Source organism: Scomber scombrus, chromosome 10 (assembly GCF_963691925.1).
Source record: "Scomber scombrus chromosome 10, fScoSco1.1, whole genome shotgun sequence".
NCBI classification, from domain to species: Eukaryota; Metazoa; Chordata; class Actinopteri; order Scombriformes; family Scombridae; genus Scomber; species Scomber scombrus.
Genome location: NC_084979.1, coordinates 25,233,068 through 25,377,246, shown reverse-complemented (window position 1 = coordinate 25,377,246; position 144,179 = coordinate 25,233,068). Strand labels below are relative to the sequence as shown.

The 144,179-nt window shown below is 37.9% G+C and overlaps 10 protein-coding genes across 11 annotated transcripts in view; 5 read left to right on the top strand and 5 right to left on the bottom strand.

Annotated features, from left to right (window-relative positions):
- Positions 1–145, bottom strand: part of zgc:56699 (uncharacterized protein LOC405758 homolog) — a 3,289-nt gene extending 3,144 nt beyond the window's left edge. The window contains exon 1 of the mRNA XM_062427147.1: positions 61–145. Coding sequence (XP_062283131.1) covers positions 61–145 — 85 coding nt within the window. The remainder of the gene's footprint in view (positions 1–60) is intronic.
- A 3,796-nt stretch (positions 146–3,941) lies between these two features.
- On the top strand, positions 3,942–12,867 carry letmd1 (LETM1 domain containing 1). Its single transcript, XM_062426467.1, has 9 exons — positions 3,942–4,057; positions 5,752–5,906; positions 7,629–7,744; positions 8,257–8,339; positions 8,504–8,690; positions 9,980–10,081; positions 10,183–10,335; positions 10,423–10,519; positions 11,239–12,867. Exons 1-9 carry the CDS (start codon positions 3,942–3,944, stop codon positions 11,313–11,315), a joined length of 1,086 nt encoding a protein of 361 aa, XP_062282451.1. The 3' UTR covers positions 11,316–12,867.
- A 103-nt stretch (positions 12,868–12,970) lies between these two features.
- On the bottom strand, positions 12,971–23,798 carry cd63 (CD63 molecule). The gene is made up of 8 exons (XM_062426468.1): positions 23,699–23,798; positions 22,757–22,845; positions 17,194–17,382; positions 17,001–17,075; positions 16,286–16,384; positions 15,912–16,055; positions 13,638–13,721; positions 12,971–13,400 (listed from the first exon to the last, which is right to left on the bottom strand). The coding sequence occupies exons 2-8, from the start codon at positions 22,820–22,822 to the stop codon at positions 13,335–13,337; spliced, it is 723 nt and encodes a 240-aa protein (XP_062282452.1). The 5' UTR covers positions 22,823–22,845; positions 23,699–23,798; the 3' UTR covers positions 12,971–13,334.
- Positions 23,799–29,156: 5,358 nt separating this feature from the next.
- nemp1 (nuclear envelope integral membrane protein 1) lies at positions 29,157–35,687 on the top strand. Its single transcript, XM_062427466.1, has 9 exons — positions 29,157–29,265; positions 31,017–31,138; positions 31,388–31,604; positions 31,699–31,771; positions 31,909–32,002; positions 32,104–32,218; positions 33,131–33,356; positions 33,682–33,858; positions 35,027–35,687. Exons 1-9 carry the CDS (start codon positions 29,157–29,159, stop codon positions 35,184–35,186), a joined length of 1,293 nt encoding a protein of 430 aa, XP_062283450.1. The 3' UTR covers positions 35,187–35,687.
- A 1,644-nt stretch (positions 35,688–37,331) lies between these two features.
- On the bottom strand, positions 37,332–47,393 carry ormdl2 (ORMDL sphingolipid biosynthesis regulator 2). Its single transcript, XM_062427369.1, has 4 exons — positions 47,346–47,393; positions 42,381–42,554; positions 39,890–40,041; positions 37,332–38,151 (listed from the first exon to the last, which is right to left on the bottom strand). The coding sequence occupies exons 2-4, from the start codon at positions 42,552–42,554 to the stop codon at positions 38,016–38,018; spliced, it is 462 nt and encodes a 153-aa protein (XP_062283353.1). The 5' UTR covers positions 47,346–47,393; the 3' UTR covers positions 37,332–38,015.
- A 12,441-nt stretch (positions 47,394–59,834) lies between these two features.
- On the top strand, positions 59,835–73,516 carry pan2 (poly(A) specific ribonuclease subunit PAN2). Of its 2 annotated transcripts, none has more exons than XM_062426706.1 (26): positions 59,835–59,900; positions 60,649–60,954; positions 61,049–61,218; positions 61,337–61,457; positions 61,552–61,629; positions 61,718–61,988; positions 62,150–62,495; positions 64,080–64,176; positions 64,718–64,837; positions 64,936–65,055; positions 65,158–65,286; positions 65,375–65,574; positions 66,816–66,964; positions 67,122–67,228; positions 67,335–67,433; positions 67,516–67,607; positions 68,467–68,611; positions 68,710–68,847; positions 69,425–69,484; positions 69,576–69,666; positions 69,754–69,911; positions 71,110–71,253; positions 72,122–72,301; positions 72,385–72,478; positions 72,838–73,029; positions 73,148–73,516. In XM_062426706.1, exons 2-26 carry the CDS (start codon positions 60,667–60,669, stop codon positions 73,183–73,185), a joined length of 3,627 nt encoding a protein of 1,208 aa, XP_062282690.1. In that variant the 5' UTR covers positions 59,835–59,900; positions 60,649–60,666; the 3' UTR covers positions 73,186–73,516. The 2 variants fall into 2 exon arrangements, with proteins under 2 accessions (XP_062282690.1, XP_062282689.1); XM_062426705.1 differs by having other exon boundaries at positions 72,838–73,041.
- A 3,815-nt stretch (positions 73,517–77,331) lies between these two features.
- spats2 (spermatogenesis associated serine rich 2) lies at positions 77,332–101,193 on the bottom strand. The gene is made up of 13 exons (XM_062427367.1): positions 101,127–101,193; positions 96,901–97,174; positions 95,860–95,939; positions 94,364–94,472; positions 93,761–93,810; positions 93,307–93,529; positions 89,902–90,075; positions 89,608–89,743; positions 84,822–84,880; positions 82,661–82,770; positions 82,416–82,518; positions 81,016–81,161; positions 77,332–80,879 (listed from the first exon to the last, which is right to left on the bottom strand). Exons 2-13 carry the CDS (start codon positions 96,923–96,925, stop codon positions 80,619–80,621), a joined length of 1,476 nt encoding a protein of 491 aa, XP_062283351.1. The 5' UTR covers positions 96,926–97,174; positions 101,127–101,193; the 3' UTR covers positions 77,332–80,618.
- A 2,514-nt stretch (positions 101,194–103,707) lies between these two features.
- Positions 103,708–110,956, top strand: pym1 (PYM homolog 1, exon junction complex associated factor). The gene is made up of 3 exons (XM_062426470.1): positions 103,708–103,925; positions 109,570–109,663; positions 109,869–110,956. The coding sequence occupies exons 1-3, from the start codon at positions 103,895–103,897 to the stop codon at positions 110,350–110,352; spliced, it is 609 nt and encodes a 202-aa protein (XP_062282454.1). The 5' UTR covers positions 103,708–103,894; the 3' UTR covers positions 110,353–110,956.
- Positions 110,957–114,182: 3,226 nt separating this feature from the next.
- On the top strand, positions 114,183–118,577 carry LOC133987180 (matrix metalloproteinase-19-like). The gene is made up of 9 exons (XM_062426465.1): positions 114,183–114,290; positions 114,614–114,702; positions 114,805–114,935; positions 115,040–115,252; positions 116,103–116,348; positions 117,561–117,659; positions 117,771–117,935; positions 118,111–118,238; positions 118,338–118,577. Exons 1-9 carry the CDS (start codon positions 114,183–114,185, stop codon positions 118,575–118,577), a joined length of 1,419 nt encoding a protein of 472 aa, XP_062282449.1.
- A 60-nt stretch (positions 118,578–118,637) lies between these two features.
- On the bottom strand, positions 118,638–124,499 carry LOC133988157 (transmembrane protein 198-like). The gene is made up of 5 exons (XM_062427708.1): positions 124,185–124,499; positions 122,868–123,167; positions 120,587–121,162; positions 120,303–120,430; positions 118,638–120,152 (listed from the first exon to the last, which is right to left on the bottom strand). Exons 2-5 carry the CDS (start codon positions 123,019–123,021, stop codon positions 120,003–120,005), a joined length of 1,008 nt encoding a protein of 335 aa, XP_062283692.1. The 5' UTR covers positions 123,022–123,167; positions 124,185–124,499; the 3' UTR covers positions 118,638–120,002.
- Positions 124,500–144,179: the final 19,680 nt, after the last annotated feature.

Below are 144,179 nucleotides of genomic sequence, written 5' to 3'. Positions count from 1 at the left end.
AATAAATTGTCGATAATAACTTTCTTCATTCTAAATGTGGATGAATATCTTCAGTTTTACCCATTTCCTCAGGCAACTGTGCTCTCCCAGCAGTGGCGGTGGTGCACGGGCCACTACTGGATCCAAAGCTGATGGTGGTCGACATCTTTAGCTGGGATTTAATGAACGACACACCAACTGGGTCAACTGGGAATGTCAAAAAGATGCAAATTTGGTTAATCTGGAATGCAAAACAGAACAGAAAAATAGCAACAACTTCTGACAGGTTGCTAGATGCACACATAGCATTTAAAAACTGCAGAGCCATGACAACATCACTTCATCTGTGTGCAGGATTATTTGCATCTCTGCAGGTAAAAAACCGCATGTGTGTGTCACATTTAGTGTCCTAAAAAACGTGTTTGCTCACTGGTGTAGACACAAAGGACACCTGAGCACATTAAATGTTAATCAAACTTCATCAAAAAGGTTTAAAAAAAAAAAAAAATCCATTTTAGTTGAGGTAGTTTGCAGTATAGTGTCTACTTATTTTTAGACTTTTTAGAGAATATGCATTAAGAAGCACATTATATTTGGGGATTTTTTTTTAACTCTACAATGCATCCTGAGTTTAAGTTTCCACCACAGCATGCGGTCCCTCTTCACCTGCACGACATCAGGCCCAAAAAATAACCAGATGTTTACATTTAAGTTGCAGCTACAGTTTAAAAGCAATTCACAAGTTATAAAAATCCAACATTTCTAATAAGCTCACATATCATACCATATCACATCATATTTAAAGTAGTCAAACATGAAAGCCGAGCATGCATTAGTAAGTTTTTGGGGGCGGGGTTTGGCCTGCAACAAAGTCAGCTATCAAAAAACTGGGCAAGTCGCCGGAAAGCAAAGCTAATTTACATCTATAAAATACTAAAGTTTAACAGTTTTAACAAGTGCTTTAGATACAGTCTGTAAAAATGCAAAGTTATCAGAAATAGCGCGAAATTTAAGGACCTTTCGGTACTTATTGGTTCCTGCTGCTGACCCACTGATGACCACCTTCTTCTTCTTCTTGTGTTTTATAACAGGCGGCAGCGACCCTTTAAAGAGCACCTTAACCCCGCCCACCCTGCGCCAAACCACGTGATTTGTTGTTGTTTTTTTCTCTTGAGACAGGGACAGTGTACAATAAAACATTAACATGGTATAAAACATTGCTATTTTCCACCCCTTAGTCCCTGCAGTCAGGTAGGAGGAACTATAAATTAAATTACAAACAGAAAATTCAATTTAAATGGAGTACAAAAACACCTGTTCATGAATTATTTTTTACAAACAGTATCATCCTCATATCCCACCCCCACTTAATCACGATCATTTACAAATTTGAGCAAAGAAGTTACAACAATAAAATTATCTGGACAGTCATTCCCACACCCTAAAACCAGTCCCCCAGGATACAATTAAAAGAAAGATTTTAAAATTTCAGATAGGCTTTGTTGAATGAAAGTTAGCAAAAAAAAAACCCTGCTAATATTATCTGAGCCCTTCCAAAGTGTCACCTGATTGATCTGAGGGTTCGTGTGATGATTAATGGAAGAGGAAAGATTAAAAAAAGAAAATTCTGATACAAGTTTAGAGGGGGAAAAAAAATCACTATTTAGTGGATCTGTGAACCAGACTACACACTGCTATTTGTAAAAGCCAAACATACTACAGTGGTGGAAAGCAATTGAACTAGATAGATAGATAGATAGATAGATAGATAGATAGATAGATAGATAGATAGATAGATAGATAGATAGATAGATAGATAGATAATAGATAGATAGATAGATAGATAGATAGATAGATAGATAGATAGATAGATAGATAGATAGATAGATAGATAGATAATAGATAGATAGATAGATAGATAGATAGATAGATAGATAGATAGATAGATAGATAGATAGATAGATAGATAGATAGATAGATGATCAATGTGTAAGAGATAGGGGGCTCAGTCGGCAGAAATGGAATATAATATTCTTAAATATGTTTTAATTTGTGTACAATGACCTGAAAATAAGAATTGTTGAGTTTTCCTTTGCTTAATGAGCCCTTTACATTTTCATGGCAACTGTAGGTTCTCCTACACATTTGGTGGTGGTGGGATTTATTCAGTTGGTTGCAATATGCAACTTCACCACTAGATGTCACTAAATCCTAAACATTGGTCCTTTAATTTTTGCTTTGCTATAGTTCTGCTTTCTTGTTCTATGCTCTCTCTCTCTAGTCAGGAAGTGCTGTTGTTGTTTTCCTCTCTGCAGCAGCACCACCACTGCTCTCGGCTGGACTAAAAGCACTTTGGGGGCTCCTTCATACCATCAACCATCAAAGTGCACAACACTCCTTACTAAATCTTAGGAACAATGCACACATGTATATAATCTCAGGAACTTCTGCATATTGCACATTTATGTTTTGTAGATTTATTTACACAGAGATTATTTACTGTATATAGTATTTAATTTTATTGATCACTTTCACCCTTATGCTGCTACTTTTTTCCACTATTTCAATTAGAATTTCTCCCAAGGAGGATCAGTAAAGATACATCTTATCTCTTATCTCATCTTATTGCAGATGGGAAAAAAGAGTGGAAATAACACACCCTGATTATAGGCTATTTTGATGGGTAACAACTTTCTAACCTACATACTGGTACACACACAGATACACAGTACATTCAACTGTATAACTGAACCGTTTCTGTGCTGACAACAGCTTCGTCTGTCTACTAAATAACTTGAAGCTTTTCTCTGACATCTGAATGAAAGATATGGGTTAGTGCAGGGTTGGGAAGGTTACTTTGGAAATGTAGTATGTTACAGATTACTAGTTACCCTATTTTAAATGTAATAAGTAATGTAACTATTTCAATTACTCAATCAAATAATGTAATTATTACATTTGATTACTTTCTGATTACTTTTCTAATTCTCTAATGAATGTGTTCAACTGTTAAGGTAGATTTATCTCTCATTTGAAAATGTATTCATTAGTTCATGTAGATTTTGGAATATAAAATAAAGATATTTTATGAAAAAAAGTCAAAAGTCTGACATGGGCTTAATTTGTACTGTGACACCATTTAGGCCCACATCATTGTTTATTTACAAAATATTTAAAAAATATTGATTTCAAAGAATTAAAAACAGCAATATATGTATTCAGTAACATGTTAAATATTTAAAAAATGAGCAAAATCTTAAAGGTCTGACTTCAGATGTAACCCTCTTTCTAATCATCAACATTTTCATAAGTAACTGTAATTTAATTACACATTTTTTCTCAGTAACTTGTAACAAATCACAGTTACATTTATTTTGTAATTAAATAACATAATTTATGTAGGGTGGATTAGGGTAATGTGGGACATTGACTAATTTGGGACAACTAAGCTTTTTCTATTTGATAATTTTAAAGCTGAGTAGTATATGCGTACTGTGTAAGTTATATTGTTTAATATTTGTGAACACACTCGCTGCTAGTTTTTTAATCTATCTGATGAAGAAAGCAAAAAAACTGTAGGCCTACTAAATTAATTTATCACATATGGGTATGCACATTTCAAAATGTTTGGCAGATAAAGCCGCTTTGTATAAATCAAAGTATTTCTAAGCCTAAAAACTAGTGAAAATTAATATATATGCCATTTTCCTTTTGAGTATAATATCTAAAAAATGTCTACTGATTTAACAAGGAAACATCTTGAAGATTTCATAATGATATAAGGTGTTGGATAAAGTGGTGGATTCATGTGTAAATATGATACACAAATCAAAAATGCAAAAAAACTGCCCCACATTACCCTAATCCACCCTGCGCAGCATATATTACGGTAACTGGGGCGGCTGCGTACTACTGCAGCTCATGCGCGTCACCCGGCGTCATTACGGTAACCAGGCGGAAAGATGGCGCTGTCCTGCTCGAGCCTGTGCAGCCGTCTGTCTTTGATTCGGCTCTGTGGTCTCAGGGCCAACATCATAACCAATGGCCTTTATTCTCCCAGTGTGTCCCCACAGTCCAGGTATGTCTGAAACCCTCTGAGCTCCGTCAGTCTTCAGTGTTGACACGTTGTTTTGCTCACATCTTCTCTTGAATCCTAAGCTAAGCTAAGTTGGCTGCATATCTGATTATCTGCTTTTGCTCATCTTTACGTTTTTATAAGGACATTTAAACATATATATAATTTAATAAGAGTTGCCCAGTTTATATGCTTTTTAAATGATACTATTCTGATAAGTGTACATGTATATATAGCGGTGTTTTCTTTAATTAATATAGCTAATCAAGCTGAAATGATAAAGATTCAGGCTTAAAACTGAAAAAAGGTCAATTTCACTGCTTTCCCCTCCATCCAGATCATATTAAACCAGGTCTAGATCAAACACTACTTTATTAAGACTTGACTTAGACTGTGGAGGTCAACCTTGCAGACAGTGTTCACCTGTTACAAATATGGCTGTGTGTGTGTGTGTGTCCCTCATGTTTACAGCAGGTTATTGCATCATGTAGCATTGTGGTAATGGAGACATGGCATGGGAAGTGAAAGTGTTAAAGTTAAGTGGTTATTCAAAGCAAAGAGGGGATTTCCCAGTTATATCATAGCTAGGCTCAAGGTTTTTAAGGGGGGGGGGGGTAGTGCATGAAACTGTAAAACACTCTGCAGAAAGTTGATCTACTGGCAACAAAGCATGACCAGACAGAGCAAAAAGTGGCCACGCCATCTCCGAGAGATAGAAAAACAACTTCAACACAGATACAGAGTTTGATAAATAAAGAAACTCCAATCGGCAAAAGTCCTGCCAGAAGAAGGCTGTCTTGTTGTGGTCTCAGAGGAATTCTCAAGAGGGAGAAACAAGGACAGATGTTTGGGGTGAGCTCAGAAATACCAACATTTCACAATAAAAGCTTGAGATTTATGGCAGGAACAGATGGGTGAATATAAAGAGACGGACAGGAGAGAGAGAACATGGTGCAGTGTTTCCCACAGCCAAATGCATCATTCTGGTGCACTCTGAGAGCAAACTTAAGAGGATATATCTATAAAAAAATGGTCCTCTAAACTATTTTGTGGTTTAGTAGTTTAATAACTGGTTGTATAGGTATGAATGGTGATGACACAGCAAAAAGGTCACACCCACAAAACATGGGAAAGACATTTTTACTAGTTTTATTTCTTAAGAACATTTTTCAGTAAATATCTTTTTCTACATTCTTTCAAGTTCACGTTGTGTTTCTTTAAATAACTAAACTACAAATTCGACTATGGTGGGCCGCCACAATCTACGTAATTAATGGGAAATGCTGATGGTGTTTGGGAATATTAAAGTCTGGGGAGGTGTTTTGTCGACACCTGCTCCGAATTGACTCCACCCTGAGCGAGGAGAAGCACCGCTCCTTCCTTCACACAGACCTGCTGAACCCTCTGGTTTGCATCATTGTGGTGAAGGATTCATACTGCAGCAGCTTAATGACTCCAAACACACCTCAAAGTTTTGCAAGAACCACTTAAAGTCCAAAGAAGACCCACACCTTTTGTGTCTTGTCTCACCAGCCTCCTCCCACTACATGCACCTCCAGTTTTTAGATAAATATCATACAATATGGCCCATCTCTTGTATTAAAATATAAGTTATTGAGGATTACTGTCTACACCAGGGACTTCTGAGAAGTTATTCATATTCTCCTCTTCTTCTTCTTCTCCTTCTTTTTCCCCAGGTTGTCCCTGTGTAGATACTACTCGACGTCTAAAGTTAGGCGAGGTATCGGTCGATACGTCTCCTCCAGGCTCCAGTTGGCAAATGTCAAATATGAAAGTTTCCTCAAAAGAAGATTTCCCCGCTTTTATAAGCTCTACCACACTTTTATTCAAGGTAAGTCCACTGATACCTTTAGAGACTCTCTATTGTTATATACTGTAGATATTTTGTTAATGTTTTAAGTTGCGTCAGATATTTTTATTTCCTTTTAAAACTATGAACTGGTTATTTTTTATAACTGCAGACAGCTCGGCTTTAAATTGAATCTTAAATGTATTTCAGTACGTAGAAAGATTGTATTTAATTTTAGAAGCAGGAGCACAATGCCAACACTGAAGTTCACTTATAAATAGCTTCGGACTCCAGCTCCTCGTCTTTCTTAGCTACTGCACATCATATATATAATTTAGTTGAATTTTATTAACGTAATTAAAAGAAAGATATGTCCTTCTCCTGTCCTTCTCCTCCTGTGGATTTCAGTGTAAAGGAAACATTTTTCAGAGTGAGGTGAAGACTGACGTGAGCTTCAATAAAAGTCCATTAGGATTAAAACAGGTTAAAACAACTCTTCTCTAGTCCACTGTGCTTTATTCACCAACGTTTTCAGCTATCTGGCCTTCATCAGGGTGGTGCCTCAGGCCAACTTGGCTCTCTTGGCCAACTCAGATCTTTCTGCGCATGCTCTGCTGCGTCGACACTGTCTATATTCACGGCCTCTCCTGTCTTTTATTGGCCTTCCCACCCCCGACCCCTCAGTCCTCCACAGCAAAGCTACATACAGAGTAAACAACACTGTTCATGACCTCATACGTCCCTTTCTTCACACTGCTTCATCTGGGCGTAGATAAAGATCCTTGGCCTGAAAAACGAGCATGTTATGGCATGAATTGTGTCCCCTCTGTCATAGCATTGCTAAATAAAACACCCAGATGACTGTAACTGTGTATGATTGACTTACATGTGCTTATGTTTCTCTATTTATGTATTCATGTGAGTCTCTGTACAGACTGTGGCAACAAATCTCCTTGAAGGACAACAAAATAATCTATCTATATATCTAATATACATTTCACTGGTTCATCATATGACCAATAAATCAGCATATATATAAAACATCACAATCGATTTCTTCTTCAGGTTTATCGTATACAAAACTGAGATAAATCTAAATGGTCATTTAACTAGAGTATCTCATCTTTTTCACAATATCACCCAGAACATTTTACTTTTTCATCTCAAGCTGTCGATCAGTAAACAAGTAAATATTTATCTTCCAGTTCAGGCAGTCAAATTCTGTATTCAAACCAGTATTTCAAGGCCCAGCGTATTTACATCATTTCCATTTTTTAACATTCATGAATAATCTTAAATGATTACAAAGTTTATTTTTACAAAAAACAGGTTTTAATTTGAAAACAAACATGACTCAGTAAACACAGCAATCTCTTTTAGTGTGAAGGCTAGTTATAACATGGATCAATTGTTATTAAAATGAGTCAAAATTACGTAATTTCATCATTTTGTGGCATCACACACTGTAAAAAAACAACTTTTATAAAGGTCAGTGTGGGACAACACGGCTTAGCTCAGGAGCGAGGTGTTGTTGATTAAATTCCTCGACTCCTCCTGTTCTTATTTTAGGAGTTGTTGAGCAAGACATGAACCATAATCGCTCCTGATGACAGGCCAGCGTATTGCACATCACCACCTCCACCACTGGTGTGTGTGTGTGATTTTAGAGGCATGTTGTAAAGCACTCTGTCTTCAGGTTAAGAAAGCAACATTTCAAAATTTTAATGTCATTAACATCCTACTTTTATTATCGAGTTACTCTAGGATTCAAGTTACTTTTCCAAGACGCTAAAGATGTGAGCCGGATAAAAGTAAAGATGGGCAGTCAAAATCTGCAGGTCCAGGATTTACCGTACAGGGAGATGGAGAAACTCAGACAGGTGAGTCACTTTGCTGCAAGTGTCTCACCGCAGATGTACACACACACAGCACGAGGTATTTGACTCACATATAAGCTTGTTTTGTAAGTTATTTGCCTTTTTATACCTGTGTGAAACATGATGACAAATTAAACTAACTCTTTGGGAAATTAGGCCTTAACTTGACTGATTTGATAGATTTGCACTTCTAGTATTATTTTTGGGAGGTAAAGTTGACCAATCACATTGACCACTATCTCATTTGTTAATGGTAATCATACCAAAGTATAATAATTAATTTAACAGTGTCTTGATGTTTAAAACTGCTTCATGTATCTTTAAAATGCAGGAATCAACAGCGCATGGAATAGTTCATTACTGATGAAAGATTGCATACATTACAGATTAAATCTAATTAATAAAAGCCTTTGTGTGTGTTATTTTTAATTTAATACCATGCTATTGTTTCATTTCAGATCTGTAATGTTTGTAATTTGATAAGTTTTGCTTACTTTGAAACATTTGTCCCACAGTTTCGCAGAGACGTGATTAAGGCCATTCCTCTGGTGATGATCTCAATCCCGCCTTTTGCCAACTATCTGGTTTTTGTCTTGATGTGAGTTACTTTAAATTAACCATCTTCTGATTCACATTCAGCAAATCATTCTGAAACAATTGATAGTATTTATTTATGACCCTTAATTTCCCTGCTGATACATATTCTCCCATCACTCCAGCATTTCATGCGTCTCTCTCGCCACCTCTTCTCTTCACTGCCAGGTACTTCTTCCCCCGTCAGCTGCTCATCCCTCACTTCTGGACTCCCAAGCAGCAGGTGGAGTTTCGGGGCATTTATCATTCCCTCAGGGCACAGCACCACCGGCCAGTGCTCGAAGGGCTCGAGTATGTCAGCGGCCATGTCAAAGACGGTCAGCTGCAGAGTCGCCTTAAGGGCCTATGCGCTAAGGTCAGTGAACGCAACACAAACTCTTGGTGATAAAAACACTGTATTATGACGAGGAAAACGCTCAGAAGTATTAATGTTTAGTTTTCTCCTTTTTACACATTTTTACTTCCATATTTGTGAGCCATCTATTCAAAGCTTAGAAACGAAGCTCACTCCTCGATCATAAATTGATGTATTTTAGGATGAGGCAGACAGGTATTATTAGACTATTTATTTAAAAACAGGATCAGATATACAATGTTCAACATATGTAGTATTTGTTTTCTTCAGGCTATGGTCATATCATTTATCTAATTTCTATAGTTGGATATCTCCTGAGGCATCACATGTAGGCTTGTTCATACTTGGATGATGTTAATGTGTTGTAATGTTAGATGCTGGTGTGTTTACCTGCTGCAATGTTTGGTTTGTTGTTAATTAATGTCTTTGGATAATTCCCTTCGTGAGCAAAGAGTTGTGTAAAAGGCCAGACATGAAAATAAAACCATTCATTCATATAAACAACAACAACAACAAGGCTGCAACTAACAATTTCTTTTCATCATTGATTAATCTGATTATTTCGAGGTTAATTGATCTCTATAAAATAGTGAAAAAATATGACGGAATTGCATATATTCATATTTTCTCAGAGCCTGCATGGATGTCTTCGGTTTGTTTATTTTGTGCAACCAGCAGTCCAAAACCTAAAGATTTAATGAATTAGTTTACTGTAATTATTTTACTGTCACATATGAGAAAGAAAAGCAGCAAATTCTCACATCTGAGAAGCTGAAACTAGAGAATATTTGACTTTTTTTGTTTGAAAAATCACAGAAACAATCATTCGATTATCAAAATAGTTCCAAATGAATTGAGTGTTAACTAATCGACCTCTTGTTGCAGTTGTAGATCATTTATTGTACACTTAATGAACTGTTGAACAAAGTGGGCTCTTTAGATTACATTTTAGTTTGATGAATGAGTCTCAGTGTTGTTGGGATGTGTTGATGAACATTTTGGTTCTCTGCCATCAAAATAACGCTTTTAAAAGTTCTGTATTGTTTAATTTGCGCAGAACGTGGACACATACAGCTCAGTTAGGAGACCGTTAAGTCTTTGTGAATATAGCCTCGGATCATTTCCACCACAGTAAACCTTCAGTGTAAAATCACTTAAGCAAAGCTGTTAAAAACTGATTCTTGTGTGAAACCAGTTTTCCCTGTGATAACTAGTCTTAGTATAAAAGGACAAACCTGTATCCAGTGTTGCATGAAAATTTAATAAGTTGACTTTCTGTGTGTATACAGGTGCAAAATGGAGGAAGCCCTCAAGTGTCTGAAATCCTCGCTGTCCGACGGCTGTTTTCTGGACCTCCTCTGGGCATGAAGAGGATGAGAGTGGATCAAATGGTCGGTAAAAGTCACGCTCATTCAGTTGATGTGAAATACTTAAAAAAAAAAAAAAAAAGGCTCGGGCCAGAACATATTTGTGCTTTTCTCTCCGTCTTTAGAGACACATCAGCCCCCTGCTCTTCCTCACGCCTCGCCTCCCGGGCTTCCTGATTGGCCAGCGGCTGAACAGACACGCCCTGGAACTGCTCCAGCTGGACCGCGCCCTCAGCCGGCTGGGCGCTAACCAGCTGAATGACTCCGAACTCAGACATGTCAGTAGCTCGGAAAACTTCAGAATTTATGATTAATCTGTGTAAGTTGTGTGTTTTTATAAGTGAATCATATTTTTCTCTTTTTAGGCTTGCTTCTTTAGAGGGCTGAACTCTGATAGTCTGAGCACTAACGAATGCCGCGAGTGGTTATCTCAGTGGCTTCAGATGTCCTCCTCTTTGAAAGGTATTTTTTTTAATTTTGTGACTAATTTCTCTAATATTTAAAATTACTTCAACACTTCAAAATATGCTCATTTAAATTTCTTGCTGAGAGAAGATGAGAAGATCATTATCTCTTTTATGTCAGTGTGTTATCCCTCACATACTGTTCATATTCAGACTCTTCACAGTATCCGCTCATAATTAGTCTCCATCAGATTTCTGCACGACAAATCATTCATGAATACGTCATCAGTCACAGACGATAAACCAGATTAATCCTTAATGAAGAAGGAGAAGTCATCAAATTTCAGGCTAAAAGTAAGAAGCATTTAAAGTGTAGTTACAGCTTTCAAATGTAAAAATGGGTCAAATTTGACCCTGAACAGTATGTGAGGGTTAAATAAAGCTCCCAGCAGCTGGTTTAGCTCTGCCCAAAGGTCGCAAATTCAATTTACCAGCTTCCCTAAAGCTCTCAAATTAACATGTTATATCTTGTTTGTTTAATTTGCACAAAAAACAAAGTGTAAAACCTACAATTTGTGGTTTTCTTGTGGGAGCGGGGGGGAGTAAGTGCAGACAGAGCCAGGCTATGTCCAGTCTTTATGCTAAGCTAAGTGGCTTCATATTCATCCTACACACAAGGTATCCATCTTCTCATCTAATTTTCACCAAGAAAGAACAAAAAAAGCATATTTATTTTAAAATTTTAAGTAATTTTTCTTCTTTTCTCTTTTTTTGCAGACTCAGAGTTGTCGCTGCTCCTGCACAGCATTGTATTTCTCTCAGCCAACAGCCCGACCGGCTCCGACCGCCACTGACAGGAAGCCTGAGGCAATCTGCTGTTTTGCGATTACGCTCTATTTCGTGCACAACTGCGCGGCACAACTTCCTATAAGTTGTCAACATCTCCTTTCTCGCCAAGGAAAAGACAAAAAAAAAAAAACATTTTACAGCCGTTCTTGGCACGATTTTCAGGTTTAGGGAAGAAGAAGAAAGAAGAAAAAAAAAGTCTAAAACTTAAAAGCAGGTCTGCAGTAAAGAAAAAGATCTCATCGTAGGAGAGATTCTCCTTTTGCCAATTAAATCTGTTGTTAGTTGTGATAAACCCCACTAATATGAAGTGTCTGATACCACTGATAACACTCTAAGTTAACAAGATATCATTTACAGATATAAAAAAGGTGAACCGTGTCTTAATTAGGTCGTTAGAACTCCATACATTAGGTTAAAACATTGTAAGAAGATAATATTAATAATTATAAATCTTGAGTAGTGTAGTTCCCGTACTTGACAGCACGTGAAGTACTTAAACTGTGATGAACTGGACAAATATTTAGTGGTGACGTTAAGGTAATGTCATTAATTGCCCGTCGCTGTATCTCGAGCTCGTTACCACTTACAGGTGCACGCTTGATCTTGTTTACTTCAGAGCGAACACACACATTACGTTTCACAGCTACAGAAACAAGCAGTGAAACAAAGAGGACATCCTTAAAGTTCAGCAGTAGTTCGTAGTCAGTTCATTTTTTTTTTTTGCGTGTGGAATGACGCAATCGTTCGGACACATTCCATTCAAGAAAAAATACAGATTTAAAAAACAAGAAAAAAAGTCTTTTTTACGTTTTAACGTTCTCATCAAACACTGTACTGTATTTTCTCATACTTTTACCTCACTTTGTACTCTGCGCTTTTTTTTTTCTTTTCCTGACCATCAACATGCAGAAAGTTGTAAGCTAACATGTGAAGGAGAAATTTATTGGGTGGCAGTCTATAGAAGGATTTTGTAAAAATGCTGGTCGTGATTGAAAACAATTATTAGTGAAGGCACCTTTTTTTAGAAAGTAAAAGAAAAATGATGGATCTAAATAGATTGAGAGAAGAAGAAAAAAAGAAACCATTGATTACTCAATTGCAAAAGACATTCATTGTTATGTATGTGGCAAGAAGCTGAACTTCCTTTTATGGATGAATTTAATCCTCATAAACCTGTTTGGGGTGCGGCCCAGCAGCTCCGAGCTGTCTGAAGAGAGTTGTGATGGCACTTTATGTTTTGTTGTATTTGTTTACTTGATGTTTTTCTTGCTTTGGGAGCTTAAAAAAAAGAAAAATGGATTTATCCCCCCCCCCGGTCAGTCCGCACTTAAGCACTAAATTTCATTGAAGCTTTTTTGCCTGCTGCAGGGTGACGGCTCAAAGAGGAACTGCACATCCTACGTGCTGCTTTTTGTGTTGTACAAAAAAGGAAATGTCATATGCTTCCTGTGCCTTTTGCAAGGACAGGCACGTTATATTTAAATATGAGTTGCAAACTTATATTCTGTTTGGTTTTTCTTTTCTTTTTTAAAATACTTTTTGCTCGCTTACAAGCTTTGAATGTGATGCTGTGCCATATTATATACACACTGTAATGGAACTGTGTAATAAATTACCTGATGGTGCATTTATTGTGTGAACAATTACAGTAAAATTCACGTGTAATTTAAGAGTATTTAATAAAAATAGAAACTGGGAACCAGCAAGACATTTAAAAACTCTGCTCTGAACAGATCCAGCAAAGTTAAAAGATGTTAGAATTCCTCACAACCAAAAAAAGAAAAATATGTCACCGACATAAAAGTGTGAACGTTAATCTCTTCTAAGTATCATTTTGTACTTCTAAACACAAAAAGTATCAAACTGCTGATTGCCTATGAAAATATATACCAAAATCAATGTGGAGGGAAAATATATTGTTCTGTGCATTACAGTCGTAGTTATGAGACAAGAATATTGAACTGTTTCTCTAAATTAAGCTCCAAATTAAGTGACCCCAACGACCAACCCGCCAAACCAACCAATCACATGACTTCGTAGCCGCTGCGGATCCCTCTCATCAGCATGCAGGAGAAGACGATGCCCATTATCTGCAAGGAAAAACAGTCCAAATGTGAGAAGAAGTGGATAAAATCACCACAGTTTAAGAAGAATGTGTCTTTGTTTACTCTTTTCTTAAGCTTTAAAAAAGTGTGCTTCAGGGCAGAAAGACGTGACAAAGGTCTGGACAAGATCCCGTCTCGGTGTAAGGAAGTTAATGAAGTGGCCGGTCCGACTGAGTCATTCTTTGTTAATTCAACATGCCTTTGTTTACTGATGATACATACCTGCAGGAAAGCAATGACGAGTGCTGCGACTATCACCCACTGGATGTTTTTCTTCAGTAAAGCCTCAACAGCATCGTGGCAGCCCTGCATCAGAAAGAGAGAGAGAAGTTACACTCTTGTTCTTTGAGAGACACGTTGCTCAAACTATTACTTCTTTTTAACACTTGTGAAATGTTGACTTTGACTTCCTCATCGTTCGAGGATCCACACGACCCGGTGCTGTTTGTGTAACAACAACAACGGTCTTCTTTTCTCCTTTTCATTTCATTAAAACACCAATGTTTGGAAGCATATTAAACTCTTTTGACACAAACTGGACTTACAACCATAAAGCATTGTTTTTACACCAGATAAGATATTTTAGTTTAATATGTTATTTATGAGCTTTGCATGAACACATTTTAGAGCTGCACCAATTACCCGACTAAAAGAAAATTAAATCAACCATTTTATTAATTTATTAATCACTTTTGAGTCCAAATTCTCTTGTTCCAGCTTCTCAAATGTGTCTTGTGTTAATCTAACATGACATTTGAGTACCTTAGCTTGAGCTTTAGAGGACAGGTGTGTGTAAATTAGACCTTTCTGACTCATTGTGTGGTGACCGCCTGACACACGTACTGTCCGTGTGTGTACACACACCTATTTGGCACTCCTACTGGAGTCATGTCTCTGTTTGATATTTACTCTCCTTCAAGCTCCGGTTTGTTGTCGACCAGCTACTGTGTGAAATACTGCACAGTAGGACTCTTAAACTCAGTAGATGTTTGACTTTTACAGCAGGAAATTGCTCCCTTTGTCTGCCATTTAGTGCTGATCTTTAAAAGGAGTTTACACTGGGCAATGAACTAAGCGCAAACTGCTGAGTTGCACCTTATTTAATTACTTTTTTTTTTTCACTTCACACTTGAGTCAGGCTGATATATCATCCGATATGAGATCATGTCTGTTGATAATTAAATCCTGAGGTCACATTTGAGGGAATTTAGAAACGGTGTATCTATAACATGGTCTGTCAATGAATAGTTTGTCCATCAGAGAGCACTAGGGCTGCGTATCAGTACTCATTCTCTCTTTCTATTTTTCTGTACTTTGTTTTATTTTTGTTATAATTGGGTTGATTTTTATTTTATGTTTTAATGTTTCAAATTTCTATTATAATTGGGTTTTATTTATTTATCTTTTTAATTGTATGCTTTTATGCTTCCAATTCTTACTGTCAAATATTTGATTTCATGTTAAGCACATTGAGTTGCCTCTGGGTATGAAATGCGCTATGCAAATAAAGCTGCCTTGCCTTGTCTCAATACCTTTAAGGTATCGACTGAAATAAATCAGTACCAAGTAGTATTGAAACAACTCGTGCAATCAATCAAAAGGATACCTGCAATCGATCCTTTTTGCACCCAGAACTATAAAAATATGACTATTTGTGCGGACTTGCTCACAGCCAATTAATGAAGCGTTCTTCGATTTAATGCAACGTGTGATTGGTCCACTGCCACAGCAGCTAAAACCCGTCTGTGGTGGTGAAGTCGCGCTGAATTTGAGGTTAGCACCTTTTAGCAGTTCAGCAGCCGAGATGCCACCTAAACGCCCTAAAGTGTGGCTACACTACACGCCTGGTACACCAGATAAAAGCAAGTGCATAAAAGAAGTAATGGGTATCGAATGAAGTACTCAGTTGGTATCGGTATCACTTTCAGGGTACTTGGATTGGTATTTGTATTGTAAACGATACACAGCACTGAGGATTTTTTTTTTTTAAACTGAAATTTCCTGCTCAGTATGATTCTTTAAAAAAGCATTTAAGGAATCCTCCTCATAAATGTTGTGTGTTTATGTAAAAAAAAAAAACCCTCTCTATATATATATATATATATATATATATATCAGCTGGGCTCCACTTCAACCATTTGTTTGACTTTTTTTTTTTAATTGTATGTTTCCAATTTTTACTAAAATTGGGTTTTATTTATTTATTTATTTTTTAAAATTGTATGTTTTTATGCTTCCAATTCTTACTGTTTGTTTTTATGTAAAGCACATTCAGTTGCCCGTGGGTAGGAAAAGCGCTATACAAATAAAGCTGCCTTGACTTATTCAGAATGTTTTATTTGACAGCAGACAGTAAACGATGTCTGCTCCAGAGCTCCAGTAATCGGCACATATATCAGTTCCTCTTCTGACTAACTGGCTGCCAAATGTGTGTTAAACTGCACCTGCTGTTACCACTAGCAACCACGGGTGTCACCACATCCACTGCAGGTTTACCTTCTGGTAGACTTTGGCAGCATCTGTCATAGTCCCGATTCCACAGCTTGCAGTGACGTTTTTGCAGCACGAGTCAGGCACTGAGTTTCCAGCAGGTTTGAAGTGTTTCCAGTCGGTGGAGCTGTTCACACCGCAGCATTTCAACTGGAGGAGGAAACGGGTCAAAAATATTTAGTAAGGAAGTGCCAGTGATGAGGTATGGCAGCGATCACATGACTGATACGTAGTAAAAAGGGCATTTCGTGCTAACAGATGGTGCAAAGCAAAACAATATAGTGTCATGTAACAGCGGCCAACAGGATGCAGCACTGTTATGTGAAGGTGTAGTCAGACAAAAGCAAACAGCGAGTGTCAAGAGTTTACACTGAACTCACATCCTCCTGCAGTTTGTCCACAGTGTCTCTGAATTCAGCCGAGCTGTTGTTGTACTTGGTGATCATTTCAGTGAGACTGTCCTGGACCACATTTGAGATCTAGATGAGATGAGATGAGAGGAGAAGGGAGACACGACATGAAACTTAACACTCACTTTCTGCAGAGTTGTACTTTAAAAAGGGACCTTAAAAACAACAGTCAGGTGCCAAAATGAACATTAAAGCTGTTTTTCCTGCTGTAATCATTCCTCATGTTCAATACCGACCATTGTAAGATCCCTTCATAATAAACTTACAGTGTAAACGATGGAGGACAAAATCAACAAGGCTACTCCTGTGCAAATAAGCTGAGGTGATATGAAGCTTCAGCTGTCCAAATTATTCAAATCAAGTAGATATCTTTCAGTGTCAAAGTCCCTCTTTTTGTTATTATACTTCCACCACAGCTCAACAGGGAAACACAAAGAGGGAATCTGATGCTAAAAAGACTGTAAATGTGGGAATCTGATGCTAAAAAGATTGTAAATGTGGCAGATATCCGCTTGATATGACTAACTCAGACTGCTGAAGCCTCATATAAGCTTCAGATACACTTTTAAATGCATTTTTTCCTCAAATCGAGCCCTGTGGATTTTGCCCCTGATCCATTAAATTGTAATTCGAGAGGATCTTCTAATAGTCAATATGAACAGGAATGCTGTTTTAAGACACTCACTTTGTTTCTGAAGATGTATCCGGCAATGGCTGCAGCGATCTCAACAATGATGATGAGAGAGATGAGGATGGCAAACTGGGGAGAAAAAAAAATACACAAACTTAAACACATTAAACAGATTTTACACTCATGTTATTCATGAATCTGATCCACAACTAATTAAATCTTTTTAATCATGTTGTGATTGAGTTACCGTGGTGACCATGCAGTAGTTCTCTTTCCAGGCGCCACAGCAGCCGAAGAAGGCGATGAAGAAGATCACCACACCGATGCCGATGAGGACGATGGGAGCTCCCGAGGCCGTCGCATCACGGATCATGAAGGTTTTGTGCAAAGCTAACTGGACCAGTATTCCCACGACAATCAGTGCCAGACCGCATATCTGCAGAGGAAGACAGGAGACCAGTGATAAGGATGGATTCAGGGGATCGTTTCTTGATTCTTTTATCTGAGGCTTTGACTTTTTGAATAGCACAGAAAGGCTGTAATGATTATATAAGAAACTAAATACGTACTTGTGAAATTGAGAAAGGCGCGACCAAATACTTTGACACCATCAATCTGAACATGTGCTTTTTGAATTCCCATGTATATATATATATATATATATATATATACACTGTATATATCCTAGACTGACGAGGAACCATATATGGTTACTTCATGAAACTTCATAAAGATCATGTAATATACCCCAATAACTCTCTAGGCCATGGGTTTAAATTTTGAATTTCCAAGTGTTTCAATGACTGCTATACTATAAAAGGGTTAAACCTTAAAATAAAATTCACACTTAAATGCAGAGTTTTAACCCTCATACACTGTTCAGACCATCCACAGTATCCCTGCATAAATTAGTCTCTAAAAAACTCATTCATGAATACGTCATCAACACTCTACAAAAACTACATTTTTGTTTATTGTGGGTCACAATAGGAGGAGTCATCAAATGTCAGCCTAAAATTATAAAGTATTTAGTGTGTTTTTTACAGCTCTCAAATGTAAAACATGGGTCAAGTTTAACCCTGAACAGGATGTAAAGGGTTAAATACTCAACGCTTAAATTACATTTTTACATGTCTGAATTTTTTAATCCTAAAAAAAGATGAGAAATCAAACCACATAAATTCATAGTGATGTTTCTGAACAGTCAAAACATTTCAACTCAACAAATTCAGAGATATTTTAATTATCAAATCTTCCAATTACAAAATTCACCTGACTTTAAGACTCAATCCTGACTGTTCTTACATGCCTGGGTGAGTAAGCACTGACGATAAACAGATAGAGGGAAGTTGTGATAGTCTATCCGGTTCCTGTATGCAGATGTAAAATGAGTCTGCGATAAACCGAGACGTCCGTGTGTCACCGTTCAGGGCGCGGTGACACAAGAGGAGCAGCTTATTGGATCCTCTGCAAACAACCGTGTGGGCGAAGTGTTTGACCAGGATCGGCCGGGATCATATACTTAGTGCTAAAGCAAATATTACAGAGTACATTGCCCGTCCTTCATTTTTACAACAGGGCAGTGTACACATAAAAAAGGTGGTGATCTGAGGTCAAGGGGGGAGATTTAATCGTTAAAGCTGCAACAAATAATCGATTAATTAATTAATCAGTTAACTAGTAAATTAAGATTTGTTGATTTTCTCTATTTTACAGCTTGTACACTGATTCTTTTTTAAGTGCTTGCTCATGTGGGAGTGTTGGGTCTCTTTAATTTAAATATATGTAAAGTGCCTTGACATTACTTTTGTTGTGATTTGGCGCTACAGTATATAAGTAGAGACTGACTGATTGATTGATTGATTATCTTTCGGTGTTTGACTGTTGGTGGAGCAACATAAGACATATAAAGTTGTCATTCGGTGCAGTGGGACATTATAACTAACATTTTTCGCTATTATCTGACATTTTATGGACTAGTAATTCATTAATCCAGAAAACTATGTGATAAAGTGTACAGTGTAAAAAAAATACTTAATGTGAAATTAAACCTTAATTTTGAGTGCTGGTTTGACAAAATAATCAATCTGTTGGCATCATTTTGGGCTTTTTAATAGTGTGATTTTAAATTTTAAAGGTCATAGTTAATCAATTAATCGAGAAAATAATAGCCAGATTATCAATAATGAAAATAACAGTCAGTTGCAGCTCATTTATGTAATTATTTAAGCTTATATGCCAAACATTTACTCACTCAACTGTGAAAATATTCGGCTTTTTTTGTTTTTTGTGATATTAAACTTAACATCTTTAGATTTAGAATTGTTTTTTTTGTACAAATCAAGCAATTTGATGACATTTGAAACATCTTAGTTGATAAATGCACTGAGAAAAATGATTGTGAGATTAATCCCTAACGGAAAATCATCATTAATCATTATTGTGACTCCACTGTGTCTGAGCTTTTACTCTTATTAAAGACGTAAGTTTATCTCTAAAAAAGCAGAACAGGAACAACAGTGTTGTTTATTGGCGCCATATTTCTTCCACATTAGCTGTGAAGAACTAGGATGTTCACATGAAGCCAGTAACACAATCCCCTTTTCAGCGCTAGCATAAATAAGCACCTCGTCAAGCTATGGACTCATCTTAAAAATACCCACGCTGTACGTAAATGATGACGATTAATCATCGATGAGGCTGTGTGGGACGTCACGGGTCAACTCATAGATAAAATAGACAATGGAGAGAGGAAGAAACTCACCACAAGACAAGAAATCCTGTAAATGCAAGTGACTGACTGTTAATGTGACTCAGAGACATTATTGATATAATTAATCTAATCTGCCTCTTATTCCAATTTATCTTTTAGTTTATAAAATGTCGTAACGGTTCAACAGTAACCAGTCCAAAATGTTAATAAATATGAAAAAATATTAAATGAATCATCATAAAATAACAAATATTCCCATTTGAGGAGCTGAAACCATCAAATGCTGCTGATAAGATGTTATAAACTCATAATGCTTCGGTGTAATTTGAGAGTCAGGCTATATTTACTCTGTCATTCACTCTTAATGTACTCGACACCGAGCAAAAAACAAACATCCTGACGGGAAGTAGGCATAAATCCAGACAGGCTTTACTGACAACTCTCTTTCTTCATTGAATACCAAACCTTTCTGTATCAGTTTTTTCTTCATCTATTAAAAGATAAATAAATAAATAAAAGGAAGCAGCATAGTTGTGTTGCTGTTAAAACTGCAAACGAACCTGGGAACAAATCTCCCGGACAAACTGGTCTTTCTACTCTTCGGTGCTTTAGATTTACTGTTACGCGTGTCAAGAAAAAACATAAACAAAACAAACAAAAAAATCCCCTAAAAGGTTTTACACCCGTATGAAAAGCTGCACCTTCAGTCCTGCTCTGAGTCTGTCTGTCTGGAGCTTTTATTTCCGACGACCGCAGGTTGTTATGTTATCCCTGTTAAGCCCGCGCTGTAGCTGACGACCTCTCCTTGTTGGCACCACCAATGTAAATATTTGAGCAGGAGTCAAATAGGTGGCTGATGGCCGACGGAGGGAAACATAAAAAAGGAGTGAACAGAGCATGTAAAAACAGAGCAGAATAAAAAGTGTTTATTCTGACTGCTTTTATATATTTATTTCCTTTGTCTTGATGAATATGTTGATATACAGGAAATAAATCTGCAATTGTTTTCATGCTCAATTAATCAGAGCTGCAACAATTTGTTGATTAATCAATCAATTACCGACTATTGAATTAATCGCCAGCTATTTTGATACTAGATTTATCATTTTGAGTCATTTTTTAATTTAAAGAAAATAGCAAAATTCTCTGATTCCAGATACTTAAATGTGAATATTTTCTGTTTTTTTTATTCTTTTATGACAGGAAACTGAATATGTTTGGGTTGTGAACTCCTGGTCGGGACAAAAAAAGGCATTTGAGGACACATGCTTGGATTTTAGGACGCAGAATTCAAGATTTCTCACCATTTTCTGACATTTTATGCACCAAACAACTACTGGATTAATCAAAAAAATGAAATTTTTAAGCAAGAACAACTCAAATTCACTAATTCCAGCTCCCTTAATGTAAATACCTTCTAGTTGTCTTAGTTTTTTTGTTATATGGTGATAGATTTTGGACATTTGAAGACTGGACTTGTGTCACCTTGGACTACTTTCTCTAACTTATCTAACTGAGAATAAGGAAAGTAATTTTTTGTTGCAAGAAATGCAGATAAAATCAGCTTTGTCATTCAGTGCTTCCTCTTCTCTTGGGTGAGATGATTAACTGAGTGTTACACAGTAAACAAAAAAAAAAAAAAACAAAGTTTTAAGTGGCAACGTGTCAGTAAAGGAGGCGGAAAAAAAATTTAAATGGGGGAAAAAAAGAAAAATGGATGAATCACATGATACTGTTACACTTAAATCTGGTCATAAGATTCAAATTCCTCCATCATCATCTCTTCCTCTGAAGCTCCCAAACACACACAGAGTGAGAAAGAAGTGCAAACAGGTTACATCCAGGAAACAGGTTGGCCAGGATATTTGAGATAAATGCCTCGTCCTTGTGCTCGTGCTCGTCTCCCCAGTCACACTTCTGTTCATTTAATATTAACTAAACATGTGAGTCAGGCAGCGAGTGTCCAGGAAGAATAAATGAAAAGGAGGATGTCAAAAGTTGTGTGTGTGTGTTTTTCACTTCACTCATCAGCTGATTTTATACATATTATGACCTTAAAGTCAGAGGCGGGGAAACAACACCAAGAATTCATGATCAGTGAAAGTCAAAGTGAGAGAGAGTTTTGAAACAGGTCCAGAGCTGTAAATATTTCCACCAGCCAACACACAACAAAAGAAAAGAGAGAGAGATAAGCTAATTTATCTCGATAACATAAATCACCAGTGGTGGGAGATTCAGATCTTTTGTTAAAGTGAAAAGTATCAAATCAGCAATGTAAACATACTGTAAAAGTCCTGCATGAAACATCCTACTTAATTAAAGTAGATAAGTATTATCAGTAAACTGTATTTACAGTACTGCATTAAAAAGTAGTGATTTGGTCCTATCAGGCGCAGCGTGTTACTGTTGTAGCTGCTGGAGGTGGAGTTTACACTACTTTATATACAATTAGCTATTTTAGTCCAGTGGTTCCCAACATAGGGGTTGAGGCCCCTCCAAAGGGTCACCAGATAAATCTAAAGGGGTCGTGAGATGATTAATCGGAGAGGAATGAAGTACTGATACACAAATGTGTTTTCAGTTGTTGGATTCTTTTCTCTAATATTTGATTTTTGGTGAAATATTGGATCATTTGAACATTTATTAGTTAAAGTTTAGAGGGAAAAATCACTATTTGGAGGAGCTGTTAACAACTCATAGACATCTGAAATGTGAGCCCGACTACACACTGCTTTTTTGTAAGTTGTCTTTAACAATGTGTTGTAGTTTAAAAGCTTGTTATATTATCCATTGTGTCAAATCTTCATCTGAAAAGTAACTAAAGCTGTCAAATAAATGTAGGTAGAATGTACAATATTTCCCTCTATGAAATGTACTGGAGTTTAAGGTAGCAGAAAATAGTCCTTTCTCCACCACTGCAAATTACACGGACATTTTAACGTGACCTTATTTCCTGTTTACTCTCCGGCTGCTTAAAAACTTCTTGTTTTTGGTGGGTTGTAGTAATTTTTAAGCCTTTACAAGCTACCTTCACTTCTTAATATGATTCTTTTTTCTTGATGGCAAAACATTGCAAGGCTACAGCTGCGGTACTCACCCAGAAGATAAAGTTGAAAAAGAAAAGCAGGAACTTGACACATTTCATTCCCCCCTCTACACCCATGGCTGCTGATGAGGATCGATTTCCTGCATCGAAACAAAACACATGAAAACAAAATTAGTTAGTTGCACTTCATGGAGTAGTTTTTTTTCTTTTTCTTTTATATATATCAAACACACACAAAAAAGATTGAACTGTGTGCACAAAATTACATCAGCTGTAACATGAGCAGCAACAGCAGCATACTGGAAGATCTGAGTCACTTAAAGAGGAAAAGTGATTAAGCTTTTAGGAATAACATAGGAATAACAAATACAGTAGTGTTCGGTCAAAGGACTAAACAAGCAAAAATGTTTTTTTTAAAAAGCCTCCATTGTTAGACTGAATTAATCACTAATCCACACATATTACATGTTTTTTAATGTGGGTTTATGTTAAGTTTATACTCACTTATTTTAATGTTTACAGTGCTCTATCACAAACAAAAGGGCAGGGCTGCACTGTTTAAAATAACCAAATTAAGCGTGTACAGGCCTAAAAACAACACATCGTCTGGGCCATTAATGGGGGGATTAAAAAACAAAAAAAAGTGTATTTTTTTAGAGAGAAGAGGAGTCCGTGCAGCCCGGGCCCGTTACTCATGGCAACAACACCAGCTCTGTCCCTAGTTAAATTAAGTTACCAAATTATCAAACAACAAGCAAGTTCACAGTTTAACTACGTTAGTCTTAGATAAACAAAGATACGTTGGTTAGATGTTTATCAAAAGCTGGGGGAAAAAAACCCCATCCTCCTTTCTTTCTTTCTTTTTTTCTTTTTAAACGTACACTTTAAGTTAAGAAAAAGGTCTTTAAACGCATCATTCCAACAAGTTCAGCAGGAATGGTTGGTGAGGGGGGGGGGGAAAGAGTAGTTTTTTAATAGTTTTTTGAGGCCTACCTTAGTGGAGAAGTCCGTGAAGCCAACGTAGAGAGGCGAAGACGACGAAGTGTGGAAAGATTTTGGACGGAGAAGCTTGTGCCCGTGTGTAGTCCCCTCCCTTTTCTGTCTGCCCCTGTCTGCTCTCCACCTCCTTCCCACGGTGCCTTCACGGACTCCTAGTTAACAACACAGCTTTATCCTCAATTTCTGGGGTGTAGTCAGCTGCTAGTTCACACAAAACTAATGTCCCTTTTTTTAATAGATTAGCCACATAAATCCGTGTTAAACCTTTAACCTGTTGTCATCCAGTAAACTATGTAACATGTAATGGCGTTACCTAATTTAATTATAATATAAATGTAACTTGGGGGTCACATCTGAGGTCAGGCTTTTAAGATTCTGCTCATTTTTTAACCCTTATATAGGCAAGGTGCACCAAGAGATACAGACTTTTGACACCCTGTTAGAAGCATGATTGGTTCAATTGTATGTGCCTTGAATTAGTAGAACTGAGGTTTGTGGTAGGCCTATACTTTGATAGAAATGATATAACTCAATATAGAAACTAGTATGTGGGATATGAATGACCAGAGAGAGCAAGAATGTTCTCTTTTTTAAATAAAGCATTCAGTTCTTTAGCATTATGACCATTTTATACCCTAATAGGGACAACATATCTTGGAGGCGATACAACTAATACAAATCCAAAATTTCAAAATATTTTAAAAATAGATTTATGGAAATGTTTAATTTAGGTGCACATGATATAACTAGGATTACATTTTTCACATCTCATTTTCCACTCCTGTCTGTTAAAGTGTTAATATGTTGCTGAATACATATATTTATGTTTTTATTCTTTGAAATCAATAATTCTTTTAATATGTTGTTAATAAATCATGACATGGGCTGAAATGGTGTCACAGTACCAATTAATCCCATGCCAGACTTTTGACTTTTTTCATAAAATATCTTTATTGTATATTCCAAAATTTATATGAACTAATGAATACATTTTCAAATGAGAGATAAATCTTGTTTATAAGAAATAATCTCCCTTATAAATCATGTCAGTATCCATGAAAAACACACCTGAACTTAGATATTGGTGGCTTGTACACTTACACCAACAGTTGAAAAGTAATCAAAAAGTAATCAAATGTAATACGTTACATAACTTTGATGAAGTAATTGAAATAGTTACATTACTTAATTTGTAACCTATTACATTTCCATTGTAACCTTCTCAAACCCTGTCTATACTATAAATGAATTAGGAAATTGTTTACCAAGGTAATTAATCAAGTAAGAAGTAATCAGAGGAAGAAATAGTTTTCTCATTGTCTTTCATTCAATTGGACTTCTGTTTGGAGCCAGAATGCAGGTTTACGTTACTTCAGCCATGGCTTCACATTTTCAGACCTGGAGTTCCCATGCCACCATCAGAAATCAGATTTAATCTATTTCCCAATGCTTTTGGTTGGAAATAATTGCAAAACAATGACTAATAAAGGTCTTAGTGGCTGCTATTCTGAAAAAGAACATGACATGGGGGAAGCAGCAGGCAAGCGTTGAATGTGTTAATGGATTTATAACAAATGTCAACAATCAGTGTAAAGCTAAGAAGCTCGCACTGTGCTTATAACATGAATATCATTTCTACAATTGTAATGAAATAATTGAATGAACATGTTCTTGTAGCCTAATGTAAGCATTATTTTACATCAAATGTCACTGTCTCATCACAACAGGGCCACAAGAAGCAAACAAAGAGTTAAAAGCAACAGTTACCCTTCAGATAAAATGCCAATAAACATGTTTTTATAGCATAAATGATTAACACAGCTTAACTTCACAGCCCTTAATAATGAAATATACAACAGTGCTAGGAAACATTGTGACATATATGAACCTCCACCCAATCATTTTTAAGGATGATTCAAACTCTGTTGCATTTGTGGTAAATGAATCATTGTGTCAAAGGCCGGCCTCTGTGAGACACCCACTTCTGCAAAAGCTTCCTTCCGCTGAATAACTGCCTCCTTTAGCCGAATTTTCAGAGGTCTCAAATGACACTGTGACCACTCAATTTACGTCACAATGCAGGAACTAATTTATATGAGCTTTCGGAGGGAATCAGGATTAATTCAAATCTAAATGAATGCGCAAATCAAATTTTACAAAGTAAGCATCAATACTAAGGAGGCAAACTAAAAGGAAACAACTGGTGTGTAAGACTGAACAAAGAGAACTTGTTGCTTAAAGTTATGGTCATGTGGTGAAAGTCACAAGTCTTTGTGGATGTTGTGGAAGAATTCATTACTGAAAACTAAAATTTCTACGGTGTCAACACTCTCCAGCCAGTTGATTTAGACTAAACAGTGTCTTTAAATTAAGATGAAAGATTTGTTGTTTGTTATTTTCTCTCTAATTCTTGATTAAATAATGTAGAGACCTCTGACTCAACGTTGCATGTTCTCCTACATCAATGTCTGTTAATGTTATCTGACTCAACGTTGCATGTGTTCTCACGGTAATGCTGTTAAGGTGAATGGAGCAGAGCAGACAAAATCGTTGAACTCAGTTAGTCTCGCTGTGACTCTGTATGCTAACTGTACAACAAGCGTATCAAAAAGCAAACACCTGAGTGGCCCATATCGCTATGCAGACCACAATGAGCCACTAATAACAGCTTGACCTGATTTACTGGTTTCCTGCATTGGTGACCAATGTATTAGTCTAAAAATAATGTAATGTTCACTTTTACTAGTTTATGACGTCATCGTGTGTTATTAAGCAGAAGGGTTCAATTTAACTTTCTTTCTCTTTACTACTCCAGCTTTATTTTATGCAGATTTCTTACATACAGTCTATGATGCAGATAGATATTTAAAGCTGTGGCCATACATTGGTATCAAAGTGGAAATGCACCCTCTTGTGGTTTAACTAGACATTGCAGTATAAGCCACATACTGTAGGAGACTAGTCATGTGTTCAGTCTGAGTGTTATCAAGTCAAATAAGATGCATACATTTCGCTTTTTAAACCACACTGAATTTGAGTTAAATGTGCATTTGTCAGTGACACAGCAGCAAATTAGGTCATCAAGCTTCAGGATTCACACATTTAGTAAAATAATAAAAGTTGTTTTGTTTGAACTCAGCACAAGTTGCAAAATTAAATGGGGTCTAAGGAGTGCCATAAAAAAAGAGTAAATCTTTAAAATAATAAGAAAATAAATATTTAATATGGTAATTCATATGCAACAAATAAATAATAACCCCAACCCTAACCCTTTTCAGTTCTGTGTTATCTGGTTTATTTGTTTATTGCACTCTTTATCTTATTTCCTTGTGGAAGTCTTATTTTCTGTGCTTTTATTTGCCTGATTTCACTTGATTGTGGTGCTGAAATGTTTTCATTTTGATTGTCCTGTGTAAAGCCACCTCTAATTTGTGCAGAGGGCTGAGGGGAAAAAGATAAGAGGCTTTAAAAAAAAAAAAAAAGCTTTCAAGTAATGAGAGCCCAATGTCTGTAATTTTATTTGCATGTATCTGATCTTCTGAGCTTCTTATACGTTATCACAAGAGAAAATAGAACAAAATATGACAAACTAACCACTTTTTACAAACTAATTGGTCACAAGTGACATTGTTCTCAGTAATATATAATCACTATCAGGGCATCTGTTTGTACATATGTTAAAAAATCTGCACACAGAAGACACTTCCAGGAAAAGGATCAGGTGTCACTAACAACAAAAACAATGGCTACGACCCATTGCGTGTCCCAGTCAGCCATCACAGTGAGTATGCAGAAATGCACCGAAACTGAGACGAGTAAACAGAAAACATAAGTATATCTGCTGTGAAAATTGTCTGCTGATGTCTCTTACAAAGCTGTCATTGTCCTCAGGCTGATGGTGTTTCTTCTAATTATCCACAGGAGGGAGCTGCAGGGTTCAATCTGTGTTGGGTTTGTGGAGAATCTGTTAAATGCAGAACATGCATATTGTTTTTAAACCTACACTCTTCTAAAATGCTTTTGGTATATTTGGCAGTAAATATTTCCAATTTCCAAATATATTTCCAACCTAGGATTGGTGCCAATTCAACCAATAATAACCTTTGATTGTTCCCCCCTGCTGAATTTGTTACCTTATTTAAATACATTGCTATTCAGCTGACATTTGGTCTTTGCTGAAGTTGTATCATTGGGAAAAACTTGGATTGATTGTGAAGATGAAATGTGTCTATATATGTTTACATTTTCTTGCCATGATCCTTTAGATGTATTACTGTCCCCACTGTTTACATTCATAGCAGTGTTTTTATTGGACAAATCCAATGTTACACCTTCATTTACAGTAACTAATGCTCCAGCAGCTTGTGTATCTCTAGTTGTACTGACTCCACCAATGTCAAACTACAGCCTCCTCTTGTCTGCACAGAAGGTACACAGTTTATCTAAATAGTTTTCATCTGGACAGCACCCAGGTGAGTTACGAAAAGCACTTACAGACACTAATTACAGCCACATTAGATTATTATGTAATATTTCTGGTTTACATAATTGTGATACTGTGATGTTTGGCCAAGCCTCTCTCCAACAAAGGATTTAAATCTGAAAGAGCTCAGTATAAAGATCACAAACAAATAACAGGCTAAATGACACACACTTTCATACTGTGCCACAGGATTTTAGAAAATCTGAATCCAAAGTCTCCCAGCAGACCCCCCCCCCCCCCCCACACTTAAGCAATATGTTTTAAAGAAATCACAAGAGACAATTGTATCTCACAAAATGTTGTTTTAAAGCCTTCACTACATCAACTCAAACGTATTTGCTTAAAAGTCAAGTTTAAGATATTTAGTCTAAAAAAAAGTCAGAATCAGCCTTAATGTGTAATATATTATTCCTTCTTATGTCATTATTATTATAAATAATAAATAAATGAAAAGGGACATAAAGGTCCGTGCATGAAGTATAATTCATCTGCATTGTTTACATTGTATAATGAAAAATCCCATAAAGAAGATAAAATATTTTCAATTGACATAGAGGGGAAAAACACTAAATAAATAAAAAGTAAAAGTATAGGTGACAGACATCTTCAGTTAAAAACATTTGAGTAGATTTTGATAACATATGTACTTTTCTTATTTTTTATACAGTGTGGAGACTTAAAATAATATATTATAATATTTTATTTCAATTAAGATTAACTTAAATGATAAGGTTATTTTTGGATATTTTGGATTTGTGGATATAAAATGTTCCTTAACAAAATAAAAAAGGTTTATAATACTACAAATATTGATCATTTGAATACAAATTGCAGCATGTCCATTCAAAAAACAGCACTAAATGACGTCATACGGTGCGGCGCTGTGATTGGCTGGGCGGCCTGTAACTCAACGCGGCGGGTCGAGGAGGAAGGGGCGGGACTTAACACGTCACAGAGAGTGCTATCATCATGGCGGGATGCATGAAAATGACAAACGGTTTCATTTCTACAGGCGCTAAATCAGTGATTCTCATGGCGCTGCTTATCTGCTTACCTCAACCCTCACACCAGAACACGGGTAAGATGAAGTAGTACGCGGCAATGACGAACACTTAAGTTTAATCGACACGTATTTAAAACTACAGAGTATTTACCGGCTAACTCATGTTAGCTTGTTTTAACGTGTCTGAAGCTGCGAGACTGCACAGAAGTTACTAAACGATGAGAGTTTGTGCATTTTTTCTTATTGCGGGGTCACTTCTCTGACTGCATCCCTTTTATAGAAGATACATATTATGTAAATCAGTCATTTATTGTGTTATTGTAGATTTGCTGAGTATAAATATGGCAAATCTGAACGTTTCTCCACCGTATAAACAAGCCCCGCCCTCATGTTGCACAGTCGTAATAATGAAACTACTGAGTCACTAAACCTGTTTATACAGAGGTGGAAGAAGCTCTCAGATCCTTTACTTAAAGAAACGTATCAATACCAAATATCAAAGTTAAAAAGCTTGATAAGTTAGATCCTGCTGTTAAAATCATACTTAAAGGATAGGTTCACGTTTAAAATCGCAGTCAATTGCCATAATTAACACTGAAACATGTTTTTCTTGCTGTAATAATTCATACTGATCATTAGAAGATCCCCTCATAATGCATTTATAATGTAAGTGATGGGGCCAAAATCCAAAAGCCTCCTTCTGTACAAAAATGTCATTGATCTGAAGCTATTATGAAGCTTCAGCCTTCCAAATTAGTCAAATCAAATAGATATTTTTCGACATTACTGTCTTTTTAGTGCCAAAGTGCCTCTTCTTGTTGCTATACTTCCATTGCAGCTCAAGAGTGAAACACATAAAGGTCACTTCATGCTAAAAAGACTAAATGTGGCAGATATCTACTTGGTATGACTAACTCAGACTGCTGAACCCTCATATAAACTCATCATTACTTTTGTATGTGGGGGAAAAGGGGCCAGTGTGAGAAAAATAAGGAGTTTTTAAAAGTAATTAATGTCAAGATGTTCCAGTAGAATCCCAGAATATAAATATAGACCTGAAAATGTACATTATATGTCCTCTTTATTAAGCAGTAAAAACTACAAAGGCCTTCAGGTTGAATTCAGTAGACTGATTTGTGTTAAAACTGTTCACAGTTTTTCAAGTCTGTCTTTAAACAACATTCAGGAGCCCAAATGAACACTGAAACATGTTTTTTTTCTAGCTGTAATCATTCCTCCTGTTCATACTGACCATTAGAAGATCCTTTCATAATGAACTTATAATGTAAGTGATGGGGGACAAAATCCAAAAGCCTCCTTCAGTGCAGAAATGTATTTAAAAGTTGATTTGAAGCTTCAGCCATCCAAATTAGTCAAATTAAGTAGATATCGTCCAACGTTACGTCTTTTTAGTGCCAAAGTGCCTCTTTTTGTTACCATACTTCCACCACAGATCAACAGGGAAACACAAAAAGGCCACTTCATGCTAAAACGGGTGTAAATGTGGCAGATATCCACTTAACATAAGCCTCACATAAGCTTCAGGTAAACTTTTAAATGCAGCAACAACCTATTGTTGGTTTTAGTGTTTTCATGGGATTAAATGACAATACATCTTTCTCTTAGAAAACATTTTGACATGTCACAGTAGGAAAAACTCTGATTAAAATGAAATGAATGACAGCGGATTTAATACTTTCATGTTTACTCGTAATGTCGGGGCAACACCAGCCTGATACTTTAAATACATCTTTTTTTGAGTCTTTTATTCATGTCACATAATGCCGTCATACTAACACATACATGTTTCTGCTCATTAAACCCAGGAAACAAACCTCAAGTACATGATCTCAGTGATGGAGAGCAGTATGGGATGACAGGGACCAATTTGTTCTGTTATACAAACTCCATAGTGCCGACCTGGAAGCATGTTTGGACAAGGATTCAGGTAAGTTAGATGAATGGTCCACTGTCAAATTAGGAACATTGTTATTTTATGATTTAATTCTTCTTTTAAATTATAGCATAGTGAAAAAGTGTTTAAGAAAAAGTGTTTGTCTCTTTCTCTCTCAATTTGACACATTTTCTACATTAAATATTTCAGTGCCAACAGTTATTAAAACTTAAGTTAAACTTTGCAGCACTTCAACATTTTCCACATAGTCAAACATTTGATAAAAGTGTTTTTTCCTGACAGGTCAGAGTGTGGAGTTCAACCACGTTTAAGGTGGAAACTGTTGATGGTGAGCAGGAGCTGCAGGAGCTGGAGCGCTTCAGTGTCTGGGGCTGGTTCCAGAGCATGTTACGAGAGGGGCACAATGAGACCACCATCAACATCAGCCTGTTCAGCAAGAAGACGTGCTTCAAGATCGACCCTGCGGATAAAACTCTGTACACTGTCAAGCCAGTTCGTAGTAAGTGGGGGGGGGGGAATAAAAGAACATAATTAAATTGCTTGTTATTGATAAATATCAGAAGGCCAATAAAATGTTTTGTTTTCTCTTGCAGAGTTTGATATCTATCTGTTTTTGGTATTCCTCTCCGGAGCGTTGTTATTCCTCTTTGCAGACTCACTCAGCAGGTAATTTAGTCAATTCTTCTAACTTTTTAAATCTGTTAAATCCTAAATCAACAATTCTATTGTTAGGATTTAACAAGCTTACATGTTATTAACTACTTTTTTTTTTTTTTTTTTTTTTTTAAATCTCTCATATGAAGGAGTCAAGTTTTCTTCTACTCTGCTGGTACAAGCACAGGGATGATCGCCTCCCTCATCATCCTCTTGTTTATATTGTCTCGTTTTTTGCCAAAGGTAAGGTAGTTCTTTATCCTCTAATATTCATGATTTAACTGAGTAATCTCTCTAATCGCTCATGTTAAGTTTTATAACCTTTGTGTTTGCTGTTCCTACAGAAAAGCCCTTTTTATGTGTTGCTAGTCGGCGGCTGGTCATTCTCTCTGTACGCCATCCAGCTCGTCTTCAGGAATCTAAACACGATTCTGCGAGAACACTGGCACATGGCGTTAGGTACAAATTCTTCATGTATACAAATGTCATGTAGTTAAATTTCAAAAGGATAGATTCACAATCATTCCTCCTGTTCATATTGGCTGTTAAAATATCCCCTTTAAATGTGCTGTCAGTGGAAGCTTATGTGAGGCTTCAGCAGTCTGAGTTAGTCATATCAAATGGATATCTGCCACATTTATACTAATTTTAGCATGAAGTGGCCTTTTTGTGTTTCTCTGTTGAGCTGTAGTTGAAGTATAGTAACAAAAAGAAGGACTTTGGCACTAAAAAGACTATAATGTTGAAACATAGAAGACCTGATTTGACTCATTTTGACAGCTGAAGCTTCATATTAGCTTTAAAACTTTTTTGGCACAGGAGGAGGACTGTGGATTTTGTCCCCCATCACTCACATTCAAGTTCATTATAAAGGGATCTTCTAATGGTCAGTATGAACAGGAGGAATGATTACAGCAAAAAAACCTATTTCAGTATTATTTTGGGTACCTAACTGTTGTTTTAAGACAGAAAAATTGCGAACCCGTCCTCTAACACAAATCAATCTCCTGAATTCAACTTTAAGGCCTTTTGATATTTGAAGTTTTTACTGCTTCAAGAAGATATATCATGTACAAATTCATGTCTGTATTTATACTCTGGGTCTCTATTGGAATATATTTGCATGATTTATAGTTAAAAACTCTATTTATATCACACTGGCCCTTTATGAAGCCCTTCAGTTCAGCCTCTGTTTCAAACAGGCAGTTTTAGCCCCCGTCCCACATACACAACTATGATGAATTGTGGCTCTCGTCAGACTGGTATTTATACAGAAGCTGCAGTTCAGCATGCAGGCTTTACATTGCATGTCTCACCACTTCATTAGTTCTTCTTAAACACTTTGTAAGTTGACGTTTTTGTGTTTTTCAGGTTATGTGGGAGTCGTGGGATTCGTCAGCTTTGCTGTGTGTTACCGTTACGGTCCTCTGGTGGATCAGAAGAGCATCAACATCCTGTCGTGGACGCTGCAGCTGTTTGGCCTTCTCCTGATGTATTTAGGAATTCAGATTCAGAAAGTTGCATTTGCCATCATCGTGGCACTTTTTCTGTCCAAAAATCTGGAGTACCCCGTCTATCTGGCAGTGTTTGCATGGAGGTGAGTGTTTTTAAAATAATGCCAGAAGGTGGCGTAAAAGTACAGTAATATGTTAAAGTGAAACTCTTTTTAACAGCGTGTGTGGCGTATCTGTTATCTCAGGCGGTATAATGAGGAGCTGTTGTACAAGAGTTTCTGATACTGCACAATATTATCTGTGATCTCTGTAAAATGTTTCATGATGCCTTATTTCTTCCTTGCATTTGACATTGCCTACGATACTGAATCTCAGAAGTGATCTACTTAATAGCGTGTGTTAAATTTCCCTTTTAGTATTGGTGGTCACACTCATTTGTATTTTTATATTTGTGTAATTGTTTTAAAGGAGGATCAGACGGCTCGTTAATTGGAAGCCAGAGCCACGTCGCCTGCTGACCGATGAGGAGTATCAGAAGGAGGGGGAGGAGGAGACTCGGCGAGCGCTGGAAGAATTGCGGAAGTGCTGTCACAGCCCGGAGTTCAGCCCGTGGAGGACAGTGTCCAGGCTTCAATCCCCAAAAAGGTGGGTATTTATACATTTTTATACATTTTCTTTTCCCACGTATAGAAATCTTTAGTTAGATACATGATGTGTTCTTGATTTAGGCTAATTTTGGCCAATAACTCAGAGTATTAACATGAAGAGATACTGTTAGTGTCAGTCAATGCAGTACTTAAAAAAAGAGCTTATAAATAAGATTCACCCCCTTGAATGTTAAAGTAGATTTAAAGGGGAGCTCTGCCAATTTTACACATCTGCTTGAATCTCAGACTGAACTCTTGATGTTTGAGTTGCATTGTGGGTCATGTAGATGACACGTAGAATAAAAAAGATGCTGCTGGGTCGATTTTGATCCTTTAAAAAAAAACAAAAAAAAAAACTAAACCATTCATTGTGAATCCAACGCTGTTACAGTAATACTGTTAAATTGGTGGAGTTCTCTTTTAAAGTGGTTGTTTTGTCACTGATCAACAGAAAAGTGTAAGACCAGAGAGGTTGTAGGTTTTGTCATCATTAAGACTCAGCAAAAGTTGGACGATCCAGATGAAGCTGTTTTTATCCTACAACCCCTCGACTACACACAGGTGATCTCCATTAAACTGATTATTGTTATTTCTTAAACCAGTTGGCTGCACCAGTGATTATATACAATATGTCTGTCTTATTAAAGGGTGTGAGTACTTAAATTATTTAATTACTATTAATTAATTTAATTTATTAAATAAGAAATTACATGGCCCAACACTTTCCTCTGTTGCCCCCCAGCATCAGTAGCTTCAAGGAGCAAACTACCACTGAAAAACAATTTAATTATTCATTCTTTATGAGTATTATTTCAGTAGTGTCACTGACGTTTGGGGGAGTACGCTAAAATTTGATTCATTAATCAACAGGTCAGGTTCATCAACAGGTTTTTTGGGTTTAAAAAAAAAAATTGAATTGATTTAAGATGCTAGATTGACTGTGTCTTTGTCCAGTAATATGTATATGAATTTATCCAAAATGCAAAATTAACAGAAAGGTCATATTCAAAAACCTGTTGGTGTTTTGCAGAAGTGAAACCAAACATATTTCTGATGTAAATATCAGCGTATGCGTACCATCAACCTACACTCCTACAGAAAACACCTGCACATAGTTTGCATATAACAAGTTAATAAAATGCTGATATTGTCGCTGTAATTCACAGGTTTGCCGATTTTATCGAAGGGTCGCCTCACCTGATGTCCAACGAGGTGTCTGTCCATGCGCAGGAATACGGATTTGGAGGATCATTTTTTGAGGACGAATTTTTCGACACCGACGACGAGGAGGGAGACGATATTGAGCCGATGATGAAAGCAGAGTGATGAAGCACAGCGTCACAAGGGCGACGTGTAAAAAAACAGAAACAATCATTTACGCCTTTAAGAAAAGGTGACGGGTGAACAGCTCGCTAAACGTCCAGACTTGACTTAGAGCGATGGCTGCGGAATTTCAGTAAAACGAGCCACCTCCAGTCCCAGCGTTCATCAGACAAATCACAGACAGAACAGAGTGGTCAGACTTGATAGATGTTGTCTAAAAAAAGCACTAAAGACACATCTTTTCTTTTTGGGGAACAAAGGCTTCTGTTAAAAAAAATAAGGTTACAAACTCGGGAATGGAGAGCGGTCGGTCGGGGATCAAAGCAATTTAACTTTTTTACTGTGTGACTGTAGTTTGTGTTGTCTTAATGTCGTAGCTCAGAAATGTGTTGATGTTTTAATTTCACAACTCTTTGTGTTTGTTTACAGCCCTCAGGCTCTAAATGGGCTCCCTGCAATGAACTGCGATGAAAGCTTTCAGGTTACACGTGTGTGCAGCATTGTGACGAGTCCTCACTTCTGAGACCGCAGCATGATGAAGTGGAGCGGTCATGTTTATATTCCCAAAGTATTTTGAATAAAAAATATATATTTGAGCTTTGGTATGAATTATTAGTATCACTGTAAGAGATTATTATGATACCAGTACCAATCCAAGTACCCTGAAAGTGATACAGATACCAATTAAGTACTTCATTTGATACCCAATACTCATTTAGTCTTTAAAATGTTTAAACCCCCCCCCCCAAAAAAAAAAACAGTCCCGCCATTCAAAGATGTTTAATGTACGAGACAAAACACTAAAAAAAGGCAAATCTCTGCAGTTTAGGGGCTGAAAAAAAGGCTCATTTGTATTTTTTGCTTGATTACTGACTTCACCAAAGTTGCTTTCTATTAAGTAGATGACATTAGAGAGACATGACTAGTTGGAGGAAGATGAGGGATTTCCACTCTATAAACAGTAGAGGGCTGAATTGTACCAAACATAGCTTTTGCAGAAGCTGTGTGTGACTAACAGCAGCAGAAGACTGTTTTAATCTGTGTATCTGGGAAATGACTTAAAGCGTTATCGATAAACGTCTTTCGATTTTTGTCCGCTTCACAGAATCTCAAGGGAAACTGCAAACTTTGAAAACCACCGGGCCCCTCAAGTGATTTTTTTTTCCCCCCTTGGATGTTCCATTTCTTTGTCCTGACTTAATTTCTAAGAAGGCTCAAGAAATCCTACCAACTGTGGAAAAGCAGAACATTTCTGACCTTTTGTCTTATCTGCACATTACTTCCGTCATCTCCTTTGGCATATGTTTTCATACAGATAACATTTTTAAGATACATTTTTTTTAATTAATTAATAGTTAATTTGATGTCATATATTTGAATTTCATATCCACACTGAGTCCTGAGTCAGTTTTAAATATTCATCATACATCTAGTACCACTGGGTTCACACTAAGTGAAAAGTGGAAGCAGAACTGGGAAAAACTGCAGTGGATGACCTAATCTGCTGCTCAGGCCAGATAGTGTCATCTTAAATCTTTCAGTATAGTATGTAGAGAAAAAAAAAAGATTCATCCTTTTTCTCCCTTTCTCTGGTTCTTGGTAGCCATATCTGATATCTTGAGGAGGGGGGTGTTGAAACGGGGCTTTGACATTTAGCCCAGCTGCACTCTGCATCCTACTACTGGCTCGTTTACGTCAGCGTCATCACCTGAGCAGCTCCTGAAGGCAGGGAACACCCCAATCACACTCGATTACACATGTTTGAAACAGCTGATACAGCGAGCGTTATTTGCATGTTTCCCAGAGTCGGGCTGGCATAATCAACAGAGTAATCACATTCACACGCTGATGCATTTCCTATGAGCTACTTCCCCAAAAACACGGGTCTGTAACAGGGAAACCTCACTGCAATGCAAACACAACCGCACATGCGGAAGGGGGGGGAAACCCTTTGGATATATGAACATATTGCACACAGTGTGACTGCCCCCGCCATGGTGCCTTCATGTAAAGTGTCTGGAGTTCCCCGCCGCTAACAAACTGGCCCACGTTCAGTTGATTGATTCTTAGAAACCTCCGCCAAAAAAAAGGATTTTGCAGCCTCTGGCCATGTGGAGTAAAGATAAGACGACCCACGTGTGCCGTATAGCTCTCAATGCTCATTTTTTATACACATACATGGAAAAAGAGATCCAGCTTTTCATGATTATGTGTATCATAGCAAAACAAAGTCTGCAGTGTTTATTGTAGATGTGTAAATGCATGATGCACGTGAACCCTTAAAAGTAAATCAAACGGAAAGCATGAAGAAAAAAAAAATAGGTGAAAGTAGTATTCAGAACATGAACCACACGTTGAGTAAATGGAAGAGATTGATTCACATTTATGGCAACAACCAGAAACTCAGTTTTACAGACTTGCAGCCAGCGCAGTTTGTAACAGTAAAAAGCTGCGTCTAAAGACAGGGGAGATGGTATGTTTTTGAAAGTAATGTATAATAATTGTCACATTCAAAAGCAGTGCAGGTGAAACTTTGCTCTTACTTCACAACAAGAGCGAAGCGTCTGGCTTTTTGTCAAAAAACAAAAAAACAAAAAAAACCCAGCAGGAATGTCCATGAAGAAAAAAATAGTTACTTTCATGTAAAACAGCAGCAGTGCATTTACTGCTTCTTTTTTTTTTTCAGGCTGCACAAACTGCAACTTTGATATATTACTCCACACAGTCAGATAATCTCTTTCTCATCAGCGTCTAAACCTAAAATAGTTCAGCAGAAACAGAAAAACATAAAAGTCCAGTGTTGATTAAAATCCAGTGCTTGAATCATTTCTGTCAGTACTTGTTGATCCCAAATATCCGTACTCCGTGAAACTGAGGTAACTTTGGGAGGAGGACGCTCAGGAGGGAGCCTGTGTTGATTAGGAAATGTGTGGCATCGTATTTTGTGTAGAAACTAGCAAGAATATACCTGCAGAGACAGAGAGAGAGAGAAAGAGAGAGGGGGGAAACTGTGAATATTAACAAATTAGGATAAACATTTATGTTGGAAGCTTTGAAGCAACACTATGAAACTTTTTGAAAGAGGAACTAACACGGTCGTCTTTTCACAAATGAAAAGTTGAATTTGTGTAGCAAAAACAAACTGCTCGATGAAACACTCAGATGTGCATCCACCGCCTTCGATATGACTCTTAGATACTGACTATTATCTGATATGATTATGCTAATTTGCTGACTTTATGATTTCAGTTTACTTTCACACTGTTTTAACATTATAAACTAATGGCTCAGTGATAATGGCTACTGTTCAATGTGACTCTCAGATAAGAAATCAAAAGTGAAAATAGAGCCTTTAACTAATACCACAAAAGCAGAAGCTCACAGGTTAAGGGTTAGCCAAGGTGAGCTTTTGGTTTACAAAATACATGTTCAGCATTGAGTCAGTTTCTGTGACTGCTGCCCAGAGGTGAATTTGAGACTTTAAGCAGAGGATCTGAAAGATTAAAAGTCACATGTTGCAATCTTCTTTTCACTGAATCTTTCATGTTTGTGTTTCACAAAGTGCATCATCAGTTTAGAGAAAGCCTTTTAATCTGAAAAGCTTCACAGCTGAGCAACTGTTTCTCGGCTTTGAGATCGTGCACTGAAGTTAAGATGAACATAAGAACATAAGACGATGCAAAACCTTCAGTTTCAAACAGCTTCCTTAGTGAAATGTGAGAGCTGCTACATACCTGCCAGTGTGTATACAATTAACTATTAGAGTTATTTCATTCAGTACTCCAAAACTATTAAACTTAATCAACTGAATTGCAAAAATCACACCTATAAGGCACTCTGTTCATTAGCAGACTGTAAAGAGAAATCACTTGCTCAATTAACCGTTTGATACACCCCTCTGTTGAACACCAATTAACCAATCAGAGCTTAGAAATCATAAGTAGGCACAGCATGCCTGTCAGGTTTTGCATTTCTCCACGTTTCACAGTAAGAGTTTGGAGGGTGGTGTCTTTTTTAACCAGCTCGAAAACCAAAAATACAAGAGCAAAAGTTTACATTTTTGGCTCTTCATCTACTCTAAAAAGAAAAAAGAAAAAAGAAAAAAAAGCTAAAAACACTAGTATGTCCAGCTGACTGGCTTACAGCCTACATGCTAACATTATTTTGAAGACCAATATGCATTTCATTACTACATTACAGTTAAACATTAAGATTAAGATCACATGTACAAATGTTAGGAATAACTAGCTCTACACTACAATACAAGAGCAATGTTTCCTGTTATTGTCTTAGTTTAGTTTATTTTCGGTCATTAAACTCAAATACACAATAATCATTCTTCCTCTGTTTTTCAGCATTATATCATGTTGTTCCCACCCATGAAGCTAATATTATCGTAATTGTAAATGAACCACAGCTGATCAAATCTGCTGTTTTTGTCTGAAATCACGGACCTGTTATATTACGAAGTATTTTGAGAGGTGGATCAGCAACGTTATTGTAAACATATGAGCCGTGTGAAAATCTTAACAGGTGTAGCAACAGTAACTAAGTTAAGGACTTGGATAACGGTTAATTAGCCTGAATTGTTCTTAAATAGTCTAAAAAGAAGGCTATAATATCCCCAAACAGCCTGGACATCGACTAAGTCATGCTGAAAACGGCACGGACGTTGACCTTTCACTATGAGAAGCAAACACACTTACAGAACAATTGGTGAGATGGTGAGGAATTTACGCGACGCTGTGAATTGGACGCCGTAGTCCATCTGTTCCCAGTGAGTGAGCAGACGAGCTTTGCCTTGGTCCGGCGTCTCGAAGGGAGTTCCCTTCACTGTGTGTAGAAACAGGTACATCACCTGCAGAGATACAGGACACGATGACCATCAATCACAAAGACACATCAAAAGCTGTATGATTATATAATGGTTTTATATCTTCTCTACGAGGTACTCTGCAGGTCTGTTACATGTTTATGCAATCAGGGGTATAATCACATCAAAAGGAAGTGTGTTTAAACTTTAATTACAGTTTTAGTTTCATCTAGATTATAGTTTTCAATGAACAATCCTCCACACAAGCTCCAGTATACCACTGCTGCATTAGCTGCCCTCCAATAACATCACGGAGGATTTTCACCTGAACTCTCAATATCAACAAGTTCTTTATATGTTTACCACATACTTTATCATTTATAGACAAGGTTGTTACGGTTCTAAATTGTTTTTGGTTTTGAAAGCACACAATGAAACATTTATTTCATTATGATTATTTTCTTTTTAATCTGGTGAATTAAATATCTGAAATATGGAGTTACTTGATCGTATGGATGCAATTATTATCAAATCTGTCCAATAAAAAAGGAATAATTACACAGAAGATTGATACTACTGTCATATCTGTCTGTTCGATATGAAGCTAGAGCCAGGAGAGTTAGCTTAGCTTAGCCATAAATACTGTGAACAGAGGGAAACTGTTAGCCTGGCTCTGTTTGATGGTAACAAAATCTACCAACCAGCACCTCTAAAGCTGCTACTGTTGGTTTACAAAGCACTAAATTTAGCACATTTCTGATCTGCTGCTAACGTTATGAACCATCCAGAAGCATCCAGACCTCTCGGGTCGTCTGGGACAGGTCTGGTTTCTGTCTTCAGAGTCAAAACTAAACATGGAGAAGCAGCGTTCAGTTTTTATGCTCCACGTATCTGAACAAGCTCCCAGAAGACTGCAGGTCCGCTCCAACTCGCCCTTCTTTTAAATCACGGCTTCTTTTTATCAACTCAAAATTTTAGGGTTAATATCTCACACTGCACTGTAACTTTTTAATCCTCCTGTTTTTACCTGTCTCACTTTGTTTTTGTTTAATTTTATTTCCAATTTAACACTTTTAATCATATTTAAATTTGTGTAATATTTGTATTTTGCCATGTGTTGCTTTTATATTATGGCTTGATGCATTTTATGTTTTATGTGAAGCCCTTTGAAATGTGTTGTTGTTGTTGAAAAGTGCTGAACAAATCAATCAATCAATCTTTATTTGTATAGCGCCAAATCACAACAAAGTTATCTCAAGGCACTTTACACATAGAGCAGGTTCTAAACCGTACTCTTCAGGTTTTAATTTTAAAGAGACCCAACATTCCCACATGAGCAAGCACTTAGCGACAATGGCAAGAAAAAACTTTTAACAGGAAGAAACCTCAGGCAGAACCAGGCTCAAAGTGGGCGGCCATCTGCCTCGACCGGTTGGTCTTTGCCTTCCCTTACTCCTCTCCTAAAATACTTAAGAAGTCACTGCACCCGGCTGTGCTATGCTAAGCTAAGCTATGCTAACTAACCCCTGGTAGTAGCTCCATATTGAATGGATAGATGATGTTAGAGGTATCCATCTTCTCATGCAGCTGTGCAAGAAATGACATACAGCAGTCTCATTCATTAATTTTTAACATTACCCAAAACTTAATGAGAGTGATATTAAAGGGATAGATACCAAACTTTGTCATATTGCACAACCCTAAAAATAAATGCAATATATATATATATTCAGACATATATGGGTCAATGACGTATAAGGATTTTCAACAAATCAATTTTAAATAATAAAAACAAGCATATCTAATGCAGAATATCTAACATTCAGAATGTTGTGTACCTGACAACTCATATTACAATTTGAAAGTGATTTTAGTGGGTTTTTCAAGATTAATTGGCACTGGCCTGAAAAAAAAGTCATTTGGTGCGACCATGATTCATCTTGAAATATCTTATATAAATAAAAGATCATCATTTACAAAGATTTAAAAAAAATGCAAATACTTTGTTTCCAAACACTTTATATTACTGAAAACTTGTAAAAAAAGATGTGAAGCATGTTAACTAAATTAATTTATTTCAAGATGAATCGTGGTCGCACCACATGACTCTTTTTAAAGGCCAGTGCCAATTAATCTTGAAAAACCCACTAAAATCACTTAATTTCAAATGTATAATATGGATCTTCAGGTACACAACATTCTGAATGTTTGAACTACTGCATTAGATATGCTTGTTTTTATTATTCTACAATTGAGTTGTTCTAAATCCTTATACGTCATTGACCCATATACAACCTAAAACATGCGCTACATTACCTTCAGTGTGGCAGTTTAATCATTATTCAGTGCAGTCGCTCTCGTTTGTCATCATCACTGTAACTCACCAGGTTGTGGATGACGTTGGTGAGGGTCCAGACGAGTGGCACTGTGAAGAAAGGGATGCTGAGCAGCACGATGTGCAACACGACGGTCAGCAACAGGTAGGTCAGCCATATTCCTCTGCTGTTCATCACCCGCGTGTTGGGGTTCACCTCGCTGTGAGCTACGCCCACGTTCATCTGGAAGAAAAAAATGAGATAAGAGTTTAGGATGCTGAAATAAAGAACTGTAAATATTTGCCAATGGAAGCTAATTCATGTGGTTAATCTACTAAATTAAGTTAAAACCAACATTTCTGACATAATGTCTTCATGTTATGTCCTGTGGTCCTCACCAAACATTACAGATGTGCTTCACTGCAGCATTTATATTACAGAAAATCTATTTTAAACAACATCAAGATCTGACCCTGCTGTGTCACTAAACTAAATCTCTTATTTTACGTCTAAGTGTGTTTTGGTAGATATTTTGTTCATTCATTTATAAGGAAATTGTCACTTTAATTAGAGTGAACTAACTCAAGAGGCAACTAACAATTATCTTAATTATCAGTTAATCAGCTGATCATTATCTTGATTAGTTGTTTGGTCTCTAAAATGTCAGAAAATAGTCAAAAGTAAACGTCACAGTTTCATAAAGTCCAAGGTACTTGTTTGTTTGTCCCAGTTTAATGGTCCCAGCAACTGTCCAAAACCCAAAGATTCAATTTGTGATTTATATGAAACAGAGAAAAGAAGAAAAATCCCCACACTGGATATTTGATAGGACTTAATAAACCAGAAAGATATTCACATTTAAAAAGCTTGAAGCAGAGAATTTGGAAATGTTCTTCTTAAAAAATTACTCAAAACGATTAATTGATTATCAGAATTGTGGGCAATTAATTGATCACTTGTGCCAGCAGCTCTAGACCGAAGTGATTAATCTGTTTATCTGGTGATCAAGTAATCAGGTCCACATAAATTACGAGTTTTCACGATTCATTTAAACATTCATTAACAAATCTGTTTTAAATACTAGATTTCATTCCTCTGTACAGTAAGCTCTAATTAAGAAGTATTTGCAGTAATTTTGTATTTATCTATTTAATAAACGATTATTCGGTAAAGGGGAAACTAACTAACAAAAATTAGATAATCAATTTAATATTATCAAGCAAAAAGTAGCAAACATTTGTTGGTTCCAGCTTTATCGCTGTACTAGAGCTGCAACAATCGATAAGTCGCCCAATATTAAATGTACTAACAACAGAAAGGTAGAGGGGGGGGGAGGGGGGAGTATAGGGTTAGATATTTGGGTTCTTAAAATGTTAAATCACTTAAGGGGAAATTGTAGCCTGCTTGGGGGTTAGGGGATTGGGAGGACTGGTGGTGATTGGGGCGCCCCCTGAGACTGGGAAGGTTTGGTGGTCAGTCATGTGTGAAATGAGAGATTTATATATATTGATCTTAGGGGGGATTGTATGTTAGAGGTTTAGGGTTTCGTGGATATGGCAGCAAACATGTTTTTTTTTACGTTTAAATTGTCATGGCAACGATGAATATCCATTTCATACTGTACAGTCACAGGACATCAAACTGTCAAAGTACGTTAAGATTGAGGTTACGTCTACATCTGTGAAGGTTGAGGTCACATCATGAAAATTCAGGGACTTAGATAAATTGACAAAAGTTTAACAGATACTTAGTAGACTGAAACAAAAACAATCAACACCAGGAATCTCAATGATGCCGTGTGATATACAGTATGTAACATTTTCTAAAAGTTGGCAGAGACCATTTATTTCTGCTTCCTATGGTTCCCTTTGACTGAGGACTACTCATTTCAATTCATAGATTTCAGATCCAGAAGGTAGATACATTATACTGGAAGGCATTTTATTGTATGAGAAACTAAACTTAATGAATGTGTAAAGTGCCAATGAGGATGACCGACCCTAGACTCTTAGATAAATCATTCCTCATCTTACTCCCAAGTTATGTCATCACATGGGGTGATTTTAATATATTGACCGACTAAAACACTACTGGTTTAGATACGTCTCATAAAAGAGCCAGAAAATCTAAATCAAATTTGATAAAAGATTTAAGCTTGTCTGTAATTTGGTGGGAACTCAATCTTGTCACAATAGCACACACAAAACCTTTTCACATCATCCAAATGGCTAATGAATGTTAACATTTTTACCAACCACTCAATAGATTACCATTGGGTTTTAATTGGCAAATGAGTGAAGCAAATCCACCAGACACTTGCATATTTGGCAGGGGGTTGGTGCTAATGTTTAAAGTAGACGACTGCCAATATAACAGCATAGTAATATCAGACCATGTCCCAATATCTTTTACTTATTAAGATACTAAATTGGTTAATACTGCACCAGGGAGATAAGGTTTCTGTGTAAAATGGCTACAGGACCCTGTTTTTATAAACTTTGTTGAGAAACAGATGTGTTTTTTTTAATTAATACAACACAGATCTTGGCCTGTACTTAAATTAAAACGTACCCATCAGAAACTGGAACTGGCAATAATTAAAATTCTTGAGAAAGACACATTTTTGGATAGCTCAGAAAATCCACACCAGGAACTAATACTACTCAAGGCTGAATTCAAAAACAACAACATATCCACGGAGTGAGCTGTTTGCTGAGGAATTTTAAAAAACAGGGAAACTCCTGGCTTGCCAAATTACAAAGCTTCAATCAGAAAGAGCGATTAATGCAATCGAAAATGTTCAGAATGACGTAACTATGGACCCTAAAGAGGTAAATGACACCTTTAGATTGTTCTATGTGTATCTAAACTCAGAATATCCATTTAATTCAGATACAAAAACGTCTTTCTTATGCATTTTAAAATTCCCAAACATTTCAAAAGTAGCAAAAAACAAAACCAATATAGATTCGGATCTGACAGTGGATGAAATTATAGAAGCAACTTATGCCACTAATACCGATAATGCAGCTGGTCCTGATGGTTGACCAATTGATATTTATAATAAAATTAAAAGGTAAACTTCTAACTTTTACTTCTGATTATGGAAATGTATGAAAATGGGCCACTCCTTCCCATTATTGAGAGGAGCCATGAACACTTTACTTATTAAACTAAACAAACCAGCTCATAAATGTCTTTCCTTCTGATTTCACTCTTAAACTCGGAAAATAAAATCCCTTGCAAGGTATTAGCGCGCAGATTTGAGTGTGTTCTTCCAGTTTTTATAGACTTGGATCAAAAGAGCGACACAGCTTTCATAATGTACAGAGAGTGTTAAATACATTGCATAAAAAGAGAGAATGTAGGGCTGGGCGAGACAGATAAAATCAATTATCTCGATTTTTTTAACCAAATACCTCGATATCACAACAATATTGTAGGGATCGGTGCTTTGACAAGATTTTTGATAAATAATCATCAGTCATTTGGATAAAATGACAAAGCTGGTAAAAGCCAAAAATACAATAGGTAGAACTGTCTGGTAAGTTCAGAAGATTACATAATTTTCTTGTATTGCAGCTTTCAAAACCAAGAAAAGACAACTCTTCTGCTGTATCACGATATTACGATATCCAAAATCTAAGACGATATCTAGTCTCATATCACAATATCAATATAATTTCGATAAATTGCCCATCCCTTGGAGAATGTGCTACTGTATATGCGTAGATGCTGAAAAGGTGCTTGATAGAATTGAATGGTTGTTTCTGTTTGCAACACTAAACCGGTTTGGATTTGGGACAGCTTTCTGTAAATGGGTTAGGATACAATCAACTCACAGCTTTAATTCTCACTAATGACATTATTTCTCAACCATTTAATATCAGTGTGTGATATTTGCAGATGACGTCATTTTGTTCCTTCCAGACTTAACAAACTGCATTGTGGACGTAATTAAGACTTTTGGATCATTTTCAGGTTATAAAAAGGTTAATAATGCGAAATCCCCTTTAATGAACTGAATGAAAAAGAAAGATGTAGTCCTATGGATAATATTACCTCATTCAACTTAATAGATATTTTTACCTATCTACGTATAGTTCCTGATGTGGGAGGAATTGTTCAAACTAATTATGATGGTCAAATATACTAAATTTTTTAATAGGAAAAATAATTCTAATTAAAATTAATGTCTTTCCAAAAAATATTGTACCTGTTCCATAATGTACCTTTATCTTTAAAATAATCCTGAGCTGCAGCCCAAAAAAACGAGGATATTTGTACGTTTGTGATATAAAATCAAACTATTTGTAGATATCATAATGGATTTTTCCACCTTTCAGACATTTAACAGTAGACGATTAATCGATATACATATCGATATTAAATGATAATCGTTAGAACAACTTTTTAACCATAGCAATAAGGACACCTTTTTCAGTATTTTGAAAATCAGGTTAGGACAGACTGATCGTTGCACAGCACTATTTGCAGATGACGTCATTTTGTTCCTTGCAGACTTATCAAACTGCATTCTGGACATAATTAAGATTTATGATAATGGATAGAACCATAGTCTATGGATAGAACAACTTTAGGGAAATGACTCCGCCCCGCTGATTCGTTCTATGTGCCCAAAACAGGCGCTTCCTCTCCAACATGTAGCCGCAACATTCAGACAGAAGCTACAAGATAAATAAAAAAACAACCTAACAACGAACTAACTGTGGGGTTAAACTGTGAAATGTGAGCCTCCTCTATGAAGACAAGTCTGTAGCAGTTCACACACTACCCACACGTTATTATGTTAACTTCAGTCTGATAGTTAGCGTTTAGACATTCTGACGTACACAAGCTAAGCTAAGCTAGCTGCCGATCGGGTTGCTATAACTACAGGTTGCCGTGGTAATGTTACAGTGAGGCTGCAGGCGGCGGGTTATAACTGCTTCTGATCAACTGTGAAGAAATAAGCCTGACACTTGCAGCTTTAAAGGGTGTAAAAAGTTTACATTTCAACGGAGCAAACTTTACCTTCCAGTGTTGTCGTAGCTCACCAGGAAATTCCTTGTTTTTTCTTAAACCCCGCCCTCCCTAGGTCCGGATCCCCTGATGCAGCTGCAGCTGACATCTGGCAGAAGAAAAAAAACTCCAGCCTGTCTCCTCCTCACCTGATCACCTGCAGGCAAACAGGTGTGAGGGGGGGATGCATTTGTTTACACACACAGGTCAGCTGTCTATAAAATACTGAAAGTCATCACAGTAACATCATGGGGACTCCTGACTTTCACTTCAGCTTTCAGTGAGCTTGCACCTGCATCATTTCAATGGTGGAAAGTAACAGTACATTTAAGTAAAAGTACAATCAATCAAATAGCTACTATATTTATCTTGAGGTACTTGTACTTTAATTCATGTGATGATGCTTTATACTTTCTACTCCACTTACATTTATTTGACAGCTTTAGTTACTTTTCAGATGAAGATTTGACACAATGGATGATATAACAAGCTTTTAAAGTACAACACATTGTTAAAGATGAAACATTTTTTGTCTTTTGATGTCTTACAAAAAGCAGTGTGTAGTCAGGCTCACATTTCAGATGTCTGTTAACAGCTCCACCAAATAATGATGTTTCCCTATAAACTTCTCACATGGTTTCATTTCAATAAAACCATGTGAGAAACCATGTGAGAAGTTTGTGCATCAGAACATTGTTTTTTCTTCTTTTCTCTCCCATTAATGATCTCATGGCCCCTCACATTTATCTGCTGACCCTTTGGAGGGGCCCGACCCCTATGTTGGGAACCACTGGACTAAACTAGTTAACTGTATATAAAGTAGTGTAAACTAGCTCCACCTCCAGCAGCTACAACAGTAACATGCTGCTCTAACACTGATGCTTCACTATTAATAATCTAATGATGTCATATATATAATAATATATCAGTCAGAGGGACCAAACCACTACTTTTACTGTAATACTTTAACTACATCGAGCTCATAATGCTTATGTACTTTTACTGTAATACTTTAACTACATCACTCATAATACTTATGTACTTTTACTGTAATACTTATGGACTTTGATGGAGTATTTTTACATTGCTGTGTTGGTTCTTTTACTTGAGTAAACTGCTTATTTGCTTCTCAGTTGGAGCTAATTCGACAACTGTATAAAACTGTATTAAACGCGATAGTTGCATGTACAATTTAAAGAAATTATATGTTTTAGAGGTGTGATGAAGTTGTTTGTAGTGACATAATTTAATACTTTATAACACCATCATAAAAATAAACCTTATGTCAAAGGTCAACAAACTGACCTGAACTGAACTCACAAGTGACCAGTGGAGTGAAGTATTTTAAGGATATGTCAGGGAATCCTCTGTAGTTTTCTTTATTACCAACCATGCTCATAAAAAACATGTAAACCAACACTGAATTCAACAAGCGTTGTCTGTTTAGTGTAAGTCTTATTCCCCTGTGCCACAGAGCTCCATTGTTGTCCAAAAAACTAATAAAAACACATCATTGGGACATGCTGTTACTCTGACTGACAAGTTCCCTAATTACAATACACGTGTAAAAACACCCACATGCCACACACACACACACACCACCCCGCGGCCTCACTACCGTACCGAAGCCGCAGCTGTAAAAAAATACATTTGACTGACGTTTGCAGAAAATTACAGCGCTCAGCGGTTTTTAAAGAGTGTTTTTAAAGATGTGAGGATCGGGGCAGGGAAGGGAAGTTGGGAAGTATTGCGAGACAGATGTGCATTGTTAGTTTTGGTTCTTTTGTGGTTATTTGTTTACAATATAGGAAACCATATGCAACAGTTCTGAGGTTTTACTTGAGTATTTCGATGTTATGGTACTCTACACTTGTACACAGGCGCAGGTTCACTGCACGTCACTTTGGCTTTGGTACGCCGATAATTTGCAAATGTGAAAGGAAATTTAGACCACTACAGATAAATATTAAAAAATGTGGATCCACAGTTAATGTTTCTTTGTGGCTGTGTCTTTTAGAAAGGCCCTGTGTTAAAATCTAAAGCTTAATTATTTTATTTTATATCATATTCACATATAACATTTTCCTAAATAACGTTTTTTTTAAATTAAACTAACACAATTTAGCATAGGAGTGCTGCTTGTGCTGTTTATGGCAACTTGGAGGTGACAGGAGCACAGACACATTGCACAGAGGGTAGTATAGGTTGAGGTCAAAAAGGGCTGAATGTTTGCCCGAGGGCCCCTGACAGGTCAATCCGGTAATGCCTCTACTACTACGCTACATTTCAGACACAAATATTGTACTTTTTACTCTACTACATTTCCCGATAACTGCAGATAATACTTGCTCTGCAGATTTGTATAGATTATGTACAAAACATATTGATACATTTATAAAATATGACACTTTAAGTTGTTAAAATGAGCTTTCAACACTGTAATATACAGGATATGATATAACTTTTATTACTGTCAAACTGTAATCGTAGTATTTGAGTACTTTTATGATGTGGCATTTCAACCTTTAGTCGTGCAGCTTGAGTCATCACATAAAATAACGCACACCTGTATATGCTACAGCTGTGTAGGAAGAAAAATGCAACTGAAAAAACGAATGAGAAAAATTCCCTCACACTTTCTAGCTTACTGCTGGAATATTTATTAGTTTACACTGTTTCGGTCCACCCTCTCCAAATCCCCAAACACCTTCATCAGGTGTTTGGGGTTTTGTTTGAGGATTACTTCTTCCACCATTGATGATGACCACTCAGCCTGTAATAATTGATACCTTATACGTGTTTTTATACACGTGGGTAAAGATAGGGAGACCTGTACGTGACTTGAGAGAGAATCTGACATAAGATAAGATAAGATAAGATAAGATATTCCTTTATTAGTTATTAGTCCCATTAGATTTTATTATTATATTTCATTATATTTCATTTTATCAGTACACTGTATATTTTTCAATTGACAAAACATTTGCAGATCCATTGTTTTTGGCTTATCCAGTTAAATAAGCATGAAGCTGCTAATCCAGTATTGCCATGAAGTCTACCTACTCGTTTAATTAGCGTTTTTTTGCCCACAGAGGCTTGACAATAATTGGGATATTAAAGTGACAGCTTTCACTGAACACTGCAAGTGGTACAGAGAGATCTAACAGTTGAGACCTGACATTTGTGGCTCGAACCCCGTAAATCAAATGTACACATGAACATCACAGTTTATTGTCAATAAAGAAAGATTACAGAGCCATAATGTCACTGTGTAGATCATTATCTCGGAGCTCGTTGTACATTTCTCAAACAAAACAATGTTGGCTGCTTTAGCAAGATCATCATCATTAAGGTCTACTAGATAGGCGGGTTTTTCTGGTTTTAAATCTCCAGACTGCTTTTGTTTGTCACCTTGCTGGGCTTTAATCACATTTAAACTGCACTCACTGAAGAGCAGTGATGGTAGCAGGTAACACTTTTTGTGCATTTGTTTGTTTTGTTTTCAATCTTAACCTCTAGGACACCAGGGCGCCCCTGTTAAACAGTAACTTTTGACCTTCTAATTTGATTAAAGATGCTCAGATAGTGTAAGGTGACACACACAGGAGGAGTATCTCCGACGGGGACGGGGTGACTCATGCAGTTGGAATGAAAACACAAACACACACAGGCGTTTTGCGGTTTCCTGCAGACTGAGCGCATTGCTTCCCAGTAACATGAGCAGAGTGTAGAGAAATTAAATAAAGAAGTGACGTCAAGTTCACATTACAAACGACCTGTGGATTACACATGCGGGACAAGCTGAGGAACTTGGCTTGCTGAGTCGGTCATTTCTGGAAACACATTCTTGTATGCAGCTTTGTGCGTGTGTGTGCGAGATTTTGACATTGATTATTTGATTGATTGTTTTTTGTCCAGTGTCAAGAATGAACTGGCATGCTCGACTTTTATACCAACCCTGATGAAAAACATGAGTTTGAACATGCAAATCTACTGATGAATACTGTGTGATACAGTCAAAAGCTCCAGAGCAAATGTGCTGCTGTTTCCAACATAAAAAATGAACCGTCAAGCTCAATACTTTTATTTTATCCTCATTTTCATCCTCAGAGCCACAATAGCTCAATTTCTGTCTTTCTTACCACCACTTTGGTGCAGACTGAAATATCTGAACTATTGTCATGAAATTCTTCCACACAGTTCCACAAAGGATGAATCCCAATGACTTTAGTGACCCACTGCCTTTTCTTCTTGCATCACCATAAGATTGACTATATTTGTTCTTCATGAAATATCTCAACAACAACTACTGAATGGATTTTATACAGACATCCATGGAGCCTAGTGCTCTGCTGACTCTTAATCTAAACCCTAATAAAAATTTAAAAAAAAACTTAATTTAACCCTAACCCACCACAGTAATCCAGCAGTCAAAAATAGCATTTATCCGGTGAAATATCTCTGCATGTACATAATGGATTTGGCACAGAAATTCAAGTTCTCCAGAGGATGAATTCTAATGACTGTAGTGATCCTTAAACTTGTCATCAAATACCGGCATCAGGTCACAATTTTAATTTGTCCAATACTATGGTGTTTGATCAAAATACTGTAACTTTAAAATTAATGACATTCTCATCAGCCTCGGTTGTTATTTTGTGTTAAAACCCTACTATTCAAGTATTAGCAATAAAATATAGTTAAAGAATGAATACACCATCACAAGTAAAAGTGTGCATGAACAAAACTTACATAGCAAAAGTACATAAGTATTAGCAGTAAACTGTACTTAAAGTACATAAGTGTTATGAGCTTGATGTAGTTAAAGTATTACAGTAAAAGTAGTGGTTTGGTCCCTCTGACTGATATATTATTATATGACATCATTAGATTATTAATGGTGAAGCATCAGTGTTAGAGCAGCATGTTACTGTTGTAGCTGCTGGAGGTGGAGCTAGTTTAAACTACTTTATAAAAAAAAAAAAACATTAATGCATAAATGATAAAAAAAAAATGTTGAATTCCCGACATCTGTCTGACACATATTTCACTTCTCTGCTCCACAAGCATCATAATATTAAACAAATGACTTACATGTTGACATTTCCTCTAAAATCGTCGTCACACAAGGAAGTGATGTAATGTAAAATATCTGCTCACAGCAAAATTTCTTTAAGACCTGCCACTTCCCACTGGTGAGTTACAACCATTACATCATAACGTCATAAAAAACTCATCATTTAAAAAACACCTCAGCAGCCTCACAGAGCTGCTATATGCTGTAGATTCAATGCTGTGTTGTTTCTTTAGTTTTAGTTATTAATTTTCTTATGTTTCTGCATCTTATTTGATCATATACATTTTTAACCTTTCCTGATATCATACATTTGTTTTAACTTTTTCTTTCTTTTTCTCTCAGGCCCATGACCGGTAAGGCAATACTCTACCAGCAGAGGTAAACAATAAACTTGTGATGTGTGTGTGTGTGTGTGTGTGTGTGTGTGTGTGTGTGTGTGTGTGTGTGTGTGTGTGTGTGTGTGTGTGTGTGTGTGTGTGTGTGTGCGGGCATCATGTGGGCGTGACATGATGAAAGGCTGAATGAATTCTGAATATTTGGTCAGCCGCAGAAGAAACTTCCTTGTTGAGCAGCTGGGTAGCTTTACACCGAGCTCACTGCTACTTCCTCTTCCCCTTTTAAACGTGACACCTTCCTTTTTTTCCTTTTTTTTGTGTTTACCTTGAATTACAATGTGATTAGGGTTGCATCATCAGAGTGTGTGAAGGAACAACAAGGAAGCACGGACACAGACATGTATGCAGGAAGTTCTGGATCTCCGTAAAGCAGCAGGAATATTTTAGGAAAGCACAGCTTCCTCCTTATCTCAGCACATTTGTCTGGGTGTCGTTTTGGAAATTCATTTAAAGAAGAAAAGGAGCTCATCAGCTCAGGAAAATTCACATCTTACCTTAATAAGTAATTATTCATCATTATTTGTTTTCTGCTGAAGGAACTTTCACCATAAAAAAAACTATGATATGATTTGCAAACCACAACAAATATGAAGGTGATGAAACTTATTTATTATGAATTTTCTTCTGCATTAAAAAAGGACAGAGATAAATACACAATCTGATTACAATAAATATTAATAAATAAATAAAATAAATATAATTTGCATAAATAACTTTGATAACATTTGATTATAATTCCATTGGAAATACACTCCATGCACACATGGAAGAAACAAGAGTGGAAACACTGTTGTAGAATCAGCCACTGAAGGCTACTTTGGACACTTTGATCAATGTGATCAGATAAAGGATGCTCGTATGATCCCACAGCTGCACATCAGCGGCAAACACTGAAACATCTGATGGTCTACATGCATTTCTGAACCGAGCCTTCGGTGTGATGAGCTGGATCACCGACGGCGAAGACACGAGCGGCGAGGATGGAGAAGGAGAAGAGTCTGTCCATGGTGTAGTGGCACAGAATGAGCTGCTCATAATCACATATGCCCTGTCCATTGCTGGTGTGGGACTCCTGTAGCAGCAAAAAAGGTAAAAAAAAAAAAACAACAACTTGTAAACCTTTATCTGAGCAATGAGCCAACTCTTCCAAGCTCTGATGTATTCTGAATCTGCTCTGATTTGTGAAGCTGATAAATCTCTCTTCACCAAATTTTATTAAGACTTTTTATTAATAAAATGAGCTTCAGTTGACTGAGCTTACCTCCTGGTGATTGATTGCTTCGCTCAACTTCACACATTTGCCCATGTCTGTTTCCATATTGTGCAGCGCTTTCTTCACTGAGCTGACATACCCGGAACAACATGGAAATCGATCAACAGTCTTGAGCACAGACTTATAGCTTCTTATGGCTTTGAATATCTTCCTAACGCATGTCTGTGTGGAAGCAGAGTGAGAAAAAGAAAACATTACACTCATGATTTCATCATGCATGAACAACCTGTTTTATTCATGTGCCAATTTGCATTTACTGTCACAGATGTAACAGCCATATAACAACATTTATGTCATATTTCTTACCACAGGCTCGTGTTTGAGGGTACCAGGGTCACACATGTCATTGGCCTCCATCCAAAGAAGTGAGGCGCTGACATCGCTCATATCTTTGGATCCATTTCTTGCCTAAAGAAGAATTTCAGACATACATGCTTTAGTGCACTTTAGTAGTATGTGAAAGTCAGAAATATGTAATATATACACAATACATTTAGAGTCAATAGTGATTCAGTATATAGAGTTAAATTATTAACATCATTGATAGTATCAAGCAATCTTAAAATCTGACCAGTCAAATAGGTGTAGAGAAAATGAATTATTCAATTAATAGCAATACATGTAAATAACATATTGCTGGTATAGTTCAAAATTTAATTTATATAAAACTGGTTAAAATATATTTGTGAAAAGACTAAAAATAGTCCAGATTCTGTATGAAAATGTTGTGTGTATTTTGCATGCATATTTCTAAACATATTAATATAAAATAAAATAAAATTAAATTAAAATAAAGACTTACCAGTTCTGATACAGTTTTGGCGATGCGATTGAGCTCCAGAGAGCTTTTACGCACATCCGCGCATGCATCTTGCGTCCCGGCCGGAGCGCAGGATGCAGTGGCGAGGAGCAAAAAAACAGCAGCAAAAGTCGCGAAAGCAAACGCCATGGTGAGAATCAGCTGAGTGTCTGAAGGCTTCTGACCTGATGTCGTCCTTGTGTGTGTCTGTGTGTGTTTGAGTGATGATCGTGGAGAGTCCTGCTTGCTTTATACAGCCTGCGGGGTGAGTCATGTGGAGAGTTTCCTTCTCTCAGGTGAGTTCATGCTGAGTGCTAATTAATATTCATGTAAGGTAGGAAGACCCCGAACTGCTGTCTGACCCATTCAAGGATTGAATAAAAGTACTTGTTCAGGTAATTGTCCATGAACAAGAAAAAACGAAAGAATTAAACAAAGCTAGACTATTATAACAACATTTAAAAGTGAAACCTTCAATTTACTTGAACAATGTATACTTATATTACTTAAAAAAAAAAAAAAAAAAAAGGTTTTCTGCTTTAAAATTTAAATGTAATTGTTTAATGGGCTTTTCCCCCTCATCTCTAAACATTGATGAAGTGAAAATGACTTTATTCTTTTGTTTTTTTAAATAGTCTTCAGTAATGAGTATGCTTTATTCACATACCCATTATTCTCATTCAATATTATTTATACCAATAATTTCTTGTAACGGAACTATGTTAACTGTGACACACCAAGAATGACACACCAATTAACCCAAAATATAATCAAGTTTCACATCTAGGGGTTGTGCCGAGGAAGTGAGATTAACCTTTACGTTTCTGGGTGATAATGAAGTGAATTGTCAGCAAGGATTGGACAAACTTTCCATCTGTGTCCGCGATCTGCCCCTCTTCTCTACCAGAGAAAAACCTCTGCGTTAATCACACACACACACACACACACACACACACACACACACACACACACACACACACACACACACACACACACACACACAATTATATACAGGGGGTGCACTGTATACTAATATATATCAATATTAATGTTGTGTTAATGTTTTTTTGTTTTGTTTTATTGATTCTTGATGCTTTCGTTATCTTGTGACATTAATGCCAACAAAGCCAAAGTTTATTACAAAAGGAAAATGAAAAGAGAACGTTGTGATCTTCATACATTTCTCATTTATGTTTTCTTCTTTGTGTACTGATATCTTAAACAAGTCTGTATTATCAGTGAAGGGCTGTCCCATGCAATCCCAACATATAAAGATAACGATGAGCGCAAACTGTGGCGCCATATCCACTGTTCCATCAGTGGATATGATATAAGACGACTTGTTACTTCTGTATGTTACACAGAGAAATAAACAGTAAACCAGGATGATGCAGAATGGTTTCACAGGTCATTCAATGTGTTGTTTAGACATTTTTCAATACACTAGTTGCTGTGATGTTTCAGTATTTACAGACCAAACTGGCAGACGATGAAGCGCGATGCGTAAAAGCGCACAGGCGACCAGCTTTATTGCGCTGTGGCAGGGATCCGAAGCTTAAAAGAATCGCTAACTTTGTCGTTTTGTTCATATTAAAATGGAGAAGAAAGAGCCAGCATTGTTGTATAATAAAGAGAGACAAACTTGTCTAAATAAACCACCTGTGGGTGTCAAGACTGTGGTGAGAAAGGAAACCGCAATAAAAATAAATACATATAAATATAGACATCAGACAGTCTCCAAAATTAAAGACGACACACGCAGGTTTTGATGTTTTACTGCAAATGAGACTAGATGGAATTTTTTTTTCATGTCGCATGGTTTAGGGGATATTTTTAGAGCGATTTGTAAAACTATATATATATCTAGTCATTGTTCTTGCTGTAAATGGCTCTTTAACATTTATTATTATCAAACCAATCAAGAGCTTTCAAAAGTATTACAAATCACTAAATTCAGATTATTGAGAATTACAGCAGCTTTAACAAACTTTGTGTCAAATGTTCAGCATTAATTTAAAACTGGTAAAAGGTAGAAAGAGTGCTGATAATTAACCCATAACAATTTTATCAATTCAGAATACTTCATTTGCTGCTCAGAATGAATTTGTTACTTTAATGGGAAAATCACTGAGATTTTATGCAAAATCTTAAATCAATATGCAAAAGATAGATGCATGTTTGTGCTTTTAAGATGAGACAGCTGATGCCTTTAAAGTTCCCCTCCACACATGTTTTAAGAAATATAAAATACTCTGCTTTGAATAATAATTTGTGACTCTTTAATACAATACATCCGTCTAGTGTCACAAGCTGTTAAATGTGACTTAAATGTTTGCATCTGACTACTTACTAGTCTGATACAATAACAACACATCAAATGCATTTAAAATGTCCTTTACAAAAACTGGAGTTCACCTATTGCATGAAATAATTGTGATTTAACAACCATTCATCTAAAAGCTGTGTGTCATAGTGCCATGGTGATCATTTGTTTATGGTGAACAACTGGAATTTATGATACAGTACATCCCGCATGAATTCATGCTGAATCATAATCACTTCTGCAGTAATGAAACATTATTTAAACATCCCCTCCGGACAATGGTTGACGACATAGAAATACACTCTGCTTTGCATAATAAATTGCATTTGATCAAAACAGAACAGTTAAATTACTGTGTGATGTCAGAAAATCGTTCAGCTCACACCTCTGAAAAGCAGAGAGAAACTGGGAACACTTTATAATAATACACTTAAATAATGCTTAATAAAGAATAACTAGACTGGACAAGGATTAATTAAGGCAGGATGATCATGGATTTTATTGCTCAACATTAAAAAATTATCACCAAGTTATTATGACTTCATTTGATCAATTTACACTTAAAAGATTATTTAATGTTAATTAAAATGTCCACAGTTGAATTGACAGTAATTGTAGAAAGCCAGATGCAACCTGATGGAGTATGAAATCACTATGACATTAATGAAACAACACCTCCAGACATGTGTGAAGACATAAATATAATCTGCTTTGAATAAATTTGTCTTTCTGTTTCTTTTTCCAGAGAAAAGTTCAACACGTTCAATCGGTTTTCTTTCATTAAAAATCTAAAACAATCTATGAACAAGCAAATATTGTTCATTTTAAAATTTAAACTGCTTGATACTAAATGTTTCATATTTCACTTTGGAGTCCATTTTCAGTGTTTGGAGGCTTTAAATGTCCACATCACACTCGTGTTAGTTGTGTACTGGACCAGTGATGCCACAAATCATGCTCGCACTGTAAACTGAGATTTCAGCACAGAGAGAAATTTTCCAACTTCACCAAATGAGTGTGAAAACAGCCCTCTAGTGTCAAACTCTGCACCTACATCATTCTGCACAGTGAAGCTCAAACATACAAGTGATGAACTAAAAAAAAAAACAGATTTTAGGAGTTTAGGAGTTTTACCTTTATTGTACACAACAGTTGAACTCAATGCCAAACTCTGCATTTACAGTACTGTGTGAAGGTTTTAGGCATGTCTGATTCATCTTTATATTGTTATCCATTATGCAATACCGTCAGGGAGACATCTGATCAGTCCGTCTGTTTGGCCCCCACAGAGCCTTGATCTCAACATCATGTAGTCAGTCTAGGATTATATTTAGTTTTCTTCTATTTACTGAAATTTGAATGAAGTTAATTGATACATTTTCATAGTATTATTTTTGAAAGCATCCTCTCTTTACTTTTAGTGCTGATGACTTTTGCACAGTGAAGATGTAATTAATAAATAAGGTCACAATAGGTAAAACATCATTTTGAATGAAGGGTCGTTATATTTGAGCCTCTAAAACCAACAAACACTCCAGTGCTGGACTATTACTCTGCCACAGGTTTGCTTTGTGTCAGCAGGTTTGTGGTCATTTGATTCAACAGACATGTATTTAAGGGGTTTTAAAATTGAAAAAGGTTCATGTAGTGCCTTTGTGGTGCATATCCCCCCAAAATATGTCAAACATAAGATGATTAATTACTCTGCCAAAGAGTCAAGTTTTCATAAAGAGAATGTTGAAATGGATTTAACCTGTTTGAAGATTTATGATGAGAAAAAATACAAAACAACACCAGTGTATTAGTGGATGCTTGAATGAATGAATGAATGAATGAATCCACTTGTCTGGGTTGAACAACAACTTTAAAATGTTTTTTAGAAATAATTCTTTACACTCTGAGAGAAAACACCAGTATTGGAAAGTAACTAAGGTTTCCCTCTAAACTTCTCACATGGTTTCATTTAAATAAATGTTCAAATGATCCAATATTTCACCATAAATCAAAGACTAGAGAAAAAGTCCAAAAACTGAAAACACATTTGTGTATCAGAACTTAGTTTTTTCTTCTTTCCTCTCCTATTAATCATCTCATGACCCCTCACATTTATCTGCTGCCCCTTTGGAGGGGCCCAATACATGAAGCTCATAATACTTGTGTACTTTTACTGTCAATACTTTAACTACATGAAGCTCATAATACTTATGTACTTTTACTGTAATGACTACATCGAGCTCATAATATACTCATACTAATGTATGAGTATGTATGTAGGTATGTGTTTCTCGTATGTTGTTTTTGTTTTTATAATTCACATTGTTACATTGTTGTAACTACCTATTTATTATATGTTTTCCTTATATTATTATATGTAGCACTGCCCTGTGTCTAAGACAAATTTCTCCCACAGGAGACATTGAGCTCATAATATGTATGTACTTTTACTTAAGTAGGATTTTTCTTGTAGGACTTTTACTTATAATTAGGTATGTTTACATTGCAAAACACTAAAACCCTCACAGTGAATTGAGACACACACAGTAACTCCGCACACAGCGGTGCTCTTGAACGCACCACAGTGTTCTCCAGCGGGGCTCTTGAACGCACCACCAGTGTGCTCCGGATGTGTTTGTTTTAACGTGTGTTATTGTTGTGACTGCTACTAAAGCATGGACCCCTGCGACTCCTCTTCAAGAATAGGTGGGTGTATAAAGTGTTCATTGATATTTTAAAGTCTTTCAGCTCTTTGAAAGGACTCAAACTTCTCTGTGTCACAGATGTTTTTGGGTTATAAACTGATTGTAACTTGAAGTGCAGTTCAGTTTAGCCAATCTGTCTGGTTAGCTCCTTAAAGTAGCATTCAACATTAAACCACTGAGCAGATAGTAGAGGTGAGATTCTGCTGTTGTGAGTGAAGAAATTCCAGCTTTGCATCCTCTGCACCTTTCACTAATTACTATCTTTTTTTTCTTTTTAGCTTTCAAGGTTTTTTATAGCAGATAGCTCAGAGATTAGCTTCCGGGCTAGCTCCTGTTAGCTTCAAGATGCTGCACAGATAGAATAGATACCTCTGTTTAATGTTTAAAAATAAGCAAAAAAATTCAACATATTCATCAGCAAGCTGGGGTGGTATGTAGAGCTGCATTCATTTATCTATTAGATACTATTTTGATGGTCAAATAATCGTTTTAGTCATTTTTAAAAGCAAAAATGTAAGAATATTTGCTGGTTTCAGTCTGTCAAATGTGACTTTTTACTGCTTTTCTTTCTCATATATGAATATTTTTGTGTTTTTAACTCAAAATAAAACTTCGAGGAAATTATAACGGGCATTTTCACAATTTTCTGGCACTTTATAGACAGAACAAAAAGTCAGATTAATGGATAATTAAAATAAAAGTCAGTTGCAGTTGCAGTATTACTATTTACAGACGTTGTTCCTCTGCAGGTTGATTTCGCTGTACCCATGATGAACTTTGACGGTCTCGACGCGGGGATGGGTGAATACTCGCCCAGCCTGCACGGGACCCTGGACGCAGGGATGGAGCCCTCCATGGACCCCCACCTGAACCCCAACTTACTGCAGGGTGTGGAGCTGGACCCCGAGGGGCTGGCTGTCACGGGCCCCGAGCCCGTGCACCTCATGGAGGGGATGTTCTCTGAGCTGCACAGTGCGGTCTCAGAAGTCGGCATTCCAGTCACTGCAACACATTTCGATCTGCAGGAGGAAATTCTCTGGATGGGAAATCACAGAGTGAGAGTCTTCATTAAGATGTAGACGCTCCTGATGCATGTTGTTTTCCAGCCTCGTCATTCTGTCTCATTTCGCTTCTGTCCTTTTATTTTAGGGTCACGCAACCTCGTTCTTCGGACCTACAATGGGCCGCCACTCTTCTTTCCAAGCGCATGCAACTGATGACATCCGACAGATTCAAAGTTTGGAAACAGGCGTGCTCTTCCTCTCCAAGAGTAACCTCAAGTGCCACACTCGGGGCGGCCTAGTCATGTTTGATTACCCGTAGGTGCCATTTTGAAGAGATTGATTGTAGACATCCTGCAGCAGTTACGTTATTTATTCTGTCGTTTAACTTTAACTTTATTAATTTATCGTTAATAAAGCATGTGGGTTTTTCCAGAATGGATGAAGGGGCTGATATGCACAGTCTCCTCATGACTGACAACAACATGATGCTCATGGGCGGATTACAGAACTATGTGGTTGAATTTGATTTGAATACTGTTCAAGAAACTCAAAGGGTGAGACACTGTAACTCCCACACTACATATACATACTGCAAAGTGCCACATGTCATATTTTGTCATACAAGTACATTTTTCTGTTCTTATTCAGTTCACTGTTGATATGCCTGGAATTGCAATAATGCGCCAAACCGGTCGTTTCTTCTTCTGTGGTCACACTTCTGGCAAAGTAAGTATGATCCAGTAAGTTTGTAAAAGATATTTTTCTGGTTTAATCAAAACCACGACACTCACGTCCCCCCTTCTCTTACCACCAGATAACCCTTCGAGACTTACGCTCCTTCAAGACGGAGCATGAGTTCGATGCGTTCTCTGGCAGCCTCTCGGACTTCGACGTTCACGGAAACCTTCTGGCTGCGTGCGGCTTCTCCAGCCGAGGACTGAACGGGTTGGCATGTGACCGTTTCCTCATGGTGTACGACCTCCGCATGATGCGAGCCGTAACGCCTCTTCAAGTGCATGTTGACCCTCTTTTCTTGCGCTTCATTCCTACCTACACGTCACGCCTGGCGATCATCTCACAGACAGGTATCAGCCGGGGAATGAGGGGTTTCTTGTGTTTGTAGGCTTATATTTATTTCTCTGAGAGTTTGGTGCTTTTTTTAGTGCCAACATCAGGATTTGTATTTTAGTGTCACTCTCAGTAACAGAAGTTGAAATGTTTCTCATGCACGTGTTTCTGTCTTCAGGTCAGTGCCAGTTCTGTGAGCCTACTGGTCTTGCCAACTTGGCCGATGTTTTCCACGTCAACACGGTGGGCCAGTTGCTCATGAGTTTTGACGTATCGTCCAGTAAACAAGCTTTGGCCTTTGGGGACTCTGGGGGTTGTGTGCACCTGTGGTCTGATGCTCCAGAGGTTTCATTCAACGACTACTCTCGGGAGACAGAGTTCGCCTTGCCGTGCCTCGTGGACACGCTGCCTCAGCTGGACTGGAACCACGACCTGCTGCCGATCTCTCTCATCCCCATGCCGCTGACCAGCACAGAGCCGTTGCTGTCAGACTGGCCCACTAATGTGGCTACACCGAGCCCCAGGTAACACCGCCACAAGTGCTGAAGGTCGCTCTGTACGACTGGTGCTGAATTACACTGATTTATGACGTGACGTTATTATGGTATTCTATTTGACTAATTATTAACAAATCCCATACAAACTTCAGGAATCAAGGATATCTATGTTATCCCTGAGGGGCAATTTGTTGCACAGCCACCAGTAAATAGAGCAATGAATTATAAAGACAGTGAACAGAAGAATCCATTTTTAAAAACATCAGACAAAAACAGTTAACAATAAGTATATAAAAATCACAGTTATTTAAAAGGCCGATTACAGCAGCGACAAATTAGTTTTTAAGTCAACAACAATGAACCGATCCTACAAAGAAGTCTTTCATGTGGATCTGAGCCTGTTATATCTTATTCCTCTTTACCACAGAGCTCCGTTCTTGTTCAAAAACTATGAAAAACACATCAGTGAGCCATACTTTTGCACTGAGTGAAATGTTCCCGTATTACAATGAACGTGGGTGCTGTAGTTTATTTTGAGTCGATTAAACACACACCGCAATAAATACTCACTAGAGCACCAAATCTGCAGCTGAAAACACAGAAGCCCAAAGCAAATACACCATTTACTGCCTTTTGACTAAAACTACAGTGCACAGCTGTTTTAAGCAATAATTAGAAGAGCTGCAACAATTAAGAAAATTAAGTAAATGAGTAAAAATGCCTAAAATTGGCTGGTTCCAGCTTTTTTTTTTCATTTTTTGTTTTTTTTGATGATCAGACAAAATGTGAAGATGTTTTCTGACATTCTGCAGACAAACAGTTTAATTGATTAATTGAAAACAATCATTAACATATTAATAAATAGTAAAAAATAATCATTAGTTGCAGCCTGATAATTAGTGTTTGTCACAAATTAAACTATTTGTGAGGTAAATTATTTATATATATATAAATTTATATAAATTATTTTATATATATATATATATATATATATATAATCAGTGGAATCCTATGAGCCACAGACAGGCTCAGGAGGATCGAGGAACGGACTAACACATTTTTAGTTTGTGTTTTCATGTGATTTACTGACAATAACAAGAATATATATCAGGAATAGAGATGTATTATCTCACTCCTGACATGGCAGAAATATGTAGCGATAGTGTGGAACTTCTCTTCCCTGCAGTCATGGTTGCGTAACTGTCTGGAAGTGATGTCAGTGTTTTATCGTATTTCATGTTGCAGTTGATATATGGACACATTTCCAGTCAAATGTTATATCACCATTTAATGGGTATAAAATCTGACATGAATCTGATCTGCCTTTCTGAACCATTAGATGATGCTTATCTGTTTTCAAGTGACTCTGAAGTCAACAGATACACTTCCAGTTAATCAGTGTAATACAACAGCTGTGCAATAAATTTAACCTTCATGATATGTTTTTGTTGAAGTAGCTTTTGTGGCGTAAAAGGGCCGTATATATGTCAGGATAAGGGTGCAGTGCTGTTGTACTAGGTTGCATACGTGTATATAGCACGTACAGAATTTGGCTTCACAGTTGTTGTTTTCTTAACTGCTACTATTTTATGACATCTTCTCTTCCTGCAGACGAGCTCCACCTGTGGACCCAGAAATCCTGCGCACAATGAAGACCGTCGGGTTCATCGGTTACGCAGCAAATCCTCGAACACGCCCTCGAAACCAGGCAAGTAAAAAAAAAAACCCTGCAGAGTGGATATTTTACATTATCAAGCATTTGGCAGGTTATAATACATGTAAAATAAGTAAATATATAAATACATGGTCAGATTTCTATAAGGTGTTTTTTTAACCTTTAGTTTCTCATTAAACCTTTACATACTGTTCATATTGTCACTCATAATTAGTCTCTACACCAATTCACATTCATACATTTCCCATCAGTCATTAATAAATGTTAAAAGACTGTATTCTATTTATTTATAGAAAAAAAAGAACATTTTATAGAATATGAAGAACACAACAACATGTTTGAATGCTGAAGTCAAATTTTGACATCAGCTGCACACAAATTAACCAAAATGATGCATTTTATTTCCATTTTTGTATACTGTGGGTCACGTTAGTCAAAATCCACCTAGCAGAAATGTGTAAAGGGTGTTTTTACAACTCTTGTTTTACAAGAAAATATCCATATTTTTTGTGTTCTGTGTCATGTTCACACATAGATTTCATCTATCTAAATATTTTTTCTGTGCTGGTTTCAGGTTCCGTATAAAATTAAAGACGTGGAGCTCGATTATGATAATTACAACCAGGTTCCTGAATCACCAATCGGCCGTGATGAAGAGCCGCATCTCTACATGGTGCCAAAGAAGTACAGAAAGGTTGGACTTATATTTCACACTTTTGGCTGTTGCTGCATAAGAAAAAAAAGTTTTGGTTGCTTGGATTTGTGTTGATGATGATCTTTGTGCTCGATCAGGTCACCATTAAATACTCTAAACTGGGACTCGAGGACTTTGACTTCAAACATTACAACAAGACTTTGTTCGCTGGCCTGGAGCCTCACATCCCCAACGCCTACTGCAACTGCATGATCCAGGTAAGAATATGTGCAGGTTTTAGTGTGTATTAAAGATATGTTAGATGTCTTTTACCCATGCAGAGTTGTTCTCTCTTTTTTTTTTATGTGTTGAATCGTTAGGTTTTATATTTCCTGGAGCCAATTCGGTGTCTAGTGCGGAATCATTTGTGCCAGAAAGAGTTTTGTTTGGCCTGCGAGCTCGGCTTCCTCTTCCACATGTTGGATTTGTCTCGAGGAGATCCGTGTCAGGTAGATATTCCTCACATTTCTCTAAATAACAGCAGGTTGGTAATATAGAAGATTTCATCCACATTGACCTCTCCTGTCTCCTCTCAAGGCCAGCAACTTCCTCCGAGCGTTTCGTACCATCCCTGAAGCGTCGGCGCTCGGTCTGATCCTCGCAGACTCGGACGAGCAAACGGGGAAGGCCAGGCTGGGTCGCTTGATCCAAAGCTGGAACCGCTTCATCCTCACTCAGCTCCACCAGGAGACGCAGGAGCAGGAGGGTCCTCAGGCCTACAGAGGAGCCAGCAGCAGGTCAGAGCAGTTAGTAGAGACGGGTTCTGCTCCCAGTATGGAGATGAATTCAGCTCAACAAATCTCTTATCAAACCGGAAATCCATCCTCAATCTTTTTTTATTTGTAAAGGGTGATAAAAACATGTAGGGTCTCATTTTTAGCCGACTGTTTCTTTCTCTAGTTGAAATGACATCACAGGCGTATATATCAGCTGTAGCTAATTAACGTTAATTATTTAATAGCTCAGATAAAATAAAGTTCATCTGGTTAATGTCCTCTCTGCAGCTGGTGTCTGTAGTCAACCAAAGATTGTATGTGTGTAAAAAGATGCATCACTCTGTAACGCCACTATATGACCGTGAGTGGACTGTGTGTTTTTAATATATTCACTTCATATAACTTTATCTCCTGTAGAGAAATGATCAGCTTATCACCACACGTCGATGTGAGAATCTCCCAGTTAAACTTTGATTTTTTATCACGTCAGTGTTTTAATCAATGTGATAGTTCTGAATCAGGACCTTCAGTGTTTGAATTAGCTCCTTTTTTTGCTCCTCATCTTCAGGTTGTAGATGCAGATTGTTGGTGTCTTCTCAGCCAACAAGAGGTGATTAGGCATCTTTCAGGACGTTGTCAAACCTTTTAGTTGGTTTGTTCTGGTCCGATCAGCGGATGAGTTTTCTCCTTCGGTTCAGTTTCTTGTCACGCAGAGAATAATCCAAGTGAACCAAAATGCATCACTCAAAGCCACTTGAGAACATTAACTCGACTTATTGGTCAGATGTGTTTTGGGTGCACAGGAAGAAAGTCAGGAAGAAAGACAAAAACATTCTTTGTGATTGTAGCCCAGGTCAGACCTCGGTTCATTCTGTTCCCAAAAGGCAAATTTGGATTTGGATCAAATTACATTCCCATCACAAACTTACTGCTCCAGAATTAATTTGGGACCGGACCGAGACCACATCCTCAAAGGGTCTTGGTACGATTGTTTGGTTTACAGCTGAGTATGACTGCTGTGTTCAGATATCAAAAACTGCAGTTCTGAAAGCACCAAGGTTGTATTTATTTGAATCTTTAGTTACTTGCAAATCTTGAAAGGTAAACCTGATGAGTCAATAAAGATTCAGATTTCATAAGTAGATTAAATTCCTTAAACAAAGCTTAACCACTGCCATGCTCAGTAAGTAGTCTGGATGCATTTTAGGAACTTTAAGAAACATAATCGTTCACTGTTTGTGTCGATGCTACTTTTGTTTCAGTTCTCTGGGCTCTTCTGGTGAGTCTGCCATCGGAAAGCTGTTTGGATGTGAAGTAGAGAACAGCAGCCTGTGTCGCTGCGGTAAGGAGACGGTCCGCACCTCCCTCACGCTGCTCTTCACCATGCACTACCCCGAGCAAAACTCTCAAGGTGAGATCAAGCTGCTACTTTACACTAAAGTGCAAGAATCAGCAGAAGTTTGACAAACACATAAACAAATAGTGGATAAACACTGGGACACAGCTCTAGTATTTGTTGACTGCATTACTTTAATTTATAACATCAGCGTTTATTTCACCGCACTCAGAAAAGACAGTAAAGGAGTACGACTTCGCTGAGATCCTGAAGAAGAGCATCTGTCTGGAGCAGAGCACTCAGGCGTGGTGCGAGAACTGCGAGAAGTATCAACCCACAGTGAGTTACAGGCCACATTCAGACACATCAGCAGCTCACAATTAACACAAAAAACCCATTTCTGATTCAGTTCTGCAGTGTGAGAGTGTTTTTGTTGCTGCCGTAGGTGCAAACACGAAACATCCGATGTCTACCGGATGTTTTGGTCATCAACTGTGAAGTAAACAGCGCTAAAGAGGCTGAATTCTGGAAAGTTCAGGCAGAGGTAATTTAACTCATTATCACCTTTTTAAAATGTTTTTTTTTTTAGTTGCATTATTTTAATCATTCTTTGTTTTTTTACTCAGTACGCCTTCAATAAAGCAAAGCAAAAAGAGGCGATGGAACCTGCAAAACCTAAAGAGCCGCCTCCACCCATGCCCACCGAGTGGTGTCTGGAGTAAGTTCCTTTTTTTTAATGTCAAGTAACATCATTTATGGGTCAGTGACAAATAAGGGCTGGCAAGATGAGCAATTCAAAAATATCTTCAAAAATCGTTTTAAAAGCAGCATCAGGTTTGTTAAAATGTACATTTTGTGTTTTTGTTGGTTTTCATTTTAAATGACATTTGCACCATTTTTTTTAACCAAAAGTAAAACTGAATCATCAATCAATCAATCTTTATTTGTATAGCGCCAAATCACAACAAAGTTATCTCAAGGCACTTTACACATAGAGCAGGTTCTAAACCGTACTCTTCAGGTTTTAATTTTAAAGAGACCCAACATTCCCACATGAGCAAACATTTAGCGACAATGGCAAGAAAAAACTCCCTTTTAACAGGAAGAAACCTCAGGCAGAACCAGGCTCAAGTGGGCGGCCATCTGCCTCGACCGGTTGGGGTAGAGAGGAGAGAGAGGAAGGATAGGAGAGAGAGAGAAGCACATTGAAAATAAACATTGAAATGAATGCTCCTGAAAATGTCAAATGGTGTAACCACCAAAGAATGATACATTTTAAAGTAGTAGAGTAAAGAGTATTTCTACATTTACGTTAATTTAAAGCATTTTTTCAATATTGAGCAGGACATATCCTAAAAACAACACATTTGACCAATAATGTAAAATAGTGTTGCGTTGCTAAAATAGATTATATTTATTCCACATTTTAGTTCACATTTATTTTCCTGTATATAATCAGATTTTTATTAAACAAAATACTGGTTACACCAATTGACACTGGGTTGCATCAAGCCATTGACCCTTATATCAGTTGAGTCAGTGTGTTACACCACTTTAATCTCCTCTTTATTGTGTAGTGGGGAGGAGATGGTAAATATGGAGGGTTTCACCTTTGACACCCGGGCGGAGGATCTGAGACACGTCTGGATCCCTGTCACTCTGAAGATGTCCATCAGTAAAACTCAGGGACTGGAGGTCTGCAGCTGGCCTGAAGGAGAGGAGGTGAGGCACAAACACTTGATTTTGGTGCTTTAATTTGGCTGACTGTAATTAATTCGGTGTCTGATAAAGATTTAACCGTTTATGTCGTCTCCACCCAGTTAAGTACTGCTGAAGAGGAGGAGGGCGCGTCTCTCTATGACTTGGTGGTCACGGTGCCGCACGTCCTCGACGCTCGCACGGGCGGAAACCTGGTCGCGCACATCAAAGTGGGAGAGACGTATCATCAAAGAAAAGAGGTTAGTGAAGCTTAGAGGAGGAAATGCTGACTGAGAGAGAATTTCTTCCTCAAAGTCAGTGAAATGTTGTCCTTTATTGTGGTCTGCAGTCAGTAATAGAGACAGGTATGCAAAAAAGGAAAAGAACTATAAAGATGAAATAACTCAAATACCACAATTTTAAAACAATACAACACAGAAATAACATGAACATTTCTGCAGTGAGAAAAAAGCTGATTTTACATGACACATCCTATTTCCTTCATCTATTTATGCTTAACTATTGTTTTTTTAGTGTACAATATACTGTTAATTTTATTTTGCTTAAATAATATGTATATTTTATTATGTGAAGCACCTTGTAACTTTGGTTTGGAACAATGCTACAGAAATAAAGTTTATTATTATTTTTATTTGGCATCAAGGAACAAATCTACAATAATGTCATAATAAAGCTAGTGTTAATTACTTATCATACATTATTCTTATATTTGTTCAGTAAATTATTTTTTCAATCTTTAGACAAAGTGTAGTTGATATTTTATGTATTTCATGTTTGAATACTGACATTTAAAGTGATGTTTGTGTCTGTTTTCAGGGCGTCACACACCAGCAGTGGTACCTTTTCAATGATTTCTTAATTGAGCCAATCGACAAGGTGAATATTTGACCTCTTATTTAATTTATTCTAATAAGATTTCATGTTTGCAGTCGTGTAAAATTATTGTTATTTTTTTGGTTTGTCAAAGGCTGAAGCTGCTCAGTTTGACGTGAGCTGGAAGGTGCCGGCCATCCTGTATTACGCCAAGAGGAACTATCACACCAAATACGACCTCCGCAGTGAGTCTTAAGATATTAAATCTGGAGGTTTTTAGTGTTATTTTTTTCATTTGATTTTGTCTGATCGTGCTTTGCGTTTTGTCTCAGTGAAAAATCCCATTGACGCCAGCGTGCTGCTGACCGAGGCCTCGCTGGCTCGGAAGCAGAGGAAGAGTCACGCCACTTTCATCCCTCTCATGGTCAGCGAGATGCCGCAGGCTGGCGACTTGGTCGGGCTGGACGCTGAGTTTGTCACACTCAACCAGGTGAGTCGGGATTATAAAGCAACTGTCTGCATTAGAGCTTCAACTAAAGACGATTTTCATTATTATTAGTAATCTCTTGACTATTTTCTTGATTAAATGATTAGCTGATTGGTCTGTAAAACGTCAGAAAATGGTGATAAATGTTTTGTAAAGACCAAGATGCAACCACAAATGTTTAAAATGTTTCAGTTTATCATAAAAGACTAAAGAAACGAGAAAATATTCACATTGAAGAAGCTTTAACCAGAGAATTTTAGTATTTTTGTAACTTTTTAAAAATTACTCAAAACAATGAATCGATTAGCAAAGTAGTTGGTAATTTAATTTTTGATGGTTTAACTAACTCAATTAATTGCAGCTCTAGTTTGTTTGTCAGAGTTTATACAGGTGAATGAAGCCTCCAGAGAGATAAACATGTAGTTAAATGTCGTATTATGCTTGAAATGAAACAGTTAGTGTGTTGCGTCATCCAACTACGTCTAAAGACAAAAGTGTTTATTGCTGTTGGACAAAACGCCTGCCGTTATAGACACAGGTGTGACAAGTAATCGTGATCTTAAAAAATGGAAATAATGTGAAGAATGGAAAAAAACATAACAACCTGAGAGAGACGTTCTTATTGAAACATCAGAAAGATGTTGGGTGGGCGGTAATAAAGTATTTCCTTTTAAAGTTACTGATACCTGAATCCATCATCTGCGGAGTTCTCACAGTGGCCTTTGATCAAATGAGTTTTAAAGACTGTTACTCCCTTTAACACAGCTGAACAAAAGCTGATTATTTCAACCATTATTAAGTACAATCTACAGCTTATGAATAACATAATTTGACTTTTATGCGCAGCTTTGCATGCAGCTAGTTTGGCTTAAATAAATAATACATTTTGCTGAATTGCAACAAGATGTTTGAACTCGACAAATTGAGCCAGTCAGGAGGTGAATCAGAGCAACTTCTGAAATAAGAGAACTAAAGAATAACTTCTCTATTACTGTGAGGAAAGATGACGGCATAAAGGGAATTATTGTCTTGATATATTAGGAAAAAAGTCCAAATAATATCCTGAGTTTAATGAGCTAAATGTGTTGCTCAGAGGAAATGATTCCTTTTAAAATGTGTGATCTATCAATATTTGTGTTCAGTGTCTCGATGCTCCCACTAAAACTAAAACTCAACTCATGAATATACTGTGTGTGTGCAGGAAGAGGCAGAACTGCGCAGTGACGGCACCAAGTCGACCATCAAGCCCAGTCAGATGTCTGTTGCCCGGATCACCTGTGTGAGGGGTCAGGGGCCCAATGAGGGGGTTCCCTTCATCGACGACTACATCTCCACTCAGGAGCAGGTGAGCGGTTGTAGAGTGAACTCCCAAGATTGCCTCACATCCGAACAAAAAGAAGATTGTTAAAAAGGGAATTTTTTTTCTTTTGTGGAAACAGGATACCAAAATATGCGTAGATGACACATTTTTTCCATTATTACCTCGATCATGTTGCCTCCATTGTCATTAGACTGTCCGTGCTTTTGTTAGTGCTCATAATACACTTGTTGAGTCAAAAGGAGAAGAAAGCAGGATAATCTGGTTCATTTGAGAATAACTGTTCAAGCAAATCTGGAAAAATTATGTAATCTGTGGCCGATAGAATCAGCAAAGTGAGGTTGAACAGACGCTGTGCTTTTTGTAATTCAAAGGACAGCGTCACAATTTTTCAACGCTGTCATAAAACAATATACAGGTGCCCACATGGACATTGAAACAGGTTTTTCCTTCTGTTCATACTGGCTATTAAAAGATCCCCTTTAAATGTACTTTCAGGCTTCATTTAATGCAAAAATTATCTAAAAGTTTATCTGAAGCTTATATGACGTTGATATCTACCGCATTTACAGTCTTTATAGTAAAAAAAGTCCCCGATGACTAATTTGGACGGCAGTTTAGCTTCAGTTAAACTTTTTTTTACACATATTTTGCACAGAAGGAGGCTTTTGCATTTTGTCCCCAATCACTTCCATTATAAATGCATTATGAAGGGATCTTCTAATGGTCAGTATGAACAGGAGGAAAGATTACAGCAAGAAAAACATTTGGGCACCTGAATATTGTTTTAGGACAAACTTGGAAAAATTGTGAATTTATCCTTTAACTTTTTGTTGCTTCAGCTGATGTTTATACCACTAACACTTTGAATGAATGTGAATGTTTGCTCTGACAGGTCGTGGACTATTTGACGCAGTATTCTGGCATCAAACCAGGCGACCTGGATGCAAAGATTTCTTCAAAGCATTTGACCACTCTGAAGTCGACCTACCTAAAGCTGCGTTTCCTTATCGACACGGGGGTTCGCTTTGTTGGTCATGGCTTACAGAAGGACTTTCGGGTTATTAACTTATTGGTATGTTCACAACAACGAGGCAGATATTTTACAATCAATTATGTCTCGTTATGTCTCTTATGTTTCTTTTTGCTGTTTTTAAGGTTCTGAAAGATCAAGTAGTCGACACGGTCCACCTGTTCCATCTGCCTCGCAAAAGGATGATTTCTCTGAGATTTCTCGCCTGGTACTTTCTTGGTAAGTTAAAAAAAAAAAAAGCAGGTGCAGAGCTAAAACAAATAAGATCATGTGATTGCAGATGAGCAGGTGGCTTAAACATCAGTCTGTCAGTAAATCATGGAGTTGGTTGCGGTTCGGCTGACTCATTTTTTTTTTTTTTTTGATTTGAATATATTGTATCGAGGTCCGTTTACTTCCTTAAAGGTTTTCATACATAATTTAAATGATTGTGGTTTTGGCACTGAAGCAGTGACGTGTTAATTCCCAGTATCCTTATTGTAAATGATGCTGAACAGCTGAACAGCTGAAAAGCCTCGGCAGGTATCATCATGACGAATCATTCCTGATTATCCTTGTCATTGTGCTCCTGTTGACAGACCTCAACATCCAGGGGGAAACCCACGACAGCATAGAGGATGCACGCACCGCTCTGCAGCTGTACAGGAAGTACCTGGAGCTGAGTCGTGGAGGTGGCTCCGATGAAGTGAGGAAGGTCCTAAAGGGACTCTACGAGAAAGGCCGCCAAAAGGACTGGAAAGTCCCGGAGTCAGACCCAGGAGATGGTCAAGGTAGCCCAAAAAGTACGAAATATGTTGAATTAGGTATAGGCATGTGTTAATAATGTGTTTAGAGGGAAACAAAAGAAACAGTGTGAGCAGACTGAAAGCACTCTTCTTCCTTCAACAGGTGCTCCTGCCGTGTATCCCTCTGTGCTGGGACTGTGAGCTGCACTGTGATCCATTCCCACTGGAAAAGTTTTGACTGAAATCAGTCATATTTTGTAATTTTTATTTTTAATTTCCTCATCATGTACAGAGTTTATGGAGGTCTTTGTTGCCTGCACAGTCCACCTGCAGCTCTTCTCACTGCCAACAGTGTCTGAACAGTTTTAATTATGTCAAAGTTTGTATTTTTCATTTGGGAAATGTTTTTGGAAAAAGGAAATGAATTGTATTTTATAATGTGTGAGCCTTTTTTTTTAAACAAAAAAAAACAACAGAAAAAACAAAACTGTGATTTTTGTGCATGTAAATAAATAAATGCATCATAAGCTCAGCGTGACACAAATGAGGCTGCTTGTTTTCAACTTCTGAAGCAGTTTAACGTTTGCAGTTACTGAAACGATCAAATTCACAACTCCATTCACATTTTCGTAGATTTCTAGCTGTGAATCTTTCACAGTGAAGCACTGTTTAGTCTGATAGAATCTGTGAATGAAAACGGCTGTAAATGTCAAGCAGGAGCAAGAGTTACTGTGCCTACATGGCAGTCTGTGAGACCTGTCAGGTTATCACTTTACAACTTAAGTAGAACATCTGCCTCCTGAAAGACTGCCGCTCTGTTATCCTCTAGGAAACAGATGTTTTCTCCGGCTCAGTCCCCACCATTGGCCGCAGCTGTTTTTCTCAGCTCCTTTCATTTCATTCCTGTCTTAAATCTGAAAGCTTTGCCTGCAAGCTGAATTTAGTGGAAAACTTTGACCCACTTTGAAACCGATGTGAACTTTTCAGATCAAAGAGACGTCAGCCCAATCTACCTAGTAGTACGTTATTAGTTTCCTCCCGTACACTGCGGCGAGACAGCTGAGACAGTTCATACTCCATACAGGCAACCCGACTAATGTATCAGTATTCCAAACAACCACTATAACACTGTTCTCTGTATTTTCCGCCTTCCTATAATCATATTACTTCACATGAGTGGTTACCTCATTGCCCCCAATGCTGCAGGTCCATTTAATAAGCATTGACTCTCATGACATCAATTGTGTTACAAATTGTTTTCCAAAGAAATGAAAGTAATGAAGTCTTCTACATCCCTAAACTCACCCAAATGAGAAAATCCAATCCCAACAGAAACCAATGGAATATTCACCTAAACCTAAATCATGTGAAGATTACACCTGTTTTTAACAGTAATACTTGTTTCAATATTGTGTTTAAAAATGTTACATCACTAAGATCAAAAGTGCTTTTAATTCATGATCTAAACCTCGAACATGGTCTATGAAACTTGGTGAGCGTCACCACCTAATTATCAATACTCCCTTATCAGCTGTGCTAACGAGACATGTACAATGTACAATTACTCGCTTTCGCTTCTCACCATTTGAGGTCTTTTAACGTCCTCTCTGCCCTCGCCTAACACAAACTTCCCGCTGTCCTATATCGTCCCCCTGGAGTCCACTCACAATTCCTGGACACATTTTCAGAGTTTATCTCAGATCTTATGATTTGTGCCAACTGCATCAATATAATTGGTTGTTTTAATATATGCAGGAATGTTCTTAAAAACAATGTATAGACTCATTCACATACAAAGGTAATCAGTCTCAGTCATCAGTGTTTGGTGGTTGATTTATTGAAAAATGCTGAAGATTTAACAGAAGTTGAGCAATATCAGATACATTGTGTTTATAAGAGGTGGGAAATACACCATATTTTACATGAACGCAGATGGACATCTATTCAAATGAAGCAATGTAATTTATTTTGTCCGCTTCCCAGCATTCAGAGGAATTTGTAGTGACATGCATGCTTGGAAGTAAATTTGCCTGTTAATTTTCCTGACAGATCCGATAACATCTTCTGACAGATTTGGGCCGTTCCCAAAAGGTGTGATGTGTTCATTAGCATTTACGAGACTGATGGATCTAACAGATAAAGTAGTGGCATTGATGCAAAGAGAAACTGAAAAAACTTTTACTGAAAGTTTTGTGCTGCTCTTTCAGTTGCATTTCATTTTAAACATTTGTATCCACTAGAGATAATGTACACCTCTAGTAGATGGTTGTAGTTTTCTCTCCAGCCTTGAATTCCCCTCCTGATTCTTTGTAACGTTAGTTACGGTATTCGGGCTCGCAGACATGGTTTTAATGAAACTTCCTCTTCAGCACTTTTGCATCTTTGATTAATTTTTGCATCAGAAATGTCAGATGATACTAGGAAATGCACTTCAGGAAAACCGGCATTCAGGGATGATTAGAGTGGACTTTCTCACATATACAGTACGGTCTGGAAACCTGAGACCACTAGTCAAGATACTTCTTTTTTATTTTTGGGGAAAAATATTCATGAATTTCAGAATGTTATTATTTAGTATTCACCCCTTTTCTTTGAATGAATGTTCAATGGGGTCGAGGTCAGGTGATTGTGGAAAGTCCATTAGTCGTCTTTGAGGTGTGTTCAGAGTCATTATGCTGCTGCAGTATGAATCCTTAACCATAAAGCTGCAATCCAGAGGGTGCAGCAGGTCTCTGAAGGAAGGAGTGGTACTTCTGGTAAGGATGGAGTCCCAACTTCAGAGTCAGCAAAACACCCTGTAGACTTGGATATTCCCACCAGCATGTTTTGCTGGTTTGCTCCTTACATACACCCTTCTGTTACTGCTATAAATCTCAAACTTGGATTATGTAATGCTGGTATTTCTTAACCCACTCCTATAATCTGTCCTTGTTTCCAACTCCAGAGAAATGGTTTAGAAACTGCTCCTCATCCTCTGAGACCACTACAAGACAGCCTTCTTCTGAAAGAACTGTTGCTGATTGAAGACTTGAGTTCTTTATTCAGCAAATTCAGGATTTCTAATGAAGTTACTTTTCTAGAGAACTTAGCTTGATGTGTTGATCTTCTGATGGTGTGGTCACTTTTGTTCTGCCTGATTGTGCTTTGGATACAGCTGATCCAGTTTTTGCAAAGCATTAAAAAGTTTCATGCACTGCCTCCTTAGAAACATTTAGTCTCCACTATCACAGTACTACTTATTAAGTAATGAACTGCTGGAAACTTGAAGCACAGTCGTATTTATAACGAGTTACTTGAACGAGACTCTGATGAGAAGATCAAATCCACATGTGAAAGCTTCAATGGACGAGATACAACTCAAGAAAGTTTGATCTTTTATACAAAGCAGTTAAGTTGCTCAATGCCACACATTTGTTTAATTTTGATTGCTGACTTAGAAATAGTGCAGAATCTTAAATATACTAATTAATTGATCACGTCATAACTTCTTGTGCTTTTAAATGTGTCTGAAACCTCAAACTTTTGATCCTGGTTTATGTGAAAATATTTCAGTATGGTCTCGGACTTCGGGACCCTCCTGCTGATCTTTAAAAAATAATAATGAAAAGTTTAAATGCAGCTCAGTGAAGAAACATCCAAACTTCTTTTTTGAGTCGATATCTTCTGAAAACAGCCCAGAAGATAAATATTAACACTGGTCAAAAGAAATAAAATCTGCCTTATCAAAGTCAGATGTTAAGATATGATAGTTTTCCTAAATATTTATGAACGTGTAGCTGCGAATTGATGAGCTCTTGCACCAAACTTCCTCTTCTGAAGTCACATTTTAACATTTCCAAGTGCAGAGCTGCCCTCTGCTGGTTGTATGTCTGCATCATCTTCTCACATGTGTAGAAATTATTAGTTTATCCTCCTAACTGTGTTTAAGCCTTATTGACATATTTAAACCGAAAAGTGAACTTTGGAAAGTCAAAAGCAGAAAATGTGTTGAATGATTCAAACCTCTGCAGCTTTACAGACATCAAATTTCACCGTTACTCTACTTCAGCTACTAGATTAACTTCATATACAGGACTCTGAGACGGAGACGGTCACGCTTCAACAAGAGCTTGGTCCCGTCTGCCATCTCTGCACTCAATAACCTCATATGGACCCAGCCCTCCTGAGTGTGATATATGTGTCGGTTGTTCAATGTTTGGTGGTGTTTGTACAGTGTGTGTGTGTGTATGTATATTTTTCAATGTTTGGTGGGGTTTTTGACAGATTGTGAAAACGAATTTCCCCATGGGACAATAAAAGGCTATCTATCATACAGTCAGCGACAACCCAAAAAACAACATAAAGCAGTCAGTATTGCAAACTGTTTATTCGTAGTAAATGAAAAGTGTGCCATTCAGTTATTGGGAGAAAGAGAGGGCAGGGGTGTTGGGGGACGGTCGATGTCTTTGGTCCATATTCTGGTGGAGGGGATGTCGATGGATTGGTTGGGAGACAAGAAAAAGGCACTTGAGTTTACAGTTGTCTCAGAAAAAAAGTAGTCTTGAGAAGGACACAAGGTCTACTGGAAAAAAATTAACTAAGATGTTTTAAACCTCCGTTATGCCTAATATGAATATCACATACAAAATGCCCGATCTGAGCACAAAATTATATAGCTACATATATGTATGTACAGTAAGGAATGGGGGAAATAAAGCAGGGCTGGGAAGAAGAGAAAGGTGAAGTGTTGGATTTATCCCCTTTGGATTTATCTTTTATATTTTTTACAGGCCAAGGAAAGAAAGAAAAGGCAGCGACTTTTAAAACAGGACGAAATTATATCTTTGGTGATAAACTAAATAGTTTCTACAGTTTGGAATGTAAAAATGAAACAAAGACCGCTCGGATAAAGTGGGAGACGAAATCCCAAAAGAGGAAACCAGTTGATTGATCAGCACTGACTCTCTTAATATTAGAGATGTGCTGGAGTAAAAAGCTGAATGGTATCATCTGCTTTGATCAAGTCAAACTGCAGCCAACCATCAATATGCAGAGAACTCGTTGAGGAAAATCCTAAATTTTGGTAAAACTTCCTCAAACAACTTCAGTCAGAATATCTTTGTTATATTATAAACCATCTTACACCTTTGCAAGTCTGACATTTTGGCAAATATGCCGCTTTCTACTTCCCAAAATACGGAACTAGTCCTTGAAGTCAAAAATATCTCATTTACGTGTAGTTACATCACATTTTAACCAAAGACTGCAAACGTTAGCACTCTTTCTCCACAATATTCACCAACATAATGAGTTTCATCTCAAATAAGAAGAAAAAAAACTCACTCTGGTCAGAAAACCTACGAGGAAACAAAAACTGGGAGTGAACAATCTTTTAAATTCATTTTCTTTTTTAACCCCCCCCCCCCAAAACAAAAGTCCACTCTAGAGGAAGACGACATTTTATGAAGATGCAGCAATAATGTTACAGCCGGTGTTTACACTACAGCCTTTTGCAGCTCCACATATGTACACAACTACAAGATGATAACAGATGACCGATCATCTGTCCTCCTTTTACTAAGAGCCCACTGCGAGAAAACCGGCCGCGTCAAAGGATCAGCAATGAGGTATTCGCCAACTTTGTTTGTTTTTGTTTTGTTCACATCCTTGCAGACTTTACGAAGAGACTTAACTTCGACAACAGCCTTGAAGCGTCTACTTGGCAGCCATATAAAAGATCTGTGAAATCAACACAACCATCCAACGCATTCACCAGTTTTGATCAGTTTTACTTTCACAGATGGGACAAAGTGAGTGTATAAAAAGAAGAAACATATTTATATTTATATTTTTATATATATATATGTATGTATAATCGAACGACTGCTCTACAGGCACGTCTGCTCTACAGGTACCGTCTGTTCAGAAAGCCGTCATGATGCAGATGTCCATGTTACTAAGAAAGGCAAAAGTGAAGTCTCTCTGTGACTAAAGGCAAAGCACGTCATTAATATGCCATTCATGTGCATATAACGAGAACAAAAAACACAAAACAAACTGCACATGTGGAAGAAAATCCGTCGTCCAGATGTCCAGACGACATGAAACAGCATGTGGACAGAGTTTCCTTTAGTTGTGTTTTAAACATATTTAACAGTATTCTACGAAAAAGGTAATGAGCCCTTTGTTATAAAATAACGGGCAGCAAGCCGAGAACAACAGCACACACTATAATCCCACCGGCCAGTGGGAGGGCAATACATCACTGCCTTAGGCAATAATTAAAAGGAACAGTTCAACATTTTGGGAGACGTGTTCATTTTATTTGTTGCCGAGGGTTAAATGAGGTTAATACCACTCTCATGTGGAGTAAAATATGAAGCTACAGCAGGCAACCAGTTAGCTCAGCTTAGCTTTAAGACTGGAAACAAGGGAGAAACAGCCAGTCTGGCTCTTTTCTACGCAAACAAATGCCACCATAAAGGATTAAATCTTGTTTTAATTCAAAAGAAAAGTGAAGTGCAGAAACATGACAGCACACAAGTCCAAATATAACACCATAAACCCAAAATTGATCATTTTTACACTTCTGTTTTTTTGTGCGGGAAATGACATGAACCGTATACGTTTTTTTAGGCAGAAGCTAAGCTGTTCATCTCTGCTTCCAGTCTTTAAACTAAACTAAGCTAACCAGCTGCTGGCTGTAGCTTCATATTTAACGTACAAAACACGAGAGTGATATTTCTTCTCTTCAAACTCCAGGAAACAAAACAAATGCATTCCTCCAAAAAAGTCAAACTATTCCTTTAGGAGAACAACTTCCATGTTCAGAGTCGTCCTCGAACACGTTTTATTCCAAGCATTAACAATAAAGTTCCCTACGGTTTTGTAGCAGCCATATACGAAAAAGCTCCGACTTAGTTTTGATATGTTTCCTTTTTTAACCGATAGTCTGTAGTGTTGATTGCATGTCTACTCTCCTGATGACAGTTAATGCTGGAACTACTGGTGCACTTTCACTTCTCTTTTCACAGTGAAGGCATTGAAATGTTTCTGAGAGACGTGAATAATTTACAAAAAAAAAAAACTGAGAAAAAGATCTGAGGTGCAAATCAGAACTGACATTATAAGCCACAGCAAAAATAGAAACAGTACTAAGAATTCAACTTCAATAGTGCACAAATTGTTGCAGGTAAATCACGTCAAGTCTCCAGCTCACTGCTTTAACTGGTTTCTCTGAAGCAGTGCTATAAAAATAAAAAATAAAAAGAAATTAATTAATAACAGAGACTGACGATATCATAGCAATGAGATCTCTCAAAGGGGGGGGGGGGGCTAAACATAGAAGCTGTTGCCTTAACCAAGATGGGAGGAAATGCCAAAAGGAAGAGATTGATTACAGAAGAGCGAGAGCTTTTCAAGTTTGAAGGATGAACGGGGTCGATGTAGAGAGGTGGTACCACAGCTCAACTGACGCAAATATGTAAACTTGTATTTTACTCTACCATTGAGAGGAGTTAGTATGGTGGGAGAGAGAGTGAAAGGTGAGGGCGAGGGGGGGGGCAGACAGGAGGGATGAAGGGAGGTAGGGGAAAGGGGAGTGCTGTGAGTTAGTAGATGTTTTTTTTTTTTGATTAAGCGAAGGAATTCCAATGTCAAGGGCAGTGCGTCCGCGGAGGCCTTTGGGGCAGCCCGTTGTGAGAGGGCCGGTCTTGGTTGTGGGATGATGAGGAATGGGAGGGGCCTCTCGAGCTGTTTGAGTGCTGTGAGTTAGGACCAGAGGAGCCGCCGCCATCGCCCTGGTAACGGTGGTTAGCGCGACCGGCGTTCCTGTCGTGGTAGGAGCCGCCGTTATACCGCTGACCGCCCGAGTGATAACCCTGTCCCTGGAAAGTACGCCGGTTGCCTTGGAAAATCTGAGAGGAGAGTTTAAAAAAAGAAAAAAGTCAATGAGCACATAAAAAATAAAACTGTTTAACATCGACGTCGTCTCGGAGCTGTGAGACGACATCACGGTCTGGACGTTTGACAAACTGCTTTTTCCCGGCTGACCTGTTTGGTTGGTGGCGGGCGGTGTTCGCTGGGGATGCTTTGGGTCTGGGTGGGAGGAGGGGTTTCCATCAGGCTCGGGCTGGCAACAGAAGACGACGTGGAGCTACAACGGGAGCGATTTGAGTAGCCTGTACGAGGGTGGTAAACTGAGAAAGGGACAACAAAGGTCGATCAGTAACAGTAACGACCTGCAACCCGCTTTAGGATCATAGAAAGCTGAAGTACAGACATGTTTCATAAATTTAGATAAGGATGATAGTTTTTTGAAAAATGATCTATTATCTTAATAACTAAATAATATATATACTATTGTTTAAATTAAAAGAGTACAGTATTGACCTGCTCTATGTGAAAAGTGCCTTGAGATAACTTTTGTTGTGATTTGGCGCTATATAAATTAAGATTGATTGATTATTTAATATTTATGTCTTATGAACATAATTTCCTATAAGTGTAGATGAGTTGAAGGGTCAGGGCAAGCTCAGACTTAACCGCAGCAGGAGTAACAGAAATGAGATAAAGTTTTTAGACAAAAGGTTGGAAAAAAAGTCCTGAGTGTTGAATTTGAACGACACCAACCTGTACTGACCTCATCAAATACATCAAATTCACTTCTCAAGACTCGCCTTTTCAAATCTGCTTTTAATGTTTGATTGTTTTTATGTTTTCTTTTAGTTGTTTTGTTTTTCTATTTTGTTTCTTCTTCTCTGTTTTGCTTTTATTAATTGTGTTTTCATTTATTCTGTATGGTTTTATTGTTTATTTTGTCTTTGATTCTTGTTAAAAGCACTCTCTAAATAAAATGTAGTATTATTATTATCATTACATTAATGTATGTACCGATGCTGCCACACTTTCATAGGAGCTGTAGTTTTTTCTGTGCTCACTAAGAAATCATTATTTAACTCGTAAAATGTCAGCAAAGTTTTATATCTCATAGTAAGAGATGCAGTGGACACCGAGCTGTCGGTCCACTGGGAGCTGGAATCAATAATCTTATCAAACAAAGTTAAGTAAAAAATGTCATATTGAAGAAAATTAGTCTAGTCCTTTTTATAATAGTTGTGTCTATTTCCTCTCTTATTCAAATAACAACATATTGCTTTGTTCTGGCATATTATGAATGACAATAAAGCTACTACTACTCCTCCTCTTACTACTACTAGATGTTAGATTAGAGGTTATATTATTATTAGATGTTGTTAGATGTTATATTATTATTATAACTATGTGTCGAGCCTGCTGACAGACTGCTGCAGCCATGACATTATAAAGTAAACAGCTGAAATGCTACCTTTTCTATTGTATGATTAGTGGTTGAAGGCTTTCTGTATCACTTAGGATTAACGTTGTGGTAACATATGTAAAGACGGAGATAAACAATGAACAGGATTCTTTACCTGATCCAAACCCTGAGATGCTCGTCTTCAGCGGTTCCAGATCGAATGTAAATCTTACAGCTTTCCCAAGATCTTCATCGTATTTACGTTCACTCACAAAGTGCTGAAAAAAAAGAAGCAGAGATAACCCGTTAATAATCATTCATCGCCAGCATGATTTGAGATGATAGAAATGTTCATCCGTCTGGTTTTTGAAGGTGCGAGACAGACGAGGCCAAACTGGAGCACCAGTATTGTGAAAGCACCTTGATGTCTGCGCGCAGTTCAGACAGCTGCTCCTCAGACATGGATCCTGACTGGTCCGTCAGCCGTCTGAGCTCCTCCGCTCTTTTCTGTCGGGCGTCCAAAATGACCACTGAAACACAGCAGCAGAGTGTGATCTTTAACTGGTTTTATGCACAAACCTGTTTTATGAAACCAACAAATGGACCTAAATCTTATTTTGTGCTCGGTACCAATTAAGAAGTACTTTATTATGTAATGTCAGACATCAGGCATCCAAGCATAATGTTAAAAATGTTTCATGAGGAATTGAACTGATTTAAATAGTTAAGTTTTATCTCTCTGACCCTGTTTTCTTGCATTAGATGTGATTGTGTTAAATTAATGTGTTTTTATGTAACTTTTGACATTTATTGTATGCTGCCATTTTTGCCATTTTACCCTTGTAGAAAAGATAATGTATCACAAGAGAGTTCTGGGTTAAATTAAGGTTAGATTAAAAATTTGATGGATTTTTACAAGTCTATCAGCAGTAAAACTCACCGACACATCAGTTTGTTACCAGTTACTAATGAATAAATATCTTTATTATCAATTAATCTGCTAATTCTTCTTAATTAGTCAGTCACAGAATAGTGAAAAATGTTCATCATAGCTTTCTGATGTCCGAGATGGCACCGTCAAATAAATACATATAACCCTAACTTTTATTTAGTCAGGGGAATTTCTCTGAGAGCAATACTCTCTCTCTCTCTTTTCATGCCTGATCACACATTCACACCTGGAAGCTGCCCAGTACAACCACAGCCTGATCTGCTGCCCACTGAGCAGCTCCACTGGGGCAGCTGGGGTTAAGCCCTTGCTGAAGGGCGTCTCAGTGGGCTGATAAAAAAGGGAGAGGCAAACACTGCTTCTTCACTTCCCCCACCCTGATTTAACCTGCCGGTCCGGCGAGTTAAACGGCGACCCTCCAGTCACAATCTTACTTCTTTTACCTTTAGGCTGATTTAGGCCAAAAGTTCAAAATTGAATTCAAAACATTATTCAGTTTACTCTCACATAAGACAAATCTGAAAATTCTTACATCTAAGAAGCTGTAATGAGAGAATATTCACAGATTCTCACAAAGTCATTATTATTATTATCATTGTTGTTGTTATCATCATTATTATTTTCTGTCAATCAACTATCTTCAGTCTGACTACTGATTGTTTTGCTGTGTCACTAGGCGTCAGTTTTTTTTAAATGACTAAGTTTGAGTACAAAGTGCAGCTGACTCAGCATCTACAGTTAAACAAGGGTCAAAGATGAAGCCATTTACATATCTCGACACGATACATAAGTCCCGGACACAAAGGTCACATCATTACGTCGAGTCTCAGAATGTAATGATGTAACTAATAGGCTGATTGGAAACAGCCCTGGATATCGGTATACCAGTTACAGTAATGATACAGCTTCCTTCTGTACAGCAGCAAGAATGAATGAGGATCATTATATCCTGAACTGTACTACATAACACCGTACAGCCCAAAACTCAAAGAAAGTCAACATCCTTTATAGTCTAAATATACATCTGTAATAAATCAAACAATCTAAAACATTTTCCTTCTGGAGATTAAAAAGGTTTTCAGGGGAAACCATTAAGTTAACACAAATGTAACATATGAAGGAGATTAGTGGGGGAGGCTTTTGAGGAAACCTGGTTTTTGTGTTGTCAAAGAAGCACTACAGCTCCTTGGTTTTCCTCTCAATTCCCCACACGCCTCGCACAAAGACAGCATTGAGTCTCCCCCGACACCTGACACTATTCACTTTTTCCAGGCCTGGAACACACAACACTCTGCACTGAGAATAAGGGAGAATGGCCTACTTGTAGAAATATGCGGTCTTGCTCTGTCATGTTACACACACAGACACACACACACACAAACACAAACACAAACACACAGAGTGGTATGCTGTAGGTAAAGCAGCACCCCTGAGGACATTGCTGCAGTTTTTGTAGAAACTGGGACTTGCTGTTCCACAACAATCTCTTTTACTACCTTTCCGGAAGTGATTTAGGTCAGAAACTCTGAGCCCTCGAGTCAGGTGATCATATTATGTGAGGAATACTAGCAGCTCCCGGGTGGTATGTGACAAGCAGGGTTTTGGTTCAGTCTTAAGAATACAAGTACTTACTGGCTTCTGCTTTCACTTTGTCCATTTCTCCCAGTAGAGTCACTTCTCTGTCCATTAAACTAAGAAAAAAGAGAAAAGAGAGAGGAGGGTTATTTTACTTTACTGGCTCCTAAATACTTGGCATGTTGACTTTGCACCGAGATTACAAACACAGAGTATTGGTGCTGGACGTTTTGCATTGTAATTTACTGCTGCTGCTGCTGCTGCTGTACTTCTGATCCCCATTAGATCAGTATTTAGGGAATAATAAAAGTAATCAGCATAGCAGTGCCATTATTACATGGTAAATCAAGACCTTCAGTGTATTCTTGTTATTATAACACCATTTAATTTCTGGCATTTATGATACAGAAAGCTGGAGGAAAAGGTTGATTTAAATTGTTGCAAGGAAAAAATATGTAGCTAGATTATGTGACGGATAAAAATAGATATTTCATATTATTTCATGCTGCTTTCTGATCCAAGTCCAATTAACGGGACGTGTCATGCACATCTCCAGATCTGTATTTTTATTCTGGGGTTCTGCTGGAATATCATTGCATAATTTAAAAGACAGTTACTGGCTCTTTATGCAAGCCCCTCAGTTCAGCCTCTGTCTGAAAAAGGCTGTTTCAGCTCGTTTGTTCCCGAAGAGCCGACTCTGTTCTGATTGGCCAGCTTCCAGCGGCTACGTAAAGGAATTGTAGTAGGACTTCACTTATTTTTCTCGTTCTTTTACTTGAATTGTGTTTGAGCCTGAATTTGATCTGAAATAAGCGAGTGGACAACGTGAACAACCCATAGAACAACGTTGGCAACAAAGACTACAGAGCGGATGTTTGTAGGCATCACGAGGAGGAAGTAGAGGTAACAATGAAAGCATTCAGAGCAGGCTGGCAAGTTTTGGCTCTCAGTCCAATTTTTAACACAAACATTTGACATCTTAACACTATAAAAACAATAGAAAAAACACAAACAGCATGTTACGTCCACTTAAGTCCGTAGTCTGCTTCAAAAGAAGTCCTTGTCAGATCATCTACCAGCTTCTCGATTGAGAAATTAGGGGCATTTGCATCTCATAATTTGCATTACAACGTTACGAAAGAGACAGTCTGACAATCTCGTCTAGTTCAGGAAGCGATTGGCCAGGTGTGCGGGGGTGTAACATTATGCATCATTTCAACATCTCTCTTAAGTTATGTTTTTTTACCCTCTGCAAGTTTTGTTTTTTTTGTGGGCAAAAACAATTGCAACACCATCGATGTCTTTGAACAGTCTGTCACAATATATCACAATGACTGAGATACGTGCCTCCCTGAAGTCCAATTGAGACATCAGGGAGGCAGAATGTTGCAGCCAGGAAAGACGCAATGATGGCTTTTTATTCGCCTTTTGAGTGGTGCAATTAGAAAGAGACACAACCATGAATGTATCAAAAGTAGAGCTGCAACAATAAGTCCATCGATCAATTAACAGAAGAAAATATTTTTTTAAAAGGCAACTATTCTTAATTATAATTCATTTTTAACAGAAAAAAGTCTAATTTCTCTTTTTCCATCCTTCCAAATGAATATAATTAATATGAATGAATATTTTCTTGTTTCTTTAGCATTCAAGAAACTGACAAAACACACATTTGAGGACGTCTCATTGGGCTTTATGAACCACTGATTGGCATTTTTTGCAACTTTCTGGCATTTTATGGACCAAACCACTAATCAATTAACCAAAAAAAATGATGAAATAATTGTTAGTAGCAACAAAAACCAAAAGAAGTGGACGATATGTTGGGCACTTCAGGCTTCCTCAGACTCTCACATCTTTTTCTTTTTGGCCCACTGAGCTTTAAGAGCTCTTCTCTGGCCGAGCTGACTCATTTCCTGTTGGCTGAAATAACTTAATGACAGACTTCTTTAAAGACTTTTCAAATTTTATTGAACCAAATCCTGAAAATATACTGTTTTATTTTGTGGTGTTTGTGACTGAACAATAGATCGCCAGAAGTGATGTAGGCAACAGTACTGTGTGTTTGACAACTGGCATGTATTAGACGACTGTCTTTAATTTAATACTGTTTAAAGCTGATTGAGGATTATTCAGTACTGATATTATCCATTTGATCCCAGCAGAAAAGCCAATAATGTCTTTTTGTGTAGTTTAGCTTTTGTGGTTTTTCACTAATCTTAGTCAGATGATTTATATTCTCATTATATGCAACACAACACAACGTTCTGATTGTTTTATGTCCATTTTCTACGACAAGAGAGAATGTATTACTTTTTGTTAAGGTGCACAAGCACCTTAACAAAAACAAAAATATTTTATTGCCGTTCAAAGATTAGTGTGTCATGGGAGCTGAAGGTTTCGAACGTTAACAGAACAATGTCTTTTATTATCTGTGTTAAAATGACAAAGTGGTCAGCTTTTACGAGCCGGTAGCAGCAGCAGCAGCAGCAGCAAAAGCAGAAGTGGTGGTCTGGAGCTAAAAGTGGAGCTAAAAGGATCTCCCAGTGAGCTCAGAATATGGACAGGAAACCACAGTATCACATTTCAGAGAATAATGAAGTAGCTCTCACACATACTAATGACACTTCAGAGCATCTGCAGTTAATCTAAAATATATTTGAGGGATACTCGGTACATCTGTTGCTCCGTTTCAAGTTGTAGTTCTGATTAACCTCTGCATATTTTCAACCTACTACAGTAGGCTTTTTATCTGCTGCTAGCAGCCTCATCAATTACCATATTCTCAGTCAAGTCTCATCCTGCTGACTAATCATGGCCTAAATTGATTACTTCTGCTAAGAAGAGGTGAACTTTCTTCTTTCTGTGCAGAAGAAGCCTACACGACATAACACCACTTTTAATAAATGGAATAAAAAGTAAAGTCTTCATAAAATGACTCTACACATTTATTAATTTAGTCATCAAATCTTTACGATAAACTTATAAAATGAAATTACACATTCAATGATGAATTCTTTAGAAAGAAGCTGCAATGATTTTTAATCTGGCTTTTTTTTAAAAAAAAGTGTTTATTTGCTTTTATTGTATTTTTTATTTTATTATTATTTATCTGTAAAGCACTTTGAGCTACATCTCTTGTATGAAGGGTGCTCTATAAATAAAGTTTATTATCATTAACTCTTAATAATGAAATAATTGTCTTAGCCAAATATGAGGATATGAAACTTTTTGGTGTCATACATGACAATAAACTAAATATCTTCTTATTTTGGACTTCTGATTAGACAAAATGAGACATTTGAAGATGTCAATATGGTCTCTAAGAAATTAGACAAAATTATTAACTGACAAAATAATCAGCAGATTTTAAGCATAATAAAATGATTGATGTGATATTTTCCTTATTTAGTGTAGTTAATAAGTCACTGTAGTCTCTACTTTGTTTATAATATTCAGCTGGTCAAATAAAACCCTCCATAAAAAGCTGCCTGAGGTTTATTATATAGAGCACTCTGTTTTCTGTTTGGGAAAACTCTGACCCAGTGTCACTAAGATAAGGTAAAGGTGAGAAAAAATGCCCTTTGACTTATAGTGGAACTTACATAACATGTTTACAACACTCACACTTGATAGTAAACGCGCAACAGGAAGCAAAACAAAATAATATTATGTCACACAAAAATAACCAAATTGTTTTAGGAACCATAGAAACGGAAGAATCTAAAGTGCCTGTTAGAGTTTGCATCACATCTGAGGACTTGTGAGGATTAGGCAAATTAGGCTGATGATGGACTTTAAAAAAAGAAAAGAAAAGAAAAAGGCGTTTGAAATGCAGTTTTCCTACGCCAGGAAGCAGCAACACATTCCTCGCTGTTGTCTTTGTAGTTATGTGTGTAAAGATTGTCACTCATCCAGGTCATTGTGCATCCAGAAGAGCTCAATCAGGGACAACTCAACATACTTTAGATGTCTTCTGCAGTTCTGTGTATTTACAGGCTCTTTGTGTTTTGTGCCTCGTGACTGATGTTTCGAGTTGAGCCGAGTTGAAGGACTGATTGAAAGAAAAACTTCAGAGCACCTCTCTCTCCAAAGTCTACCAGGTTATTTATTTCTATTGTGGAACGTTACAGCCATGAAATTATCAATAAATTAAAGAGGACAGTGTAGATCTGCTTTATGTGAAACTTTTGTTATGATGTGGTGCTATATAAATTAAATTGAAACTGAATTGTTTACAAACAGTCAAACATTACCATGCTAACATTGCAGTACAGTGTCCTGGAACAGCATTTTGGCATTTTACCATGTTAAAATACTAACTGACCCACTTTGCCTTTCACAGAGCCACGTCGACAGAGAGGATGATTTTTTTTTTTTGGTAAAGGATAAAACTGGCCTTTTTTCTTACTGTCAATAAATCTCATGTTTGGATCCAAAGCAACAATGAACTGATCTACAAGTAAATAAATAAATATAAATGTAATTTCCTTCATTTTCCACTCCCCTCTCTCTCTTTCATGTACTCTTTAGTTCATTGTTGTTTCTGCTCAGTCTTGAAGTTTGTCCTAATATTGATACCACAGTACTTCCTTGTTTGTAAGTGAGGCAGAACACAACTTTAGAGCTGCCACTTTTTATAAACCTGAAACTATCGTACAGGAACTACATGTAGTCTGTTTCCTCCGGTTCATACATAACTCTACTTCCCGAGTAGTGGAAACTGCCCCAAAAAATGTTTTCTTTTACCTAATTTTATCCAAACATGCATAGACCTTTCTATCACCTCAAGACTCAGTTATAGCTATGACCACATCCAGATTTAAGAAAGAAGTTTACATACCAGCTCTGGAGCTCAGCAAACGTCTGCTTCATCCTCTTGATTGAGGAGTCCATCTCCTCTTTGACCACCATCCTATAGCGAGTAAGCGAGGCGGTGCATCTCTGCAGGTCCTTCACGGAGCGGTCGATGTTGGGAGCTGAGGAGGAGACGTTAAAATATGACTTGAGCACAAATGTTTAAGAATAAGTGAAGAAATAATGTGACACGGTAATGGTGCGATATTGATTATCACAATCTTATGAGAAACTACATGCAGGACAGGATCAGGTAGATAAGAGGTAAACGGTGTCTTACCCATCTTTTTGATCCCTGATGACCCTTGATTACTGTCATCGGTGGTGGATGAGGGATGATGTGAATTGGAGCTTTGCCTGTGCCGTTGCTTGTTGCCTCTGGGAGCCTGGTGATTCCTCCCTCCCTGCTGAGGGGCCGGACTCGGGGCGCTAACTTGACTTTCTGCTTCTGCACCTGTTAGAAGACACATTACTTCACCATAAGTAAGTTTGTGGTTTCAAAACTTGTTCCCCAAAAAGCGGCCTAAAATAGAGACGAAGCAGAACTGCTGACAGAGTATTTCAGCAGGCCTTAAAAAAAAAAGAAGGTTCACAGATATAATTAGTACTATTTGACATTTAAATCAGAGGAGATTACATTTAAACTGAATATTGTGTATGCCCTCCAGTGCAACATAAGCCATCAAAAAAAACTTTTAACACTTTTAATAAGAAGAGAAAATGGTAAGATTGGATAACTTTAAGATTAAGAACAATACACACAGAGACAGAAAGATGTGATTTTTGTATTTTAATCCTAAAATTGCTCATATGAGAGCTGCAAGTTGGATCCCACAAACTCTCTTTAACAGAACAAACTTGTTCTTCAGTGTTTCCCACAGATTGAGAATCTACTTGTGGTAATGGGTGGTGTGGTGTGTGACGGCGTGACGCAGACTTAAACTGCTGCACTGCTGAATGAGCGGCTCGAGTGATGGGTTATTAGTTTTTCTCTCAGACTTGACAAAGAATGACGTGCCTGCTGAATACCACCAATACTACTGCTGCCAAGTCAACCACTTAAGAACAAAAACTGGGAAAAAGAGACACTTAGACTTTAGAGGAAATGTAGAATAGACTACTACAGGAATAAATTATGTATATAACTTTGAAAAGTTGGAAATTGGTGAATAAATAAAACTTATTTTCCTGGAAATAAGTCTGAAAAAGTGAGGTTGTCTTTTTCACAACATCAGATCTTCTTTTTGAACGGATAACATACCAGTGTAAAACCGACTTCTACACATCAATTAATTACTTAATTAATGTTTGCCTGTTTGTTGCTAGGCTAGCGATGGTCTTAAAATCTGTGTATGGTGAGTCAGAGTGTAAACGTTTTGTCCGTCCAGTTCAACCTGCACCAGTTTCTGAATGTTCGTGAAACGTGTTTTTCTGCCGTGGAGGAAATAAATTTATGACATGTGAAAACGAGTCGAAAGTCTTTTTCCAGCGTCTCACAAATAACAGATAATAAGGAAGTCAAAAAGAGTCACATAAATGTTAACTGCAAGAGAAAGTAGTTTTTGACTGCAGGAGCCTGGGAGGAGAGTGTGAGAGGGTGTAATTATACTATGATGTGAGATATATTCAAGATGCATTTTTCTAAAAACAGGTGTTCAAAAAGGTTGGGGGTGCCTTATAATCAGGGTCGCGTTACATTCAGGCCAATACTGTATTTAGGAACCAATTATCTGAGGTTAAATTATTATCATTCTTTTTTAATGGTGGTTACTGCAACGGTTTGAATGGCTTCCCTAGGGTTAGCGTAAATTGTGTGGAAAGAAAAAGAAAAATCAATACTGCAGCAGCAGCTCTAGTTTCTAGCGTTCATTCAGACTCGCGTTCAGGGTGCCCACAGTTGTCACATGTGATGTCATGATGAGGTCACACATCGCTTCTGTGTTTCCTCTCAGGAAGGGTTGTGTCTACTAGCAGTGATGCTAGGGCGTTAAATAGTTTGTGGTCACTCTGTGAGACTTGAAGACTCTAGTTAAGATGTTCTTAGAGTCTCACTGTAGCCGCGTTTCAACCGCAGGAACTTACACCGAGGACTAAGAACCTGTTGAGGAGCTCCGATCTGGTTTCCACCGGAGGGACCACAGTGTAAATTAAGTTCCAAGGAGATTGTTTTACCCACCAAAAAAGTCCCTGCTGGAGGGGTAGTTCGTTCTAAAAGTACGGGTGGGGTTTGGAGGGATGACTGTCACTAATTGGTTGCTTCAATTTGCATCCTGCTTCATTCACAAAACAAGAAAGTACTCTTATATGCTTTTAAGACCAGTTTAAGATGAGGGGAGTATATTTGTGGAGTGGTTACATGCTAATATCCATCAAACACTCTACAGCTGATTCATGGTGGAAACAGACACTATCAATTTCCTTTTCATTCATTCATTACATTACAACTAATGCAGCACTAAATACAAAGACAAGTACAGCCTGAGTATGTGAAACGCTACTCTTTTCAACCTGATGATCACCACCTGTTTCACGAGGAGATGCATGTTTTTGAGCTGTAATCATTAGCATAATTGACATCCCGAAAATTGCCATTTAAAGCCACCTTTTCGGGTCCATTTGTAGCCAAGTTCATTTACATGCATGTAAGGTAGTTTTCTCCTGGAGAACGCTGAATTCTCTGCCTTATATGCATAACCAGATTTCCAATTGGCTTTTTACGAGTATGCATGTGCATTAAAAAAAAGACTGCGGGAAGAGAGAGAACAGCAGAGCGGTTGAATAAAAGGAAGGATCATTACACACAATAATGCTTCCTCATAGTTAGAGTCCATCCAAAGTTCAACTGAAAATGAAACTAACACAAAATAGCCCGTCAGCACCTAATAAGTTCATGTATAAGTTCGTTTTAACCACAGAACATTTTAATATTTGTTGAACTCGGACACTTCTGTGCTGTTAAATGAGGAGCTCCACTGTGTCGGTCTCTCTCATTCTGGCTGCAGGATGTCAGGAAGCAGCGTCGGTGTCTTTTATCACAAATACTATCAAAATTAGTAAGCCCCGCTTCCAAAATAAGGCTTGGTGTAAGACAGAAATGTGGTTACTGATCTGCATGTAGATGCAGATTTAAAGTAACCAGCTTGCCAAAATACATGCGAAGGTGTTCCCCGATTTCTGTCATGACTTGGTTTCTCTGAGGAGGAACCTGGTTACTGTAAATGCATGTAAACGAGTGTCAGTAATATTAATAAAGCTGCTTACAACATATCGTCAGAGCAGCGCCAAGTGAGAGAAATAAAGGTTTAGTTGGACATGAAGTCAGAAGACATCCTGATAAATCCCCTGCGAGGTGGGCCATGATGGGAGGCAGGAGGTCAAGTGGATATGAGATTAGTATACAGCATGTGATGTTACACTGTTGAGGGTAATAGAGCTTCATCCTCTGATTTTCTTAAGTCACCATTTTAGGTCAAATCTGTTCCTGCAAGTGATTTTTTGCGTGAGGCTCGGTGTCACTAAACTTGAGAAAACAGATCTGACCCAAAAATGCATTCCTATCATATGTGCGTATTAGTCCAGGAATAGTTTTCATCTACGCTCATGAAGCAGACAATCCTCACCCTAGAATGACACCCCAAAAAATAACAACACTCCCTCATTCATCATTTATCAGAGCCGTGTTTACCGGTGGTTTCAGATGTTGCAGGTTCAGAGTCCAGCTCGGACGCGTCCAGGGAAGCAGAGTCCAACTGTTCGCTCAGAGAATCGAGCGACTCTCCATCCATTACGGATCCGTTGGCGTGAAAGCCATTGGTCTCGTCCTTGCCCTCCTCCGGCGACACGGCCTCAGGGGGAGCAGGCTCCGCAGAGGGCTCTGGCTGGGGCTTGGGCTTCTTTTTCTTCTTGGGCTGGACATGAAGATATCAATGTCAAACTCCTTTATTCAAATTCTCTTTGTTCATTATCTCTGTCCTAATCAGTGCAGTGACCTGGACTGATTCAGAGCACGCAGGGACAGAAAACTTTAACATAAAGCCAAAATAAAACCTCAAAATGTTAAGAAAATACATCATTTTGTTTTAAATAGTTTTAAAAAGGTGATATAAATATGCTCAAGATGCCAGGTTTCTGAAGCTTACCTTCTTTTTGCCGGTGACATTCCACTCTTTCAGGATCTCAACTGCGCTGCCTGAGGCGTAAAGCAAACATAAAGTGACGAAGGTACATAACTTACAAAGCCTTGAAATACCAAACTCCATATTAGAGTGCTCTGACGTGTTGTTGAGACGTCGCTAAATAAGGAACAAAGTAGTCTGACGTACGGGGACAAACCTTCTCGTTCTAAAATTAAACATGTGAAGCTAAAGGCATGCAAATGATGCCCAGCCCTCTGAATGCAAAGTGCAGCATGCATGAAGAGAAATAGTTCAAGGTCATGTTAAGCACGATCAATAAACAGGTTTGATTTAAATGCAGTAAACTCAAAACAATATTATTATAATTATACCGTGTCATATAATACTAGCATAATTAAAATACCATAAAGGACTTCTGTGATGTGTTAGAACTTTTTTCTCTGTGTGGTGTAACTATTTCTGTCATGAGGGCATTAGCTACAAAACATGCAGTAATACTAGTTTATAAAGGGACACAATGCAGCTGAAGTATAACTGTTTATCGATAAACTTTGTGTGTCAACAATCCTTCATTCCTGAAGTCAACCTGCTGTGACATCTTCATACCTTCTAGGAAAGCCTGCACTGCCTTGTCAACACAGTTCTCGAAATGCTGTAACACCAGCACAATCTCATTGTTGCTTTTGTTGGGGACGACGGCTCTGACGGCGCTGATCTGTGGAAACGATAGCAAACAAAATGCACCGACTGTGAGAGGAACAGGTTTTAATATTTTATCAGAGAACACACAAAAGGTGATTCAATATTCACACGGATGAGGTTTTAACATTTAAATAACATTTGGCTTGAGGACACAGCGCAACAGATGTTCAAACACATACAAGTTGTATTGCTTTGTAAGGAAAGAAAGACAAACCCCTCCATTAACATTAAATAGAATTACCAGTATAGTTTTATTTTTTTAACGGCCATCCATACCTCAGCTCAGTTTTGGCATCTTTACTTCAACTTGCTTTAAAAGCAACTAACTGAGTTGAAAGTAGAAACGAAATTACCTCCAATGAAAAAAAACTTTAGAGATTAAAAGTATTAAGTGGATTAGGCTTCCTGTCATGAGATTATAAAACAGTAAACCTCGGGCAGTCATTTATTCAGGGGATCTTCAGATCTGAGGATGTTGAGCTATTTGACATTTCAATATTTATAACAGCAACTGATAAATTAACTTAAACTTGAGTTAAAACTATCCCTCGACAGTGTGCTCTGTCATGTTTACTGTTGCCAAAAATCAGCTCACTGGGAAGTCAAATGAATGTTAAGGAATCAACAAATAAACACAAATACCTAATTTAAGCGCACTGATTTAATTTCAGGTCAGTGTGAGAGTCTCTACTGTGTTGTGCTGTCTAGTTTCTCTCCTCTCTGGTTCTCCCCGACACACACAGCGCGTAGCAGAGGAGAGACAGCTGCACTCATTATGTTACTGTACAATAAAAGCTTTGTGAGTAAAAAGCCAACAAGAGGAATTTAATAATGTAATCCACCCAAAAGATGGACAGATGTCGACCTATCTGTCGAATATCTGACGTGTCTATCCTAACCCTCACTGGTGGTGAATCTATATACATTTGGAGCTGCAGTGTGCTGACTTTTTTCTTGTTTTTACACATTTGCTATTTCAAAGTTCAAAGTTCAAAGTACTTTATTTCTCAATGTTACAAGAACAATGAGACAGGACAGCATCTCTAGAAAATAGGCAATAAAAGTTAAGTAATTTGCTAATACTAAAATAAATACATAAATAGATGAATAGATATATTTGGTCCAGGGCCTGCTTTCTTTTTCGGGATGTGCGCGTCTACCACAAACTTTTTTGATCCCAAACTTAATCTGTTCAAGCTAGCATGACTTTGTAAAAAATAAAAAAAATTAAAAAAGAGTAGATCACTGGGAAATAAAGTATGGCAAGACCTCTTTAACTATTTGTTTGATCAGGTCCAAATGTTGTGTAATATTGTAATTAATTATCCATATTATTAACAATACAAATGAATAATGTAGTTAACTGGGTTAGTACCATTGACCAAACATTGATTTCTTACCTTCTCCTTCATCCTCTCTGCTGTTCCTCCCTGGGACATTACCATTTTTGAGTGAGTGTCAAAAACCACTGAAGAGGTATCTAGAAAACAACAAAACAGTACAAAAAGAAATAACAAAACAACTAAATGTCAATCGTCTGCTCAGGCTTTGAATCGTATTTGCAAATCGTCTGTAGAACATAATTTGCAAAACAAAACACCCCGCAGATATCTTCAGAGAATTTCCTGGAAAGAGTTGTCAGCCACGTTCATGCATCTCAAAATCACATTCACAAAGGCAGATTTGTGCTCTTGGAGCTATTTGACTTCATATCAAGTTAAAAAGCACACACACACACCACAAGCCGTGTTTATCTTCATGAAAACTATTAACACCATCTGATAAGTTAAACCAGATTGAATTTGTGTACTGAAGGAATCATTTGTTTAAAAAAAAAAAAAAAAAAAAAAAAACACCACACAATGAGAAAACGCCAGCAAGAACAAAGAAAAGAAAGAGAGAAAAAAAAGAAAGAAAGAAAAAAAAAGAAAAGAAAAATTCATCACATCTGTGCCCCGACAGTCTGGGATCTGCATCAGATTTAAATGACTAATAACCAATAAAGGCCTCCAAAAAGACATTCTTGCAAGAGCAACAACCCGGAGCTTTCTGTTATCAAAAGCAGAAAGAAAACAGCTGAGATGAGGTATAGACAAAAAACAACATCACTCTGACAAAAGGTCTGAGGGAATGTATTTTTAAATGTGATAAAATAGCTGACTGCAGAGAGTTGGAGTAAAGTCCAAAGATAATCTATGGCCATTTAAAGACGAGGCAGAAATGAAAAACTGGGCGCTTGTAAAGGCCGTTTTTCCATGAAAGTAGGTTAATGTCTTTGTAAATGTCCACAAAAATCTCCCTTTTATAACAACTCAACTTCACTGTGGAAGTATTGCTATGTGTTCTTCTTCTTTGTGTATTTGCACATTAAAATATACATAAAGTACAAATAATATAACATAGATTTTAGTTGTTAAAATGTTCATAAAGAAGATACATACCCTTTTGGCTGTTTCTCTTGGCCATGCTTTAAGCTGCAAGTCCGCACTGACGTATCCGACAAAAGCTTAGTTTTATACTTACTAAAGACTTTAATAACTCCTCAAATAAGCTTAAGCTGGTGATCAAATAAGGGCTCAGAGCGTGGTAGCTTTCTTTGCTAGATGAGACGTTAACGAGGCTCAGGACTGGAAGAGCGAGGTTCAAATGAGGCCTTCACCATTCAGGCAAAGTTTCAGTTTTTCTCTCTTTGTCCTGCACCAAATTCATCCAAATCTGTGGGGAGAGAAAAAGAAGAAGAAGAAGAAAAAAAGAAAAAAAAGTTGTGTTGTAAGTATCAGTGAGGGAAAAAAAGCAGTTTCATGCATGTCAGGAATGTAAAATAAAAATCTGAATTCAGCTGCAGTCATACTGTATGAAACCGAAATACACAAAAACCAAATGTCGACTTTCCTAAGATCTGAAAATATGAATGCAAATCACATGAAATCCATTTCCTCCGGCTTTAAAATATGAATGAAAAACAGATTTCAATAAATTATTGTCTGTCTGGCAGAGCGTGCTGGAGAATCTGCAGTTAATATTGTTCTTGGCAGAAAGAGTCTTTGAAGGGTATTTCCTTTTTCTCAGTTCTCTCTGCAGGAGCGGTGGGGTGATAGCGTTATGAGGACTTCTTCACCGAGCACTCAAACCCTGGGCCCCTTCGAGTCGGGTGACAAAAATGACCGTAAACTCAAAACTCAAAACATTTCACACTCTGACGAATAGTTTTTTTTGAGTCACGATCAAGAACAACCGCAAATAATTAGAATTTTTCCCCCCAAAGCAAAACTGGTGGCACAGATGCTTTCTAGATGATGTCAGCATTGTAACTGAAACGAGGAGATATGAGATTTTGACTGAATGCCTCACAGTGTGGTTTTGCCACATAATGTGCCTTTTTATTTTCACAGCTAATTTCTGTTATTGCAAGTGACACTAATGTTAGTCACACTAATGCAGAGAGTAGTCATCTGTTTAACACTTTTTGGCCCCAAAATACACCAAGAAAATCAGGGAAATGGTTACCTCAAACACTGGGATATACTTATTTAACAGAAGGGACAGAAATTTCATTAAAATGTCGTCGCCAACTCTCTTCTGGCGAACAATTATTGTAGAACAATTTTTATGGAATTATCTTGAGACTACAAGAAGCACAACTGGAAGTAAATTCAATGTTATACGAGCTTTAAAACAGTGGCACAGGAGGGGGGATGCTAATAAAATCATTGCTGGAACGATGATGTTTTTATTCTTGTCACTTTGTAAAGTTGCAAAATACGCTCCAAAATCTGGGACATTTGGGGTATATTACGATATATTTATGTAACAGAAGCAACAGATATTTGATTAAAATAGTGTTAATAGTATGTGAAAAGGGGGAAATGTAGTTGCCCGTGGTTAACAATTATTGTGGCATAATTTTAATGGAAAACTGATAAATATGTTGAGACTACAAGAAACACAAGTGGAAGTAAAATCGACATTAATACAAGCCTCTAAATAGTGACACGGGAGCAGGAATAAAATCATTGCTGGAACAATTGGAGAAGTTTTATTCTTGTCAATTTTAAAGGTTGAAAAATAGGCCCCAAAATCTGGGAAATAGTTAGAACAAATAATAGGATATATCTATGTAACAGAAGGGACAGATACTTGATTAAGATGGTGTTAACTGCATGTAAAAGCGGGAATGTAGCAGCCGTTGGGGAACAATAATTTTAGAAATATTTCTATGGAAAACTGATAAAAAATCTTGAGACTACAAGAAGCAAAACTGGAAGTAAAATCTGCGTTATACGAGCTTCTAAATAGTGACACAGCAACAGGGAAGCCCTTTTTTTTTCTTGTCACTTTGTAAAGTTGCAAATCTTTTGCAAATAAAGACTTAAGTTGGGGGAAGAAAAAAACAACCTAAAAAAGGTTAAAACTTTCAGGAAGTTCATTCCTTCATTCAAAAGTAAAAACGGCTCTATTCTTGAATAAAGTCATCATTTTTATTTCCTTCCTTTTCCTTTTTGCAAACACACAGTAATTAAAAAAGGAATTTTGCAATGTCTGCACAAGTAACATCTGCAAGTCTTTACAAAAAAATTGGTTCATCTTGGAAGTGATGCTTTCTCTCTCTGTGTGTGTGCCCAACAATCGATACTCCGCTGACTCTTTCTTGCTGACTTGCTGCCACATCCTTAAAACCTCTTTATTAAGTCCCTTCCAGCCTCAGAAATGCTCCAAACTCCACCTTCGCCAATCTGAACTCACTTTTTATGGGCCAGCTGTTTCCCTCTTTTAGGTTTCCCTTTCTGACCTGGTTGTCTAGAAAAGGAAACTTAAAAAGCTGTGCAAACCCACACCCTCCTGATTAGCACTTGGCATGTCACAGTCCTGGTTCCACCACACCTTTTTTTTATGCAGACGCACAATCAACACAAGTGACACCGCAGTGGCCACTCACGTACGCACTGACACACACACTAGGATGCATTATGTTTATCAAGCGGGATGGTCCTTGAGTCGTGACGAGAGCGAGCGAGAGAGAGAGAGCCAAGGAGGACTTGTGATGTAAGCTCCTAGACGCACAAAGTCAGCACTCAAATAAAACCTGGTGCCTAAAAAGTTTGTTTAAACTGAATTATGTTGGCAAATTTAAAGAAGGTGGATCATGTGTGAAGACATAGAGAGGCTTCTGTCAACAGGCACAGTCATGTATCCAAAAAAAAAGGCCGCAGGTGACCAGTTTTTCTTAGAGGTCCAATTAAAGTGTGATTAGAAGCTAGAGCTGGAACTTATAATTATTGTCATTAGTGATTGATGTGTCAATTATGTTCCTCAATTAATGAATAACTTGTTTGGTGCAAAAAAAAAAAAGAGTAAGATAATGGTGAAAAATGTTTCCCAGAACACGAGAGGAAGTCCTCAAATGTCCCAAAATATCAAGTTTACTGTCACAAAAAGAAACTAGAAAACATTTAACATTTTAAAAAGCTGGACCCAAGAGAATAGGGGACATTGTCCTCTTCTTCTTATTACAAAAAGACTCAATATGAATTATAGATTATAAAAATAGCTGATGATTGAATAGCTGGCAACTAATCATTCCAGCTCTATTGGGAGACATTTTTACCCCCAATCCTTATCTCATTATCTAAAAGAAACAGCCATAAATTAGTGTGTCTGTGTCTCGGTATTGTACGCAGATAACTAACACAGAGCAGTAGTGACTCATCCAGATTTATCCTGAATTAATAAAGGCATCTATAATGTGAAGTTTGTAGCAGCAGGCTAATCAGATAAGAGACCACTGTCATCATTTGCTGCAGCTTGGCTTTAGCAAGGCTGGCATCTTATTCAAAGTCAGTGTAAATTTGAGTTGCTTCAAAAAAAGGTCAATTTTTATTTTGCACACAAGCTGCTGACTTCTGCAAATAACACCTCTAATAATAAAAACAAGAAACCACCTTAACTTCAGAAGAGCACAACTAATCCGAATTTCTTTTTATTTATCAACATGTAACCCACACTAGCATGCTTATTTAACTTCTACCTACATGTTTTATTGTACGGTGTGACCCCTCTTTCAAGTCTTTCATTCCACATTTTTTGTCTGAAGAAGGAGGAGGACCCGGTGTTACGGTTTAACTGGTGACCGTGTTATCTGGTGCCTCTCTCATATTACATTACGTTACGAAAGGTTGAATGAATCTTCTGAACACAATTGAACTTATATAAATGGGTAAGATACTTATAGATATTACAAACAGATATGAGAAGTGCTTAAACTAAAATCATCAGTTAACACGGTTAGCAGTTAACACGGTCACCAGTTGAGCCGTAACACCGGCGGCTACGTTAACGCTAGCTTGCTAACATTACCTAACCCTTATTATTACCCTTTTGCGATGCTACTGAGCTAAATATGCGCATTACATTTTTTGGCGTTTAGCGTTTAAAATAGCTGCACAGTAAATACAACAATGACTTGCTTACAGCATCAAGTATGAACGCCTTCATCATCATCTTCATCTACATCACAGCTATGAGTTAGCAGGCTAGCTTTCATTATTCAATGCTGCAACATCTCAACTTTGATGGTATAAATAAAATAGAAAAAGCAGCTCGCAGACTATTAAAGCATATTAAATCATCAGTTCATTGTGTTAATGAATTAATAATGTGATATACGTACTTCGTGCTGGTGAGAAAAGTGGACAGTAGCTTCTGGAAACGGGTTTACTGCAGCAGCTCTGGCTCCGTCTTTAATGCCAAGTAGTCTCTGAAGCTGCTGAGGGCAATATTTTTCCTCTAACACACTCCTCCTGGGTTGCCAGGTTGGAAAAAACCTCCTTTATAAAACAAGTTAGGAAAACATAAGAAACTACTGCAATTATCTGATTAATATAAGGTTGTTTTATTAGTCACACAGTGTGGAAGTTTACATTATTGCAGCAAGAAAAATAGAAGAAGAAATAGAAGAAAATTACACAAACAATATACATGCAATAGTAGTAATATATACATATATCGTTTAAAAAAAAGTAACATTAACTTTGGTGTCAAATGATAATATACCTGAGTTTGATATTGTTATTGCACAGATTGTAATGTGAATAAATAGATGGATAAATAGATGGATAGATGGATAGATAGATAGATAGATAGATAGATAGATAGATAGATAGATAGATAGATAGATAGATAGATAGATAGATAGATAGATAGATAGATAGATAGATAGATAGATAGATAGATAGGTTGGTTGGTTGCTGGTTTTACTGGGAGCAGTGCCGGTTTTACTGGGAGCAGTGCTGGTTTTACTGGGAGCAGTGCCGGTTTTACTGGGAGCAGTGCTGGTTTTACAGTCCAACAGCTGCAGGGAGGAAGGACCTGCGATGTCACTCCTTTACACACTTTGGATGAAGGAGTCTGTCACTGAAGGAGCTCTCCTGTGCAGTCAGAGTGTCCCTCATGGGGAGTCGTTGTTCTTCAGAGACGACAGCTTAGACATCATTCTCCTCTCTCTCACCACCTCCACCAGGCCGAGGGGGCATCCCAGGACAGAGCTGGCCTTCTTTAAAAGATGGATGAAGCCACCACAGTGTCAAAGAAAAGGTCCTCAGGAGTGCCCCCTGCACTTTTAAAATGTATTTCACATTAAACATATGTATGTTGGGTAAGCTGGGAGGATACGACCCCCCCCCCCCCCCCCCCCCCCCCCCCATGTTACTCAGCCTGTTCCTCTGTGTTTCTGTGTTGCCTAAATTCATTTTGGTCAGATTTCTGTCGTACTTTCTTCTGTGTTTTTTATGATAACTATAAAAAATATATAAAAAATAAACTTTTGGGGGCAAGATGAAAACTGGCCATATTTTTTCAGTACAGACTGATTTTTTGTTGATGTGTAAAATTAATATAAGACGCACGTACTAATTTGGAAAAACATTGATAACATCATGCCTTACTGAAAGGACACAAATCTTATCTTATCTTATGATAATACTATTGGGTAATTTGCTGTTTGCGGGAGAAAAAAGCTAACAATAATTAAATAAATTAAAATAAATATATATATAAAATAAAAAAATAAATATGTAAAATAAATATAGAAAATAAAATATAGAAAATAAATAAAATAAAAATAAATTTATAAAATGAAATATAAAAAATTAAAATAAATATATCCAAATAAAAATAAATATATCACATAAAAAATAAATATATCATATGTTTTCAAAACGTATAAAAAATGTGCAGTATTAATAAGAGTAGGTAACAATATTATTATGGTATACTGTCTACTATTATAACCACAGACATACATGTATTTACTGTCTCTACTATTACAACCATAGACATACATGTATTTACTGTCTCTACTATTATAACCACAGACATACATGTATATACTGTCTCTACTATTATAACCATAGACATACATGTAAATACTGTCTCTACTATTATAACCACAGACATACATGTATATACTGTCTCTATTATTATAACCATAGACATACATGTATATACTGTCTCTACTATTATAACCACAGACATACATGTATATACTGTCTCTATTATAACCATAGACATACATGTATTTACTGTCTCTACTATTATAACCACAGACATACATGTATATACTGTCTCTATTATTATAACCATAGACATACATGTATATACTGTCTCTACTATTATAACCATAGACATACATGTATTTACTGTCTCTATTATAACCACAGACATACATGTATATACTGTCTCTATTATTATAACCATAGACATACATGTATATACTGTCTCTACTATTATAACCATAGACATACATGTATTTACTGTCTCTATTATAACCACAGACATACATGTATTTACTGTCTCTATTATAACCATAGACATACATGTATATACTGTCTCTACTATTATAACCATAGACATACATGTATTTACTGTCTCTATTATAACCACAGACATACATGTATTTACTGTCTCTATTATAACCATAGACATACATGTATTTACTGTCTCTACTATTATAACCACAGACATACATGTATATACTGTCTCTACTATTATAACCATAGACATACATGTATATTCTCTGCTATTTAAAACAACCCCATCAGTCAGGTGATTACAGGTTCAGGCTCCAGATCTGGCAACCCAACATCCACGTCGTCATTTCCGAAGCTGAAGAAAAGGGAGCGCTCGTTTCGCTGCCTTGCACCGCCCGTTCAAACACACGCTGTTAGACAGCAGCGGGTCCTCTACTCTAACACCCTGTCTGTAGCTGCTGCCATGACCAGTGTCACCTCGAGGGGAAACACATTTTTTACAAAGCAAATGTTGAAACAGTTGTAGTTTTGTTCGTGTGCGGGGTCTGAAGTGAGAGAGGGGACGTTTCTTTTTTAGGGGCACAACATTACCGACCGAGTGAGGGGATCGGAGCAGCACATTTACACCAAAATGGCAACCCCCTATGTTCAAGATGACTCTGGTAAGCCTCATGCATGTGCCAGACCTTTGTCTACACGAAAAAAACCCTTCATTGAGTAAAAATACACACATACAATCAAGGAGGGGGTGTTTGTTTTCCATGTACAGTGTCTATTGTGCACAAAAACACGTTTAATGAGGTTTGTTTTGCAGGTATTTGATTTAGCTTTAACATCCACTGAGGCTAGTTAGCATGCAGCTATCACACTTCCGTCATCAAATGCAAACTTCTTTAGATAGTTTAGTGAACTTCAGGCTTTATCAGTGTTTTATCAGCTTTGATAGCTTATTTATTAAATCTCCTGACAGCTTCCACACTAGCTTCTTATCTCTGTCTGCTGTTACTGTAAATAAACTATTACACAGCTGTGGTGGGCCTGATCACATTTAACAATAAACACTAACACCAAGGAACAGATACTGGACTTTGGGATGAAGCAGGGAAGGAACTGCACCCCCTTAAATATCATATCAAGTCCTTGGTGGAGAGAGTGTGCAGCTTCAAGTAAGGCTAGGCAATAAATCGATATATCGATATCGTGATATGAGACAAGATATCGTCTTAGATTTTGGATATCGTAATATCGTGATACAGCAGATGTTGTCTTTTCCTGGTTTTAAAGGGAGCATTACAGTAAAACGATGTCATTTTCTGAACTTTTCAGACTGTTCTAGCTGTTTTTAGTATTTTTATAATTTGCCTTTACCCACTTAGTCATAATATCCACATTCCTGATGATTATTTATCAAAAATCTCATTGTGTAAATATTTAGTGAAAGCACCAACAGTCATCCCTACAATATTATTGCGATATCGATATCAAGGTATTTGGTCCAAAATATTGTGATATTTGATTTTATCCTAATCGTGATATGGTATAAGTGCTTAACCGACTGTTTCATGATCTGCCTTTATCCATTTAGTCATTATATCCACATTCCTGATGATTATTTATTTAGAAAAATCTCATTGTATATGCACCAATAGTCATTCCTTCAGTATGGTCGCAATATCGATATCGAGGTATTTGGTCAAAAATATCAGGATACTGTTCTGCCCATAACGCCCAGACCTAGCTTCAAGTATCTTCTAGTCCACATCATCGAGGGTCTGATCAGGGCGCTGTTTACTGATGTCAGTGATGAGAAAGACCAGGCAGAGACTGTTTCCACTCATGCACTCAAGTTGAGTGTAGTGTCGAAAAATAAACTCAAAATCAAATAGCCACTGAGGCACCCCAGGAATGAATAAAAAAGTGTATTGTCCAGGCAAGCATGACGTTGCTTTTGGTTTATTTGACCAATTTTACAAGCAGACAGACAAAGAACAATGGTGTCTGCTGCCTCTCTTGACCTGGTAAAAACAACATGTGCCCTTTCCCTGGGCCTGCTGGTCCTATACCTGTCCACCTATAGAAATATATTCACATCTTTGCCCCAAGCTGCCCAGTACCCTCAGAACAAAAGCATTAACCAGTACTCAAATTAACTAAAATAATACTAATAATATAATCAAACTAATTCAGATATGTTCTTCCAAACAAACAGCAACCAAAATACATTGATTAACATTTAATTATAAAATCTAGCAAGAACAACAAATATCTCCAACACCTCAAAAATAGTGCAAATATTGAGTGATTTCTGCACCATCAAGACCCTCGTGACAGAGAACATCACTACTTAGTATAACAAGCAGAAAGCTCCAGGTCTTAAAAGTGAATCCAAGGCGGACATGCTTTAAACCTGCATTATTTCTAATGGTCAACAGGGGGCGACTCCACTGGCTGCAAAAAGAAGTCAGATTGTATAGAAGTCTATGAGAAACCTGAGTTTCGCTTGCTGTATTAACTCAGTAGATTAGTCCTAAATAGGGATGTACCAATCCAACTTTTTCAGTCCCGATAAAGATACCTCGTGTTTGCATATCAGCCGATACCCGACACCGATCTGATACCATTGTTGAATTAATAAACTGTATGCCTCGCCATGCGGGAGAGACTGAATGCATCAGGCTTGACTTAACATTACCTTTCTAACTTTGTAAAACAAAATTAATTATTTCTTATTAAGATAATAAATAATTGCGCACCGGCAGTAAGGCTATCAGTACTTTATATCTTTTAAGGTATCGACCGAAATAAATCGACAGTGAAGTTTATGGTTTCATTGCATTCTTTGTTTAAAGTTAAACTGTTAAATATCCTGTGAACAACCACATTGCAAAAAATGTGCATTTTACAATATGTATATATAAGATTAGGGTTGGCTGATATCGATATCTGAATTTTTTTTACTCCCTAATATCGGTATCAGACCTGTACACAGTCATTATTTGTATGTATTTCTGAAGATTGGTGTGTTATTAGGGCTGAGTATCGGTACTCAATATCTTTTAAGGTATCGATCGAAATTTTTCGACACCAAGTAGTATCGAAACGTCTCCTGTCAAAAGATACCTGCAATCGATCCTTTTTGCACCCAGAGCTAGAAAATATAACTCTTTGTAAGGACCTGCTCATAGCCAATCAACACAAGCGTTTTCTTTGATTTAACGCAACGTGTGATTGGCCCACTGCTACCGCAGCTACAACCCGTCTGTGGTGGTGAATTTGAGTTAGTGAGTTATCGCGCTTAGCAGTTCAGCAGCCAAGATGGCAACGATCAAAATGCAGAACTCAAGGTTTTAAATGGGAGACTACAAACCAGTGGGGGACATCATGGTGACTACGTCCATTGTTCTTTTTGAATAGTCTGTGATAAGAAAACAGCGGCAAACATGACAGAAAGGCCCTGCAAAGACTGGTTTGTTGGGCTGAACATAAAAGTGGCAGTGCTCTACTCTGCCTAAAGGATATTTATTCCAGGCGCGGCAAGAATAAGGTTAGTTGAGTCATTAAGGATTCCAAGAAAAAGGTACCGGATACACCAGGCCCGCACTGAGAGGCTCAGAGGGAGCTTCTACCCTCAGGCCACTAGGATCCTAAATGAGGCCACTGCCTCAGACCTGCCCCCCCCCTTCTTCAGTCATTTATTACTTCTCCTGTTCTATTTAAACTCTTTTTAAAGCACAAATTGAACGAACTGTTTGGATTACATTTCACTGTGATTGTAACTCGTATGATTACAGTGACAAATACACTTAAAGAGTTATTATACTTAGTTATTTTCCAAAGGCATAATGAACGTGCATCAGAGCCACAGGCCCGCGTCAACCTGCATCGTCATGTTTGACGTACATGGTTCTGCCAGCTTCCTGCTCGCTGTATGCAAAGAGCGTCGCTGACAATAGCTTCTAGCTGAAATGCATTCATGAGTCTTTGCACTCCTTCAGCTTCAGATCAGTTATTGTGACTAACCTTACAGTTTTGGCAGTCACTCCAGGAACTGTTGTGACTAACCTGAAATAATTTAACACCACAAAAAGATAAGTAGGACTGAATGATTTCAATGAATATATGTGTAACTTTATATTAAAATATCAATATAAATCTTGATATGTTACATTTGCTGGCAAATCAATAGAAGCTACTTACAGATAAAATAAGCAGACAGTAATGTTTGTGTTGTGGCTAATCCAGGAAATTAAACGCCTGACAGATCAATAAACTTCATTACATTGATTCAGAAATAATATAAAAATGTAGAATTACCCCAAAGCATTCGTTTTGACATTATGACCCCTTAATTAGGCTCTATCTACATACATCAGGGTGAGCATTTCCACTTATGAGGGATTTTCTTCTCTCTGTTTGAAGAGGTGACACCATAGAGGATTTCACAAAAAAGACGAAGATAAAACATAATTTATGTAACAAAAATGAATCTTGTGACCCCTCACATTTATGTTGTGACCTCCTTTTAAAGGAACCGGACCTCCAGGTTGGGAGCCACTGGTCTAATAACAGTATAAACTGTTTGACAGAAGCTCTAATTGTTGGCAAACTATTGTCTCACAGTATATGTCATCATATCGCCTACCTCTGCTATGAAATATGTTACAATAATCAAAATAAAATAATGACTACTTTCAAATAATGTCAAAACTATAATCAATATATCTTCCAATGCTCTGTCCTCAAACCAGAACGTGTTGCAGGTTTTTCATGCAGACTTTGAATAGTGAGACTGAATGTATTCACAGAGGCATGCAGGTTACCATACACATATATCACCTCACTGATTGTATAGCGTAAATCTCATGTGCAATAACACTCTGCACTGCTGTTATTTATTAAATCTATAATACTCTTGTTCAGAAGTGCAGCAGTCAAGACGCATTTTATTGAGCAATATGCTTCAATAAAATAAATGTGTGGCACAAAAAGCCTGCTTATGAAATATTGTAGTTGACAGGACGTATTAATGTACCTTCTTGTCGTGGTGCAGAGTAGACTCAGTGTAACTTTGTGACATTTCATGAGGCGGAGTGTGATGCGATTGTAGAAGGACTTTCGTTAAAATCTAACTTATATTATCACTTTATTGGTCTCAGGTGTGAATGTTCCCGTATTTATGATAATATTTCTCTAAGTACACATCGCCATATCTCAGTTTATACTCCTGTTTTCTCATCCCACCAATGTGTGCGTATTGTTTAGCTCCAAAACTTTAATAACTGTTAAACACTTTCTGACCAACTAGTGATATTTTTAGCTTCAGACATCATCAGTCACATGATAATTATTCTTCATTAGACACAACATATTGACAGGAGTGAAAGCAGCCTCAAGGTTTCTTTGGTCAAATTAAAGAACTACAAAGACCTTATCAACACCACATATTCCCACAATAATGTTTAAAATGTCCTGAGCCAAGCAGTAACAACTTGTCAGCCACTTAATGCATTTTTAAGCTGATATTTATGGCGCTTTTCCACTATATAGTTCTAGCAGTACTCGACTCGACTTTGTTTTTTTTGCGTTTCCATTAGGGCTAGTACCTGGTACCTGGTACTTTTTTAGTACCTGCTCTGGTGAGGTTCCAAGCGAGCTGAGCCGATACTAAAATGTGACGTCAACAGACTGCCGGCCACTGTTTGGTCAGCGAGTCTTCACTGGAAGAGTCATGAGCCGTCCCACATAAGAATAAAACCCGGCATTTTTAAATACCGACAACAGCGTTACAGCCATACGGCTCAATTTTCTTGCTTTGTGTGTGACAAAAAGCCACATACAGCAGCAAGTACACCACTGCCTCAATGTCCTCCATTGTTTATGTGTTTGTGTTGCGTATAAAACGAAGTCACGGCAGTTTAGAGCAGCCATGCTGTGACGACCCACGTTGAGTACCGAGCGGAGTCGAGCCAAGTAGTGCTAGAACTGTATAGTGGAAAAGTGCCATTAGTGTAATTAGTTTCAAAATGTTTCAGATTTCAGCATGGCACTGATGTTTAAAAATGTATTTCCTTTTATTAATGTGGTCTAAGAGCTGCAGAGTTTGGTGATCAGTTATATGATGATCAGAGTCCCCCCTTTTTTTAATGCATTCATCGTTGACAATCATAACAATCAGTCTCAGTTTGACAAACATCCAAAGGGATCCAATAAACACTGAGCTGTTTTTGTTATTATGATGATACTTAACATTTGCTTAACATGTTTCAGGCTTATTTATATAAAGATATTACTTATTTAACTTTTCAGGGAAATATATTGCAGCCACTCAGCGACCTGATGGCACATGGAGGAAGCCGAGACGGGTGAAGGATGGTTATACCCCCCAGGAAGAAGTCCCTGTGTAAGTAAATTTCTTCTTTCCCTACAGTTGTACACATTTTGCTATAAATTATAGTCTCATTCTGAAATTGAAAGGGTATTACAACAAGTAGACTAATCAAATTCAGCTTGTTGGCGACAACTAGAATAGACTGATATTCATTAGAATGAGTAATATCTTGTGAGAAACTTTTGTCTCAATTTGTCATCATCTCTTTCTGTTTTAGCTATGAAAACAAGTATGTGAAGTTTTTCAAGGGCAAACCAGACCTTCCACCAGGCCTGAACCAAGCTGACGCTGCTTCGCCAAAGCAGATCCCCGGCTGCGTGGACAGTGAGACAGCCGGTCTCTCAAAGGCTGCCAAGCGCAACATGAAACGTAAGGAGAAACGAAAACAGCAGCAGCCTCAGGGCCCGGACGGGGACGCTGATGTGGAATCAGTAAGCGAAGCTGTCGAGAACGTGTCCATTTCAGACGGCGGCGAGTCTTCAGACAAGGCGGCGGCCATCTCTGTCTCGTCTCCTGATGAATCCCCAGCTGAAAAAGCCAAGAAGATCAAAAATCTGAAAAAGAAGCTTCGACAGGTTGAGGACCTGCAGCAGAAAATGGACTCGGGGGAAATAAAAGAGCCGACAAAAGATCAGTTGGAAAAGCTCGGTCGGGCAGAGGCCTTACAAGCTGAGTTACAGCAGCTGGAGTGTGATTCTTGAAGCATTTAAGGACAACAGATGATAAGTCAGACAGACCGTACGCACAAACTTCATACTGAAAGTCAGGAAAACGGACCTTTGCAGCTTTGTGATCGTAGCTTCCATTAAACATGCTCTACGTGTTTGATATTCATTATGGACTTTGGAAGTGAACTCAGTCCGCCTCCCGAGCAGAGAGTGACAGGATGTCCACGCAGCAAGAACTGACGAGCCCGTTTTCTGGATTCAGATCTCTATGAAACATTAGGACTCCTGCTCATATTCTTGTTTTGGTCAGGCAATTCATTTATAAATATATTTTAAAGAGATCATTGTGAACTGTGTTGTGCACGTCTGTCCTTCGCATTTTGTACCTTTAGAACAAAAAAACAAAACAAAAAAAACATTTTCTGTTGAAGAGTAAGTTTGTTGACCTGTCTGCTTTAGGAATTAACACAACACTTTTGTCAATGATTGGATGACCCATTGTGGTCATACTAATGTTGAGGCACTGTCCATACAGTCATTACATGAATTAAAACTACATGCTGTGTAAAAACGTTTATCTCATTTTGCTTTTTAGTAAAAACACATTGACTATAATGAACTCAGTGAGTAACGTGAATAAATGGGATTATTTTTTTGGAAGGCGTGACATCAATTCTTACATAGACAAATCTATATTTTGGAAACACTTAAAAAGATAATTCTGGTGAGATTATATATTTTTCTTATTGTCAACAAATCCAGTTTTAAAAACCAAAATGTATGAATCCTACTAACAGGTATTGTCTGTAGCTAACGCTTGTTCCTCCGTGCCGTAGAGCTCCATTGTTATCCAAAAAGTATTAAAAATGCATCCATGAACCACACTGTTGAACTGGGTGACATGTTCCACATAAACCGTCATGCTGCTGTAAATACTCACCAGCACATGAAAAGTGTATTAATCTGCCGGTGAACACATTACCCAACAATCATACTATTTACTGCTGTTTGAGTAACATTTGCTTACATCACTACAGTGTCCAGCTGTTCAAGGGTGTTACTGAGATTTGCATTTTCAGTGGGAGCAAATGGGCGAACGTGGGAAATTATTAACAGACCGATGCATTGTTGCTTTGTTAAATTTGTTGACAACAAGAATATTATAGAATAAAGCCAGCCTTATCCTTTAATAACTTTAATAACGTCAGCAAAGAATGAAGAAAGCTTTTCTTCAGCGTTCTGAAATGAAACCAGACAATTTTAGAGAAAGAGGAAATTTCATTTTGCCCTGAGTTCAAAATGGCAGGCACTACTTAAAGGTGGCACTCCAGCGATATGATATTTTCCTTTCATAAAGCTGAGAGACTCACAAAAGAAAGATTTTCCATAAATGAAGCAGAAAAGCCTGATAATATTCAGATTTTAGTCCCTTGTAAAGCCTGAGAAGCCACCAAAATACTGGATCCTACATTTCCCAGAATGCATTTCAATAGCATCTTTCGTAAGACCTTCCCCATCTGGAAAATGTCTACATATTTTAAACTCTACGCTCTAAATTAGGAACAAGACTTTCTCCTGAATTCTCCATGAATTTGTAGTCTCCGAAATCTTAAAAAACCCGTTGACAGCAGGGTTTCTTGTTGGAAATCTCCTGAGACACTTTCAACTGTTTCTATTTTCATACAACATACTACCTGTATACAGTATATATACTCATCATTATAATATACTGCATTCAGTATAAAAATACATTTATGGTTTTACACTAACAGGAAGTTATATGATAGATGGGTTGCTGTCAGACACACTTTAATAAATCATTGACTAGAGTGAACTGTGAGTCGTGTGAATAAACACAAATGTCACACATAAAAGCAGAATGTTTGTCCACATATTTTAAACTCTCAGATCTTTTTTTGGAGCTGGCTCACCATCATGCACAATTTATTTTATTTTAACCACCTGCATTTCATTTGTACATTGTAAAAACATTTTAAAGGAAAAACACAAGTGTGAATTATCTGGTGTTGTACATGCTTGCTCTTCGTCGCACTGTCATGACTCACTGGGACTCTTATAGAACGGAGCCATCATTAATGTAATTAGTAACACCTGTGCTATTTCTACTTTGACATGTCACATTTTCTGCTGTGAAAAAGGCGTCTTACAGGAGAAAAGTATACACCAACAGCGTGCTCAAAAATCATGTTTATGCTTATGCTTGTGTAGCCTTTTGTTTCCAGTGTGATCACACCATTTATTTAAAACCTGCTCAAAAGCAGCATGTAGTATAGAACTTGGAGACAATTTCAGGCTGTGTTTCACCCCAGAAAGATCAATTTATCAACAACAATCAATCATTTTTTACAGGTCCCTTAATTTTCTACTAATTTCCTGGAAAATATCAGAGTAATTTGAAGGTGATTTAAAGGTTTCATTTTATGACATTTTACGGAAAGGCTGTAGTTTACTACAAATTATTTTTAAAAATGGGGGTAACTATTCATCCTTAATACGTTTCTTTGTGACTTATTTGAAAGTACATGAGAAATGCGTTCATTAAAGGGTTTTTCAGAAATAATTTAATATGCCAATACTAATACAAATTAAGTATTTTCTGTCAGTTAAAGAATTGAGAGTTTAATTTATTAAGAATTTTTGCAAATTACCAACTAGGAACCCAAATGTACAATATTTATACACTATACTAAACTTTCCAATTTTTTTTCTTATAATTTGTACCAAATTACACCAATCTTGTTGTAAAAGGTTCCAGAAATGACCCATTAGGCACTACATCAGAAACTTCCAGGAATTTGTTGCAAAATCAAAGGACCTGTGAAATAAAGCCATTCAATCAATCGTTCTCAGAAGAGTTGAGATATGTGCCACGTCTGAAGGGGTCAGGAAAGCCCCCGGAGTACGTTTACAGAGAAATCAGGGGCTCTCCAATGTATTTGGCATTAAAATTGAGCCAGTGGTTAAACTTAGTAACTGTAATTGTGTAAAGCATGTGTGTGAGGATCTTCTTTTCCGCCATCTGTCCTCTCACTTTTGTATGAGCTGTATTCCACAGTGTCGCAGCAGACAAGGAGGCGTTCTCTGTCTCCATTCAGAGGACGATTTGCAGCAATGGTTTCACAGAGGCTTTATTGTTTTTCATCGAATGGACTCCTACATTGTGAACAATATAATTAACTGTTGTCTCATCGAGGAGGAAGTGTGGCCAGTTGTTTTTCTTCACAGAGTGGTAACCATAAAGTGAAAGAATGTTCGGATTCATGTGGGATATTATTCTCGTTTCACTCACATAAATAAGAAAATGAGAAACAGCAACAGTATTTCGGGTACATCTGTCACACTTAAATTCATGTTTCCTGGAAAACTATTTTCTTTCAATGTGTTGCAGCTTAATTAAACATCAACGAAGCAGATTTTTGCCACCACAATGGCCCAACTGGACATATGTCATCACCTTTAATAGAGGGTGGGCAGATAATCTCCTTTTTAACAGACTTAATCCTTCATTTTATTGCTCCCTTGGACGTAAACAACATTACTTGGAAGTTATTCTTACACACTGCAGACAAATGGCTGTAAATGATGGTGTAAGAAGGCGTTATCATGTGTCTGAAATATGTATCACATTCCCTGTAAAGCTTTATTGTGTGGTTAGGAGGCAGACACTTCACGGTATATAAACTGAATCCCTAAACTAAGACACCAGCTTCAGCTCTGATACAGGAGAGCGAAGAAAATTCAGAGGATGGTCGTAGACGGAGGAAAATTCTGCACTTGTTAATCAGTTGAAAGGATCAATTTGCTGTGTTGGATCGAGTTGGGAAAGGTTTTATTTCTCTCTGATGGAAAACCTGAAAATGGAATATAAACTGGAATTAATGGTGCTTCTTGTTTTGACCACAACAGCCTTGTCCGTTGCCCAGAGCAGTGAGGAAGTTACAGAAGCAGTGGTAAGAAAATGCAGAAAATGGGTGATAATGGAAGATATGTTTGCTGAGAAGTTTATCTAACAAAACTGCAAACACAAACATTGTTCGATTTCCAGGAATTACTTGGAAGAGGTACTTAAACAAATTTGATAATTTTGAGTCATTGTCCAGCTTTAATATTGCCACAAGCTCCATAGCATCCTGATTTTTAAATTAATAGTTATAATACAGTTTGGGCAACCTAAAAGGAACGCATCCTGAAACACGAGTGCAAGATCTTGAAATAAAAAAAAAAAAGTCTACACTCCACCATGCATCTTTTAAACTGAGTACTCTTTCTTTAGGCGTATTTAAGGAAGTATGGCTATCTGCACGTTCCTCTGGACAGTAAAGGCCAAAACTATCAACCTGAGGAAATAGTGGAAGCTCTAAGGTGACTTTTACTTTACTCGTGCTTCTCTGGATCACTGTGCTAATTTGTTTATATATTTAAATCAGTACAGATGCCATAACATTTTGTCTGTCTGTCATTCAGAATCTTTCAGAGAGCAACTAATCGGAAAATATCAGGAAAACTAGATTCAGCTACACTGGAAATGATGAGCAAACCTCGGTGTGGTCTAGAAGACCCTTTCAGTAACAAATCTTTCAAATATCGAATCGTGGGTGGGTAATACGACATATTCAGATATTATTTTGTTGTTGTATTCCCCCGATAAAGTGGGTAAGATGTGTGTAAAAATGTACTCTAATCTTTCCTGATTGAACAGGTCAGTGGCGTAAAAAGATGCTGACTTACCGCATCTATAATTACACCCCTCACTTGGGACAGGCAAAGACTCGTCTGGCCATCCAGAATGCTTTTAGGTATTGGAGTGATGTTTCACCGTTAAGGTTCAAGGAGGTGCAGCGAGGATCAGCAGACATCAAAATCTCCTTTCACAGAAAAGATAAGACGTGTCCAGTTGCCTTTGACGGGCGAGGTAAGAGCAAGTTTCCTTAAAGTTGCAATACACAACATTCAGCCACTAGATGTCGCACTATAGCACCAACTTCTCAGGCCAAAAAAAGTGTGTGTAGTAAATTCAAAAAAATTGCTCAATAAACTGTAGATTCTGTCAGTGCATTGTCTATTTCTAACCTCAAATGCTTTCAGAAACATATTTTAATGTACTGTTTAGCTGTAATTTGAGAGAGTTTGTGACACAGCCGCCATCTTAGAAATGGACGTGGAAGATATGGAGGGACCATATGGCCAGACCAGCTATCAAAACAAAGAACAGTGAAGCTCTTAAAACAACACACACACAGAGGGAGTGTGACTTCATTCACTACTCAGGTCACCATCACTCCTGTTTTAACTGCAACGGTACTTTGAGTGTAATATTTAGAGGAATTGTGCAAAACGGATGGCAGAAAGTGGAATGTCTCGTGTGTGTGTATTATGTGTTTTAGTTAGTTTAGTATTTAATTAGTTTGACTACTAATTACTCATTTGTTTTATTATTTTTCAAGCACCTTCTTTTCTTTCTTTTCTTTACTTATGATTTAAATGTTGTTGTACATGTACAATGACAATAAAGACTATTCTTATTCTCTCTCTTATTCTTATATCTTTACATAGCAAATAATTGTTTGTTGGAGTCCAAATGTCATTTATTGCACCTTTAAATAACACCTATGACTCAATAAAAAAAAGATAATCCCTGGGTTTGAAGAAACTGACAGAGGATTTGTGATCTCAGTGATATGCTATGAGCTGGCAGCTGAAACAATGACACATGTGAATGACATTTTCCTTCAGTATTCAATAACTACTTCTTTATCTTTAAGGCCATGTATTAGCCCACGCTGAAGCGCCAGAGTCAGGCATTGTGCATTTTGACGAGGATGAACTGTGGACAGAAGGGAAGAGTTACGGCTCCAACCTGAGGATTGTGGCAGCACACGAGATTGGCCACGCTCTCGGCCTGGGACACTCAAGAATCTACAACGCACTGATGGGACCTGTATACAACGGATACAGCTCCAACTTCAAGCTGCATCCAGATGATATACGAGGCATCCAGGCTATATACGGTAATGAGTTATATTACAGGATCAGGATGTGTGCACACTTAACATTTATAAGCAGTATGTAAACATTTAATGAACTGTTTATAACACACTCTGTAAATATTTAGTAGTGGTGAAGGAAGCATTCAGCATCCTATTTGAGTCGAAGTATTAAAGTATTATGAGCTAAATTTACTTAAGTATTAAAAGTAAAAGTACTGCAGACAATCATTCCCTGTAATATATATATACGTATATAAAAAAACTACATTACATTATTACTGAAGCATCAGCATGTAAACAGCATGTCACTGTTGTAGCTGCTGGAGGTGGAGCTACTTTAAACTACTTTATATACAGTTAGCTAGTTTAATCAAGTGGTTCCCAACCTAGGGGTCGGGGCCTTCCAAATGGTCACGAGTTAAATCTGTGGGGTCAGGAATAATTTTTTTTTTGTGAAATTTTGAAAGTTTTACCTCTTTTGGCCTCAATTTCTTCAGTGAAACCATTTAAGAATTTAGAGGGTAAATGTCTTTTTGGTGGAACGGCTAACAACCCAGTGGCATCTGGGTCCGCTTTCACCAGAATTTTCAACATGCAAGCTACGACTTGCCACATGAAATCATTTCCTCTTGCCTTAATGTTGACACGATTAACTTCTTACGAAATACCATACTTACCACTCATGCACAGGACGTGAGATCACAAATTCATCCGAAATTTGCAGGTGACACACATTTGTAAAATGGGGCACTGGCAATATCTGTGTGTAAGCAGCTCTTGCAAAATCTCTTTTGTGAAATCAAAAGTAACTGAAGTATCTAAAGCTGTCAAATTAATACAGTATTAATAAGTATTTCCTTTAATATTTTCCTCTTAATTGTAGTGTAGTAGAAGTTTAAAGCAGCATAAAATGGAAGCACAGGTACCTTAACATTTGACTTAAGTACTTGCAGATATATGGACATTTAAGTGTTTATTAACATACATCATTTGTCAACAATTATAACTTCTCTTATGATTTCATATAATTACCACTGTGTTTATGTTGTCATTCATTATCTGTTTATATACCAACATGCATTTATTTATGGCCGACAAAGACATTACAGTGTCTTATAAACTATCTATTTACTGATTGTAAATGGTCAATTGGGTGACTTGAAGTAAAGTGTTACAATGTGGGCTTTAAAGTACACTTTATGCAACATGCTGTGAATGTGTGTCTGTTTTTAGGAAAGCCAGAAAATACTCCATCCAGAAATCCAAACCAGTCAGCAGCAGGAGGAACTGTTCCAGATCCTTGCAAAGCCACTCTGGATGCAGTCATGTTGGGTATAAACTCCACTTAAACATTCCTCTGTGTTTTGTGTATGAAATATATTTATCCCCCCTTACATGAAGATTCGTCTACAGATATGTTCTCTCTGCATTGTGTCCCTGCAGGTCCTTTAACTAAGACGTATGTTTTCAGTGGCCAGTATGTGTGGACGTTGTCCAGCTCAGGCTATAACACTCCCATTCGGATCTCAGCTCTGTGGAAGGAGCTGCCAGGGAGTCTCAATGCAGCTGTTCACTCTCCACGGACTGGAAAGTCGTATTTTCTGAAAGGTGGATTTATTTCAGAGTTTCATGATATTTCTCAGAGGCACCATACAGTATACTGTACAAGCTGAGTTTTACTACTATACAGATGAATATACCTTCCAGTCAGCTGTCTATGTTCATGAGTGTTTTTGCAGCAGTTACAGAATACTTGTCGTCTCTCCAAATGTCTTTTACACAGACGACAAATTATGGAGATATACAGGATTCAAACTTGACAACAGCTTCCCCAAACGTCTGACCAATATCCCCGCCAATATTGACTCAGCCTTGTACCTCAACAAGAACAAAAAACTGATCTTTTTCAAGGTGAGAGCAACATTTACATCAATTAGTTCATCTTGACTTGTTATTTTTTAATGTTAAATATCTTTCAGTTTCCATTAAATAATGAACTCCTTATTTTAGGGCTCTGGATACTGGCAGTGGGATGAAATTGGACCAACAGACTTCAGTTCATATCCCAAATCTGTTGAGAAACTCTTCTATGGGTTACCCAGCAATACCAATGCTGCATTAACATGGACAAATGGTCATATATATGTGTTCAAAGGCAGCCAGTACTGGCGAGTAAACCAGCAGCACCAAGCAGTGGAGAAGGCCTATCCTCTAGACATCGCCTCACACTGGATGCAGTGTGACGACTGAGCCACCAGATGCCACCAGGGATTCAACACAAACCTTATGTTGCACAATGATTCAGTATAGTATCAGTGACAGATGCTTATTTATTTGGATCCTGACAAATGATTAGAAAACATTCACATAACAGATCATTATTATTCTCTTTGTACAAAATCTGCATGAAAAGAGAATTAACAGAATTAATATTTGAATGATGTGATGTTTCTTTTTTTATGGAAACTATATTTAATAGAACAAATCAAACTGTGTTGATTTTTAGGCATATTACATTCCTGAGATAATAACATTTAATACACACATGTAAGTTTACATAAAAACTTGTGTTATCTGTGCATTTTTGGTAAATTTGACAACTTTCAGGCCAACAAAAGCAACTCTGCAGCTGTTATCAATATGTTATGTTATCAGTCAATAAAAACACAACATTTTTGAATATCATGATTATTTTTGAACATTTATGAGTAATGTCTAAAAGGTATTTCACTAAAGTAATCTTACTAAATGTGAAATTGATAATTTTTCATGCAGAAAGTGAATGTTTACTTATGAACTGATATTTCTATGACTAGTTTGAGAAAAAAGAAAAACCTTAAAAATCAAAAACTGCATCATTAAATCATCATGCATCAGTTTCTTTAATAAAAAATATACAGAAATAAATGTGTATGTATGTGTAGTAAATATGGATATTTGAGAAAAGAAATGTGCAATTCAGTCAAAATATTGATCAGCCCTTAAATCATTCACGTCGGATAAATAAAATACAAAAGAATCTACATAATCATAAAAAAAATCTTATAATGTTTGGTCATAATTTCTTCACTTGGGGGTGCACTTATAATCTCAATATTTATACATCTTAAAGAATGTTGTACCTTTAATGGAAATTAATATAAGACAATGCTTCCCCCAACAGCACACTGACAGTCCTTTTACGGTCAAATCAGTGGTTTATTGCTCAGAATTCCTCCATATCTATTTCTTCAGAATACTGCATATTATTCTGATATGAATTTATTGTTTATAACTTCGAAGTTGTTCCAAAGTTCACTAATCCAGCTTGACATATCTCAGGCCTGTGTTTGTGTCCAATGACATGGACAGTTTCCAAGAGGGTGTTACAGGATTTGGAGAATAAAAAGTTTGTTTTACTGTCGACATCGTGTGAAACAAAACAGCACAACCGTGAAACACAAAGTCTCTGCCGTGCATGTTGGGTTAGATTGTCTTACAGTATCGTCATCATTCAGAGCATGAACACCAAGAGTCCCTGTGTGCATGTTGATGATTATCTGACGAAGCCGCTCATCAAAATGGTTGAATTGTTTCAGATCAAAGAAATGTTGAAATGTTGAAATGTTTGCAGGTGTAAGGTGAAGGACTCCTCAGCTATGTGCAGTCTGCAGGTACATTCAACGCTCTATTCCTTTAGACCTCATAGATCGGACAGGCAGCAGTCAGCGGCACCATGGAGCCAGTCTCAAAATCAAAGTCAATTAGAGTATGTGTGATAGTGCTGACGCTGCTGCTGGAGGAGCCTGTTCCCATCCGGTGCTCCTGAAGGCTTTGGATATAACTCTGAAAGGCAAAAAGTAGAAAGACACATTGTTTTTTTGCTTTGACAAAGTACTTTAAGTTTTTATATTTTCTGTCACTTTCCTGGAATCAGAGGAAATTGAAAACATTTATTGTCAGAGCTAGGAAATACAAAAGCATGAAGAAGCTGACCGGTGCCAAAACGTCCCCAGCGTAACGTTTCAAGGGTGGAGGTCTGCGCCGACGGTGTGGTTGAGGTCCCCTCCTTGACTGTCTGTATGCGTGGTTCCTGGTGTTTTTCCTCTGCTTTTTTTGTGCAGCTGTGGAGCATCCAAAGAGACAAGGAGGGGGAGAAAAATGAGGGAAATGATGAGTAATCAACACTACAGGAGGAGGTTTTAAGCTCAGTAGGCCATATTTTAATACAAAAACAGCCTGCGCCTGAATGCAGTACAGAAAGTACAGATTGTATTTACCTTCTGTGTGATATACTCCTTTGCCAGTAAACGTCCACTGCACCAACACACCTATCAGACTCAAAACTGGACAGATCCCAGTGATTGCCCAGTTAAACCAGCAGAATGGACGTGGGGTAGCTTGACAAAGAATATCATACACCTGATCTGGCAGCGTGAACGTCGCCACCAGGTAATCCACACACAGCATCACGACGGTCGCTCCAAACAAAGAGGAGTAGATGATGGTGAACAGTTTCTGCCACTGAAGTGTGAAGATGGCAGTGGCGATGCTGGTGGCCAGCACGGCACTGAAAGGCACCCACACTGGAGTAAGGGTGTGAAACTGTCCGATGACCACCAGGATGGGGACGGAGAGCAGACCCCCCAGCTGTACTCCGCTGACGATGAGTCCCATAGAGGACACCAGCATGGTCATCAACCCGCAGAGCACACCCACGCCTAGGCCGATCCCTGCTTTGGTTTCTGTCCCCAGCTGGACTTCCAGGACTGGCTCCTTGTGGTACAACAGGAGGACGGCTGCTACTCCAAACATGAAGCCGGAGAAGAACATGACCATCTTGAAGCAGCGGTATCCTGAAAAATAAAATAAAATAAGGATAGGTTTAATTTATGGCAGATAATGCATACTTTTATCTTAAATGTGTTGTCTCAAATGCAAAATGAAGACTTATTACGATTATCTTTAGTCAAATGGGGCAACAAAAAAGAGTCTTCAGCCATATTGTACTTAAACACTGAAATGCTTTGAGCTAAAAATGCTAACATCAGCAACATGCTCACTTTGACAATGCTCACATTTCACCATCTTAGATTGGCAGGTTAGCATTTGCTCCTTAGCACTTAACACAAAGTACAGCTGAGGCCGATGGAAATGTCATTAATCAAAGTATTATATAAATTACGATTACAGATTTTCACCAAAGTCATTAAAATATTTTTTTGGGGGGCAACTCTGATACAAAACCACTGTGCTAATCCATCAAGTAGATGTTGAGATATTTCATTTTTTAAACTGCTGGTGGGGCTTGATGAAACGTCAGGAGATCAATAAAGTGATTAAAGGCTTCATCCTTTGGGCATCATGAATATCTGTACAAAATGGCAATCCATCCGATAGTTGGTGACGTATTTCAGTTTGGAAGCAGTGTACTAAACTGACCGACATGGCTCCCTGGTGACATTTACAAACTGAATAGAAGAAAAGGAAAAGGTCTATTTTTTTGGATTGAATCATGCATTTGCTTAAAACTTTCAACATGACAAATTGAGGCACAGTTAGACACCTCTGCTACAGTACTAACTGGTTTCTTAACTTGAGTCTTAAACTGAAATCTACTGAGAGCTTATTTGGATGGTGCTGCTCATGTTGATGAGTCACACTTTACTGAAATACATTTTATAAGTGAATTTGTTTTCCAGTATTCGTGTCCAGCTCCAACTGGGGAGTCTGCTATCTGTGATTTATATTTTGGATGTGAGTGATATCACCACTCAGAGCTCATTCTCTTGTCATCTTTTTGGCCAGAATATCAAATTAGATCATGAAACATAACTCAGAAAATATTCCCATCGCCTGTTTGCACTCTTGAAACTTCTCTTATCCTTCAAGTTATTAGTTATTTACATTTATAAAATTCCTCGCAGGCAACCAAACCCTAAATTTGTTCAGCAAGAATTACTGGGAACACAGAGTTTGGCAACATGTGTGTTTGCATAATGTCACATGTTTTAAGGAGCAAGTCCATAAGTTCACACAGTTCCTAGTGACACCCGCAGTTTGTGATTATTGGATTTGACTCCACATATTTTCCCAATGAAAACAGAGACAGCAATAATCATAATCATGAACTCTTTTGCTTTAGATTACTTTTTTTTGGGGGGGGGGGGTTAATCTTTCTCAGTCACTTCAGCCATTCTGTAATCCACAGTTTCCTGGAACGAATAAGTTGTTTACATGAAATGAAGAAGAACTCTCCAAACTAGGTTTAACACAAAAAATCCAATGAGGTGTCAGTCACTGCAACAGGTGGCACTTCATAGATACTTCCGATGCTTGCCTCAGAGACAGGGCTGCCCATCTGCCTCCTCCAGCTTTGGGCTTATCCACCCTAAACCCCTGGCAGCTTCCAAACACCTGCCGTCATGGGTTTAAGCTATCAGGTGAGCTAATGAAACATTTAGAGTATGATACCCCAATTTAATTAGCCTGTCCTTATCTCTCTAAGTTACATTTACATTTTAAGTACCATGTACGATTTCTGGTGTTATGAATACATACCAAAAAAGCTGTAGACAATGCCGAATAAGAAGCAAACAGAGCAGACGATAGATGGGATGACTTCATACTTGATATTAATCTCAAGTGTACATATGTCCACTTCAGCTAAACCGACTCCTGGCTCCTCAGTAACATAGAGAGAAGTGACTGCCATCTTGGAGGATTATTACTTCTATTGCTGTGTAGTTAGTTTGGACGCGAATCCGCTTTGTTCATTGAAAGGGGGAGACTGGAACATCCTGCATGTGGTGTCCAGGGAAAGAGGAAGCTCCTGAACCAAACACGTTTCCTGTTGTGCACCTGCAAAAAGAGGAAAGTGCTGTGAGCTCCATGACAAACATAAATTCACGAGAAACATAAATCTACCTCTTCCAGACTAGCCTGGGAAGACTACCCTGGGAAATAAACCTGCCAGAATATTACTTTTTTCCCCAATTTTGAAACATTATTATTCATTCAAGTGACACGTAACTTGTTATTTAGGTGAATATATGAGAGGATACGGCCCTTTCCCCTTTGTAATTCCCTGTTCAGGAACCAGAAGAGGAAACTACGAATTGCCCCCGAGTTTAACGTCTCTCTCTCCTTGTTCTTTTGTTTAAGAGCAGGATACAGATGAAGGAAATGACCTGGTGGCTTGGTGCCATCGTCATATTGACTTATTGTTCTGGGCATGTGGTTAGGTGTTCTGTTTACTGAACAATGTCATAAAAAACAAGCACCTGAACAATAATACAGGATATTCAAATGCCCAATACAGAAAATAACAGCCTCAACCATCACTTGTGAACTGAAATAAATCAGTATAAATTCATATTTTGTCAGCTATATAAGGACACGGATCATGTTTACACACTGCTCTCACCCCGGCTCATAGTACAACTGTCTAGCTGTCGTTTGCACTAGTTTAGGGATTTTATAAGCTGTCCGAGCAGATCCCACGGTCAGCAAATGGATTACAGGAGCTTTAGCAGGTGAGTGATCCTCCTTTCTGTTTATGTCAATTCGCTGTCCTTTTGTAAAGGTGAGAGTAAAAGTACAAACAAAATAACACTTACACTTTCTATAATAGCAATATCAAACCACAAAAGCACTTAACACATAAAATAGAAATACATGTTTGTTGAAGGATAAAAGGCCACTAAAATAATCTTTTTATTGGTTTCATGACAAATGTTTCAGTTGTCTTTCTGCAATAAGTAACAGTATCATCAACTACAAGAATACAACCATTTATTAACAAAATGTGTAACATTAGCAACAAATAACAATATAATAAATAATCTCTGACAAATGAAAAAAGTAATAATTTCCTACCTTGAATGAATCATATCTTCACAGATGAAACGTGAGCTTTATCAGAGAAACAGAAAAAAGTTTTCAGTAAAGCCAACAGGTAGCAGGCTGTCAGAAGTTTATCAGGAGTCTGTTTGTCACTGTGAGGTTCCCTCTCTGCGAGCTGTGGTGGAGACTCACCGTCCGACGCAATAAGTCCCTCATCTACGCACATGTGAGCAGCTGACGCCTGACTCTGAGAGGGAGACCATCTGCCCCCAGCGACAGTACGAGGCTGCTGCCAAGTCCAAGGCCGAGCCAGCTGAGAGTTCAGCTCTCACTACCCTTAATCCTACTGGAGCTTTGACTACATCTCCACATAGACTCCCAACAAATATAAATCACATTACAAGTAGAAAAAAAAGTCACTAAAATAAAAACTGATGAAATCAAATAGACTTATTATATTTTTAAGTTTCTATTCTTTTTGTATTTGTTGACACGTTTGTTTTTTGAGTTCTTTCACTTATTTCCTGATCTTTATATTTGGATTGTTTCACCTTTCTTGGTCATACAGATGAATGTGATTTTAAATTATTATTTAATTTGTCATTGCTGTTTTTGTGTGGAGCCCACTTCTGAGTTGTATTTCATTCAGTGGCACTTTTCATTAAAGTTAAAGTTGGCTTGAGGTAAAGGGATATTGCTTTGGACCCTGTTTTGACCCTTAAAATGTCTTTACTGTGGGGACTTTCCTAAAGAATCTCATTTAATCCCTTTGTTATTGGACAGGCTTTACAAGGAATAATGTTATGTTTACAGTCTGTGAAGCACAATTACAATTTTTCAATCAAAATCTCACAAAACGTCATTATTATTAGGCTGTAATGTAACATCAAAACACAAAAACTTTGCAGACTGTAATAAAACTTTCTGTCTAAAATGATGTAAGTGAAAGGTGAAGTCATACCTCGCCCTTTGTTTTAGGAATTCCTTGTTTATTCAACGTTAGCTGGCAAAGCATGCAGCCACGCACAGCTAATAAAAAAACAAAATGTTCATTATCCATATGTAAGAGGTAGGATTGTCATGGTAACCAACCTGTGTGGCCCGTTACAGTTGACAGGCTGTATGAAAAAGGAGCAGATAGTTAAGTTTGAATTAATCATACCCAATGAGTGAAGCGTCACATCAGATTTATTTGTGTAAACAAAGTGAATCCATGAGATTTCAGTTAGCTGGTGTGCCACATTTGTTGTTTACTGCAGTCCCACTTGTTGATTAAATATGATAATTCTTCTCCATGACAACCTTGCCTTGTGTGTTTTAGCTAAAGATGGAAGTCTTCTTTCAGCTGTGTTATCTTTTGTTGTTCCTATAATCATACATACTTAAAATAAGATGACGATGGGAGTTAGAGGGAGACTATTGGTGTTTTTCCATTACTGGGACTTACCGACCTCTGACTGAACTTGAAATCGTTGTTCCAAGTTCTGCTTTCGTTTCCACTGTCCTCTGCCCGCTTAGCATCCCTTCAGGAGGTGGTACTAAATCCACCTAAGGCAAGGCAAGGCAACTTTATTGTGGCGCATTTCATACCCATGGGCAACTCAATGTGCTTTACATAAAAACAAATATTTAACAGTAAGTTGGAAGAACTCAAGGTTCTCACTGATGTGTTGTCACATCTCAACCACAACAAACACAACGTAGCAACAACTCTGTGTATATTGGTGAGGACTTTTAAAGAGGATATATCATGCACATATATATATATATATATATATATATATATATATGTATATATATATATATATGTATATATATATATATATATATATATTGGGGCTGTAATGGAATATCTTTGCATGATTTACAGTTTACAGTCTATCTTATATTGGACCTTCATGCAGCCTCTAGGTTCAGACCCTGAAACAGGCTGCTGCCCATGGATGTATTAAGAGAACTGGATACAGTATCGGAGGCGGGGCTCTGTTAATTCCTATGAAAGCTGCTCAGTGGTGCATGAAGCCAAAAAAATGTTCTTCCTCTTCCGTATAGCTTATGCATCATTGGGCCCATACAGCAAGTACACTGGCGACTTCAGCTGGCCGAGCTGGCTACTTCTGATGCCATCAAGCGGCTGTTCTGGACTTTCAAGGTGTAATCGGACTGAACAGATCAAATTCTGATACAACCAGTCATTTTACGGGGATTGTGTTGTTCAGAAAAATGTATCTGCTGATTTACAGATGTCTCTTTCACAAAGTAAGTCTATGAGAGAAAGTATTTTTGGGCCCAGTAGCCTCACGTGATGTAGTTACACAGTTTGACCACTATGTCAAATCAGTGCTCTTCCTTGGGGCTTGACAATGCCTTCCTATTTAAGGCCCCCCGCTTGATGAGCCCACGCTGTTATAGAGGCTAGGTAACAAAACAACAGTGGGAGGATGTCACTTATTTTTGTCATTGTTTATTCCAAATGGAAACTTCTCAAATATATCTGTACATGTTTGGGCCACAATGTGATCCTAAATATGCAAGTGGACAACATGAAAAAACCATAGAACAACCTTAGCAACAAATGCTACGGCCATGCACAAACAATCTGACGTCAGGGTGCATGTTTTCCAGGTTACGGGTAGTTAAGTCCCAGTAAAGGGAAAACACCATATGTAAGTTTCGCAGAACAGCACCCCCCGTGGCCACAAGCTGTATCAGCAGGATAAAGCACATTGAAATATCTGTAACTTCCTAGAATAGTCTTTAGTTATCTGCTTTAAAGACATAATCATATTAATCTGTGACATGCTAACATTTAGTAAGAGAAGCACAAGTGGTAGAAATGTATCATTAAGTCAAGAAAGCAACGTCTAGCTTAGGAACAGCTTACTAACATTAGCTATCATGAGCTTTTCACATCAACCAAAATGAGGCCGTAGCTTAAACACCTGAGTATATTGACTAGAGCATAAGTGCATTTTTTATTTACAATTAATTTAACTTACCTTTTCTGTGTCATTTTGTTTTCAGAAGCTCATTAAAACTTTCATTCGACAGTGAGATGCTTTGGGAAGTTTACATTATATTAATATTTTAGGCAGTAAAGCAAAACTTTTACTCATACAGAAACTGAACTGATATAAACTGGGTGTCTCCTTCAATTATGAGAGTAACACCTCACCAACATGCAGGGCATGACAGACCTCAGATCCTGTCATCAGCTGAATTATGGCACAAACACAACAGCAAATGTCAGGGGGGAAGGAGCAGATTAATAATGACAGCAGCGGATTGTCATAACTGCAGGGACACTGAGCTGCAATAAGGTTGACATAGCCAGTGAAATGGAGCTGTCTGGCAGAATTAAGTTTCTCTTGAGAGAGGTGCAATAAAGACAGCACAAGCTAACGTCCTTTCAGTAGTGATCTCTCCATTGTCTGCTTCTGTAGATTAAAAAAAAGAAGCTTTTTAAAGCTTGAATGACAAGGTAAATACTGACAAAAGTGCTTTGTGAGATATAGTGGAAGGCTAATTTATTTTTAGCCACGTATGTAGCTCCAGGGATGGTGATGTCGATCTGTCAGTGAGGCGGAGGGCGATGACATTTTGTTGAGACATTTATGGCCCCCAGAGGATGAATCCTGCTGACTTTGGTGATCCCTTGATTTTCCCTCTGACGTCACCTTGAGGTTGACATTTGTGACGTTGATGTTTTTTGGTGAAATGTCTCAACAACCTCTAAAATGGATTGTCATCAAATTTGGATGAATTCTAAGAATTTAGGTGATCTACTGACCTTTCATTATGCACCATCATTAGTTCAGAATTTTGACCTCACCTGTACTTTGTGTTTAGTCAATTAGTGTCTGAATACAGCGTCATACCATGTTCATACTATGTCAGGTGGATCGGACAGATTCTCGTGTTAAGGACAAGTGTTCCCATCATCTGACAACTCAAGAAAGTAGTATGATAACTTGGGTTACTTGGGAGTTGGTTGTACTGTGCATGGACAAAATTACATTACATACATTAAATTTAGGTTTAATTATATTAAATAATGGACTTTAGCTGATATGAGATGTCCATGTTTGCTTGGTTTTCAGGCACTTCTGTATTATAAAGTCAGATATATTGGAGCTTTTAGAAAAATCCCAGTTGCCCTCACTTTGAGGGTTAAGTGAATGCTATTTGCAAGTCAGAAACTATTATGGGAACTCTGACGGGATATGAACTGGCATCACAGAGTAGCTGCAGACTTACGACACTTTTATACAGAGTTCCCACAAAATTGCTATAAAGAAGACCCACCGTTATGTCAGTACAGGATCTCTAGCCTGTGTGTGATTTTAAAGAGCATGACAGCGCTCGAAGAACAGAGGCGTGATTTGTAAGACAACACCGTTACCGGAGTAACAGTGCAACATTCCCACCTTGAACAAGCGGGACTGTTGTGTTTAGTCTTGTGTTCACGTCTTGTGTTCATAACATTGCCCCAATTGACTATGGTTTTCACCATTAATTACAAGATATGTTGAGTTTTTGGTTTTAGAATTGAAATATGCAAGGAATACAGTAAGTTTTGAAAGGTTAAAAGTTTTGTTTAGTACTAATTAGAAATTGTTGCTATGTCTGCTAACACCCTAAACTAAGATGGTGAGCATAGCAAACAAACACTTTGTTTGCACCTTTTAACTACAACATGTTAGCATTGTCATTGTGAGCATGTTTACATTTCGTTCAAAGCAGCTGTGTCTGCTGTAATTATAGTTTCAGCTAGCATTTTGTTTGTTTTGTTTTGTTTATTTTATTTGTTCAAGAGGGACAGTGTACATTAATGAACATTTATATATTTAAAAAAAAAAGTAAATGCACCCAGTCCGCCTGCCAGAAGGAGCAAGGCCATGCACATAATCACATTTATCATCATCCTATTAATCACATAAAATAATTCATCATCAAGCTACACATGTAAGCATAATATATACCCACTCCACCCCTCCCCAATTCACACACGAGACCCCGTCAGTGACCAGCACTCCAAAAGTATGCGACTCACTCCCACTCCTCAATTCCTTTTTTTGTGAGGAATTTCACAATCTCCTCTAGCTGCCCCTCAAGTGATACTAGTTTCAGTTGATCGGAAACAGACTAGGCTGCAGAGTGGAGGGGGGGCCAGGCGAAGACAAATTTGTACATCAAACAACAATTCTTGAAACAGATAAGGTTGTCCCAGCTTAGAAGTCCATATTTTTGTAAGAATTGAACAGTGATGAAAGGTTTTTGGTTTTTTATCTAGGATTTTGAGGGCTTGTTTTCATAATGATTAAGCATGGCTGTAGATCATGTTTGCACATCACAAGACTAATTATTTTCAATTAGTGGAGGGATATTTATTTTCGTATGTTGTTTCTCTTATGTGCCTAAAGTGGTATTTTTTAAATGAAGCTGTGTCACATTTATTAAAGGACCAGTGTGCAAAATTTAGGGGGATCAGTTGGCAGGAATATTGGCACAACTGGACCATAATACTCATAAATGTGTTTTCATTAGTGTATAATCCCATGAAAATAAACTGTGTGTTTTCGTTATTTTAGACTGAGACTTTTATATCTACAGAGAGAGCGGGTCCTCTTCTAGAGCCCGCCATGTTGCATTGCCATGTTTCTACAGCAGCCCAGAACGGACACACCAAACACTGGCTCTTAGAAGCTTGGAAGAAGGGAGGGAGGGAGGGAGAGGGAGGGGTATTAACGTAGTTGTAATCTGCAATCTCATTGCTAGATGCCACTAAATCCTACAGTCTGGTCCTTTTAAAGGGGATTATTGACACAGTGAGATCCCTTTCTCTTGTGGGCAAAAGAGAGATTTCTACCCTTGTTGTAAGATATATTGTACTTAATTATACTATATTTCTTTACTTTCAGAAATCAAAGAATAAAAACCTCTCAGTGGTTGGATGCTGAGAGTATAACAGAGGTAAACCCTCTCCTCCAGGGACAAATAAAATATGCACTCACACTGTAGCCCCGCTGCTCCCTGAAATATGAAAACATGCAGTCAATCGATTCATGAGACCTCTCTGTGTACGATTCTTTATGACACCTTTGATTGCAGAGCAGGAAGTATTGATCATGACTGACCAATTCACCTCTGTAAATAAAATGTGTTTTTCACCTGAGTGGTTTGAAGACCCATTAGATGGAGGTTATATTGACTCTGTGGGTTTTTTTAATGGCTGTGGTCAAAGTGAAATAATTTTAAAAAGTTGGTTGATTTAAATGTATCACTCAAAAGTTTCAGATGTGACCAAACTATATAAATACACAATTTCAGCCAGTCATATGTTGTTTTCAAATGCAAATGTTGTGTGGTTATCAAGCCACTGCAGATGTCTGCTGACCAGACTTAACGTTTCCAATTTGGCAACACTTTTAGCATTTGGATGAAGTGAATCAATCAAGTGTATAAACTGTTATCATTGCTGAGTGCCTCAGGATTTTATCTGAAAAAGGGAGAAAAAAAATCAAATGTTAAATGAACTCCAAAGGTTCCTTATTTCGAGATTTGCAGACTTGCAATAATAATTTATTTATTTGTTTGTAATGGTTTTTAATGTTATACATGTGGGAATGTATCTTATATTTTATTCAGTCTTGTTTCGTTCCCTTGTTAAGCACCTTTTTATATAAGTGCTGATTTTACATAAGTGCTATACAAATAAACTTGATCATTATTACTTTCAATTACATGTTTGCTTAAAATACAAGATACTATATAGATGTTCAATCGATGATCCTTGCAAATATTACACCTTTTAAACATAACACTTAAAGGTTGATAGCTCCACTATTGAATACACTGATTTTTTTCTGCAGACTTAATAATATGATGGTCAGGCTTTTACTTAACACACAGGATGTATGCATGATCACTCTTACTAAGATGATTGATATATTGGTTGTAGATATGATTATGCAAAGGTCGCCTAATCAGCAGGAAAATACATGATTCAAATATCTGCAATTAGACAGAATAGTGGAAACAATCATCACTTTTCTGACTGTCTCAGCACGTTTTAATCAACAAAGTTCTCATACAGGTTTATTAATACCTCACACAGTTTGTTTTTTACACATCACTTAATATTTGTAATGACTGTAAATGTGACGTAACAGACTTTACATAACATTGGCTGAAAACCAAACACTCAGCGAGGCCTCAGAGAAGTTCAAAGTTCGCTGTGATAACCGCCGATCGATCTCAAAATGTTTGCTGTGACTGTAAATATCTACTGAAGTATTCGTTCACACATTTGGCTCAAAATGAATCTTTTGCTCGTTGTTTTATGATACTTTTATTGTATCTTTGTGTAGTGACACCGTTGCCTATTAAAAAAGGCCACAACTGTTGCTTATAGATTTGTTTTGATGTGTTTAAAAATGACAAAATGTCCACTGTTTCCAACACAAAGGAGATTTAAAACTTACAGTCTGTGTACAGTACATCCACTTTCTCTGTAATAAGTCCATTTAGACAAATGGAAATGTAATATTCATCTACAATTATTATCACAAACAGTATTTGCTTCTCCCAAGTGAACAACACCTGTGTTAAGTAACGCCTTGATTATAATAACCTCTGCCTAACTGACAGCAAAATTACCCCCCCATGTGGCGGCAGGTTGACCAAACAAAACATTAACACAAATGTCTTTTACACATTGTTTGTTTCTTGTACTATTTTGTATGTATTTTCTTTTTGAGTTTTGTGCTTTAATATACAATACCAGTCAACTCAACAATACATATATTACCAGTAAAAGGTTTGGACACACTGAAAGGGAAAGTCAGTGTGTCCAAACCTTTTACTGGTAATGTTTGTATTGTTGAGCCCGAATCTGATCAGAAATATGTGAATGGACAACATGAACAACACATAGAACAACCAGCATGTGTGACAATCTGTCGTCAGTTCGATGAGGAAGCAGAGGTAACTGAAGCCCTGCCTTTTGACTTGAAGTCTGCATGTTTATGTACATCCACCTCACTTTGACCATGTTTAACACAGACATCCAACATTAAAACAGTATATAAATGACAGAAAATCACAAAAAGCATGACTTGTACCCTTTTTAAATAAATCAATTAATATATGTTTCCACATTCAAAGAGCACAGACATGTTGACTGTGTGTGTCTCAGATGCCCTCGAGGATGGGCGGAGGTAACACAGGGATGAAATACATACAAGAGGTTTGCACAAACACACACACATACAAAGACTCATTCATCTCATGTAAACATGCACACATGCACACACACACACACACGCACGCACGCACGCACACACACACACACACACACACACACACACACACACACACACACAGCTGTAAATGTCTTATCCACTATCACATTAATCTACATCATAGGATAAAAGCTCATGTCGTCTCATAGCAACCTCTCCTTAACCTCAACACTGAATGAGGTCTCTGATGCTAATAAGCCCCTGAGTCTAAATGACTGGATGTGAGAGGTTCAGAAAACTCAATACATCAGGAAATACAGATGCAATATGACTTTAGTGTATATGTTCATACGGTATAACTGTCATGGTAATAAAATGAGGAAACTCCTTTAGGATTTAAGCCTGGATGGTTGTTGGATGACGAGTATTAGCTCATAAGTCACATTGAGGGTTTTATGATGCTTACCATCAATAAATTCACAGTAATAAATGGAGGATTTGCTATTCTAACATTTGCTGATGAATAAACTTACATGGACACTGAAGTCATGCCATAATTCATTTAGTATGCAGTGTGTTCATACATATGACTAAAAACAAAGCATTCTTGAAATGCATATTAAAGTGAGTGAAGTGGAGATGGATAGTATTGCCCAAAAATTCAATTTGCAAGAAAAATGGTGGCGCTATTAATGGCTGGAAAAAAGCTGAGAAAGCTTCAAACATAATTAATATATAAACATTCAATAATTGGTGATGGGTATATAGTATAAATGGTAAATAGCAGAACATTTCATGTGTTTATTTGATTGATTTATACTGTTTTATACTGGTTTGCCTTGCGGTCCCCTTATCACAGGTTGCAAATATCACTGGATGGTCGGTTCAACCAAAGAGTGATTTTTCCTTCTTAGTTGGTTTTATTTAAGAATTAAGATGTGAAATGACCTGTTTTCCTGTTTGCCTCTGCCTTTTTATAAATTAAATGTGAGACTATTCATTCGTAGTTTGCACTATGCTGTAATTTGTATTCTCAGTTTTATTCTATTCTAATTAGAAGAAAGTTGAAAAATAAAGGTGATTTTGTGTATCAGAAAATATACAGTATAGTTTATAGATAAATACTAGATAATATAGATTATACTGCATATATCATTTACACTACAACTGATGAGGTTTGATTGAAATCATTCTTAAATACACAGACACACAATCGTAGGACGGATCTCTAAAGACAACGAGGACACCTACAGACTGGAGGTAGAGAAGTCAGTCAACTGGTGCAGGAAAATGACCAAAAGTCCTGAATGAAAGAAAAAAAAAGACCTCTGAAATTATCATCAACTTCAGAGCAAAACAATAAATAAAAGCACCCAATTACAACAAACGAACTCCCCCAAGTTTCTGTACTTCTCTACTCTACTTCCTGAGACATCTCAAAAAGCAGTAAAGGTCCAGTTTTATATAAATATCCAGATCATCCTTTCACTATCGATTAATGTCTGGTACAGAAACACATCTAAGCGCACAATAAAGCAAATGGAGAGAATTATCACCAGAGCATCAAAGAACATAGGTTGTAAACTCCCCATACTAGACTCCTTATGCACACAATGTACCATATATGAGCTATTAAGATCAGGAATGACCTTTTCACCATCTGTTTCCGCTTCTCCCCTCAGGCAGAAAGGACAGATCACTATAACGCCTTAACCGGAGCTTCTTCTCCAAAGCTGTATAATATAAAAAAGTTTGTCTAAATGTATTGTATGGTATGTGGAGCTGTGTATGCTACTGTATGTTTCTGCTTTCACACTCACAGACAGGACAAGGAAAAAGCAACATAAAGTATCTTGTTAAAGTGTTGAGCCACCATGTGCCGCCAGAACAGCTTCAATGCACCTTAGCATTGATTCTTCAGTCTCTGATCTCTACTAGAGGGATGAACACCATTCTTCCAAAAGGTATTCCTTCATTTGGTGTATTGATGATGGTGGTGGAGAGCGCTGTATAACACTTCAGTCCAAAATCTGTGTTCAGTTGGGTTGATATCTGGTGACTGTGAAGGCCTCAGCATATGATTCACATCATTTTCATACTCATCAAACCATTCAGTGACCCCTCACGCCCTTTGGACGATGGCATTGTCATCCTGGAAGAAACCACTTCCATCAGGATAGAAAAGTTTCATCGTAGGATAAAGATCCAAACCATGCCAGCAGCATTCCCCCCACAGTATAACAGAGCCACTGGATCCTCCTACTGTACTGTCAAACATTCAGACCTGCACTGTTTTTTCCTTTAATTTGTCCCACCTCCTTTATGTTTGCAGTGGTGTTGTATGTCATGTTTTGTTACAGCTGTTCAATCTGTATTGACGTTAATTCCTCCAACTCAGCCGTGTGATAATAAAATAACTTGAACTTGAGTAAGTAACAATTGTACAGATACTAAAGTACTTTAATGGTAAACATTTAAAGTATTTTAAGCTATACTTAAATTTAAACCACAGTTTTCTTATTTTCATCTTATAAATCTTTTTTTTTTTGTGACTAAAAAAATGAAAACTGTCAAATTATATAATAGTTTTTATTTTGTTTTGGGGGGTTAGAGAAAGGTGTGGCAACCTTGTTTAGCATTTATATGTTAATATAAGTGTTTATTAATGTATTTGTACAACAATAACTTCTCCTGTGGGCAGACATAAATGGAGGCTGGTATATAAACATATAATGAATGAAACACAGTTGTTATAATTGAAAATATGTCAGATATAATGAAGTTTGAAGTGTTGACAAATATTGTACTTGTTTAACACCTGAAATGTATTTATATCTGCTTATGTGGGGATTATGTTTCACATCTAAGCTCATTATTGTTATGTTCAGAGTCCCCACAGTGCACTTCTTAAAGTACTTATCAGGCAAAAATTACTTTTTTTGGAACAAAATAATAATGTTTTTTGTGTGAGTTCAGGCTAATTCAAGCATTTTACACTTTTAAAGCAATATTCAGTCAAAACAGATATTATGTTTAACTACTCTCAGGCATAAGATACAGATAAACACCTTTTATTTTAACTTTTCCTTTGAGGGTGCTACAACACAATATTATACATGCTAAAACCCATCTCCTGCCTCCCTGCTTTGTGCCTTAACAAAGTCTGCATTACATGTTAGTTGCAATGAAGGAGCCTCTACAGACAAATTCATTCGAACTCGGGGGGATTAATGGACAAGAAATAATAAAGTGTCTCCTCGGGGCAGTGTAATGGGCTCCCTGAAACAACACGAAGCACAGCGGCTCCCCTTTGATCAATTCAGTTGATACTAAGAAGACAAGAGCTTTTGACAGATGCAGAGGATGAATTATTCACTCTCACAGAAGAAGAACGGCTCGTCGCATTCTCCATTATCAAAAGGGATTAATATTAGTACCTATCATACCAGCTGTTAGTCATCTTATGGTTTATTCATGTCCTTTAAATAAAACTCAGTGTAGTTTGGTAGCTTTTCGAGATTCATCTGTGATAATGTATGTTCAGCAGCATTTAGTTAATTTCTCAGATAAAGACATCTAAATGATCTTAAGCTATTTAATGAAGATAGAAGAAACCTCCAGAGATGAAAATTATCATAAATATCACCACATGAAAAAGTTGATGAACATTTATCTCTTAATGATATAATGATACACGTGTTAAAGCCAAAACGTTGTTGTTAAAACCTTTCAAGGATTAATGATTCTTTATTAAATTAGTCATTATAAAGGCATCCAGTTTATGTTGTTGCCTGTATGTGTCTGTAATCCCTGAGACAACAACAAACAACAAAACATTTTAAAACAACTTCCTGTGCCGTGACACTTTCCACATTGCAGTATTTTGTGTTTAAAAAGTCTTTGTCTGAAAAGAAGCTTGAAAATAAAGTGCTCTACTTTGAATGACCCTGCATGTTTTGTGCATTTTCTGCCTCAACTGTCTGCACATCTGTGCAGCAGCTGCATTGTTAGGTCATTAACACCTTTGGTTTGCCCAGTGGTGATGTCCCAGCTCAAAGTTGTGAATGACTGGTGTACTGTCTCCTAGAAATTCATATACTACCAAATTGTATTGAAGTTTTGGCATCTTGAGTCGCACGTATGTTTTCATAACTTTGGTTAAAATTAGTGAAATATTGTGGGTTTGCTTGAATGATAATTAACATGTTGTGAATGATGTACTTACAGACTTTTTCTCTGTATTTAAACAAGAGCATGATCTTTCTTGAACCTCAAACAGGTGCTGGCAGTGCTTAAATATAATAATATAAAGTCTGATATTGCTGTAGTTAGTAGATATTGTAAGATCTGATAATTTGGTGGAGAAGAAAAATACATTCGGGTGAACATACTGGCAGGCTCTGTCACACATAATACTGGGACCTACAGAAAGAACTGCATTAGTAATAAAGAAGATTATAAATAATGCTGTTTCTTTAATAGCTTACTCACATTGAAATGTCATGGTAAACATATCATTAACTTTTTGAAACAAATAAGTTTTAAAGGAAAAGTTTGACAGTTTGGTGAATACAGCGATTCACTTTCTTGATGATAGTTAGATGAGAAGATTGATACCACTGTAATGTAAAGTGGGTATAAAGCAGCTAGTTAGCTTAGCTTAGCACAAAGACTGGAAACAGGGGTAAACAGCTAGCCTGGCTCTGTCTAAAGGTAACAAAATCCATCAGCCAACATATGTAAAAACCAATGTGGTCTTATGGTGAGTTATGCACCGGATCCTGGATGCAGTGACTTCCTGGAGTCGTTACTGGTTGCCTGGCAACCTCACAGCGATGCCAGGACAAAACTTTACCTCTTTTCTCTCTTGCATTCAAGTTTTAAATGAAGAACTCTGAAACATTAAATATCTGCAACATCTGAGATTTTGTATTTGAAAAGATACATCTTTTTTTAAATCATCTTTATTGCCAATCATAAATTATTTATAAGGAATTAGTACAAATGTGCAGGCAAATGTTCTATTGTAGTGCATAAGGAGATCAATAGAGAAAGAAATACTGAAAAACAGTGCTGCCACCAGATAATAAACCATAGACCACTTAAATGGACTGCATTTATATTGACGCTTTTCTAGTCTTCCAGCCCCTTAAAGCACACTACAACGTGTCAACATTCACACACACACATTTATACGCTGATGGTCGAAGCTGCACTGAAAGGTGACAACCTGAGCAATTCTGGCTTCATTATCTTACCCAAGGACACTTCAGACTGGAGGAGCCGGGGATCGATGCGATTGGTGAACAACCTGCTCTACCTCCTGAGTCATAATTATGTTTTGTGTTAACTGTTTCTATTGTATTATTTTCATTGGCTGTCAACATCTTTGACAAATGTGAGTATTCGGGGAAAAACAACTGGGAGAAAATGATCATTTAAACATAACTGGCAGCACATCACAAAATGAGAACACATTACAGTGTCTACACAGTTCATCAAATGTTGAGTTCTTTGTGAAATGAAGAGGAATACTGTCAGACATCATCTTACTGGTTATTTTCTGCAAGAGGCTGAAGAGTCTTCGATCTGACAAGTCCTGGTTTAGGACAGCCATTAGCAAGCTGAGAATGCTGTCAAGCAACAAGACGAAGTGGGCAAACTTGCCACTATTTGTCAAAGCTGTTGCTTTAAAAGAAGCTGTATCTCTGCAGAAAGTGGCCTGCATTACTTTGAATCATGTCTTTAGCGCCTGTCTGCTCAATAGCTTGATTTTCTAAAGGGGAATGACGTAGAAATCAGTTTCAGTTCATCAGTAACAGCAAAATAAATATTATTATTGATCCATGTTGTTACATATAAAAGATTAACAGAAAATACAAATAGCAGCCTTCGGAGGAGAGGGACTGTAGTAACCTCCATGCTGCAGGTCTCGCTGTGTGTTTCTGCTTTCATTGATTCTTTCCTTCAGACCCTCGAGACCTCTCTCCCATCATAAACTCTTCATATGGAATTTATTGTAACGACCTCAGACAGGAAGGAGGACTCAAACGCTTAACTCGAAGGGAATTTATTAAACAAAAAACGCTCTCAAGGAGGATGATAAAACGGAACAAAAAACGCTCACTTGGAGGACAGAATGAAACAAGGCTTCTCGGGCTGCATGACGGTGACGCTGACAAGACAAAACGAACTGACACAAGACAAGGGAGACAAGGACTATTTGAACATGAGGTAAGGGGACACAGGTGGAACCAATCAGGGGCGGGGTTGACAATCACAGCGGAGGGAAGGCACACAAAGGGAGGAAGTCAAGATCTGAAACAAGAGGGAAAAGGTGAGTACAAAATAAAACAGGAAGTGCATGACAGGACGGGACATGAGTGACTTGACTAAATGAAAACATAAAGGACCAACACATGACACAAGACAAGACATTAACAAATTTGACGAGACATAACAGTACCCCCCCTTCTAGGGCCGACCCCTGACGGCCCAGGACTCCCAGAGTGGGCATAAAAGTCCCTGACCATACTCTTGTCCACAACAAAACGTGAAGGGATCCATGAACGCTCCTCTGGACCATAACCTTCCCAGTCCACCAAAAACTGTTTCCCACGGCCACGGTTACGAACCGCCAGGAGCTTCTTAACAGTATACACAGGCCCGCCACCGACAATCCGGGGGGGCGGAGGGGGGGCGGCGGCAGGCACCAGAGCACTTTCCCTGACCGGCTTGATCTTGCTGACGTGGAACGTGGGGTGGACCCTCAAGGACCTGGGAAGGCGTAGACGCACAGACACAGGGTTAATGACCTTTGATATGGGAAATGGACCCACAAACCTGGGAGCCAACTTCCTGGAGTCGACATGAAGGGGCAAGTCCTTGGTGGCTAACCACACCCTCTGGCCAGCCCTGTAGGGAGGAGCTGGCTGTCTGTGTCTATCTGCCGCTGCCTTCATCCGAGCTGAGCTCCGGAGGAGGGCCCGCCGAGCACCGGCCCAAATCCGCTGACAGCGTCTGACCATGGCATGAGCGGAGGGGACCGTGACCTCCTTCTCATTGGCAGGGAACAGGGGAGGCTGGTAGCCGTTGACACACTGGAAAGGTGAGAGACCTGTGGCAGACGAGGGAAGGGTGTTGTGGGCATATTCCACCCAGACGAGGTGGTCGCTCCAGGTGGTTTGGTTCTGGGAGACAAGGCATCGTAGGCACGTCTCGAGCTCCTGGTTGAGGCGCTCAGTCTGCCCGTTCGACTGTGGGTGATACCCGGAGGACATGCTCACCGTGGCACCAAGGAGCCGGCAAAACTCCTTCCAGAAGCTGGAGATGAACTGCGGCCCTCTATCTGAAACGATATCACTGGGAAAACCATGGATCCTGAACACATTAATCATCATGACCTCTGCAGTCTCTTTGGCAGAGGGTAACTTGACAAGAGGGATGAAGTGTGCCATCTTGGAGAAGCGGTCGACCACTGTCAGGATGGTCGTATTACCTTTAGACAGCGGCAGTCCTGTTACAAAATCCATGGAGATGTGGGACCATGGTCTTTGAGGGACTGGCAGCGGGTGCAGCAGGCCTATTTGGGCCCGAGGTGAGGCTTTATTTCGTGCGCACACGGGGCAGGCCGCCACATATTCTGAGACCTCCCTTTCCATGGTCGGCCACCAGAACCGCTGCTTGATTACATAGATGGTTCGCTTGACGCCTGGATGACATGTGAGCATGGACGTGTGAGCCCAGTGGATTACCTTGGAGCGTAATGACAGAGGGACAAACAAACGGTTTTGTGGACACTCACTTGGTGCTGGGCTCACATCATTAGCCTGCTTCACCTCTGATTCTATCTGCCATGACACCGCTCCAACCACACGGTTCAGTGGAAGGATTGTTTCGGGTTCTTTGGCAACAGGTTCAGGGTCATGAAGACGGGATAGAGCATCTGGTTTAGTATTTTGTGAGCCTGGGCGAAAAGACAGTGTGAAGTTGAACCTGTTAAAGAACAAGGTCCATCTAGCCTGACGTGAATTGAGCCTTTTAGCTTTCCTGATGTATTCAAGGTTCTTATGGTCGGTCCAGACTATAAAAGGTTGTTCTGCCCCCTCCAACCAGTGCCTCCACTCATCTAGAGCTGCCTTGACAGCCAACAGTTCCTTGTTTCCCACATCATAATTTCTTTCTGCAGGTGTCAACTTACGTGACAAATAGGCGCATGGATGCACCCTGTTGTCTTCGGCGGACCTCTGGGATAACACTGCCCCAACGCCCTGATTGGACGCATCAACCTCCACCATGAACTGCCGCTGGGGGTCCGGAACCGTGAGCACAGGAGCTGTGGTGAACCTTTCCTTGAGGCACCGAAAGGCTTTCTCGGCTTGGGGGGTCCACTGAAAAAGTATCTTGGAGGAGGTGAGTGCATGCAGTGGTGCAGCAACAGAGCTGAAGTTACGAATAAACTTTCTATAAAAATTGGCAAATCCCAGGAACTGTTGTACCTTTTTCCTGCTGTCCGGAGTCGGCCAATTAGCCACCGCACTGACCTTTGCTGGGTCCATCTGTACCTTGTTGGCCGTGATAACGTAGCCCAGGAAGCTGACAGTAGCTGCATGGAAGTCACACTTTTCACCTTTGACATAGAGCTGGTTCTCCAACAGCTTCTGAAGGACTTGACGAACATGAAGCACATGTGACTCCTCATCTGGTGAAAAAATTAGAATATCGTCGATGTACACAAACACAAAAATGTTCAAAAACTCTCTCAGAACATCATTCACAAATGCTTGGAAAACAGCTGGAGCATTGCATAGCCCAAAAGGCATGACCAGGTACTCGTAATGACCATTAGGAGTGTTAAAGCCCGTCTTCCATTCGTCTCCTTCTCTTATCCTGATGAGGTGATAAGCATTCCTGAGGTCTAACTTGGTGAAGACGGTGGCCTTTTGGAGCAATTCAAAAGCAGATGCAATTAACGGAAGCGGGTAACGGTTCTTTACGGTAATGTCATTAAGAGGGCTATAGTCAATGCATGGAGGGAGGGAGAGACATGGCCTTCCTCTTGTTAAACACATCTTTTAAGTCATGATAGCATGAGGGTACATTACATAAATCTGGACAGTCAGTGTCAATGCCCCTGCTGCGTTCACTTCCTGGGCTCTCAGGGATGTTGGTCTGCCTCACCTGATTAACTTTACATGAGTGTGCACAGTCTCCTCCCCACCCCTTGATTTCCCCTGAGCGCCAATCTATGTGAGGGTTATGTTTTTTAAGCCACGGAAACCCCAAAATCAGTGGATGCTGTGCCGAGTTAAACAAATGAAACTGCATAACCTCGGTGTGGTCGTCTTTGAACGTCACCTGAATGGGTTCAGTACAATGAGTCACTCTAAACAGTCGACGACCATCCAAGGCACTGGCAGTTACCGGATGGGTCAGAGGAATAGTCTTAACCTGGTTCTGTCGAGCTAAGCTCCAGTCCATGAGACTTTCGTCTGCCCCAGAGTCAATTAAAACCCCATGAGTAACTGTCTGGTTGTTGATGGAGAATTCTACCTGGGTCAGTTGACGAGGAGGAAAGGCGGAGGTAAGCCTGCTCACCAGCGCTCTCCTCATGGCTGGTGAGCTCGACCCTTTCCCCGGACAGGTGGCAAGTTGATGGCCTGACTGGCCACAGTAGAAGCAGCATCCCTCTTGCAGACGACGCTGTCTCTCCTCTGCAGTGATTTTGGTTCCCCCCAGCTGCATAGGTTCCTGTGGCTCTTGGGGAGGCCGCATTCTCCCAACACCTCCTGGCATGGGAGACGAAGTGGCCCTTGAAGGTTGGAATCCCGCAGAGTAACCTTCGTGACCTGGAGGACGACCTGCAGTCCGACGCCGCTCTCTCTCCCTTTCTCTGAGCCTGTTGTCCACCCGAATAGCCATGGCGATGGTGGCTTCCAGGTCCTGGGGGAGCTCTAAAGGTGCTAAATGATCCTTCACAGGCTCAGTAAGACCATTCATAAAAGCATCTATTAGTGCGGGTGTGTTCCACCCACTATCTGCGGACACAGTGCGGAACTCAATGGCATAATCAACCACTTGGCGCTGGCGCTGTTTGAGCTGCATGAGGACCCGAGAAGCATCTCTGGCAGGTGAGGAGTGATCAAATATTTTACTGAAATTATCTTGGAAATCTGCGAGTGACTGACAGATATTAGAGTCTCTGGACCATTCGGCCGTGGCCCAAGCGGCGGCTCGGCCCGTTAAATGGGACACAATGAAGGCAACTTTAGCCTGGTCTGACTCAAAAGCTGCTGGGTTGAGCTTAAAGTGCAGGTCGCACTGGACTAGAAAGGTTCTACAGTCACCTGAGTTCCCAGAGAACTTCTCAGGGGGGGCCAACCGCAGGGATATGGGGGCAACTGGTCCAGTAGGTGCCGCAGCTGAATTCTCTGCCGGTGGTGTTGCCGGGGGGGCTGTGTCTAGGCGCAAAAGGACTTGGTGTAGTTGACCCGCCAGGTGGTTGACCTGAGAAGTGACTGAGGCTTGAAAATCCTCCTGACGCTTGGAGAGTTCCTCCACACCCCGGCCGACGGTGCTTAGCTGCGTTGCATGCTGGTGGATATTTGTGACCTGTGCAGCCATGGAGGTTTGGAGATTCTTCAAGTCAGCTGAGTCCATTGTTGGTCAGTTCGTTCTGTAACGACCTCAGACAGGAAGGAGGACTCAAACGCTTAACTCGAAGGGAATTTATTAAACAAAAAACGCTCTCAAGGAGGATGATAAAACGGAACAAAAAACGCTCACTTGGAGGACAGAATGAAACAAGGCTTCTCGGGCTGCATGACGGTGACGCTGACAAGACAAAACGAACTGACACAAGACAAGGGAGACAAGGACTATTTGAACATGAGGTAAGGGGACACAGGTGGAACCAATCAGGGGCGGGGTTGACAATCACAGCGGAGGGAAGGCACACAAAGGGAGGAAGTCAAGATCTGAAACAAGAGGGAAAAGGTGAGTACAAAATAAAACAGGAAGTGCATGACAGGACGGGACATGAGTGACTTGACTAAATGAAAACATAAAGGACCAACACATGACACAAGACAAGACATTAACAAATTTGACGAGACATAACATTTATCAGCACTATACTGCCTGCACGGTGTCCAGAAGGACTTAATTGCTTTATTTTCAACTTGGCAGAGAATATGTCTCCATTCATTATTGACAGTAAACTCACTCTACAGGTGCTCAGTGTGATGTGATGGTGAAGGTGGATTAGCTCCTACATGTCCTTCACATTTCCCTCAGTGTTGTATGTTGATCTAATTATTGTTATTCCAAACTGTTATTTACATGCTAAAGTGAAGTCTTGAGTATGTTATCTTATAGTTTAGAGTTGTGACAAGGATACCACTGGAAAAAAGGTGTGTTAAGCTCAATCAAATATATAATTAATGCAATGGATCAATGACTTCGTTTTGGGGGGGTCCAAGTGATTTAGTCAAATTTAAAGGGGGTAAAAATTGAAAATAAACGTATGAATAACTCGTACACATTCTTTTTTGTGGACCCAACATCAAATTTCTGCCTTTAATCCATTTTGAGATAATATATTAGAGGAATATGGCAAAAAATGTCTACGTGGTGTAACCATAAAAACTTTACACCAAATAATTCAACTTGCTTAAAAAAGGCTAAATTCTCAATAAAACACCATATCAGCTAGTTTGACATGCTTTTATATTTTAACCTTTTTATTTAAATAAAGGTAATGGAATACAATTGTTCTAAATTGTTT

Excerpts from the sequence above, each read along its gene's own strand:
- pan2 (XM_062426705.1), top strand. The coding sequence starts at position 60,667 with ATGATGAACTTTGACGGTCTCGACGCGGGGATGGGTGAATACTCGCCC. Across the intron at positions 60,955-61,048 it reads TCTGGATGGGAAATCACAGA|GGTCACGCAACCTCGTTCTT; the intron begins GTGAGAGTCTTC and ends CTTTTATTTTAG. Across the intron at positions 68,612-68,709 it reads GCTGGCCTGAAGGAGAGGAG|TTAAGTACTGCTGAAGAGGA; the intron begins GTGAGGCACAAA and ends GTCTCCACCCAG.
- LOC133987180 (XM_062426465.1), top strand. The coding sequence starts at position 114,183 with ATGGAAAACCTGAAAATGGAATATAAACTGGAATTAATGGTGCTTCTT. Across the intron at positions 114,936-115,039 it reads TTTCAAATATCGAATCGTGG|GTCAGTGGCGTAAAAAGATG; the intron begins GTGGGTAATACG and ends CTGATTGAACAG. Across the intron at positions 117,660-117,770 it reads TCTGGATGCAGTCATGTTGG|GTCCTTTAACTAAGACGTAT; the intron begins GTATAAACTCCA and ends GTGTCCCTGCAG.
- pym1 (XM_062426470.1), top strand. The coding sequence starts at position 103,895 with ATGGCAACCCCCTATGTTCAAGATGACTCTG. Across the intron at positions 103,926-109,569 it reads CTATGTTCAAGATGACTCTG|GGAAATATATTGCAGCCACT; the intron begins GTAAGCCTCATG and ends TTAACTTTTCAG. Across the intron at positions 109,664-109,868 it reads CCCCAGGAAGAAGTCCCTGT|CTATGAAAACAAGTATGTGA; the intron begins GTAAGTAAATTT and ends TTTCTGTTTTAG.
- spats2 (XM_062427367.1), bottom strand. The coding sequence starts at position 96,925 with ATGGCCAAGAGAAACAGCCAAAAGG. Across the intron at positions 93,811-94,363 it reads AGTGCAGGCTTTCCTAGAAG|GCAGCGCAGTTGAGATCCTG; the intron begins GTATGAAGATGT and ends TTTACGCCTCAG. Across the intron at positions 93,530-93,760 it reads ATGTCACCGGCAAAAAGAAG|CCCAAGAAGAAAAAGAAGCC; the intron begins GTAAGCTTCAGA and ends CTTCATGTCCAG.
- letmd1 (XM_062426467.1), top strand. The coding sequence starts at position 3,942 with ATGGCGCTGTCCTGCTCGAGCCTGTGCAGCCGTCTGTCTTTGATTCGG. Across the intron at positions 7,745-8,256 it reads AGATGGAGAAACTCAGACAG|TTTCGCAGAGACGTGATTAA; the intron begins GTGAGTCACTTT and ends TTTGTCCCACAG. Across the intron at positions 10,082-10,182 it reads GGATGAGAGTGGATCAAATG|AGACACATCAGCCCCCTGCT; the intron begins GTCGGTAAAAGT and ends CTCCGTCTTTAG.
- nemp1 (XM_062427466.1), top strand. The coding sequence starts at position 29,157 with ATGGCGGGATGCATGAAAATGACAAACGGTTTCATTTCTACAGGCGCT. Across the intron at positions 29,266-31,016 it reads ACCCTCACACCAGAACACGG|GAAACAAACCTCAAGTACAT; the intron begins GTAAGATGAAGT and ends CATTAAACCCAG. Across the intron at positions 33,357-33,681 it reads CTGGCAGTGTTTGCATGGAG|GAGGATCAGACGGCTCGTTA; the intron begins GTGAGTGTTTTT and ends ATTGTTTTAAAG.
- cd63 (XM_062426468.1), bottom strand. The coding sequence starts at position 22,822 with ATGGGTGTAGAGGGGGGAATGAAATGTGTCAAGTTCCTGCTTTTCTTT. Across the intron at positions 17,383-22,756 it reads TTTTCAACTTTATCTTCTGG|ATATGCGGTCTGGCACTGAT; the intron begins GTGAGTACCGCA and ends CTTCCTCTGCAG. Across the intron at positions 17,076-17,193 it reads ACTACTGCATGGTCACCACG|TTTGCCATCCTCATCTCTCT; the intron begins GTAACTCAATCA and ends TTTTCTCCCCAG.
- ormdl2 (XM_062427369.1), bottom strand. The coding sequence starts at position 42,554 with ATGAACGTGGGCGTAGCTCACAGCGAGGTGAACCCCAACACGCGGGTG. Across the intron at positions 40,042-42,380 it reads CCAACGTCATCCACAACCTG|GTGATGTACCTGTTTCTACA; the intron begins GTGAGTTACAGT and ends GTATCTCTGCAG. Across the intron at positions 38,152-39,889 it reads ACCATCTCACCAATTGTTCT|GTATATTCTTGCTAGTTTCT; the intron begins GTAAGTGTGTTT and ends CTGTCTCTGCAG.
- LOC133988157 (XM_062427708.1), bottom strand. The coding sequence starts at position 123,021 with ATGGCAGTCACTTCTCTCTATGTTACTGAGGAGCCAGGAGTCGGTTTA. Across the intron at positions 121,163-122,867 it reads CATTGTCTACAGCTTTTTTG|GATACCGCTGCTTCAAGATG; the intron begins GTATGTATTCAT and ends TTTATTTTTCAG. Across the intron at positions 120,153-120,302 it reads CTGGGGACGTTTTGGCACCG|AGTTATATCCAAAGCCTTCA; the intron begins GTCAGCTTCTTC and ends TTTGCCTTTCAG.